The following is a 137,760-nucleotide window of genomic DNA, read 5'->3' on the forward strand; positions in this document are numbered from 1 at the left end:
TGGTCAGTTGGAAGGGGGGTACAGTCAGAAGGCCATGGGGGTGGGGGGCCATGTTTGAGTGGGGCACTGGCCGCCCAGACTGTCCACTGGCCAGAGACTAACATGCTCCTCAGGCCCTTCTGGGCCAGCCTCCTGAGACCGGAGGGAGAGGAGGTGAGAATCAAAGGAGGAGGTGGTTTCCGTAAGCTGGAAGGACACCCTCACATCCTGCCCGAGGTGACCAGCCACCTCACCAGGGAGCCCGCTCCAACACGGGCACCCTGCAGAGCCAAAATCCAGCAGCCGCGTCTGTCCTGGCGAAAAGGCTCCTGAGCGGCCGCAAGGAGAGGATGCAGGCACCCATGCTGGGCTTAAGAAGGGAGAGAGGCTGGGACCGAGGAGAGGGCGATCTGACCGGTTCACCCCCCTCCCCATCAGTCCAGGGAGCCTCCCCAGCTTCTCCAGAAGGCCCCGCAGGGACCCCTACAGGTCGAGGAAATGGAAGACAGTGGTGATTTTTACTACCCGGACTGTAAGCGACCTTTTTCTTCAAAAGTGACTCGATTTCGCTCTGGGTGATTTCATCCTCCCCACAATCCCGGTGCCACAGACTTCCCACGGGGGCACCGGACTCTGATGGGGAAGGGTAAAGTACTCAGGGCTTCTCCCCTCCAGGATACTAACATGAACTCTGCGAAGTCACTCAAAACAGACCATTAAAAAGTTCCTCAGCTGTGCAACACAGAGAAGACAAGTAGTGATTCTACAGCATCTTACTACGCTGATGGACAGTGACTGTAATGGGGTTTGTGGGGGGGACTTGGTGAAGAGTGGAGCCTAGTAAACATAATGTTCTTCATGTAATTGTAGATTAATGATACAAAAAAAAAAAAAAGTTCCTCAAGGGCTGGAAAGCATCCTAAATCCGCGCCTCCCCCCTTCTCTTGGCCTGGAACCAAGGTAGTAAAATCGTGAGGCCGCAGGATTCAAACCTGCGTAAATGCCCCTAGACACTCAGGTCACAGCCTTTGGGATGGACATGCTGCTTTAATGTCGCCTAAGCGCTGTCAGTGTCCTGCGCTGCATCCGTGGGGCAGGGAGGTCAGGTGGGGTGCAGGGTTGCTTGGGGGGCCTCACTGCATTCCAAGGTGCTGTCCACGGCTGCCCGCGTCTGCAGCGGATTTTGGCAGGGATGGAGTAGAAGAGAGGTTCCGGACGCCCCCTGGCGGAAGCTCTGGGGAATGGTCGCGCCCAGCCGACTTCTGGGTACTTCGTCCCGCTTTGGAATCGCCGCGACCCAGGGGCTACGCAATAGTCAGGAAACCCTGTCTGATAGGAGGGAGAGGAGTAGAGCCTGGCCTGGCACCTCGTGCCCCTTCCCTGATGGCCTCAGTCACGTCCCTGTTTTCACTCCCTTGGAACTCGGGGAGCACCCAACTCCACTCTCTGCGCTCCGCGGTGGTCTTTGTAGGGCCTGTTCCATCGCTTCAGCATAAGCCCTCGGCACTTTGCAGCATTAGCCTGTGTCCCCAGGGACCTCACAGCTCGGGCAGGTGACAGGGTCAGATTTCCAGGAGGGACCGGCGCCAAGACTAGAGGGGGAGGTCGGCTGGCAGCAGCGGTCCCGGGCACCAGCGTGAGGGTAGGTGCCGCCCCTCGCCTACCGCTGGGGGTGTGTCCCCGAGGCCCCGCCCAGGCCCCGCCCCTTTCCCCGGCCACGGAGGGAGCTGCCGGTCGTTCCCGAGGCAGAGCTGCTGCCGCGATCGCCGTCTGTGTCTCAGCTCGGCCGGGCTGCACCGCCGCCACCATGCCCCGTGGGAGTCGTAGCGCGGCTGCCCGGTCAGCCAGGTTCGAGCGGGACTCGGGCCGGGAGTGGAGAAGGCTAGGGAAGAGGGGCCCGTCCCCAAGGGCGTGACAGCGCGACCTTGGCGGCGGCTGCGCCATCTTTGGGGGGAGGGGCGGCGGGGACCGCAGCCGCGTGTCTAAGACGGCGGTCGCCCATCCTCCCGGAGGAAGAGGGGGCGCTTCCAGGAGCCGCAGGCCCCCTGGGGTCCGGCCAGGATTAACCCGGCTTCCCCCCGTCCCGCAGCCGCACCGCCGCGCCTTCTGCCCATCCGCCCGCGCACCCGCCGCCCTCGGCCGCGGCCCAGGCCCCAGCGCCTTCAGGCCAGCCGGGCCTGATGGCGCAGATGGCGTCCACGGCCGCAGGGGTAGCCGTGGGCTCGGCCGTGGGACACGTGATGGGCAGCGCCCTGACCGGAGCCTTCAGCGGGGGTAACTCAGAGCCTGCCCAGCCTGCCGCTCAGCAGGTGAGCAGGGAGCTCCGGAGAAACAGAGACCCCTCGGAAGGACACATGCAGGGAGCTGCGGGACTGTCCCACGAGTGCCGAGGGCCCAGGACTTTGCCTAAGCGGGGTCCTGGTCCCCACTCTGCTGTTGGCCTCCTGTCACTCACAGGCAGGCTCTCAGCCCCAACTCTGAGCTCAGGGTCCCTACAGTTTCAGGGACAGACACCAACCAGCCCTTTAAAAATGGGGAAGCCAAGGCCTTTAGAGGTTCAGAGACCGGCCCATGTGACCTAACCTTAGCAGAGGGGAGGAATGTTCGAGTTCTGTGTCCCTGCTCTCCCAGCTCTGGGTCTGCCCTATAACCCTTGCACCCAAGGGCGAAGGATAGCCAGTGACTCTGGGCCTGTTCCCTGCTGGCCTGTCCAAACCAGGTGCCCCACCAGTTCTGAGCCAAATGCAGACTTAGTGGCACGGTCAGGGGTCATGAGGATCAGCGTGGCTACGAAGGTGCTAGAACTTGTGGGGCTGGGCCTCATACTCCAAGCCCCAGGCTTTTATGTAAAGCCTTCTCCTGCCTCCCACCATGCCCCTGCCCAGCGTGCCCATTGTGAGGCAGCTGGGGAATGCCATCTACACCAGCACTAGCGTCAGTTGAGTGGCTGTGGGAGGGCTTTGGGCTCACCTTGTTTCACAGAGGAAGCAGCAGAGGCTAGACAGGCCCTGTCTGTCTGAGTGAGTCAGCCTGCCAGGAGCCCCTGGGCTGAGACTGTGGAGAGGCAGGTGGCCCCCAGCTTTGGAGCCCACTGCTGGGGTGCCAACCCCAAGCTGACCTTGCTGTGCCATGCCCCAGGCCCCTGCTCATGCTGCCCCCCAGGCCCTGCAAATGGGGCCCTGTGCCTACGAGATCAAGCAGTTCCTGGACTGCTCCACCACACAGAGTGACCTGACCCTGTGCGAGGGCTTCAGTGAGGCCCTGAAGCAGTGCAAGTACAACCATGGTGAGCAGGCAGCCCTGGCTGTGGCAAGGGCGCGGGGGCGGCAGTCCATCTTTCTGCTCCTGCAGGCTGACACCAACCTGCGCTGTGCCTCCCTCTGCAGGTCTGAGCTCCCTGCCGTGAAGAGACTGCGCGGATGGGTGCAGATTCCTGAACGGGCCCTGCACCCACCTCCACCCTGTCACCGGCAGCCGACCACGACGTCAGATTGTACCCATGTAGCTGGGATTGGCAGTGAGGAGGGGGTTTCTCACCCCACAGAATACCCGAGACGCAAATGTGCAATTAAAAGAGTTTATTTTAGACCAAAGCCTGCCGTGTGCCTCTCAAGCTGGCTTGTCTGCTGGGGTCACCACAGATGGCAAGTGGGCTGGGGAGGGTAGATGGATGAATGTTGCCCACGGTGGAATGCTGCACCTTAAGTAAACTGGGTGGGGAGGGAGGAGCCCTGTTGTAATCTGACAGCCTCAGACACTCCAGGTGGGGGTGGTGAGGCATTAGCAAGTGATCTCAAGGGCATCTGACTCAGCTGGAATCCCTGGGGGAGCCTGTTGTCACCCCCCTCAGGGATGGTCCCTCAACCCTTCTGCCCCTGGATCCCTTTCTCTGTAGTCACTTTTTAGGGGACACCCTCCCACCCACCCCCACCCCCACCCCAAGGCAGCCTCAGGTCCTGTCTGTGACCTTGTTCCTTTTGCTAACGCAATTTCTCAGTAATCCCAGATTCTGCAAGAGGAATGCTGCAGGGTCTCTAGGCCTGATCACACAAGACAGAGGTCAGGGCCAATTGCCTTGGCTCTGAGTCCAGCCCAGACACTTGGCTGTGGTGTGCCAGGTCACAAGAAGCAGGCCCTTCAGAACCAGTGCAAGCCTCGCTGTCACACTGTGCTGCTTCCAGTCACTGAGTTCATCTGACAGCTCTGCATTGAATACCTACTGTATACAAGGCCCTACAACATGCCCGGGCACTGAGGACGTGCCTGCCCTTAAGCACTTACACTCCAGCCAAATGGTGGAGTCCTGTCTTGTTTCCAGCCTGTGTGCCATCTTGTGGGTATATGTGGGGGTGGGGGAGAGGGTTGGCACTGGGGGTCTACCTCGAAGCACAAACAAGCTGTTCCCCTGGGAAAAGGTCCCACTTCTCAGTATCAGTGTCCCCCCAGGTGTCCATGTCTCATCTCTTCCTTACCTGGCTCCTGGTCCCAGCTAGTGGGTCCTTGATGGTAAGGAGCCCACCTTTCGGGGCCTTGAAGGAGGACCTTGCTCCTGGTGGCCACGCCGTGTGCCTGTGCGTCTCCTCCGGCCATCACCCGTCGGGGGTAGGCCAGACAGCCAGCGTAGCTCCTCTGGAAGGCCCAGGAAACCTTGCCTGTGGGAGTTTGGGAAAAGGGGCACCCTCCCCACGGGGCTCCTCAGTGACACTCACCTGCCAGCTCTGGACACCAGTCACCCAGGTTCTCCAGCAGGGACTCATAGCGGGTAAGCGCCCCGCCCTCCCCCTCTGCGGAGGGACGAAGAAGGCAGATTCCTGGCTGGCCCAGGGGTCCCCATTCTGGTTTCTTACTCAACCTATTAGCAGGCCTTGGCTAGGGTCTGGACTAGATCACTGCCAAAGTGGGTGTGGGGGGTGTTGGGCAGGGTCCTGGGTGGTCCCTAGGTGCTGTTACCCTGTTGTTGGGCAATCCAGTCTGGGGAGACCTCCCTCATTCTGGGTGAAACCTCAGCCAGGGGGAGGGTTCCTGACTCATCTCAGGCAGGTGCAGCAGGTGCAGGCAAAGAGCAGCTTTGAGCAAAGTACACACAAGGATGGGGAGCAGGGCAGCTGCAGAGACAAGGTGAATAGCCCTGTGGGAGTGGGTTGGGTGGTCTTAAAGAGGGAGTTTAAGCAGGGGGTGGAGTATTCATGAGGTAGGTGGGGTTTTCTCAGGAGGGAGGGGATTTCTGGGAAATAGGGTGACACCCTCCCTTGGTCCTTGCACGGCAGGCCTAGGAGCTGTCTAGGCGCCAAGGGGTGTGAAGTCAGGGTCCACTCCATGTTGGAACCAGCCAGGTGAGCAGGTCTGTTCATACCCTCGCTCCCCATATCCCAAGAGAACAACAGTACAGGGAACGCTCAGAAGCATCTAACCGGATGTAAACCGGCCAAAGTTCCCAACCTCCTCCCAGCCCAGCTGGCTGTGTACATACTGTAACAGCCCCTCTTACCTCCCAAAATAACCCCAGGGGTCTTGGGCCCCACTTACTAATGATCTGCACGAGGACATAGGTCCCACGCTCCTGCAGCAGGGTGCTGCCCATGGGGGGGGCCTGGGAAGCCCCCTCCTCCAGGCTCACCAGGTGTCCATCCTCAGACAGGAGGGCGATGCTTGCTGGGAGGCCAGGGAGGGAGGCAGGACAGGGTTGGTACCCCTGTTTGGAGGCCCTGGGCCACTCCTCCCCAGCAGCTCTCCCTTCCCCCTCACCATCTTGGGGCACCTGCCCCCTCTGCCTCAGGTGGGCTGTGAGGGTCACCAGGCTGCACCAGGGGTTCAGCAGCTCCCTGCAGCCCGCTGTGGGAAGAGGCGAGTGGGTGAAATCCTTTACTTCCCCTAATCTGGGACCCTTGCTTCCCCCCACTCGTCTTCCCTAACCAAAGCAGGGAGCAGTGCTGGGCTACAGGATTAGCATTGTGCCCCGCCTCCGGCCGTCTCCTGAGATGCGGATGCACAACTCGAGCCTCTCATACCAGGCCTGATCCCGCTCCAGCCCCGCCTGCTCGCGGAGGAACCCGCCCCTGTGTCTAGAGCCTCAGGTGCCTGTGTGCCCCGAGGCTTGAGGACCACTGACTGAAGGGCTAAGAGACTGTGCGGTTTAAAAAAATGCCACCAGAGGAACTCCTGTGAATTTCCCAAGACCCCGCTGGAGTTTTCTCCTAAAGGGACTCCAGGCCCTGGACGGACCTCCGCACAGAGCCACTTCCCCAGATTCCCCATTCCCTGCCCCATATGCACCCCCCTTCCCTGTACTGCCCCCCTCCCCTCGGCCAGGCAGAGGGAAGCCAGCCCCTGAGTGCACTGACCCCCACCAGTCTGTGGGGACAGGCGACCCCACTTACCTCCAAACATCACTGTGATAAGCATGCTGCAGGGGAGAGGAGGCAGATGTGGGGCTTTGATCCCCCAGCCCTCCACTTCCTGATTAAGGAAGGAGCTGGGGTTGAGATCTATTCTGGGGTGGGGTCCTGCCAGGAGATGTACACTTGGGGGGACGGGTGGGGGCACCCAGGCTTATATAGGTCCCTTTCTGGTCACCCTTGGGGCTGGAGGGGTCCCTGCAGCTAGTCCAGGACCCCCGGCCTCCTCCTCTTCTGCTCACAGGGTCAGAGCAGCAGGAGACGACTGAGCCCCTCCCAGCTTCCAGGCTGGTCTCCATGGCAGTGGGAGCTGCCAAGTTGTCTGGGCAGGAAATGCCTTCCCCACCAGTTTCCCAGAAACAGGGTCTGGGGCGGGAGTATGAGCATTCCCTGAGGCAAGGCTATAGTTGGGGAACTAGCCGAGCTGTGGGGTCCACATCCCCCACCAGCAGAGGCAGTCCCCAGGCTGAAAGGGGGTCGGGTTCCAGGGGGCCGGCGCTGGCCCTTGGAAAACCCACGTGGTGAGTTGGTGGGGCTGCGGCTGTGGCCGTGGCTGAGGCGGGGGATCTTGACTATCTCTGCAGACTTCCTAACGACTCAAGGCCTCTTCCCTTCCTCTCCCCCTCTGCCTTCCTGCTCGCTCCCAACCTCTCTTCTTCTGTCCTTGTTTCTTTCCTTTAGGTCTAGTTTATTGAGGTGTGATTTACATACAGTAACATTCACCCTTGTTAGTGTTTTTGTGTCGGGAGCAATCTCATAGAACCACAACAGTGGAGGATGCAGAACACTCCCATCACCCCCCGAATTCCTGCATGACCCTTTGTAGTGGACCCCAGCCCCTGCAAGCACTGCTCCGCTTTCTGCCCCAGCCCTTTCCGGAATATCATGGAAAGGGAGTTGCACGATGCAGAGCCTTTAGAGTCTGGCTTCTTGCACTCAGCACGATGCATCTGAGATTCACTCGGGCTGTCGCGGGTATCAGGGCTCATTCTTTCTTATCACTGAGGAGGATCCCATTGTCTGGGTGTACCACAGTTTGCTGATCATTCACCTCCTTTGTTTCGGGTTATTTCCAGCTTTTGCTGATTATGAATAAAGCCGGTATAAACATTCACTTACAGGTTTTTCTGTGAAAAGAAGTTTTCATTTCTCTAGGGTAAATGCCAGGAACAGGATTGCTGGGTCATACGGTGAGTGGATCCTTAACTCTGTAAGAAGCTGCCGATGTTTTCCAGCGTGCCACACAGGAAAGCAGTGTTTTGCGTTGTCCCTCTTTTTGTCTGGCTGTGGCTGGGCCTCTGGGATGCCTAGTGGGTCATGTGTACTTGCTTCCTAGCCGTCTCTCTCTCTGGCTCTCCTTCTCTCATCTCCCTTCTGTCTCTGGCATCTTTCCCTGTCTCATATTTATCTGCACCCTGGCCCCCAACACTGGCTGGTTTCTGTCTCTCTGTTTCTATCTCTGGCCCCGCCAAGCCCTGACCAGACCTCTCCAGCCAGGGTACCCAGTGGGTGGGTATCTGGGGCAGGCCCCTAACCTTCATTGGCTCCCTTTTCCCCAGGGTTTTAGAAATCCCCTCCCTCCACCCCCAAACCCTCACCGATGATTAGGTGTTTGTGTTTGTCCAGCAGTGAGGCCTCCAACCTCTCTGCAGGGCTCTTGTGAGGATTAAATGTGGTTTGACACTTTTAAGTGCTACCGTGGTGCTCAGTGCGCAGTGAGCGTCAGAATCAGCACCGTGCATTTGGCAGCATTTCCCAAACGTATTTAAAAGAGGGCACTTTATTCCTGGGACACCACTGTATCTGGGGACCTGTGTCCTGCAGAATCAGCTCAGGAGTGGCTGCAATCAGATGCCAGAACAGCGCCTCTGCTCTGACAGCCGGCTTTCTGTCATCTGGGGGGTTTGTCTCCAGCACTTGTGAGAAGGGGTGGAGGGCTCTTGTGCCTGGAGTGTCATGAAGATGCCCTAAGGAGGTGTCAGGATGGAAAGGGACCTGTGGAGGGGCTTTATGACCTCCCCCAAGGAAGTTCTTGAGGCTGCTAGTTGACTAGAGCAGTTTTAGTTAGTTTTATTATTAGTTAGGTGTGGCAAGGCCAACAGATCAGGAGATGGTTACTGCGGAGAAGATAGTATTAAAAAGAAAATCACAGGCCTAACATGGGGTCCCTACTACTAGGTCAGATCACCAGGCCAGACTGAATGCCCGATGTAACTGCAGTTTTGGCCTCCCCAAGAAAGGTGGTCAGTCAGGCATTTGTCTGGGCAGCATCGATGAGGTAATTTCTCATGTGCCCTCTCTGTTCCCCAAAGGGAGAAGAGGTAAACCACCTCAAAAGACCCCTTTGTCCCCAAATGAAGGTGACGTCACCGCAAATAATCCCTTTTTCTGTTTATACCTTCCTTGTCCTGCCTTTAAAAAACCTCTCCCTTTCTGCAGCCCCTCAGAGTATCTTTACTTGCTAGACGGGATGTGCCCCATTCACAAATTGCTTAATAGTCAATTAGATGTTCAAATTTATGTGCCTGAGTTTTGCTTTTTAACAATAGTTTGTTCTCCACAGATCCTAAGAGGAGGGGCTGCCACACCACAGGCGGCCACCAAGAGAGGCACCAGGCTGGGGCAGGCCGAGGGAGCCGTGCTGTGCACAGGGGCCTTTATTGTGGTTTCTGAGGGGAGGAGCCCGTGGGCAGGGGAAGCAGGCTCAGGATGGGCTAGTTGGACTGCCTTCAGGGCTCTGGGGCATAGGGACCTCCCTGGCTGTCTGGTACCCCCTGGGGGATTAGGGCAGGTGGACAGCAGTCCAGAGTGAGAGGGCACCATGCTAAGGGAGGTGGTTGGGAGCCCGAGCTCTGGGTCCACTGGTGTGCACGCTCACGGGAGTTATTACTATCTCTAGGCACTGGCCCACCCTGGCAGAGCATTCCCTCCAAGGTCAGCAAGGCCTCAGAAGCCAAAGCAGCAATGTCCAGAAAATAAAAGGCACGGGCAGTACATACACTGTGCTTGGCACTGACCAGACAAGCCCTTTGTATCTGCATAACTCCTGGGCTGGCACTATGCTCATCTTTATTTTCCAGAGCAGGAAACTGAGGCACAAAGAGGCAACTGAGGCACAGTAACTTGGCTGAAATCATCTTCTTAAGAGGAGGATCTGGGATTTAACCTTGAATCCCAGCTTGGGTTGAATCCCAACCAAAGTCAGTTCCCCTCCATCCGGCAAATCAAAGGAACTGATCATGTCAAGTACTGGCATGGAGGTCCTTGGAACTCTCTTACCCGCTAGTGGGAGTGCAGATTGGCACAGCCACACTGGGATCGCTGGCAGTATTTACTAACGTGCAACATACATCTTCCCTACCACCCAGCAGTTCTGGCCTTCTGAGTCTATCCGGCAGAAATGAGAACACATGTGCACCAAAGACATTGACAGGAAAGTTTGCAGCAACTTTCTTCATAATGGCCAAAGACTGGAAAGCACCCAAATGCCTAATAACAGGAGAATGGATAAACTAAGCGTGATTTATCCCCACAATAGGTTACACACAGCTATGAGGATGAATTAAACATCGCTGCACTCACGGATGACTCTCATGAAGTTGAGCAGAAGAGAACACACTATCATTCCATTTATAGTTGTCATTCTAGAACAAGCAAACCCAATCTGAGTGCTGGAAGGCAGCATGATGCTCACCTTGTGGGTGCAGGAGCTGTTACCAGTGGGGGAGGGGCATGAGGGAGCCTTCTGGGGAGATGGAAATATTCTAAATCTTGATCTGGCTAGAGGTTGCAGGGATGTATATATATACACATAAAATCATCAAACCATACACTTCAGATTTGTACACCTTATTGTAAGTGAGTTATAACTCAGTAAAAAAGCAGCCACCTGCTGTAAATGCCTGTGTGGATTTCTGGGCTCCTGTTCTCAAAAGGATCCCCAGGGGCCAGTACCCTGATGTTTGGGGAAATGAGGCCTGGCTGTGGGGACCCAGCACTACAACCCACACCCCCAAAAAACTCCCCCGTCAATGGGCTTATTTGCATGCCCTGTTGTGGTCCAGCAGCCTCTTCTGCCCCATGTGCCCTGAAGCACCTGGAGCCTGCCCAACAGAACACAGAACAACTCCCGCCTGCCTCCCTGCGTCTGGCCATGGCCTGCTGGCATCTGGCCCTCTTTCTTACTGGGGTCCTTCTGGCAGGTGAGCCCTCCCTGGGCCTGGCTCACCTGGGGGTGGGATGGGGGATGACCCTGGCTCCAGAAGGCTCCTATAAGTAGGCAACTCAATGTGGGCAGTTGAGAGGGCTCTGTAAAGGGCATTGAGGTGGAGGGGAGAACTGGTTACAGATGGCTCTGCTCTAGACCTGTGGCAAGTCACATCTCTGTGTGGGCTTCAGTCTCCCCATTTGTGAATGACCAAATCAGTAGCGTCCCTTCAGACTCTGATTGTTAGGGTCTTAGAAGAGACTGGAGCTGGTTGCCTTCTTAGTTTTCCACAGGGGAAGTTCGTGTGGGTGGTCCCTTCCCCACAGGGCCTCAGTCATGACCGAACCCCAGGAAGTTTCCCAGTGACCAGTTCCTGAGGTTGAGCTGATGGGTGGTACAGCCCAGGAGGCTTCCTGGGGGCGCTTAGTCTGTAGCCAGGGTGTGGAGGAGCCGGTAAGACCAAAGGAATGGGGGTCTGCAGGGCAAGGGGTGGGGAGAGCAGCAGAAGGACCCGGAGGCCCCCAGTCCCACCTCTGAACTCTAGGCCTTCATCTGAACATGAATCCTTAGGGGTGAGGCACTGTGGGGACTTAGGGCTCACCAACTCTGTGCCCCATCCAGTGCTGACCCCATGGTACTGGGCCATGAACTGTTTCGAGCCAGAGTCTCCTCTGAGTCTGACCAGGCCTTCAGGGGGAGAAGAGTGGGGACCCAGACCAGGCCTGAGTGGGTCTGTCTCTTTCAGTTTTCCAGCCAGTCCTGGCCCAGCCTGATGCACTGCTGATCTTCCCAGGCCAAGTGGCCCAGCTCTCCTGCATACTTAGCCCCCGCCATGCCACCATCGGGGAGCATGGTGTGTCTTGGTACCAGCAGCGGGCAGGCAGTGCCCCCCGCTACCTCCTTTACTTCCGCTCAGAGGAGGACTACCACCGGTCCCCTGACATCCCTGACCGCTTCTCAGCAGCCACAGACATAGCCCACAATGCCTGCATCCTGACCATCAGCCCCGTGCAGCCTGAGGACGACGCGGATTATTACTGCTCTGTGGGCTACCTGTCCTAGCCGTGGAGTGTGGGTTGACACCTCCTGTCTGCCTTCCGATTCTGCCCCTGATGTTGGGCCCCCAACTTTCTCTGAGCCTTGATTTTCCTCCTCTGTAAAATGGGCTAATAATATTCACCATGTCAACAATAACTTTTCTGAGAGCCATGAGATCTCTGCTGAAAATTGTGGTCAGTCTGTGAGTGTGGGAAGTAGGGATTCTTGGATTGTTGCAGAAGAGGAAGCACCTGATATTCTTGGGGTGGGGCACAGCCTCCCCACTAGTCCCCAGAGGCTCAGAATGGTGGCCTGGTCTTCCTGTGACCCAAGGAGCTGGAGGGAGAGAAAAAGGAACCAGCCCTTGCTGTTCCCAGCTCTGCATGGCTGGTTGTGGTCAATGCTCATGGGGTGACTGGGTCCCCATGGAGGCCAGGCTGCTAGTCTGGGGAGGGGCAGCTAGGGGTGTGTGTGTGTGTGTGTCTGGAGGGGCAGCTAGACGTGTGTGTGTGTCAGAGGCACCTGTGGGCCACAGCCGGAGGCCCTGACGGCAGTTGGCAGATGGCAGGGGTGGAGTGGGCAGCATCCTCCTCTCGGGAACTTGGGTTCTATTGGTCTCCCGTAACAGGGCTATGGCCCCCTGAAGGAGGCTTTCCCAGAAGCAGGAGGCGCGTGGGCAGCCCTGGACTGAGGGACAAGCACTGGCTGGAGGGACAGTCTCATCATCAGAAGCAGAGCTGAGCCTCTGGGAATGGGGGTGGGGTGGAGCTTAAAGCACACCCCCTCTTCCCTACAGGTTCCAAGGGTCACCCCATGTCTGGAGGCCATTCCTCAGATGCACGGAGTTGGGGATCCCAGGGTCCAGAAAGCGTCCCACCCACACTCTCCGCCATCGCCTCACTGGGCCCCTTGCCATCTCAGTTTCTGCGGGGACTGGGTGGGCAGGCGGGCCCAGGGCTACCCAGGGGGCTGGGGGAATCCTAACAGGACCCTGCGCCTGTGCGGGGTGACGGACTCCGCAGGTCCGGGAACCCGTTCCCCTCTCCAGAAGACCCCAGAAGACCCCAGACGCCCTCGCGGCTTCCGGCTTGCCCCCACCCTCAGGGCAAGTGCAGCGGGAACTCGGCCCCGCACCTACGGCGCTCCCCGGCCGCCCCTCCCGGCCTGTTTCCTCCTCCTCTGCACTCCCGCCAACTCCCGCCCATCTCTAGTTTCCACACAGCCCGGACGCACTTCGGGGACAGCCTGGAGCCACTGAGAGGGCGCGCCTCTGTCCTTGTTTCTCCCTTCCCTCCACCCCACCTCCGAGCTCGAGCCCGAGCCCGAGCCCGAGCCCGAACCCGGGAGGCTACGCCAGTGCGGCCGGACCACCGAGACGCGAGGACCTCCGCGCGGCCTAGAGCGGTCCCGGAAGTGCCCGCAGGCGGGGGCGGGGCTGGGGGCGCTCGGGGAGCCGCGGGGTCCGCGTCAGCAGCCGCGGCGGAGCGAGGCCGGATCTGCGGCGCGTTGGAGCATCTCAGGTGCGGCCCCGCCCCACTTGCCCGCGGCCCCGCCCCGGCCCAGGTGAGCGGCCCCGCCCCGGCCCAGGTAAGCGGCTCCGCGTCAGCCAGTGTGCCCAGCTGTCCCTCCGGTGGCCCCGGTTGTAGGTCTCCCCCAACGGTGGGAAGCATATACGGGCGCTGGCGTCGCCGCCCCGGCGGCGTATGCGGGTCCGCGGCAGCTCTCGAGCCCCCAACCAGGAATCCCTGACTGGACAGAGGGCCTGCCGGGTGCCCGGGCCCGGCCCCCCCCACCGCCCCGAGGATGGGGTGACGGATGCAGGAGGAGCCGGGGAAGGCTCCGAGAGAGGTGGGAAGAAGGGGTTCCAGACTTTCGGATTATCGGTCCAAAAACATTTAAAACATTGTTGGAGACAGATAAAGAACTGCCAGCTTTTTAAACAGAGTAGATACTTAAGTATGAAGGTGGTACATAGCGAGAATGGAAAGCCCCTAAGGGGTGAACCGTGGAAGCACCAGGATTGAACAGGTGGGTGGAGGAGGAGTTGCAACCCACATATACCAAGAAGGAGGGATCAGAGGGGCGGGGGGAATAACTTCCAGAAGCCAAGGGAATAAAGCATGGCATTGGGAGTGGGGGTGAGTTTGCCGTCAAGCTCAAAGCTTTGAAGCTGCCAGGTAGGCAAGGTGGGGTTAGTGAAGGGGTGGACCCACAGAGTTACACCTGACCATTTTTCAAAAGAAAGCCAGAAATCTACTGAGTTTTTATTTTGGCAGCTAACTCAAATGAAAAGGCAAAGCCCAGCTCTTTGAGAGCCAAACAAAATATGTCTGTGGCAGGATCCCCAGGCTGTCAATCTGCAGCTTCCGGAATGAAGGGTTATGAGAACGAGGTACTGGTGAGGAATGCCAGGGGGATGGGAGAGCGAGGACTGCGCAGAGAGGGACCGGCAACAGGGAGGCCGCTGCCTGCGGGAGCTGAGTGCTGAGGTCCCAGCTGAAATCGGAAACTTGACACCTGTCTCGGTGCCATACACGGTCGCATGCTTTTCTTTGGCAATATTTAAGATCTTAGGAGTGATTGACAGAGAGGGCTGGTAGTGAGAGGCTGACTGCAGCCCGGCGAGGAAGTAAGGCTCAAGCAGCTGGCCAGAGAGTGAGCTGAAGTGACATTTGCAGTTAGACTCTGGACAGATGAAGAGGGCCTAAGCTAGACAGGGCAGGGCTGGGCCGGAAGAGGAGAACCACCACCGCAGTGGGTTAATGGGCTTGATGCAGTCAAGCGAGAGAACTGGAAGAATTCTCCGAAGAGGAGGGGACGAAGCCCTGCAGTTGTCAAAGAATATTTGAGACTACTTCAGTACTGTGCTTTTCACAATTGGAAAATTCATTAAAAAAAATTTCCAAATAGGAATGAGTTCCATTACAACTATTTTGATTAATAGAGTGTGTTCTTTGAGCTAGTTATTCTCTAAGCTTAAGGCTAATAATACCTTAGCATAGAGTTAAGATGATTAAACACAATGTGTTTATAGAAGGTCTGGGAGAGTCTAGCACATAGTAGGTGCTCAGTGGACACAGCTGTTGTTCTCATTATTATGGTTCCTGAGGAGCTTCCCTTTAACCACAGTTTCTGAACAGGATCCTGAGGAGCTCCCTCAGGGGCCACCGCAGTGGGATGGGGGCTGACTGGGGTGTTCTATGTTCCTTCCTTGTCCCTACATAAACACCGCCTTTCAGCGGGAGCACCTCTGCTTTTGTCTGCTTTATTTGTAGCTCCCAGATGACTGATTTATTTGAGTAAAGAGTTCTTTGGCAAAAAAAAATAAAAATAAAAATGTGGCAATCAATCAGTTCTAGCACAAAAACAAATGGCTTTTCCTCCATCCAGTCATGTATTTATTCAACATCTGTGTGTGCAGAAATTGTTCTGTTGTTCTGGGGGCTGGGGGTTCCGAAGTGAAGAAGCACAGTCCTTGCCCTTAGGGAGCTCGCAGGCAGTGGTGGGGAGAGTCTCGCAAACAGTGTTTGCCACCCAGATGCTGAGCGCCACAGCAGGAGTGCGTACAGAGCTTCTGGGTCAGTGAGGCGGCATGCCTGAGACCAGCAGAGGCTGAAGATGCAGAGAAGACGGACTGGGTCTAGAGGATGAGCCAGTGGCAGTCTGAGAAAGGGGAGGGACCCATTAGGGGAAGGAAACAGCAGCACCGGTGAGGTGGTGAGCTAGAAGGTTAAGGGTGTGCTGAAGAGAGGCAGGAGCTGGCCTGGAAGGGCGGGGCATGAAGGGCCCTGGTAGGGAGTTGAGCTGCCTCAGATTCTAGGACAGGAAACCACACGACCAGGCATGTGGTGTGGGTGTTTGACGCTGGTGTCAGTGCAGAGGGAGGAGTAGAAGCTGGAACTAAGTGGTCAGTTGGGAGGTGGGTACTGAAACAATCTTAAGGAGTCACATGGAGGCCTGGCAATGAGGACAGAGAGGCAGAGACCCCTTAAGGCCTCAGGAAATGGACAGACAGGACATATGGAGTAACAGAGGGAGAAGGTCTAGGCTGCTCCCAGGGTTCTGGCTTGGACACCTGACTGGAGGGCGTGCAGCTGACCCAATGTAGGAAGGAAGTGTTTGCTCTCTTCCTTCAAAAACCCATCCCCAACATCCGCCAGTAGCTGGAGTCTTGCCCCTTTTCCACAAAGGCTCCACTTCTTGCTCTAGCCCACTTTTCTGAATACCCTCAGCCTTTAGAGTTTAGACACCATGGTGTGGTGTTTGAGTCTGTCTGTCTTTCCTACAGTTGTTTCTGATAAATCAAACTTGTCTCTAAGTTAGTGGGGATCATTTCAAGGTCAAGATTGTTTCTTATACTTATTTTGTTATATCCACCATAGACTCTGGCACAGGAAGGGGGCACATTCAAGGTAACTGACTTTCTGACTTGATAATATCCCCTGTTTTCTTTTCAGACTGTGAAAATAGTAAGTGTCTCCCAAAGAACATCTTTCAAGAAATATAATTATTGGGGGTGATACTAGATTCACAATGGAGGTACCCCCAGCAACCAAGCTTGGTGAGACTTTTATATTTCAGGATAGGTTAGAGATGCAGGAAGAACTTTTCCCAGAGGAGGACCTGGGGGACCCTTTTCTTCAAGAAAGAGGTTTAGAACAAATGGCTGTTATCTACAAGGAGATTCCTCTTGGGGAACAAGACGAGGAGCATGATGATTATGAGGGGAATTTCAGTCTGTGTTCAAGCCCTGTTCAGCATCAGAGTGGCCCCTCAGTGAACATACCCCAGGATGATGAAATATTTGCCCCAGCCTTCCTCCAGAAATCAGACCTTAGCATGTGTCAGATAATCCACGGTGGAGAAGAACCCAGCAAACATGATTGTGGGAAAGTGGGCAGGGAGGACTTGGTCCCTAAGGAATCTCACAGGACTGCGCAACCAGCAAAGCCCTATGCATGTCGGGAATGTGGGAAGGCCTTCAGCCAGAGCTCACACCTTCTCAGGCACCTGGTAATCCACACGGGGGAGAAGCCCTATGAGTGCTGTGAGTGTGGGAAGGCTTTCAGCCAGAGCTCACACCTTCTCAGACACCAGATAATCCATACCGGGGAGAAGCCCTACGAATGCCGGGAATGTGGGAAAGCCTTTCGCCAGAGCTCAGCCCTTACGCAACATCAGAAAACCCACACTGGGAAGAGACCCTATGAGTGTAGAGAATGTGGAAAAGATTTCAGTCGGAGCTCAAGTCTCAGAAAACATGAGAGAATTCACACTGGAGAGAAACCTTATCAGTGTAAGGAATGTGGGAAATCCTTCAACCAGAGTTCAGGCCTGAGCCAGCATCGGAAAATCCACACTCTAAAGAAACCCCATGAATGTGACCTCTGCGGGAAAGCCTTCTGTCACAGGTCCCACCTCATCCGGCACCAGAGGATACACACAGGGAAGAAACCATACAAATGTGAAGAGTGTGGGAAGGCCTTCAGCCAGAGCTCCAACCTGATTGAACATCGTAAAACTCACACTGGTGAGAAACCCTACAAATGCCATAAGTGTGGGAAAGCCTTCAGCCAGAGCTCCTCCCTTATCGAGCACCAGCGGATCCACACGGGGGAGAAGCCCTATGAGTGTGGCCAGTGTGGGAAGGCCTTCTGCCACAGCTCTGCACTGATTCAGCACCAGAGAATACACACTGGGAAGAAACCCTATGCGTGCAATGAGTGTGGCAAAGCCTTCCGGCAAAGGTCTGCCCTCATTGAGCATTATAAAACCCACACCAGAGAGAAACCCTATGAGTGTAACAAATGTGGCAAGTCCTTCAGGGGGAGCTCGCACCTTATTCGACATCAGAAAATTCATGCTGGGGAGAAGCTCTAGAAGAGGAGCTCACACCAAAGTTTGAAAGCCTCTCCCAGGCAGAGCTCACCATGGTTACTGTCTGTAAGACCTCACCCACCTCCCTGATGACAGTGCCAAGTGTAAAGGTGCCAACCTAGGCATTCCTGAACACCCCCAGTAGCAACAAGCCCCCCATTCCTATGTGGCTGCTAGCCAGGTGCCCCATGCTTAGATTTGCTGGGTGGAAGGGGAAGTGGGGTGATGGCAAGGCCACTGAAAGGGAGGGTTGCCCAAAGAGAGCTGGCCTCTGGTTGTCTCATTCTGATTTTGACTCCTGAGCCTGTGAGATTTAGTTTTGCCCTCTCTTTGCTTTTGCCAGAATCCAGAAGAATAAACATCAGAGGGAGGAAGCTGAGTTAAACCCTCAAAAGTGTCAGATGGACTCTTTAATGTCAGGCTGCAGTCTGGCACTTTTAGAAGACAGAAACCATGACCCCAGTCCAAATCAGCTGGAAAAAAAGGAATCCCCAAGTAGATGCATCAGCAGCAAAAGGAATCTTCTGCCTGGCTTGGGCATTGGTGGGGACAGCAAAACAAGTTACAGGACAAAGGGGGGGTCTGGGACTGGGGAAGAGGGCATTAAGCCCTTGGCGTGGTGTCTCACCGCTCATTCTGGGTTACAGTGAGGGCACTCTTTGGCAGATGGCTCTTTCTCAGGAGGTACAGGAGCTTTCTACAGGAGCTTTGGTCCTGTAGGCCAGGAGACGTTTGACATTGGCTCCAACTCAGCCTGGGCACTACCCACTATGCCCTCTAGGAGTAACCTGCCCACCAGACCCAGGGTTTCCAAGACCACTTCGTGCCTGGGACATCAGCAGGGCCCATTTCTGTTCTCTGCCTTCCAGTGCTAGGGCATGAAGAAAGCAGGGTGTTGCAGTCAGAGATCTGGGTTCAGGTCCTAGTTCCAGCCCCTCACCCCCAAAACTGCATGACCTTGAGGAAGCCCTGAGGCTTCGTTTCCTCTAAGGGTTCGTGCAAGGCTCCCATTCAGAATGAGACAGTTGTGTGAAAGTGCTTTGGCAACTGGCGATTAAGGATGGAGACCCAGAGTGACTCCTGCCCCACCTGGAGATGCTTTCCCCATAGAGCAGAGAACCATTTCTGGTTCCCAGATGGCAGGGCTTATAGCAGGCCCTCTCATTAAGTCAGGGCTTTCCTTCCCTCCCTCAAGCTTGCAACCTGGGCTGCAGATGCCTTGTGACGTGGATGCTGCCAGACACCACCCTGAGCCTCCCTGGGGTGGCAGTATGGTCTGTGTCCCCGTACTTCTCTCCTCCCCACTGGGGATTGTTTAAAAAGTACCATTGCCTGAAACCTGTCCAGACCAATTCAGGTGGCATCACCAGAGGTGGTGCTCAGACACTGGTGTGTTTTTAAGGCTCCTCAGGAGATTATAACGTTCTAACACCTAGTCAGGCTGTGAGCCCTGTGCCAGGCATCTATGTAGCTACAGGGTCTCCCAAATGTCAGGCCTGCTCACCCTGACCGAGCAGAAGTTGAAGACAGCCATTCTGTCTTGGTCCTCTGCCTCCCCACCCCCCAGGTTGGGATTAGGTATGTCTGACAGGTCGATAAGCATGTCCCAGGCCCTCCGGCCTTCGTGGGGCCACAGCAGTCGAGTACTGGTTTCTCCGGGCTCCGGGTGTGGTAGGGAGGCAGTCTGAGGTATTTTGAAGGTTTCTGAAAGTTAATGGCTGGAATCCCATCAACTCATCGCAGTAATACTGCTTATTTCAGCTAATCAGAAGCTCCTCTTGGCAGTTATGTGTACTTTTAATGAATAAAAATGGGAAATCCCTAATTGCTAGTTAGTAAGAGGGGTTTGGTCGGCCAGAGATTGTAGAATAGGTCTGACAGAGCTGGGGAGCTCACAGTGGGAGTCCAGATGGAAATGCAGCTGCTTCTCTGTCCAGCTCTTCTCTTTGCTGTGTAGTTGAGACATTTATCAGCACCCTAGGGCCCCCTAGAAACCATTGCACCAGCAGGCTGGCCTGATGGGATGATGCCTGGGTGTTGTCCGCAGGTGGTCTGCACCAAGGATCTTAAGTCTTTTTCTTGGAGTGAAGAGGGAATGTGGAAACCCTTGCTCTGTGTGGTGGGACAGCAGCCCCCACAAGGTCTACCTCCTTGGTACCCCCATTCAGCCTCAGACTTGACTGGGCCTGTCATCAGGCATTCATCTGTTTCCTACCTTTGCTGTCTCCCTTGGCATACTTACATACACCCCAACCAAATTGATTTTTTAAAGCATCACTTTGCACATGTCACCACTCTCCTTAAAACCAACCTTCAGGGTAAAGCCCCATTTCAGCCATCTAGTTTACCCCCTCTAAACAAGCCACATAGAGTTCATGCCACCCCTGCCCAGATGCCCTCTCTATGCCCAGCTGCTCTCAATTCATTTTATGCAGTTCTCACATTTTGGAATATGCACTTTCTCCTCCTCTCCCCCCATCTCCATTATTACCTTTTTGACAGTTTATGGAACATGGGGATTAAGACCCTCTTTCTGAAGAGTTGACAGAGTCTCACATAACCATGGTAAGACTAGGTACTTTTTCCTTTTGAAAGTGAGCAGAACCTAGTACCCTCTGTTCAATTTCCTTCACTATTTTGTTACTTATTTTTAATTCCTTTCATTTATTTAGGTTCTCAAACAGTGTAACATGAGATCGTCCTGGTAAATATTTTAATTGTCCTTGAATTTAGTTGTCACTTGTTTGTTTTGTTATCTTACATTTTGTTCCTTCTTACTGAGTGATGTTGAGTGTTGTAAATCTCCAACTCTTGTTTACTAACTGAATTTTGTTGTCAAAATATATGTGTTCTGCTCTTTTCTATTTAACTTAATATCTTACTTCCTAAGATTATTTTGATATGGTTTACCATATTTTTAGTGTTTCTAGTAAATATAGGTGCTTTGGTCTATAATTTTTTCATATAGTTAGAGTTCTTTCTACACTCCAAAAATTTGACATGTGATATGTTTTGTTATTGTATTAGGAATTTCCTTTTGGCCTGTGTTACTTTTTTTGCCAAATAATGAATGTTTAGGTCATTGCTGATATTTCTTATTACCCCGTGGAGTCAACATTTTTAAGTTTCCATAAAACTTCTCTGGGCCTGAATATACTGTCAGTTTTTATAAAGAATTTGTGTACTTTCAAGAAATGTGTTTCTACTCTATCAGTTCTATTTGTTAACTCAGTTTTTAAATTATTCAAATCCATATTTGTTTATGTCAGAGTTCTTAACCTAGGATCCGTGGACTGATTAGGAATCTGAGCCTGCAGGGGTTTTAGAGGTTGCAGACCCATAGGGATTGAACAAAACTGTGGATATGTGCGTGAATGAGTTGTTCTGGGAAGGGGGTCTGTATCATTCGCCACATTTTGGAAAAGCTCTGTGACCCAAATAGTTAAGAACATTAATTTATCTGGTCAAATTATAGCCTGATTTTGTGTTTTTTGTTTATGTATTTCTAGTTCACTCTAATTTCTGTTTCTGTTTTATGTATGTTGTTGCTATGTTAGACGTGCAGTTCTCTTAAATCCTTTCTGAGAAATACACAGGATACAAATGACCAATAAGTAAGTACCATCATATTTGGGGCATATATATTTAATAGTGATATATTGAAAAACTGTGCCTTTTAGTGCCCTCTTTGTCTCTTCTAAGGCTTCTCTTTTCCAAATATCATAACTGAAGACTCTTGCTTTTTTAAAATTTGCCTTTGCACGAGAGATCATTTAGCTCAGCATTTTATTTTTTAAATTTGTGTATATGTTTTGCTGTATATCTGTAACATAAACAGCAAATTGTTGGATTTTGTTTTCTGATTCTTTACTTCTTTCTAAGTTCTTATATCATTAACATTGTTTAGAGTAAGACATACTTTATTTTCATCTTAATATTTTGCTATGTATTAACTAATTTAACCCAAAAAGGCCATGTTCATCCCTCCTCCGTCTCTATCAATTATTAACTATGTGTGATTTTTTAAGTCGACTAGAGGTCTGCCACTGGGCGCACCTACTCTTCCCTGCCTTCGTCAGTGTCAGGCTGTCCTGAGCCCACTATTAAAGCCACAGACTCTGGCATCAGTGTCTTCAGCTGTAATGTGGAGGACTGATGCTACCTCAGAGCCTTGTAGGGCTCAGAGGAGTAAGAAATGCAAACCCACATGGTAAGCTGAGGGCGCAGATTATTATACAATTAGTATTTTGAAATATTTCTTTAATTTTCTGTGCTTCTTACTGCCAAAGTTCTTTCAACATACTTAGAATATTACATTGTGCTTTACTTTTTAGAAAGTAACGTCAAATGTAGCAAAGAATCAGATATCACAGATCTGTCCCACCCTCCCTGAGGGAACCCATACAGTTATTTGAAAGAGCTGGGAACCCTGGGCTCATGTCTCCATCCCCTCCACCTTTCTGTCCCAGGCTGGCCCCCTCAGTCTTCCCCACCCCCATCCTCCACGTCCGTGTTGGGGAGAAGGGAAGAGCACCGCCACCACTGCGAAAGCTGAAGATGGTCCCTTCTGGCCACGCCTGTAGCAGGTGTGTCATTGAAGCCAATGGCTTACCAAAGATGTGGCAATTTATTGTCAGATCTATGCAGCAGCCATGGGGAAGAACAATTCGGGATGTAATGCTGAAGCCCCAGTCAGCTGTTGCCAGGACTTCTCAGAGATGGCAAGTGGTTTTGGCACTACAGACCAAGGTGACAACCAAATGCCCTCAGATCTGCTCACAGTTGCTCAGCTCTTGCAGACAGATGGACATTCACCAACACCACACAGGATAGCTGCATTTGTCCCAATGCTGCTGCATCAAGTTACTGGGGTTGGGGAAACAAACCCTCTTCTTGTGGGGGAACCCCATCTTCAGTATCTAATAGCCCAAGAAACCAAATAGAAGGTTGCCTGGCAACTGTGGAATTCAGGTGTAGTGAGATGGACTGCCCCTTCACCACAGGCCATACATCCACCCAGTCATCGGAATGCTTGTGGGAGGCACGTGCTGAACACTGTCCAACGTCTGCCGCCTTGCTGCCTGTCTGTCAGTGCGTCAGCAGCCTGCCCCTGCTGCCTTCTCCTTGGAGGAGGTTTAGAGGGTGTACCCTTCATGGATGCCTTCTCTTCGTGATCCCCCCCAAGCCCTGTCACCCTCCAGTGGAAGCTTGCAAGCATCTGAATGGCTCTCAGGAGATCTCCCCAAACTGAGAAGGGTCTTCTTGTTGGCTTTCAATCCCTGCTTCCCTTTGCCGCCAACCCTTAGCCAGACTGCTCTTATTCCTCCTAGAGATAACCGGAAGCACCTCTATTTCTCCCCTCCAGACTTCTCTTAGGTCTTCCAGCTCTTGATACCCCTGAAGTGGGAGAGGGGGTCACACGCAGCCAACCACTAACAGGCTCCCTGCATAATCCTCAGGCTCCCATCTGGGACTGCTGTCGTCCCACTGCCCAGCTGGCTCCCTGGCTTCCCACCTCCGGCCTGGCTTCCCTCCAGCACCCAGAGTGACTGTTCCACCCCGCAGTCTGATGGGGTCTCTCCCTCAACCACCCCTTTTGGTTTCTAGGTAAACAAGTGTAAAGGCCAGCCTGCAGACCTGTCCCGATCTGACACGCCCTCCTTTCCCAGGCCATGCTGCAGCCTCACCCAGCTCCCAGGTTCCCAAGCATGACTTCCTCTGGTGGGAAGGGTGTCCTCTGGGGGACACTCCTCTCCCACCCACGAGAGGAGCATGGGCCGAAGCCGGGGAGGCCTCTTCCAGGGTCAGCCATGCTAGGAAGGCTAGCGCCACCCCAACCCCTTTGGTCTTGTGCTGTGTTCTGGGCGTCAGGAGCGACTGAGCCACAGAGGATGGCCAAGTTCAGGGTCAGGAACAGCACTCCGGTTAGTGGTGAGTGAGAAGACAGAGGGATCCGAAATAGGGTGACTTTTGTCTTATGTGTCACTGGGTCACTGTCACATCATTTAACCCTGGCTTATTTTATCTATTTCCTGAAAAGTACTTCACAAGCACCCCAACTATGGTTTGGCCCGAGTCCTCATCCTCTGCAGCCTGGCTCCTGACCGGGACCTGCCAGGCCTCAGGCGGATGCTCACAAGGGCTGAAGCTTGCCTCATGCTTTGTTTCTTCCCCGTGTGATGGGAGCCTGGGCCCAGCAGGAGTTTCGAGGGAAGGTGGGTTCAGAGCAGAGTGAGGTGGGAAGGCCTTGGAGCCGGTTTCAAGCATCTGACTGGGCCCTTTGTCATTTCCTGGGCTCAGGTACCAACAGTGAGAGCTCTGGCAGGAGCCTGCTTCCCTGTAGAAGCAGGAAGGGGAGTGAAAGGCAGGGCGAGGAAGAGACCCGACAATCCAAAGAGAAAAGGGGGAACCTGGCTGGGGAAACAGCAGGTCTCCCCGTCAGACCTCAGCCCTGCCCCAAAGGGCATAAGTGTGAGTGGGATGGGAGGCCACCAGGGTGCAGTGAGTCTGACCTGGGCAGAGAGGCTGGGAGCAGGACTCCGCACCCCTGCCTGGTGCCTGCTGGCTTGCCTCCCCCGGCCTCTTTCCAGCAGCACAGTCACCTCCTGCTCCCCCTGGCCTCAGGCATTCTGCAGGCCTGCAGCCAGACTTGCCTGGGAAGCCCAGCTCCAGATATGGGGTCCCAGGAAGCCAGGGATCCTGGCTTAATGCATGAGTGCTGCCAGATAATGACATTGTGCTTTACTTTTTAGAAAATAATGTCAAATGTAGCAAAAAATCTCTGCTAGCAATTAATGGAATAACAGGACCCTGCATAGGCATCTGATGGCGTCTTGAATGAGGTCGTTAACAACCTCTTGGCCGTCCATGGAGGAGAGTGTGTTCCAAGTGCATAGCACACATTCTTTCCAAGCACCCATGGAGCAAAAGTGCTAGCTTTTAAAGAAAGTACAGGCAGCTATTAAAGGGCTGAAGTACAGATTGTGTTATTGGAGCATGAGGCAAGAATCCGGAAAACCAGGCTGTGGTGTTACTTCTCCCTTTAACCAGGATTCAAAGGTGATCCGTTAGGATTCCACGGACAATGGTTATAAGGGTCCAGACCTATAATTCTGAGAAGGGCTTCCTGCCATGAGACTGGGATCACCCTCCTTGAGAGGTCCTGCAGGAGGGTGGGGATTGTGGGAGAGGGACCTTGAAATCTGGGGATTGTGACTAGGGGCTGCCTTCTTTCTCTACGTGCTTCTGCCAAACATGTGGAGTCACAGAGTCGGTGCTAGTCTTTGGCAAGCAACCTCCCACTTGCCCATGCTGTATTTGGAATTGATCCTGGTTCTAAATGAGGTCACTTTTTCCCTGTTCCAATAGTTCCTGAGTAAGATCTGTTTTTACTACTTTAACTTGTTGATCTTTAAAATAAATGTTATTTTACCAGCAAAAATGGGTTTATTCCGCAACAGCACAGAACTGCAATTCAGGACGTTCAAACTATAGCAAAAACCATAGGCTTCTCCAAGAAAGGAAAGGACCATTATTTTATGGAGAAGAAGGAAGTTGGGAGGGGTTGTTCTGAACCAAAGTCAATTGGAGAAAGGGAAGCGTTCAGGGTGAAGACGGTGAGCTGCTGGCCTAGTCCGTCTCTTCTAGGAGACGATGCAGTAGGCATCTTCTCCTGTCGGAGGCTGGAATGGACACCCCCCTTTCTGTTGATGGTTGGCTGTTGGGTTTGTGATGGATAATTCTTGACCTGAGTGGTAGGGCAGTTAGAGCGCTCCCTTCAGGCCTCTGGACTTCATTTTAGTGAGGTTTCACTTTATTTTAACAGGTTTCTGTTCCAGCTTTGTTTTGTCTTTGACTTGGTACATGTGTTTGCGTTTTTGTCAATCGGCAGGAGAAGAATGAACATCACCTATCTCCATTCACACTCGCTCACAAGTGTTCACAGACACCTACACACACGCACACATCCTCAAGATGAGCTCCTCCTTAGGCCCCACCCCCCGCCCCTCTCTGAGCCTCACTCTGTTGCATTCATTCATCCACTTGAGCCAGTGGAGGAACCCTACTGTTCATGGAAGCACCTCAGGCCAAGGAAGGGAATCAGGACAGGAGGACGGGATGGGAACCCGGCGGAGGACCGGCGGGGCCAGCGATGACCTGCAGCTTGCGGAGACCTGGGGTGGGGGTGGGCCCTTGGCTCCAGGACCCTCCTGGCCCCAACCCCAGAAGCCGGGCCACCCTAGCCCCCAACTGTGGAGTGATCTGGAGGGGTCCGCCTAAGGGCACGCCCTAGACCCAGCTTTTGCCGGGGAGCACACTAGAGGGGCTCCGGAGGCGGGAACCCTGGGTAGGAGTGGGGCTCCCTGTGGTCTCCGGGGGTCGTCGCGCCCCGGCCCCAGTTAACCCCAGGCAGTCGCACCCCGGCTCCGGGACCTGTCTCACCATCCCTGGCCGCCAGGGGTTTCTGTCCCCTTGCTGGAAGCGCAGAGTACTTGAATGGGAGGATGGTGGGCTAGGACCTCCGAGTGACGCCACAGGAACCTGAGGTGTCCAGGTCACACCAGACAGGGACAGAGTGGGGACCAGGGCAGCGGGGTCTGGTGACTGCCGGGTGAGGCCGGTGGGCGTTACCTGGGCTCTCAATGCCGCAAGGGGATGCGCACCGCTAGGGACTGGGACATCAGGGCGTCCACAATCCGAGGAAGGGCGGACGGGGCAGAGGGACCCGGGCCTGGCTCTGGGCTGTAAATTAGACCAGCTGCTGTGGAGAACCGGCCGCAGCTCACAGTAACCCGAACCCAGACTCCCCATGTCCCCACGGTGCCAAGTCGGGGGTGTGCCGTCCAGAGCCCTGGGGTGTGCACAGGGACGCTGTTTGTGAGAGAGGCATAGGAACTGCCCGGGTGTCCCTCCAGCCAGCCGGCCAGTGCCATGCTGTCTGTTCACACACTGAACTGCCTAGCTCTCTGCGAACCTGTTACATGCTAGTCGTCGACTCGGATAGGTAGGAGGGCAGAAGGAGCACGGTGTACCCACGTCGCTCACGTGCATTTGAAAACTTGGAACAAAAGGCACGGTGCTCGGCATGACGTGCGAGGCCCCAGGGACCAGCTGGTTCCCTATCCTGCCTCCCACTTCCTTGGATCCAGCCACACTGGCCTCCTCGCCACCGTTCCTGCAACTCGTCAGGCACATCCCACCCCAGGGCCTTTGCACTTGCTGTTCCTGCTGCTGGGAGCCCTCCTTCCCAGGCCCCTCCCTGGCTGGTCCCCTTGCTTCCTTCAGGCGTGGCCTCTCCCAACCATCCATCTAAACCAACAGTTGTCACTCTCCCCCTCAACCCCTTCCTTTTCCTAAAGAATTAATCACACCACATATTATAGCATAACATGCAGCTTGTTCTGACCTCCTTCAGCCAGTGGAACTTTGCTCCAGGACTTAGGCTCTGAGGCCACTGCTGCGTCCTCAGGGCCTAAAGCAGCACCAGGCTTGGGGGCTGATCAGTGGCTACGTGTGGAATGAATGGCTCTGGGTTTCTTCCAGGAAAGGTGGGAGCCCGTGGGACTGGGAGGGGTGGGGACGCAAGGGGAATTGGCAGGACCAGTTGGTTTTCTGTTCCTGGTAAACAATCTGAGCTAGTTGGCCACAGGGCAGCATGTGCTGCTTCTGTGTGGTGGCGTATCGCCTGTGTCAGTGTTCTGGGCGTTTCTGAGTTTCCGTAAAGCCCAGCTGCCTCCCCTCCGACAGAGGAGACCTGTCTTAGGTGCTCTGGTCTGGGAATTCCTCTCGCCCAAGGTGACTTCTTCCCTCATGGGGGGCAGTGCACAACCATGTGGGGGGAGGGGGGCAAGACCCCCAGTTCCTCTGCCCCAACCCCTGCCTCAGCAGAGGGCCCAGCCTCTGGGCTTTGGCGGGGCCTTGGAAGATGGAAGGAGCTGGAATCTGAGTGCCAGGCCACGTGGGAGGGGGTGAGAGCACTGGGGTGGGAGTTGGGGGCCAGGGCTCCACCGCTTACCTGCTGTGTGACCTTGGCCAGGTCACATCCCCCTCTGTGAAAGGAGAGAATGATTTTCCCAGACCTGAGCATCTGGGATTTCTGCTTAGCAGGCCTGGGGTTGTTAGGGTGTGACTATCACCTTTTAGAAGAGTGACAGCAGCGGCCACTAGAGGGCACTGCCAGCTCGAGCTTTTGTGTGTGCACTTGGCGTGGGCGTCAGTGTGTGTAAGCATGTGTGTGTGGGAGCATGTGTGGTGTGTGTGAGTGTGAGGGCCACTGTATGGGGACACTTGGGGTATGTTGACCGGGAATGCAGCTGGGACACCTCCCTGGGGTCCACGGAGGACAGTCAGGTGAGGGCCGTGACATCCTTGTGTGATGACACCTGTGCAGTGTGCGGGTGACCGCCTGGCTGGGTCCCCACCGTCAGCCCCTGCTCCCCAGTGGGTTCCTGACAGCCTAAGCTCCTCTCCACAGGCGCCTGAGGCCCGCGGGCTCCGGGAGAGCCTGGGGAGGGGGAGCGGGCCCATCGGAAGGGACCTGGGGCGTGAGGTGCAGGCAGGGGGGTCACCCTGCTCCCAGGCCCGGAAAGGGGAGGCAGGAGGGGAGGACTTCTCCTCTCAGGCACCCGCATCCTTCCTGCTCACTGCACATCAGCCCCAGTCGCCATTCCCTGGCCCCCTCGCGAGCTTTCCGTTCGGGGGACTGAGACCCACCTACGGGAAGGTCACAGGGCGCTCCCTGCCCCTGTGGGCGCTGCCCCTGAGCCTGGATCTCGGCTGGGGGTCGGGTGGGAAGCTGAGAAACGGGGCCGTGACGCTGGGTCCTGAATGTGCTTCAGCTCCGCGGGCCCCGAGGAAGGCAGGCAGGAGCCGGGGCTGCAGGAGACAAGCCAGGCTGGGGCCCCGACACCAGAGAGGAGCCCGAGGGGAGGCCGGGTGGGGAGTGCTGGCTCTCGGGGCTTCTCAGCTCAGAGTGACCGATGCTGAGTCTCGGGGTACAGACCTTGAGGCTGGAGCCTGGCCGAGTGGGCGCCCCTCAGGGCCAAGGGCATGTGAGCGCTGTGTGGGGGCGAGCACTGGGCCTCGAGGCTGTGGCTGGGCTCACGGTGTGGCCTGGGGCAAGTCCTACACTCCCTGTGGGCCTCGGTTTCTCCTGTGAAAGCTGAGCGGCTGGGCCCCATCTCTAAGGCCCCTTCCAGGTTCCCACTGCCCCCCAGTGTCTGGGGCAGCCGGACTGGGCAGCCCTGATGCCTGCTGGGCCTGACAGCCCAGGCTCTGAGACCCCCACGGTGGGGGCACCAGGCCCTGCTGCTGGAGGTGCTGGGGCTGGAGGTCTCCCTCAACCCCCACCCGCAACCCCCTGCCCCACCAAGGGCAGCTGCCTGGGAAGGCCAGACTGGGCTCTCTGTCTCAGAAACGGATGGGCCAGCAATTATCTGGGGCAGAGGACGAATTCCCTCCCTGGGCCCTGACTGTGGGGAATGCCAACCCACAGCCCCATATGTGCACCCCAGAGTCTCCAGTGCCCAGCCCTATGATCTCAGGCTGCATCCCCGGCCCCCTACTCCCAGTGCTCCCACCCTCCCAATGCCCCCCACCTTCGGTAGCCAGAGGCTGAGCTCACAGTCCAGAGCCTTCCTCTCCCAGCAGGGGGCTTGGTGCTGCACAGAGACACACAGAGTGTGAGGGGTGGGGGTGCTGGGTCTGAGACCTCCCTGGGGGTGGGGCCTTCCTGCCTGGCACAGGCCACCTGGGGCTACAAGTTCCCAGGAGGTGGGAAGAGGCTTTGGAGCCCTCTCTGCCCCCTGCCCCAGGGAAAAGCTGGTTAGGGGTAGGACAGGTAGGGGGCACCTCTGTCCCTCTGTTAGGGCCCAAGGGTCCTAACAGGCTCTGAGGGGTAGGGGGTAGTGCATGCTGCCTTTCTGGAGCTGGGTCTGGAGCATGCTTCCAAACCTTTAGACAGGCATGACCTTTGATCCCTGTGGGGAGTGTCAACCCAAGGTCAGTGGTGGGACCCATGCACAGGGCTGAGGCCAGAGGCCTTGACGCTAATTTTATTATTACTGTGTAAACCTCACAGATATATTTATATATATACAGTTTATGGCTGTTACAGTTCAAACTAAAATAGAAGAAGTGTATCAAATATTAGCAGTGGCCCTTCTGGGCAAAGTATGAGGGGTGAATTATTTTCTGTTTGATTTGTGTACTTTCCACGTTATTTGGAGTGAGCTGTTATTTTTAAACTCAAGACTGAGATGAGTAAACTGAATCTAAAGAGGAGCTCAGAAAACGAGGTGATTCTCCTTTATGCTGAGCGGACACCGTGTCTGAGTTGTTCATCTGCACCCTGTCGCCTCCACTTGGGCCTGGAGTTTGGGGGCCCCAGAAGCACCCCAAACCTTTCTGCCAGGATGGCCCAGAGACAGCAGAGAAATCCCTCCCAGGCCTGGATCTTTCCTTCTTGGGTTAGTCCCTCCAGGCCCTCTGGCCGACTCCCAATCGGTGCATGCACAGAACCAAGAATGGGCCCTAACGCACCCTGTGGGCTCTGGGTGATAATGGCGCGTCCGTGGGGGCTCATGAACTGCAGTGCATGCACCATTCTGGTGGGGCTGGTTCATAATAGGGGAGGCTGTGCATGTGTTGGGGCAGGGGGTGTATAGGAAATCTCTGTACCTTCCTCTCAATTTTGCTGTGAACCTTAAACTGCCCTAAAAAATTAAATGTTTAAAAGAAATCAATTGGCCATAGATGTATGGTTTAAGTTCTGCATTCTCATCTCCATTGTATTGATCCATATGTCTGTCCCTATGCCAGTACTACACCACTTGGTTACTACAGCTTTTAGTAAGTTTTAAAATTGGGGAATGTGAGTCCTTCAACTTTGTTCTTCTTTTTCAAGATATTATTTCTATAACAGAAAAGGCCTTTGGGATTTTGATAGGGGCTGTGTTAAATCTGTAGATCACTTTGGGAGGCATTGTCACCTTAACAATATAGTAAGTCTTCCAATCCATGAACAGATGGAAATGTCTTTCTATTTATTTAGGTCTTTAATTTCTTTCAGCGATGTTTTTTAGTTTTCAGTGAACAGGTCTTACACTTCCTTGGTTAAATTTATTCCTAAGTATTTCATTCTTTTTGACATTATAAATGTAATTGTTTTCTTAATTTCTTTCTTCAGATCGTTTGTTGCTAGTGTAAATACAAATGATTTTTCTTTGTTGATCTTCTATGCTGCAACTTTGACAAATTTGTGTTTTAGCTTTAATCGTTTTTTTGTCGATTCTTTAGGATTTTCTATATACAAGATAAGGTCATCTGAGAATAAAGATCATTTTACTTCTTCCATTCCAATCTGGGTGCTTTTTATTTATCTTTATTTCTTTATCTTCCCTCATTTCTCCATTCAGTACAATATTTAATAAAGTGGCGAAAAGAGGCATCCTTGTCTTGTTCCTGATCTTAGTTTTTAGTCTTTCTCCATTGAGTATAATAATAACTGTGAATAGTTCAAAATTACTCTCTATCATGTCGAGGAAGTTCTCTTCTATTTCTACTCTGTTGAATGTCTTTATCATGAAAATGGTTAGATTTTGTCAAATGCCTGTTCTGCATCAACTGAGATTATCATGTGTGTTTTTTCCCCTTCATTCTATTCACACGGTGTATTACACTGACTGATTGCATATGACGAACTGTCCTTGCATTTCTGCTAAAAATCACACTTTGTCATAATGTATAATTCTGTATAATCCTCTTAATATGCTGCTGGATTTAGTTTGTTAGTATTTTGTTGAACATTTAGTGTCTGTAGTCTTATAAGGAACATTGACCTATCACTGTCTTAAGATGGCTTTGTCTGGCTTTAGTATCATGGTGATGCTGTACTCATATGATGAGCTAGGAGGTAGTCATGCTTTTGTTTCTGGAACAGTTGGAGAAGGATTGGTGTTAATCCTTCTTTAAATGTTGGGTGGAATTCCCCATGAAGCCATCCTGTCCTGAGTTTTTCTTTGTTGGAAGGTTTTTGATGACCAATTCAATCTCTTTTGTTATAAGCCTATGCAGATATTGTATTTCCTCTTGAGTCAGTTTTGGGAATCTGTCCATTTCATGTAGGTGATTCATGCAATTGTTTGTAGTATTCTCTCTCTCTCTCTCTCTCTCTCTCTCTTTTTTTCATTTCAAGACTGAGCAGCCCAAGTGAAATTTATTTATTTATATATTTATTTTGGTGTCATTAATATACAATCACAGGAGAAACATTGTGGTTACTAGATTTCCCCCATTATCAAGTCCCCACCACATATCCTATTGCAGTCACTGTCCATCAGCGAGGTGAGATGCTATAGAGTCACGTAGCATTCTCCTATAATCTTTATTGCTGCATGGGGCATAATAATGTCCAGCCTTCATTTCCATTTTTAGTCATTTGGGTCTTCTCTTTCTTTTTTTCTTAATCACTGTATTAAAGATTTGTCAAGTTGTTGATCTTTTCAAATAACCAACTTTTGGTTTTCTTGTTTTTTTCTGTTGTTTTCTGTTCTCTACCTCTGCACCAGTCTTATTTCCTTCCTTCTGCTTACTTTGAGTTGAGCGCTTTTTTCTCTATTTCTGTAAAACTGAGCTACACATTGGAGATCTTTCTTCTTTTTAAAAAAACTGTGGTAAGAAAACACATAAAATTTACCACCTTAACCATTACAATTAGTTTTATTGCAATATAGTTGATATAAAATATTTGTTTCAGAAGCACAACATAGTGATAGGACAATTATATGCATTATCAAATGCTGGTAGTAGAGCTACCATCTGTCATATGTAAACCATTTTTAAGTGTACAGCTCAGCAGTATTCAGTATATTCACATTGTTCAATAACAGATCTCCAGAAACTTTTCATCTCACAAAACTGAGACTCCATTAAATAACAACTCCCCGTTCTCCTTCTATCCCCAGTCCCTGGCAACCTCCATTCTACTTTCTGTCTCTATGAACTGGACTACTTTAGACACCTCATGAAGTGGAATTGTACAATATTTGGCTTTTGTGAGCGGTTCACTTCATTTAGCATAATGTCTTCAAGGTTCATCTGTGTTGCAGCATATTGCGGAATTTCCTTGTTTTTAAAGGCTGAATAATATTCCATTATACATATACACTACATTTTCTTTATTCATCCATTGATGGCCAGTTGGGTTGTTTCCACCTCTGGGTTAATGTGACAGCGCTGCTCTGAGCACGGATGTGCAAATAGCTGTGTGAGTCCCTACTTTCTGTTCTTTTGGGTATATATACGGAAGTGGAATTGCTGGATTATATGGTATTCCTATGCTTAATTTCTTGAGGAACTCCTTTACTGTCTGCTGCTGCAGCTGCACCATTTTACATTTCTAGCAGTAATGCACAAGGGTTTCGATTTCTCTACATCTTCGCCAAAATTTTTTATTTTCCATTTTTAAAATTTATAGTCATTCTAATTCATGTGAACTGGTGTCTTGTTGGGTTTTGATTTGCATTTCTGAAATGACAAGTGATATGTAACATCTTGTCATGTGTTTTTCATGGCCATTTGTATATCTTCTTTGGGAAAAAGTGTGTATTTAAGTCCTATGTAAATTTTAAAATCATATTTGTTGTTGCATTGTAGGAGCCCTTTATATATTCTACATATTTATTACCCCTTATCAGATATATGATTTGCAAGTATCTTCTCCCATTCCAAAGGTTGTCATTTCACTCTATTGATTGTGTCCTTTGATGCACAGTTAATAAATTTGATGTAGTCCTATTTGTCTATTTTTGCTTTTGTGGCCTGTGCATTTAGTGGCATACCCAAGAAGTCATTGCCAAATCCACTGTCATGAAGACTTTCCTCTGTTTTCTTTTGGCAGTTTGGTCTTTGATCCATTTTTAGTTAATTTTTGCATAAGTATACAGCTTAATTCTTTTGCATGTGGATATCCAGTTTTCCTGCTGCCATTTGTTAAATAAATTTTTTTCCCATTGAGTGATCTTGGCACCCCTGGGGAAGATTATTTGGCCATACATGTGATGGTTTATTTCTGGGCTGTCTGTTCTATTCTACTCATCCATATGTCTGTCCTTATGCCAATACCACACTGTTTTGCTTACTGTAGTTTTTGGGAATCTTCTTTTTTTAAATGTAGGCATTTATATAACATTTCCCTCTTAACATTTCCCTCTGAGCACGGCTTTCACAGCATCCCATAAATTTTGGGATGTCATGTTTTTATTTTTCTTTATCTCCAAGTATTTTCTAATATCACTTGTAATTTTTTCTTTGACCCATTGATTACTTAGAAGTGTGTTTAGTTTCTACATATCTGTAAGTTCACAAAGTTTCCTTATATTATTGATTTCTAGTTTTATTCCACTGTAGCCAGAGAAGATACTTTGTATTATTCCAATGCTTTTAAATTAATTTTATAGTTTGACATATTGTGTATTCTGGAGACTGTTTCATGTGCACTTGAGAAAAATGTGTAATCTGTTGTTGGGTGGAGTGTTTCTATAGATTTTTGTTAGGTCTGTAGTTATTAGATATGTATTATTAGGTGTATATTATAGTGTTATTTAGTTCCTCTGTTTCCTTATTAATCCTCTATCTAGATGTTCTTTCCATTATTAATAGTGGAGTATTGAATTCTCCAAGTCCTATTGTAAAACTATTTCTTCTTTCTTCTTGCTGCACATATTTTGGGGCTCTGCAGTTTGATGCATATATTTTGTTATATATTCTTGAGGATTAACTTTTTTATCAATATATAATGTCTTTCTTTGTTTTTTTTTCTACCTTAAATTATTGTGTCTGATATTAGTATGTGGTCAACCACCTGCATAAGATCACACCCTTAGAAAGTGGTAGAGCCAAGACTAGAACCCAGGTCCTGGGCTCCAAGCTCAGGCTCTTACCGCAAGCTGTGATCCAACCCTGTGGAGAGTCAGTTTGATGACCTGCAAGATCCTTCTGTCCCACCAAGAGTGCCTCTGAGAAGCTCTTAGGGTTTCTGAAGCATGTGTGGCCTTTCAGTGTCCTTCCCAGCACTGTGTGAGGCAGGCAGGGCAGGGACCAACATCCTCTTTGCCTGTGAGGGAACGAGGCTTAGAGACATTAAGGAAGGGGCTCAAGGTCACACTCAAGTCAGCATCAGAGCTGGGATGGGGACCCAACTTCCACTGAAAGAGTTTACTCCCCTTGCACAGAGTTACCAGGCACCAAAGTTCTGTGTTTCTCATGGTTAGGATCCACCCACCCACCCAACTGTCTGTCAATCCATTCATTCATCCAACTACTACCCATGAACCCACCAATCCACCCACTTATGTACTCATCCATGGATCATCCATCCATCCCTCCCTCCACCCATCCATCCACACATCAATCCTTCATCCATCCATCCACATATCCAGCAATCATTCATCTCCCCACATATTCACCCACCCACCCAACTACCAACCAGTCCATACACTCATCCATTCACCCACTCACTTCCCATCCATCCATCATTCGCCATGCACACATCCATCCACATACCTATCTCTTCTTTCCTTCCCTGATTCAAACTGTTTACTGCAAGGTTGAAGTCATCAGGCATTGGTCTGGGGATAGGGATGAGAAAAAGAGTCTGCAGACCCAGGAAGGGGCTGCATCCCTTGGGGGAAGCAAATTTTCATTTGTCAACTGAAGTCCTGGAAAAGGCAGGTGAGATTCCTTGAAGTTGGGCCCTCCCACATTCCAGTTTGCGGAGGGCGCTTGAGGAGGCAGCCAGGGGCAGCATCAGGCCCAGGACAGTGTTGGGAGGGACTGGGTGGGTGAGGGCTCTACTACCTGCTCCCGCGAGCTGCAAGCTGCACAACAGCTGCTGTAGCCCTGAAACTGTCCCCTTTCTGGGCTGCATCCGGCCCTGTCTGTTGCCTGTCGCATGCTCCACTGAGCATGGGCTCAGTTTCTCTTCCCCTTTCTTCTCCTCTTTTGTCACCCTGAGTTCTGATTTAGGTGTTAAGAGTAACTTTAGTCTGGGTGTTGCGGGGTGGGAGGCGGCCCCCAGAGCCATCAGAGTTGGGGGAGGTGACTTGCTCCATCCCCCTTCTGCCCGAATGCCACTGCAGGCCCAGGGCCTCTGTGCCCACCCCCCTCGTTGGGACTCTGTCTACCAGCAGGCTGGTACTGGGGACTCCTCCTGGGCAGAGTGGGGGGCTGGAGGGGGCTGGGCCCGGAGTGGAAGCAGCCTGCCCAGCATCACCCCGCATGTCAGAGGGGAGACAAATCAAGGCTTGAGGCGAACTGTGAGTCCCCAGGCCATTTGCCGGCCGGCCCCCCTCATCTCAGTGGTGGAATGGAGGGGTGGCCCCCACATCCACACCCAGGCCCCCTTCTACACCCCTGGAAAGGGGTTGGGACTGGGAATGATGGTGGGAGGCCACCCCGTGTGGGCAGGTCTGGTGCCTGGCAGAGGGTGGTTGCACCCCGTGCTCAGGCAGGTCCGTCCCCTGCTGGCCTCAGTCTCCCCACCCATCAGACGGGGGCCCCAGGCCAGGAGCCGGGTTTGTCTTGCTCTCTGGGATGTTAATCGTTTTGAATCTCAGTTTTTGTGCCTGTGAAATGGGGCAGCGATCCTGACTGTTGGCCTCGCAGAATCTGTGACGTGTTCTCATGTGAATAACATGTGTCCCTCTGTCTTACACATGCTACGGGGATGATAGGCTACTCATAGTGTCTCGGGGCACAGGTACCTTCTGGAATTGCCGACCCGGTCAGTCCTGAGGCCCTCAGGGCCTCTGCCCCCAGCCCTGCCCCCTGTGAGTCCCATCCCTGTGCCCCTGCTGGGCTCCTGAGCCCGGGACGTGCTGGCCCCCTGGCAGGGCTCAGCGTCTGCCTTCCCACCCTTGCCTCGCCTTGTCCCTGCCCACAGCACTGACCCCCGCCCAGCCCCAGAACTGGGCGCCCCTCTGCCTGGGGCCTGTCTCCCAGCCCCCTCTGCACGTCCCTTCTCCTCTGCACCTCAGTCTCTGTGTCCTGCTCTTCCTCCCCAGGGCCTGGCCACGTGCACAGAACGCAAGGGCTTTCTGGGTGGTGGGTGGGGTGGTGGGCCAGGTAGTGCGGGAGGCAGGAGTCTGGGGTCTCTGAGGCGGGGGGTCAGGGTGCTTCCATGGAGAGCCTGGGTGCACCAGCTCAGGGGTGCTATGGTTCTGCACCCTGTGCCTCGGTGCTGGGATGCAGGTCCCTTCTCCAGCTGGGCCGGGGCAAGCTTCCAGAACACCCCACCCCTTCCCCTATCCTCCCTGGCCCCTGGGGATGTGGAGGCACTTGCTGCTGGGACTGTGGCTGGTTGGCGTTTCCCTGGCTATTTCGGGCATCAGGGACTCTTGGTTTCGCCAGGCCAGCTGCACTGGGGTGAGGGTGCCAGGCCCTCAGGGGCCCCCAGCTGAGGGCAGGGCTGCTGGCCTGAGGCTGGCTGGGGCCCAAACAGCCCAACAATAACAGCAACCCAGTCAACCAGAGACAGCAAAACGTCCTTTTCCACCTGACCATCCCTCCCGTCCCTCCAGGGAGTGAGGTTCCACTGTTACCATCGAGGCTGCACAGAGGGAAACTGAGGCCCTGAGCCGCCAACCCCAGCCGCAGGACCTGGCTCCAAGTCAGGGCTCCTCCCGGCCCCTGCCGCCTCCCACTGCTCAGACGTGAGGCCCTGGCCAAAGCCCCCTGCCCCTCAGCCCCCCTTTATTTTCTCCAGGGCCGTCCTGGCTCCTGCACGGCACCGTCCACTCAGCTGTTAGGCTTATTCCCTCTCCCAAGGTGGGCACTCTGAGCAGGGCTGGGGGGCCCTGCACACAGTAGGTGCTCAGGGAAGAGACGCTGACCGGATGACTGCTCTGAGTGGTGTCTACACGGGGGCCTCATCCTCCCTCAGCCTTGGTCCACACTAGGACTCAGCTGAGCCTCGTCTGACCCGGGACACCTGAGACCAGGCCTTGCCTGGGTCTGGGTCCCACCTTCCCCGCGCTGCTCTGCCCTGCAGCCCTGGGCCCAGCTCCCCTTCCCTCAGAGCCACTTTTGGCCCCCCGGCCCCCCGCCGCCTTCCTGTCCTCTGCTGGGAATGAGGCCTGGTCCGGTCACAGCTTCCTCTCTCCCCCCAGGGCAGTCAGGAGACCCTGACACCTCCCCACGCAGGCCAGGCCCTGAGTGGTCAGGGGCCGCCCATCCTAGTGAGGACCTGTTGGTAGCCCTGGCTTCAGTGCCAGCACAGTGCCAGGCACCATGGACACTCGGTGGACCTCAGCCCTGACATGAGATGTCGTGAGGCTGTGCAGCGAGGGGCAGGAGGGACCTGGGGCCAAGTCAGGCGCGTTGACATGGCCTCAGGAAGAGGGTGTCACCCCGAAGGGGTGTCCTGGTGGTCATCCGGACCATTGGCTACTCTGTCCCCAGGGTGGTCATGGAGTGTCTGATGACCCCGGGTCTGGGACTCTGGCCATGGAAGTCACCCAGCCCCTCTCTGCCGTCTCTCCTGTTGCCCCAAGACATTCTCCCTAATTCCTGATGGTTTCCTGGGGACAAGGGCTTCCAGGGACCCATCCCTTACTGGTCCTGTGCTGTCACTGGGTGGGAGATGATGTTAGGGTCACACGTGGGCCTCTCACAGGCTTGGCTGCTGTGAGCTCACACCCAGTGGCTCCAGGAAGAAGCTGCTTCTGTGGAGGCCAGGGACCCCATAGTGACTGCCTGGGTGTGACCCCTGGTGAGGCCTTCCCGGTGGCTTCTGGCCCATCTGGTGCCTTGTCAAGGCTGGGCCCACAGAGCAGTCAGTGTCTGACATGGCTGACAGCAGGGCCTGGTGGCTGGCCTTGGGCCCCAACCCCCCACCATTATGACTCATTCAGTCATTCAACAAACAGTTACTCTAAGCTCAGACAATCAAAGCTTATTGCCCAAACTGAGATGTTTCCAGGCATGGAATAGTTGCTCTGGGACACAGGCATGAAGTGGGAATGTCTGGGAAGTCGAGGATACAGTCACCCCCAAAGCCTGTCCTGGGCCCAGACATTCTGGGGCAGGCCATCACTGGGGGATTCCTGGCTGTAACTCCGGGGGAAAATCCCAGGACAAAATACCTTTGAAACTGAAATCAGTCAAAGGGAGAAATAAAGTGGGAGAAAACGTTTATTTCTTACAAGCAGCCATCCACGTCTGCTCTCCTGTGTCTCTCGTGACCTGGCTGCAGACAAGGGACCCACCAACCTCTCTGGGCCAGATACGCCCTTGCTTCCCCTTGTAATTGTCTGTTGATATGGAGATGGGCTACTTCTCTCCCCTTGAAACACATATTGACAGGGAGATGCCCTAAGGCCAGGAGAGAGAATCTGGAAATACTGCAGTTTTACCCACACTGGCCAAACTGGATGAGGTTCCTTGTTGTCGCCCCAGGTAACCAACTGGCTTTTCAGAAAGGCTGAGCCAAAGACAGGCCCTGCCCCGACGCACTGGCCTCTGTCACATCCATCTGCAGCCCCTCTGCAGCCCCTCACGGTGAGGGAGGGTGAAGGAGGCCTGCTCTGAGATGTGGATTGTCATTATTCTGTGTCACATGTCACTAAATCAGTGTCATTGTCAGGGGAGCATTGTGTATTTTCCTCAGTCCTTCTCCCACTGCAACAAAGAATTGAAGGGCAGAGACACAGTAGTAAAGCAGAGTAAAGTTTTATTTAAAGATACTTAAAGAGAGAAAAAGTGCAGTAAGCAACCTCAGCAAGGAGAGGCACCCTGAAAGGTTGGAGAAAGAGAGTTTAAGATTATAAGGTTACACACTTGAAAAGTGCAGGCGACCTCAGAGAGAGGAATGCCCTGAAAGGTTGGGGGTTCCCCCTTTTAAGGATTTTTCAGGAATGTAACAAAGGGCTGGGAGTGCAGACTGGGCCTTTACAAGGGAGAGAGGAGGCGGGAGGGTCAGAGAGGAGATGTGGCAGTGGAGGCAGAGGTCAGAGAGAGCTGAGGCCTTTGGCCTCTGCCTCCAGTGCTGGGCTTCGGTGTTGGTGGGAGGGGCCGGAGCCAGGGAATGCCCGCGGCCTCTGGAAGCCAGACACGGCAAGCAAACAGATTCTCATGGAGCCTTGATTATGGCCTGCAGGCCTGTGTCAGACCTCTGCCCTCCCGACCTGTAGGTGAATGAACTGTTGTTCCCGCTGCTGCGTCGGTGCTGACATGGTGCAGTGGCCCCAGCACAGGGGCAGGAGCCGGGGGGCCAGCCCCCACCAGGACCCTTAGCACAGCCCCCGGCCCATGGAGATAGTGCCTGACCCTCTGCCGCTGCCCCCCACAATCCCCCACAGTGCAGCGGGGGACCCCAGCATGAGGGGTGGTGGGGTCAGGGCTCTCTCCCTAGCCCCCTCCCCACCAGGGAGCCCTGGAGCCTCACAGAGCCACCCACAAAGTCCCTGGATGGGACCTGCTTTTCCGGCTGACACCCACGACTGGTTCCCAAGAAATAAAGCCCCCTGGGGAAGATGGCAGGGGCCTTTCTGTGCCATGCGCCTGAATAGCCCACCCCTTTGTGGCTTTTGTGTGGCAGAGCCGGGGTGTTGGTGGGGGAGCTGTCCGGGGGTCCTGGGATGCCAAGGGGGCACCAGGCAGGGAAAGGAGTGGGCTTGGGCATGCAGTGGGGCAGGGGGGTGCGATTTTGTGCCACAGGCCCAACTGGATCCAGCGGCAAGAGCTTGCCCATCTGGACCCCCCATGGGCAAATCGGGGGACCATTCTGTGTAGCATCCCCCTCAGCAGTGGTGACCTGGTGTTAATGAAGACAGTTGCACGGAGGGCTCCCCATGCAGGAGCAGCTGCCGCCAGCTTGTGGCTATCACCACATCCTGAGGCTACCGAGGGGTCACCTGTGTGTCACAGTCCAGTTCCTGTCCATGCTGAAGGCTCAGGTAAACCATGTCCCCACTTTGAACTGTGACACAAGATGCCTGGTCTCAGCACTGAGATACCAGTTTCCTTCCAGCAAAGGCTTGTTTCATCTCAGAGAATTTAAGAGGCACGTGTTTCCCTCCTTGAATTGGTTCCTGGGGGCTCAGAGCTTATTTTGGCAAATTCTGAGCCTCCTAGAAGGCCTTTTGTGTGAGTCTCCTTCCTAGCTTTCTTCTATTCCACTTAACATCTCTGAACCTGCCCATGGGTGAGGAGTCTAGGTGGCCCTTGGACTTGAGAGCCTGGGAAGCTGACAGTAGTTAGTGTCCTGGACCTTGTGGGTAGTCCAGCCCTTGGGAGGGACAGGGAGGCGGTTTGGGTGGGCAGATGCTAAGCCAGGCAGAGAGGGAGGAGGGGGTCCTGACCAGGAGAGGGAGGGACGGCTTATTTGGAGGCCACTGGCCACGGCCAGCTCTGGCTGGGGAGGTGCAGGGAGGGGCCTGGCCCTGTGCTGGAGGAAGAGCTGGAGGAAGGCGGGGGCAGAGGGACTGATGTTCTGGCGACCCGACCTCCCGTGTCCCGGCCAGTGTCCTGGGAGATGCCTCAGGAGGGCCGGGAGCCTCTCCCCTCGGGTCACTTTCCCGACTGGGTGCCATGACGCCGTACAAGCCACCCCAAGCATCCTGGAGAGATTACAAATTAAATATGAGACAAAACAATGAGCAGAGATGGGCAGGGAGGACCCTTTATTGCGAGTTGATGAGGAGCAGGGAGAGGGCGTGGGGAGGGAGACCCTCCCGGGAGGCCTGTGTGTCCAGGCGCCCAGGGGCGGGGGCTCGCGGCCTAAGAGCACTCCCTGGGGGCCAGCGTCCTCTCCACGGTGCTCCCTTCGTGCGTGACCTGGCAGCTGACGCTGCTGTGAGACTTCCACGCGTTGGGGGAGAGCCTCAGGTAGCTGCTGGCCGCGTACTTGTTGTTCCTCTGTTTGGAGGGCTTGGTGGTCTCCACGCCCTGGGTGACGGGGGCGCCGTCTGCCTTCCAGGCCACCGTCACGGCGCCGGGGTAGAAGTCACTGATGAGACACACCACTGTGGCCTTGTTGGCACTGAGCTCCTCGGAGGAGGGCGGGAAGAGGGTGACCGAGGGCGCGGCCTTGGGCTGACCTGTGTGCACAGAGAAGGGGGTGTGAGTTTTCCTGGAGTCAGGGGTGTTGGGGGGGCCTCTCTGACTGTCCCTCTGGTGGCCGTGCCTGTTTACCCGACACCTTCCCTTCCACCCCGGCTCCTGGGCGTAGACAGTCCCCCACCCTCCTGGAGGCCCTGCAGTGCCCTCTCCCTGGTGAGTGCTCCCGCCGGGCCTCTGAAGCCTCCGTCTCCCCGGGGCGCCCAGGGCCGGCTGTCCTCCTCCTCTCTGTCTCTGGCGCCAGAGTCTGGGGTCTGGCCCTGCCCTCCAGCCCTCGGCGCAGCCTCAGGCCCTGTGTCACTCCACCCTTCTGGCCCCCTGGGGGGCTTCCCCTGTTGACTGGGGTCTCCTCCCCAGGATAGTCCTGATAGCGTGTGGGGGCCCCAGTCCTGAGACTGGCATACAGTGGGGCCTGGAGCCCCCTCTCCCACTAGGCACAGGTTCTGCCCCTGCCTCGCCTCCACTGTCCCCGCAAGGACCGGTTCCCCAGCCAAAGTTCCCGGGCCTCTCCCAGGCTCTGCCCGCCTCTCCGGCCCCTGCCCTGCCCGCAGGACCCTTGCCCTCGGTTGTCTCCTGGGGCTGCTCACGGATGACGGCCTCCCCCATACGTCCAGTGGAAGTGCTGATTTCCTGGAGTGGCCATGTAGCTCTGAGACCCCCGGTCACTCCCCCTTCCTCATCTCCTGAATCTAACGTGTCCTTTGAGGATGGCAAGAGGCGGACCCTTGGACAGGTGAGATACCTGGGCCATAGGAGCTGTGCGGTCACAACCCCAGCCCTGTCCCCAGCCTCCCGTGTGGCCCTCCCAGCCTGGATGGGCGTGAGCTCTCAGCCCAGCCCCTGAGGACCCAGAACTCTCTAAGGCCACCCACTGCCCCTCATCAGAGCCAGCCTCTTGCCCCCTGCGGGGTCTGCCCTAGAAGAGGCGAAGGAGCCCCTGTTCCTGGGCCAAAGCCCCCAGGCCAGACCCCTGGGACCTGGCTGTGCCCAACTGTTGGGCCCTGAAGGTGGTGCTCCTGCCACTGGGATCTCTTCTACTGGTCACTCCAAGACCAACCCATCTGTACCAGATTCCACAGAGAAAGAAGAGAGTCAGGTTTTCAGGCTGGGAGAGCAGAGGATAAGCAGCCCCCAGAGAGAGAAAAGTCACTTTCCTGAGATAAGCAGAGGGGTGGGCAGGTGGGGAAGGTGGTGAGAGCCACTTACCTAGGACGGTGAGCTCGGTCCCTTCACCAAAGACGTACCACGGTGACTGGGGGTCGGACCCAAACTCCCTGGCCCGGCACCTGGGGCCTGCCCCCGGGGGCCCGGGCTGGAGCAGGAACCTGCTGGGTGTGACGGCACGGGGCTGTAGCGGGTGGGGCTATGGCTTGGGGCCAGGTGAGCAGGCAGCTATGGTCCCAGAGGCAGGGCACCCTCAGTAGGCCTGTGGCCAGAGGGGCCTATGTGCCTGGCCCCCTGTCCGAGTGGAGCACTGCCCCTGGCCTTGGACTCACCAGTGCCCATCCTCCCCATCTGAGGCTGTCCTGGTCACGCCCCAGTCCCAGTGCTGACAGAGATGCTGACTACTGTATCCCCTCAGGTGGCTGGGCCGGGTGGCGAGGTCAGTCCTGAGCTGGCTCAGACCTGCTCAATCTCTCCTGGCCTCATTTTAGGGTCTCTGGGGGTTCTTCCCCCACAATTTCCCACAATCCAGCTAGGAAGCCTCCTCCCAGGGCCCATGGACACCAGGTAATTCCTGACTTGTGATGCTCTTATGGGGAGACCCCCCAACCTTTGTCTCCACACTGAGACATGATTCAGTTCCACCTATTTCATGAATCTTTCTCTGATCTCTCAGACCACTGCCTTTCTGTCTATCTTCCTGTCCATCCATCCATCCATCCATTCATCATCTATCCATCCATCCATCTACCCATCTACCCATCCACGTGACACTGGCTCCCAAGCATGTGCTGGGACATGGCTGGGTGCCCCTGACTCTCATCTCCATCCTTCCCTGAAACCTCTCAGGTCAAAGCCAACAAGGTCCTCTTCACAGTCAAGCCTGAGGTCCCTCCCTTGTTCCTATGCTATTGTATCTCTGCAGGGTGCAATAGGGAGATGGCCCCTCTTTCCAGTCACTCTCTTCCCCTTGGCATCTGGGATTCCCCTTCCCTTCTGACTTCCCTTTCTCCTAGGCCATGTATACCAGCTGGTGACCCAAGGCCACTACCCTGGGTCCTCCTTCTTTGCCATATTCCTTTATGCTAATATACTTTATACTGTGGATTCCTACTACTGGCCATATACTGAAGCTTGAGTCAATCCCAGCTTCAAAACCTCTCCTCGGCTCCACCTCATTGTCTACTGACCATCTCCAGGTGGATACCTAACAGGAATCTAAAACTCATCATGTCCAATTGAGACTGACCATCTTTCCCTTAACCTCGCTCTTTTTCTGTCTTTATCTTGTCACACATGACAATGAGTGCCCTCACCTCCACCCACCCCACCCCACCCCAGGTCAGAAACCTGTGTTCTTAGATTTCATATCTAAATATTCCTTTTTAAAGTTAAAACAAGTCTCAAAATAATTGAAAACCAATAGAACCACCCTTTGAGACTCCAAAACCACAAGAAACCACAGCTTTTGCTTTCGCCAATTTTAACTCCCAATTTATAAAAGAATGTGGCATTGAGTTGAGGCTTATTGGATACAAACACTCCAAAACTACTAGGTCTAATATCTGAATTCAGCAAAGTTGCAGGATACAAAACTAATACACAGAAATCTGTGGCATTCCTATACACTAACAATGAACTAGCAGAAAGAGAAATCAGGAAAACAATTCCATTCACAATTGCATCAAGAAGAAAAAAATACCTAGGAATAAACCTAACCAAGGAAGTGAAAGGCCTATACCCTGAAAACTACAAGACACTCTTAAGAGAAATTAAAGAGGACACTAACAAATGGAAATTCATCCCATGCTCTTGGCTAGGAAGAATTAATATTGTCAAGATGGCCATCCAGCCTAAAGTAATCTACATATTCAGTGCAATCCCTATCAAAATACCTACAGCATTCTTCAATGAACTAGAGCAAATAGTTCTAAAATTCATATGGAATGACAAAAGACCCTGAATAGCCAAAGCAATCCTGAGAAGGAAGAATAAAACAGGGGTAATTACGCTCCCTAACTTGAAGTTCTATTACAAAGACACAGTAATCAAGACAATTTGGTACTGGCACAAGAACAGACCCATAGCCCAGTGGAAGAGAATAGAGAGCCCAAATATAAACCCAAGCATATATGGTCAATTAATACATGATAAAGGAGCCATGGACATACAGTGGGGAAATGACAGCCTCTTCAACAGCTGGTGTTGGCAAAACTGGACAGCTACATGTAAGAGAATGACACTGGATTATTGTCTAACTCCATACACAAAAGTAATCTCAAAATGAATCAAAGAACTGAATGTAAGTCATGAAACCATAAAACTCTTTGAAAAAAACATAGGCAAAAATCTCTTGGACATAAACATGAGCAACTTCTTTATGAACATATCTACCCAGGCATGGGAAACAAAAGTAAAAATGAACAAGTGGGACTATATCAAAGAAGCTTCTGTACAACAAAGGACACCATCAATAAAACAAAAAGACATCCCACAGTATGGACGAATATATTCATAAATGACATAACTGATAAGGGGCTGACATCCAAATTCTATAAAGAGCTCATGCACCTCAACAAACAAAAAGTAAATAAGCCAATTAATAAATGGGCAGAGGATCTGAATAGACACTTGTCCAAAGAAGAAATTCAGATGGCCAATAGGTACATGAAAAGATGCTCCACATCTCTAGTCATCAGAGAAATGAAAATTAAAAACACAATGAGATATCACCTCATACCAGTTAGGATGGCCAACTTCCAAAAGACAAACAACAACAAATGTTGGCGAGGGTGCAGAATGCTGTATAGGGGTTCCTCAAAAAACTCAAAATAGAAATACCATTTGACCCAGGAATTCCACTTCTAGGAATTCACCCAAAGCATACAACTTCTCATATTCAAAAAGACATATGCACCCCTATGTTTATCACATCACTATTTACAATAGCCAAGAATTGGAAGCAACCTAAGTGTCCATCAGTAGATGAATGGATATAGAAGATGTGGTACATATACACAATGGAATATTATTCAGCCATAAGAAGAAAACAAATCCTACCATTTGTGACAACATGGATGGAGCTAGAGGGTATTATGCTCACTGAAATAAACCAGGGCAGAAAAAGACAAGTACCAAATGATTTCACTCATCTGTGGAGTACAACAACAAAGAAAAAACTGAAGGAACAAAACGGCAGCAGACTCACAGAACCCAAGAATGAACTAACAGTTACCAAAGGGAAAGGGACTGGGGAGGATGGGTGGGAAGGGAGGGATAGGGGGGAAAACGGGGCATTACAATTAGCACACATAATGTAGGGGGGTGGGCACAGGGAAGGCAGTATATACCAAGAAGACAAGTAGTGATTCTATAGCATCTTACTATGCTGATGGACAGTGACTGTAATGGGCTATGTGGTGGGAACTTGATAATAGGGGGAGTCTAGTAACCATAATGTTGTTCAAGTAATTGTACATTAATGATACCAAAAAAAAAAGGGTTGAAGGGAGACAATAATAGTCGGATCTTCAAAATCCTGCTTTCAATAATATGCAGAAAGACTATACTAAAGATCAATAAGGAAATAGAGGACTTAATTAAAAATTTTTTTAATTTTGTTTATAAAAGCACTATAAACCAAGTGGACCTAAAGGTCACATATAGAACACTCCACCAAACAAGAGCAGGACAAAAATTCTTCTCAAGAGCCCCTGGAGTATTCTTCAAGATTAGCTGTAGGTTAAGTCACAAAACAAGGCTCAGTAAATTTTAAAAGATTCGAATTATACAAGTGATCTTCTGTGACCATAATGGAATGAAACTACATGTCAATAACAAAAGAAAACTGGGAAATGAATGTAGAAATTAACAACATACTCTTAATCAATGTGTCAAAGAAGAAAAGGTGAAATTAGAAAATATATTAGATGAATGAAATTAAAACCCAACATACTAAAACTTATGGGGTTTAATAACAGCAGTACTCTGAGGAAAATTTATAGCTGTAACAATAGCGATATTAAAAAGGAAGGAAGAAAGATCTCAAACCAACAACCTAACTTTATACCTTAAGAAAGTAGAAAAAAGAGCAGGCTAATCCCAAAGTTACTGGAAGGAAGGAGACAGTAATGCTTAGAGTAGAGAGAAATGAAACATAGAATAGAAAACAATAGAATCATCAAAACCAAAAGTTGGTTCTTTGAAAAGATGGCTAAATTTGACAAACTTTTACTAGACAAATGAAAAATGGAGAAGTTGCAAATAACTAGTATCAGAACTGAAAGTGGGACATAACTATACACTATAAGAAAGTGAAAAGGATTACAGGAAATGAGTATCTGTAAATCAACGAATTAGATAACCTAGATGAAATGAACGAATTCCTAGAAAGACTCAGACTACTGAAACTGATTCAAGAAGAAATAGATAATCTGAACAGACCTGTAAGAAGAGATTAAAATGTAACCAAAAATATCCCCACAAAGAAAATCTCAGGGCAAAACAGCTTCATGGGGAAATTCTACCAAACATTTAAAGAAAATTTAACAGCACTTGTACACTGAAAATTGCAAAGTGTTGTTGAAAGAAATTAAAGACCTAAGTAAATACAAAGACATCCTGGGTTCATGGCTTGGAAGACTTAATATTGTTAAGATGGCAATACTATAGATTCCATGCAACCACTATCAACATCTCAATGATCAGCCATTGTTACAGAGATGAAAAAACTGATCCTAAAATTCATGTGAAATTGCAGGGGACTCCAGCAGGCAAAACAATTTTGAGAAAGAGGAGCAAAGTTAAAGGATTCACACTTCCCAATTTCAAAAGTTGCTACAAAGCTAATGTAATCAAAACAGTTCTGTACTGGCATAAGGATGGGCCTACAGATCAATGGACTTGAGTCCAGAAGAAAGCCTTACATCTATTATCAATTGATTTGCTGACAAAGGGGCTAAGGCAACTCAACCTGGGCAATCACAGTCTCTTCAACAAATGGTGCTGGGATGACTGGATATCCACATGCGAAAGAATGAAGTTGGACTTCTACCTCAAACTGTAAACAAAAATTAGCTCAAAATGGACCAAAGACTGAAATTTAAGAGCTAAAACTAAAATTCGTAGAAGAAAACATAGGTGTAGGTCTTCATGCCCTTGAATAGGCAACAGATTCTTTGATATGACACTAAAATTACAAGCAATAAAAGAAAAAAATAGATAAATTGGACTTCATAAAAATTTAGAACTTTTGTGATTCTAAATACACTATCAAGGGAAGTGAAAAGACAACTCACAGAATGGGAGAAATAATTTGCAAATCACATACCTGATAAGGGTCAAATATGCAAATGGCATAAAGAAATATTGTAACACAGCAGCAAAAAGACAATCCAATTTAAAAATGGATGAAGGACTTGAACAGACATTTCTCGAAAGAGGACATAAAAATGACCAGAAGCACATGAAAACATTCGCTCTTATTCATTAGAGGGAAATAAAATCAAAACCACAATGAGTTGCCACTTCATAGCCAGACTATCATAAGGAAACAGAAAAGGAAAATAACATGTGTCGGTGAGGACGTACAGAATTATAACCCTTGTACTTTGCTTGTGGGATTGTAAAATGGTGCAGCCACTGTGGAAAACAGTTTGGCTGTCCTCAAAAACTTGAGTTACCATGTGACCCAGAAATTCCACTGTTAGGCATATACTCAAAGGAACTGAGAATAGGTATTCAAATAAAAGCTTGACATAAATGTTCATAACAGCACTATTCACAATAGCCAAAAAGTGGAAATAACCATGATGCCATCAACTAATGAATGGATAAATGGATATCTGTACAATGGAATATTATTTGGCCTTGGAAAGAATGAAGTACTGATACATACTGCAACATGCATGAGCCTTGAAAACATGTTAAATGAAATAATCCAGACACAGTAGGCTATAGATTGTATGATGATTCCATTTATATGATATACACAGAACAGGAAAACCCATTGAGACAGACAGCAGGTCAGAGGTTGCTAGAAACTGGGGAATGGAAAATGGAGAATGACTGGTTTGTGGTTTCCTTTTGGGGTGATTAATATACTCTGAAACTAGATAGTGGGGATGGTTGCACACCATTATGAATACACTAAATGCCACTAAACTGTACACTTTAAAATGGTGAGTTTTATGTTAAATGAATTTTATCTTAATTTCTAAAAACTGAAAATACCAAGTGTTGATAGGGATGCAGGGCAACCAGAACTCTTACACATTGCTTGTGCAAATGTAAAAAGGCACAGCCACTTTAGAAACTTATTTGGTAGTTTCCTATAAACATATGTTTACCATATGATCAATCAAATCCTATTTCTAGGTATTTATCCAGGTGGAATGAAAACATATGTTCAAACAAAAATGTTTATACTGGCTTTATTCATCATTTCCCCAAACTGGAAACAACCCAAATGTTCCTTAGTTGGTGAACAGTTAAACTGTGATACATCATAAATGGAATCCTACTCAGCAATAGAGAGGAACAAGTTATTGGCAAATGAGATGACTTGGATGAATCACAAAGGCTAAAGAAGCCAGACTCAAAGGGTTCCTTTCTTGGAATCTTATTATTCAGCTATTAAAAGAGGAACAGACAATGACACACCCAAGAGGCTGGATCAAGATTCAGAACATTATGCTGGGTGAAAAAAAACAAGTCCCAAAATATCACACACTGTATGATCTATTTATAGAACAATATTGAAATGACAACATTAGAAACAAAGACCAAATTAGTAGCTGCCAGGTCCTGGGGGACAGGGGGCTCTGGAGGGAGATAAGTGGGCGTGGCTATACAAGGGCATCAGGAGGGATCTTTGGGATGCGCAACAGCATGTGAATCTACAATTATCTAAAAATAAAAAGTTTAAAGAAAAGATTACATACTGCATGATTTCATTATAGGATATTCTGGAAAAGGCAAACCTGTAGGGTCAGAAAGAGATGAGTGGTTGTCACGGTGAGGATGGAGAAAGGGATTGGCTGCAAAAAGGGTGCGTGGAACATTTGGAAGGTGGTGGACATGTTCTGTTTCTTGATTGTGGTGGTGGTTACACAGCTCTAGGATTTTATTAAAATGTATACAACTACTATACCAAAAGGACTGAATTTTACTCTGTGTAAATTAAAATAGACAAAAATCAATAGGACATATTGCAGCCTTTTAAAAAATGTTCATGTCATTGTAGTCATAAAAAAACCCCATTATTAACTGTTTAATATTCCCTACGATGGATGTAGCATAGTTTATTTTACCTTCCCTTACTGTTAGACACTGAGATTGTTTCCACTTTTTCCCCATGAACACACTTATAATATTTAGTTTAAGTTCTGATTAGTTCCTCAAGGTAAATTTCTGAAAGTGCAATTACTTGATTAAAAGGAATGCACATTTTTTATGAATCTTGATACATATTTGTTCCAGAAACTTCGTCTCCCAGTGATAGTCCATGGGGAGGTGCCCATTCTTTCCTGGCCAACCCTCTGGTACCATCACTTTAAAATTCAATTGCCTGTTTCATAGGAGATCTTGGTGCCTGGTTGCTGTGTGGACAAGCCCTCTCTGCTTTTCTAATCTGAGCCTAAAAATCCCAAAGCCATTTTTTTATTTTGGTATCATTAATCTACAATTACATGAGCAATATTACATTTAATAGACTCCCCCCATCACCAAGTCGCCCCAACATACCCCATTACAGTCACTGTCTATCAGCGTAGTAAGATGCTGTAGGATCACTACTTGTCTTCTCTGTGTTGCACAGCCCTCCCCATGCGTCCCCCACATTATATGTGCTAATCATAATGCCCCCTTTATTTTTCCCCATCCTTATCCCTCCCTTCCCACCCATCCTCCCCAGTCCCTTTCCCTTTGGTAACTGTTAGTCCATTCTTGGGTTCTGTGATTCTGCTGCTGTTTTGTTCCTTCAGTTTTTGCTTTGTTCTTATACTCCACATAGGAGTGAAATCACTTGGTACTTGTCTTTCTCCGCCTGGCTTATTTCACTGAGCATAATACCCTCTAGCTCCATCCATGCTGCAAATGGTAGGATTTGTTTCTTTCTTATGGCTAAATAGTATTCTATTGTGTTTATGTACCACATCTTCTTTATCCATTCATCGACTGATGGACACTTAGGTTGCTTCCATTTCTTGGCTATTGTAAATAGTGCTGCGATAAACATAGGGATGCATCTGTCTTTTTCAAACTGGGCTGCTGCATTCTTAGGGTAAATTCCTAGAAGTGGAATTCCTGGGTCAAATGGTATTTCTATTTTGAGTTTTTTGAGGAACCTCCATACTGCTTTCCACAATGGTTGAACTACATTCCCACTACAGTGCAGGAAGGTTCCCCTTTCTCCACAACCTCACCAACATTTGTTGTTTGTCTTTTGGATGGTGGCCATCCTTACTGGTATGAGGTGATATCTCATTGTGGTTTTAACTTGCATTTCTCTGATGATTAGCGATGTGGAGCATCTTTTCATGTGCCTGTTGGCATCTGAATTTCTTCTTTGGAGAAGTGTCTGTTCAGATCCTGTGCCCATTTTTTAATTGGCTTATTTACTTTTTGTTTGTTGAGGTGTGTGAGCTCTTTATATATTTTGGATGTCAACCCCTTATCGGATCTGTCATTTATGAATATATTCTCCCACACTGTAGGATGCCTTTTTGTTCTATTGGTGGTGTCCTTTGCTGTACAGAAGCTTTCCAGCTTGATATAGTCCCCCCAAAGCCATTTTTCCAAGACAAAAACCCAACTCTGAGAGTCTCCTACTTAAATTCCTCAAGGACCCCAGGATAAAGGTCAGGCACAGAAGACCCCCATGGTCAGCACCCCACTCTGGACACAAACTGCTGTGCCTGTGTACCTCAGTCTCCTCTAGGCCCCATGGCTCCCTCTGCCTAGAGCCCCCCTGTCACTGGCCAGTGCCCCTCCATCTACAAGACCAGCTTGGGCATCACCCACTCCTCCCACCCTCCTCCCCCTGAAATGGTCCATGGCTCTGTCCCCACACCTGGACATGATGCCCTTGGTGCAGGCCCCCCGCCCCCTGCCCCCTGCCCTGAGTGGCCAGTCAGTGAGGGGACACCCATGCTGGAGACCAATGCTTGCAGACCACCTCTTCTCTTGGGCCGTTTTGTGAAAACCGAGCAAGCTGATGCAGTTACAGGGTTCTCTTAATGGCCCAGCAAAAACCTGGGGAGGAGTCCTGGCTCCTCCCTCTCCTGAATCTGTCTGCCTACTTGTCCACTCTGCCTGGGGCAGCACCACACTCTCCCCGAGGCCCCTCTAGTTCCGGATTCCCACTCCCTCCCGCCCAAGTCTGGTCATGTCCTTCCCTTGCAAACGTCCCCTAGGACTGTCCACATGAAGTCTGTCCTCCAGGGGTGGGTCCTCAGGTCAGGGGCTGGCTGCCTGTCTCAGACCAGCTTGACCGCAGGACCCGTCAGCTCCGGTCCCGCGGACCACTGGGGGCTCTCTGAACGTTCTGCACCTGCACGCATTGCCCAGGTGGGTCCCTCTACCTGTCCTCCACCCCCAGTGGGGCCTCCTGTCCTGCCCTACAAGTGCCTCGGGCCCGCAGGCATCACGCTGTGTGGTCGCTACTTCACCCGGCCGCCTCCCAGTGGGCCCTGACTTGGCCCTGAATCTTGTTCCCCTAGGATCTCAATGCCGGCCCCAAGCCAGACCCCGAAGGGGGCCTCACCTCTGCTCCTGCTCTCCTGGCCCCACCCTTCCTTACCAGCCCCTGCGGGGTGCTGAGGTGCCAGTCCTGCCTGACGCCCTAAGGAACTGACCCATCCTCCATGGCAGGGCTGCTCCTCTTGTTCCAGCCCTTTGCCATGGCAACCCCAGCAACCCTGAGGTGGGTGTCAGGCGGCAAGGCCCTTACCCAAATAAGACCCTTCACTTTGCAGGGGGCTGGAAACTGAGGCCCAGAGAGGCAGACTTTTCAGCCCCACCTGCTCAGGAGATGGATATGGGGACCCTGGAAGCCACTGACACTGGGCGTTGAAGACTGCACCAGCTGTGTGACGTGGGCACACCGCCTCCCCTCTCCAGGCCTCTGTCCCCACCTGTGAAATGAGATAATGGGACCTGACCTGTGGGGCTGCTGAGAGGGAGGTTCTGCCCCCAGAACCTAGTGCCCATGGTGAACATGCCTTTGGGTCACTCATTCTCATGGCAGACCCAGGTGCTTGGCACTTTGCGGGCTTCCCCCCCACAGAGAGGAGGGTGCCAAGGTCACACCACAAGTGAGGCTGCCTCCAGGTGGGCTCGGGTTCCTAGGGGGCCAGTTGCAGGCGGTGGCCCTGACTGAAGGACCCCAGGGAAGGGCCCCTCCAGAGTGAGGGGATGGGCGAGGAGGTGGCTCATCAGCTAAGAGGGGGCAGCCCAGGGGTCCCGGGATGGCGGCACCCACCACCCAGGCAAACGCTTCACCCCGCCTCCACGGCCGTGCCCTACCCAGAGGACCAGGGTGCGGCGAGGGAGGCATGAGCCTTGGGTGCAAAATGTAAGGGGTGCCACAGCACAAGGTCATCAAGATAAATAATATTTTAATACAAGTTAAAAATATCAATGCAAACAAATCCACACTGAACAAAATGTCAACACTTCAGATAAATCTGGTGTCTGCCCAGGCCCTCCCTCTCCGGCTGGGCTCTCCTTCTCACTCCTCACCCCCTCATCGCCACTCCGTCCCCAACTCGCAGTTTGGGCTTCAGGGACCCTCTCCTCCCCCGTATGGCTCACTCAGCCCCGTACCTGTCCCACAGGCTCCGAGGGCTGCTTCCTGTTGGGGCGCCAGGGCCCAGGCTCCTTGGTGATGTCGTTGGGGGCAGCCAGCCATGGGTGCCCACGGCCAGGCCCAGCAACAGCAGGGGCCAGTTCCGTGTGGAGCTGGGGATCTGGGCCCCAGGGGCCTCACGGCCCACCCGGCCTCTCCCCACCCTCATTGCCCTCAGGGTCGGAGGACCTGCTATGCGGGCTTCCAGCAGGGGATGTCGGTAGGGCGCCCTGGCCAGCGTGGCCCCGTCCTCTGCCTGTGCCTCCTCTGGCCCCTGTGCCCAGTGCCCAGCCCCTCCAGGCCCCATGCTGTTGCTCCTGGGCATCTCCCAGCGGGACATCGGCCAACTGTCCCCCTGTGGTGGGGGCCTGGAGCTCAACTGCCTCCCCGCAGCTGCCAGCTGGGCCCACCCCTGGGGCCCTGGGTGGGTGGGATGCACCTGCTCCTGTCCCCTTTCCCTGAGGGCGCGGGGCCTGTGGAGCCTCTCCCCAGGGCCTGGAGGTGGGCAGAGCTCACAGCACAGGGCCACCGAGGTCAGGAGGCTGAGGCTGGGGCCTCTCTTCTCACCCGCCCTGCGGCAGGGGTGGGGACAGGGGAGGAAACAGGTGTAGGCTAGCAAGAAGCTAATGTTCAGGTCTGGAACCAAGATATAATTATAGAAGTAGTGTTTAATGCACCTTGGTCAGCAGCTCGCCGGCCTCATCGCACCCCTGCCCTGCCCCCTCCACGCACTCACATCCTCGCAGATTAAAAAAAATTTTTATGAAGGTATTATTGATATACACTCTTATGAAGGTTTCACATGAAAAAACAATGTGGTTACTACATTTACCCATATTATCAAGTCCCCACCAACACCCCATTGCAGTCGCTGCCCATCAGTGTAGTAAGATGCCACAGAGTCACTGTTTGCCTTCTCTGTGCTACACTGTTCTCCCCGTGACCCCCCCCACAGCATGTGTACTAAACATAATACCTCCCAGTCCCCTTCTCCCTCCCTCCCTGCCTGCCATTCCCCACCCCTCCCCCTTGGTAACTGCTAGTCCCTTCTTGGAGTCTCTGAGTCTGCTGCTGTTTTGTTCCTTCAGTTTTGCTTTGTTGTTACACTCCACAAATGAGGGAAATCATTTGGTACTTGTCTTTCTCCGCCTGGCTTATTTCACTGAGCATAATACCCTCCGGCTCCATCCATGTTGTTGCAAATGGTAGGATTTGTTTCTTTCTTATGGCTGAATAGTATTCCATTGTGTATATGTACCACCTCCTCTCTATTCATTCATCTACTGACAGACACTTAGGTTGCTTCCATATCTTGGCTATTGTAAATAGTGCTGCAATAAACATAGGGGTGCATCTGTCTTTTTCAAACTGGGCTGCTGCATTCTTTGGGTAAATTCCAAGGAGTGGAATTCCCGGGTCAAATGGTATTTCTATTTTTAGTTTTTTGAGGAACCTCCATACTGCTTTCCACAATGGTGGAACTAGCTTACATTCCCACCAGCAGTTTAGGAAGGTTCCCCTTTCTCCACATCCTCACCAGCATTTGTTGTTCTTAGTCTTTTGGATGCTGGCCATCCTTACTGGTGTGAGGTGATACCTCATTGTGGTTTTAATTTGCATTTCTCTGATGATTAGCGATGTGGAGCATCTTTAATGTGTCTGTTGGCCATCTGAATTTCTTCTTTGGAGAACTGTCTTTTCATATCCTCTGCCCATTTTTTGATTGGGTTATTTGCTTTTTGGGTGTTGAGGTGTGTGAGTTCTTTATATATTTTGGATGTTAACCCCTTTTGGATCTGTCATTTACAAATATATTCTCCTATACTGTAGGATGCCTTTTTCTTCTATTGATGGTGTTCTTTGCCATACAGAAACTTTTTAGTTTGATGTAGTCGCATGTGTTCATTTTTGCTTTTGTTTCCCTTCTTCAAGGAGATACGTTCAGGAAAAAGTTGCTCATGCTTATATTCAAGAGATTTTTGCCTATGTTGTCTTCTAAGAGTTTTATGGTTTCATGACTTACAATCAGGTCTTTGATCCATTTCGAGTTTACTTTTGTGTATGGGGTTAAACAATAATCCAGTTTCATTTTCTTACATGTAGCTGTCCAGTTTTGCCAACACCAGCTGTTGAAGAGGGTGTCATTTCCGGTGTCATTTCCACACTGTATGTCCATGGCTCCTTTATCATATATTAATTGACCATATATACTTGGGTTTCTATCAGGGCTCTCTAGTCTGTTCCATTGGTCTATGGGTCTGTTCTTGTGCCAGTACCAAATTGTCTTGATCACTGTGGCTTCGTAGTAGAGCTTGAAGTTGGGGAGAATAATCTCCCCTGCTTTAGTCTTCCTTCTCAGGATTACTTTGGCTATTTAGGGTCTTTTGTGGTTCCGTTGGAATTTTAGAACAATTTTCTCTAGTTTGTTGAAGAATGCTATTGGTATTTTGATAGGAATTGCACTGAATATTGCTTTAGGCAGGATTGCCATCTTGACAATATTAATTCTTCCTAGCCAAGAGCACAGGCTATGTTTCCATTTATTGGTATCTTCTTTAATTTCTCTCATGAGTGTCTTGTTTTCAGAGTATAGGTCTTTCACTTCCTTGGTTAGGTTTATTCCTAGGTATTTTATTATTTTTGATGCAACTGTGAATGGAATTGTTTTCCTGATTTCTCTTTCTGCTAATTCACTGTTAGTGTATAGGAATGCAACAGATTTCTGCACATTAATTTTGTATCCTGCAACTTTGCTGAATCCAGACATTAGATCTAGTAGTTTTGGAGTGGATTCTTTAGGGTTTTTATTTACAATATCATGTAATCTGCAAACTGGGACAGTTCAACTTCTTCCTTGCCAATCTGGGTGGCTTTTATTTCTTTGTGTTGTCTGACTGCTGTGGCTAGGACCTCCGGAACTATGTTGAATAGAAGTGGGGAGAGTGGGCATCCTTGTCTTGTTCCCAATCTTAAAGGAAAAGCTTTCAGCTTCTCGTTGTTAAGTATAATATTGGCTGTAGGTTTGTCATTTATGGCTTTTATTATGTTGAGTTACTTGCCCTCTATACCCATTTTGTTGAGAGTTTTTATCATGAATGGATGTTGAATTTTGTCAAATGCTTTTTCAGCATCTATGAGGATGATCATGTGGTTTTTGTCCTTCTTTTTGCTGATGTGGTGGATGATGTTGATGGATTTTTGAATGTTGTACCATCCTTGCATCCCAGGAATAAATCCTCCTTGATCATGATGGATGATCTTTTTGCTGTATTTTTGAATTCAGTTTGCTAATATTTTGTTGAGTATTTTTGCATCTATGTTCATCAGGGATATTGCTCTGTAATTTTCTTTTTTTGTGGTGTCTTTGCCTGGTTTTGGTATTAGAGTGATGCTGGCCTCATAGAATGAGTTTGGGAGTATTCCCTCCTCTTCTACTCTTTGGAAAACTTTAAGGAGGATGCGTATTAGGTCTTCACTAAATGTTTGATAAAATTCAGCAGTGAAGCCATCTGGTCCAGGTATTTTGTTCTTAGGTGGGTTTTTGATTACCAGTTCAATTTCATTGCTGGTAATTCATCTGTTTAGATTTTCTGTTTCTTCCTGGGTCAGCCTTGGAAGGTTTTATTTTTCTAGAAAGTTGTCCATTTCTTCTAGGTTATCCAGTTTGTTAGCATATGATTTTTCATAGTATTCTCTCATAATTCTTTGGTGTCCATAGTGATTTTTCCTTTCTCATTTCTGATTCTGTTTATATGAATAGAATGTCTACTTTTCTTGATAAGTCTGGCTAGGGGTTTATCTATTTTGTTTATTTTCTCAAAGAACCAGCTCATGCTTTCATTGATTCTTTCTACTGTTTTATTCTTCTCGATTTTATTTATTTATGCTCTTATCTTTATTATGTCCCTCGTTCTACTGACCTTGGGCCTCATTTGTTCTTCTTTTTTAGTTCTTCTAATTGTAAGTTTAGACTGTTCATATGGGATTGTTCTTCTTTCCTGAGGTAGGCCTGTATTGCAATATATTTTCCTCTTAGAACTTCCTTCACTGCATCCCACAGATTTTGTGGTGTTGTTATTGTTATCATTTGTCTCCATATATTGCTTGATCTTTGTTTTTATTTGATCATTGATCCATTGGTTATTTAGGAGCATGTTGTAAAGCCTTCATGTGTTTGTGGAATTTTTCATTTTCTTTGCATAATTTATTTCTAGTTTCATATCTTTGTGGTCTGAGAAAGTGGTTGGTACAATTTCAATCTTTTTGACTTTAACAAGGCTCTTTTTGTGGCCTGGTATATGATGTGTTCTTGAAAATGTTCCATGTGCACTTGAGAAGAATGTGTATCGTGATGCTTTTGGGTGTAGAGTTCTGTAGATGTCTGTTAGGTCCATCTGTTCTAATGTGTTGTTCAGTGCCTCTGTCTCCTTACTTATCTCCCGTCTGGTTGATCTGTCCTTCAGAGTGAGTGGAGTGTTAAAGTCTTCTAGAATGAATGCATTGCATTCTATTTCCCCTTTTAATTCTGTTAGTATTTGTTTCACATATGTAGGTGCTCCTGTGTTGGGTGCATAGATATTTATAATGGGCATTGTTTCTTGTTGGATTAACCCCTTTATCATTATGTAATGTCCTTCTTTGTCTCTTGTGAATTTCTTTGTTTTAAAGACTATTTTGTCTGATACAAGTACTGCAACTCCTGCTTTTTTCTCCCAATTAGTTGCATGAAATATCTCTTTCCATCCCTTTACTTTTAGTCTGTGTATGTCTTTGTGTTTAAAGTGAGTCTCTTGCAGGCAGCATATAGATGGGTCTTGTTTTTTTATCGATTCAGTGACTCTACATCTTTTGATTGGTGCATTCAGACCATTTACATTTAAGGTGATTATCTATAGGTATGTACTTATTGCCATTGCTTTAGATTCATTATTACCAAAGGTTCAAGGTTAACTTCCTTAGTATCTAAGAGTCTAACTTAACTCACTTAATATGCTATTACAAATACAATCTAAAGGTTCTTTTATTTCTCCTCCTTTTTCTTTCTCCTCCATTCTCTATATATTAGGTATCATATTCTGTACTTTTTGTCTATCCCTTGATTGACTTTGGGGATACTTAATTTAATTTTGCATTTTCTTAGTACTTAGCTGTTCTACTTTCCTTACTGTGGTTTTATTACCTCTGGTGACGCCTACTAAACCTCAGGAACACTTCCATCTATAGCAGTCCCTCCAAAATACACTGTAGAGATAGTTTGTGGGAGGTAAATTCTGTCATCTTTTATTAATCTGGAAATTGTTTAATCCCTCCTTCAAATTTAAATGACAATCTTGTGAGATAAAGTATTCCTGGTTCAAGGCCCTTCTGCTTCATCGCATTAAATACATCATGTCACTCCCTTCTGGCCGGTAAGGTTTCTTCTAAGAAGTCTGATGGTAGCTTGATGGGCTTTCCTTTGTAGGTGATATTTTTTCTCTCTCTGGCTGCTTTTAGTAGTCTGTCCTTATCCTTGATCTTTGCCATTTTAATAATTACATGTCTTGGTGTCTTTCTTGGGTCCCTTGTGTTGGGAGATCTGTATATCTCCATAGCCTGAGAGACTATCTCCTTCTCCAGGTTGGGGAAGTTTACAGCAATTACCTCCTCAAAGACACTTTCTATCCCTTACTCTCTCTTCTTCTGGTATCCCTATAATGTGAATATTGTTCCGTTTGGATTGGTCACACAGTTCTCTCAATATTCTTTCATTCTTGGAGATCCTTTCTTCTCTCTGTGCCTCAGCTTCTTTGTATTCCCCTTTCCTAGTTTCTTCATTTATCGTCTCCTCCACCATATCTAATCTACTTTTAATACCCTCCATTGTGCTCTTCAATGATTGGATCTCCGACCAGATTTCATTCCTGAGTTCTTGAATATTTTTCTGTACCTCCATGAGCATGTGAATGATTTTTATTTTGAACTCCCTTTTGGGAAGATTCATGTGGTCAATGTCATTTAAATCTTTCTCAGGAGTTGTATTAATAATTTTACTCTGAACCAGGTTCCTTGGTGTTTCATATTTGTATATGGAGCCCTCTAGGGCCCAGAAGCTCTACTCTCTGGAGCTGCTCACCCCCTCAAGCAATATCAGGGGTTGCAGGGGAGTGGTACTGGTGCCTGGAGGTGGGGAAGCGCTATTTCCTACTTCCTGGCTGCTATGCCTGCCTCCACTACCAGAACCAGTGGGCCAAGCACACAGGTATAAGCCTCTATGCTTTGCATTTGTAGTTGCTATAGACAGATCTTCCCTCTGGCTGGCCTAATGCCAGGGTAGGGTTTGCTGGTTTGCGAGCCAGGTGGGGCTGGCTGGGAGAAAGGTGCAGTAGGCTGTGCATCATAGAGGGGGTCCTTGGAGCTGTGTAGTCATCCAGGGAGCTGGGATTGTGAAAGCTCCCAACCTGCTGGGCAGAGTGCTCCTGGACAATTTTATCAACCTGTCCTTTCTCCTGAGCAATAAGCTCCATGCAATCCTAGCCCTCTTGCTGTTAGGAAGTCTCTCAGACTACCTGCCTTTCTTTTGTCCCAGAGCAACTGTTTTCCACAAGCAGCTGGAATCTTATTCTCTCCAGGAATTCTGCCTGTCTTAGCTTTCCAACCCCCTAATCACAAGAGTACCACGCAAGCACCATGAAATGTAGGTTTGTGCTCCCAGAACAGATCTCAGGAGTTAGGTGTTCAGCAGTCCCAGGCCTCCACTCCCTCCCTGCTCCATTTCTCTTCCTCCCACCAGTGAGCTGGGGTGGGGGAAGGGCTTGGGTCCAGCCAGGCCACGGCTTTGGCATATTATCCTGTTCCATGAAGTTTATTCTTTTCTCAAGGTGTATGCAGTTTGGCACAGTCCTCTTTCCTGTTGCTCTTTCAGGATTAGTTGTATTGATTATATTTTCATATTATATACGGTTTTAGGAGGAAGCTTCTGTCTCACTTCTCATGCTGCCATCTTTAATCGCCCTCACAGATTTGAGCCAGAGGTCACCATCATGAGCATGGCACCTGGTTCACAGGCATGCTTCCATGGGAGCCTGCCCAACCCTGTCCCCATGCATCCTCTACCCAGGAACCCTGTGCTCTGGTGGTGGGTGGGCAGCGGGCAACAAGGAGGAACCAAGCCCACACAGGTTGTTAGGGCCTGACTCTGCAGGTGCTGCCAGGAGCCACACCTCTGGTCACCTCCTGGTGGCTGGGGTTGCCTTCCTCCCCTGAGGCAGGAAGCCCTGCCACTCTGCTCACCTTCAGGATGGAGGTGGTCGATGCTGGGAGGTATTGGATGTGAAAGTGCATTTTTTCTCCCTAGTTTCTCTTTTAAATTGTGGTGAAATACACATAAAATGAAACTCACCATCTTAACCATTTGCAAGCGTACAGTTCATGGCATCAAGCACGTCTTATTGTTGTACAGCCATCCCCACCATCCATCTCCAGAACTCTGCATCTTGCAAAACTGACACTCTGTCCCCATTCAGCAGTAACACCCCATTCCCTCCCCCAGCCCCTGGCACCCACCACTCCACTTTCTGTTTACATGAACTTGACGACTCTTGACACCTCATTTAGGTAGAAGCACACAGCATCCTTTCCAAACTGAGAAGGGCCACAGGCGTGGAGGATGACTGTTCTTGCTACATTTCTTGTTGTTGTTGTTAATATAACACATCTGCTATGGCTTAGGAATAATTATTATCCAGCAAAAAATAAATGATCCCCTGATGATACTTCAACTGCCACTTTTCAAATTTTGCATTGTGAACTCATAAAGTGTTGTGAAGTCAGTTCAGTTGGTTGCAACTGGTGTTTTGCAAAATTGAAGTATCGTAGAGCAGACTGGAGAATGGAGGATGTCCCATCCTAGGGGAGCAGTGGTGGGGTTTTTAGGACTTTGCTTCAGTTATCTATATATGTAGATACACTTTGGATAATGACAGGAAATATATTTCTTATTGGGAGTTCTGATGGAAAAAGTTTTGGAAAACTCTGTCCTAGGACATGCTGGTCCAGCTGTGCATACAAGGCTCACCAAAACCACCTTTGCACTTAGCAGATGGCTGACCAAGAGTTCTTGCTTGAAACCACCCCTTGCTTTAGGTCCTTTGGGTCCCAGGGCAATGCAGTCCCAATGGCTCATGTATCACTGAGTCTCTCCCCAGGGTCCTCCAGAGTGGACTTCATGGATGCCATATGCCCTAGTGGAGTCAGGTCATCCCAGACAGTCCCTTGGCTTCTGTCCAGCCATGGTCATGGGATGCTGTAACAAGCAGACTGACTTCTCAGTATTACATGGGGTTCTTGAGAGCCACATGAGTCAGACTCCGTGGACTGACACAACTGTGCTTGGATCCATGTGTCCCACATAGTGACTAGGCATCCCTGAGGACCAGGTGCTGAATCCTGGAGAGCTCACAGTCCATGAGGAGATGGGTAAGGCACTGAACAGTTAAAGGGTGCATGCACCCTAACAGATATCATACAGGGTACAGGAGAAGGGGCCTGATCCAGTCCAGCTTCTCCCCATTGTGCTGCTTGACCCACTCCTGCCTCTGACCTTGGGTTCTTTGGGTGCTGGGCAGAGCCCACCCTGGGGGTCCAGGCTAAAGCTACTCCCTCCCAGTACCCCCATGTGGGTGTGCCCAGGGCCCAGAAGCTGTGGTTCCCCTAGGGGCAGCCCCAGGTCTCAGGGAGAAGAAGGGGCTGTCCCTATACTCAGTGACCCCAGCTGTCCTCTCTCCCTGACCCTTGTGCCTGCCACAGCCTGTGGGCAGATGCCGCCACAGACCACACCCTTCTGTGGTGGCCGCAGTCAGAATCTGGGTCTGGCTGAGACCTGGGGGCCTTTGGGGGCTGGAATGGGCTTTCCCTGTGGATGCAGCTGCAGCTCTGGCCCTCCCACACCTGCCTGCCCCACCCCCGCCCCCCAGACTGAGCTGTGCCGGGGGCGGGCATCCAGCAGGCCAGCTTCTGGGTCCAGCTGTCCCGCTTGGTGGAGCCCCTGCTCAGGGTCCCTGGCTCCCCTGGGCCCTGCCTCCATCCTCTCCTGGAGCAGAGGGGTATGTTCCCATCCAGTCGCTTCTGCCTGGCTCCATGTCAGCGGGGTGCCCTCACCTCTGCCTCCTGCTGGCCAGTCCTCTGCCCACTCTCGTCCCACAGGCCCCAAAGATCCTGCCTGCAGTCACCGTGGACTCCTCATCCTGGGGCATCTCCAGAGCAGGCACATGGGTCCATCTTCCCTAGGTCCCAAGTGTGAATGCTCTAGAAACTCACAGGTTTCTTGGGATCACTGGATTTGCTATATAGCTCCTGAGCCCCTTTTGGGGGGGACTCTACTATTTTGAAGGTTCAAACATTCCCCAAAGCCCTGTGGTCTGGAGGTTTCCTTTGACAAGAGGGTGATGGCATTGTTTACTTAAGTCCAGTGTGATGTTTAATTTTTTATGTGTGATATTTAATTGTATGTGTCAACTTTTGGACTGCAGTGTTCAGATATCTGGTGAAACATTATTTTGGATTAAATTTTGGATTAATTAACATTTTTGTGTGAAATTAACATTTGAATTGGTGAATTAACATTAAATTGATGATTTGAGTAAAGCAGATTGCCCTCCCTAATGGGGTGGGCCGCATCGAATCAGTTGAAGTAGAAAAAAGACTGATCCCCTGAGTTAGCAGAATTCTGCCAGCAGATGGACTTGAACTGCCATTCCTTCCCAGGGCTCCAGCAGATCTGGGACTTACACCTACAGATCTGGGACTTACACCTCCACAATCACATGAGCCTTAAAATACATCTCCCTCTCTCTCTCTCTCTCTGTTTACATGTGCATACACAGGCTGTTGGTTCTGTTTCTTGGGAGAACCTTGATGCACACAGATAGCTATGTTGTCTTTCAATAACAACATAGAATGGTCATTATGATCCCCATTTCACAGGTGAACGCACTGAAATTTAAGGGCTTATTTAGATGCAGCAACTTGCCAAGGTCACAGAGTTGGGAAGATGTAGAAATCTCTAGGTCAGAACGGGAAGCATTTTATAGTCAGAGGATATCCTGGAGAACCCAGCAAAGCCACAGAGTTTCTCCCCAGAAAAAAATTCCTTCTCCTACCCATGTACAATGTTGATAACAAATCCTGGGCCCCCGTGGTGAAGAACACTTGTATTAGACTTAGAACTTGGAGAGTGGAGGGTGTGTCTCCTATTTACTGTTGCATTCCCAGTACCAAGCTAGGCATATAGCAGGTGCTCAATAGGGCTTCAAGAGGGCGTATGAAAGACTAAGCCGGAATTACATCCCTCTTAAGCCTTCCCCTTCCCTCTATGCCAATGGTCCTGGGAATTTCACAGCCTCTCAGAGCGCCCTGGGCTAGATGGGGCTATGCTTATCTTCAGGGCAGGTCCTGCCTGGTCCTTGGTCATCGGGTCTCCTGCTTTGAGGGAAAAGGAACCCCAGGACATCAACTCACCTGCCTCTGATACGGGCCCTGATGGATCCCCAGTAGGTGAAAGAATCTTCTCTTTGATTGTCTCCCCTGTCTGAGGGGGGCATGAGAGGTGAGACAGAGGCCTCCTCCCAAAACCACATATAATATGAAAATATAGTTAATACAACTAATTCTAAAAGAGCAACAGGAAAGAGGGCTGCGCCAGACTGCATACCCCTAGAGAAAAGAACAGACCTTATAGAACAGGGTAACATACCAAAGCCATGATCCAGCAGGACCAAAGCCCTTCCCCCACTCCAGCTCACTGGCAGGAGGAAGAGAAATGGAGCAGGAAGGGGGTGGAGGCCTGGGACTGCTGAACACCCAGCCCTGGAGGTCTGCTCTGGGAGCACAAACCTACATTGCATGGTGCTCTGGAGATTAGTGGGGTTGGAAAGCTAAGACAGGCAGAATACTGGGAGAGACTGAGATTTCAGCTGCTTGTGGAAAACAGGGATCCACATCCGGCTGCTCTGGGACAAAAGAAAGGTGGACAGGCTGAGAGACCTCCTAACAGCGAGATGGCTGCTAAAGGGGCAAGGATTGCACAGAAATTGTTCTCAGGAGAAAGGATGGGTGGACAAAATTGTCCCGGTGCACCCTGCCCAGCAGGTTGAGAACTTTCAGGAGCTTCAGGCGCTCCATACCCCTGGCTGGCTACACCACTCTGAGGCCCCTCACCTTGATATGCAGCCTGTTGTGTCTTTCTCCAGGCAGGTACCAGCTTACAAACTGGCAGCCCCTGCCCTGGCATCAGGCCAACCAGAGGGAGGCCCCGCCTACAGCAGCTACAAATGCAAAGCACAGAGGCTTACACCTGTGTGTTCGGCCCACTGGTTCTGGCAGTGGAGACAGGCACAGCAGCCGGGAAGCAGGAAACAGCTCTTTCTTCCCCCCAGGCACCAGCACTGCTCCTCTGCAACCCCCGACATTGCCTGAGGGGCTGAGCAGCTCCAGAGAGTACAGCTTCTGGGCACTAGAGGGCAACACATACAAATATGAAACATCAAAGGAATCTGGTTCAAACCAAAATCCCAAAAACAACAGAAAAAGGGCCAAGTGAAACTGAACTCATCAATCTTCCTGTAAGAGATTTCAAAATAAAATTCATGAACATGCTCAGGGAGGTACAGAAAAATATTCAAGAATTCAGGGAAAATTCAGGATGGAGATTCAATCATTAAGGAATATAATATCTGAAATGAAATATACAATGGAGGGATTTAAAAGAAGATTAGGTGTAGTAGAGGAGATAGTAAATGGAATAGAAATCAGAGAACAGGAATATGAAGAAGCTGACACACAGAGAGAAAAAAGGATCTCTAGGAATGAAAGAATATTGAGAGAACTGCGTGACCAATCCAAACGGAACAATATTCGCATTATAGGGGTACCAGAAGAAGAGAGAGAAAAAGGGATAGAAAGTGTCTTTGAGGAGGTAATTCCTTAAAACTTCCCCAACCTGGAGAAGGAGATAGTCTCTCAGGCCATGGAGGTGCACAGATCTCCCAACACAAGGGACCCAAGGAAGACAACACCAAGACATATAATAATTAAAATGGCAAAGATCAAAGATAAGGACAGACTTTTAAAAGCAGCTAGAGAGAGAAAAAATATAACCTACAAAGGAAAACCCATCAGGCTATCATCAGACTTCTCAACAGAAACCTTAAAGGCCAGAAGGGAGTGGGAATATATATTTAATCCAATGAAACAGAAGGGCCTGGAACCAAGAATATTCTACTCAGCAAGGTTATCATTTAAATTTGAAGGAGGGATTAAGCAATTTCCAGATAAGCAAAAGATGAGAGAATTTACCTCCCACAAACCATCTCCACAGTGTATTTTGGAGGGACTGCTATAGATGGAAGTGTTCCTAAGGCTAAATAGCTTTCACCAGGGGAAATAAAAAACCACAGTAAAGAAAGCAGAACAATCAAATACTAAGCAGATGCAAAATTAAATGAACTACTCCCAAAGTTAGTCAAGGGATAGGCAAAGAGTACAGAATATGATGCCTAATATATAAAGAATGGAGGAGGAAGAAAAAGAAGGGGAAAAAAAGAACCTTTAGATTGTGTTTGTAATAGCATACTAAGTGAGTTAAATTAGACTGTTAGATAGTAAGGAAATTAACCTTGAACCTTCGGTAACCACGAATCTAAAGCCTGCAATGGCAATAAGTATATACATACTGATAATCCCCCTAAATGTAAATGGTCTGAATGCATCAATCAAAAGACATAAAGTCACTGAGTGGATAAAAAAAGAAGACCCATCGGCATGCTGCCTACAAGAAACTCACTTCAAACCCAAAGACATATACAGACTGAAACACATGGTGAGTCAAGTCTGCTAAACTTATTCTTCCATTTTCTATCCTAGTTTTCTGTGGTGGAAAGCGATTCTTTTCTCCTTGTCCATTCCACACTCCCTACCACATCATGGTCATAAAGTTTGGAGCCTTGATTTCCCGCTCCAGGGAAAGCTGGGATCACTTAGGACAGTGTTCTCAAAATTGAGCAACATCAAAATCACTTGGAGGGCTTGTTACAACACAGCTTGCTGGGCCCCTCCCTGCAACCAGAGATCTTGCATTCCTAACAAGTTCTCATGTGATGCTGATCCCATTGGTCTGGGGACCACACTTTGAGGACCACTGGCCTAGGCCAATCGCTTCATAATAAACAGTGCAGAAACACAGACCAAACATTAACAAATGCTAACCAAACAAATGAAAGCTGGCTTAGCAATATTAACATCTGGCAAAGTGCAATTTGAGACAAAAACATCAATAGTGATAAAGAAGTTCACAACTTAATAACAAATGTTCTATCTCAAAATGTACACAAAAAAATACCAAGAGGATTAGAGATATGTTTGTGAAAAGCAAAACTTGAAATGTTTAAATAAAAGATAAGAATATCTTCATGGCTCAAGTAGACAAAGATATTTTGATCAAGAAACAAACAAACTCTGAAGAAATGACTGATAAATTAAGCCTATACACATTATGATTAGCACACGTAATGTAGGGGGATTCATGGGGAAAGCATTCTTGCACAGAGAAGACAAGTAATGACTCTATCGCATCTTATTATGCTGATGGACAGTGACTGCAATGGGGTGTGTATGGGGGCTTGATAATGTGGGTGAATGTTGAAACCATAATGTTGCTCATGTGAAACCTTCATAAGATTGTATATCAATAATACCTTCATAAAAAAATTAAGTCTATACAAAAAATGAAAACTTCTTGTCAACAAAAGGCATGAAAAACAGGATATATAGAAGCAACTGGCTAGGGAATGATGCTTTTGATGCATAGAACTGATAGACATAACAAAAATAAATTTAAAAGAATGCAAATATGTAAGAAAAATGTCCCAAAAGATTTTTTTAAATGGGCAAAGGGTATGAGCAGGCAATTCACATCAGAGAAAATCATTAAGGGCTTTAGTTACAGAATTTAGTTATAGAAGCCAGGGAATCAAGCAGATAAAGATGCCTATTCCCACTGTTCAAGAACCCTCTTCTCAATTTGACTGGATCTGTCTCATTTCTTTAGTGCCTGATTAAATCTTTCTTGTTACTCATATTTTTCTTTGGCAAAAAATCTACTCATTTGCTAGACAACCAGCACCATTACATGTTACATTGTTGAGAATTCTGACCAATGACATGAAAGAAATATCATAAAGAAGCACATATTAAAAACCATTAGAAGAGATTTAAGTGTGTACCTAGACACCCTAAAAAACAATGAAACTAATTACAATGAGTTAATCAATGTGACTAGTGATGTGGTTGCTTGGGGTGGTTGGTATTGTCAAAGATAAGCAAAGCTAGACACTAGCTAACGTGGTAAGGACAGACCGTTACCAGTAATATGCCACGGCGCTAGGAAACACATCCCGTGGGGGCGCAGTGCAACTTGCATTTGTACAGAGGTGACAGGCCATGATAAAGGGACACCTGAGCATGAGGTTGAGTGGGGGATCAGTAGAGCGAGGGCAGTGAAAACTTAACACAAATCAGGAAGGGCAGGCTGGCTCGGGGAAACTCACCTGGGTTTGCTGAGTGGCACTTACGGAAGCTGGGCCCTTCCCTTCACATGGGTCTGGGGGCCCGGGGCCTGATGCGGGGGGTCGGCTGGGACAGTCAGTTGTTTAGGCAGCTTTTAGTTTTCTCAGGCAGGCATTTTTTTGGGGGGAAGGGGCCCTAGAGTCATTCTAGGACTTGAGCTATTAGAAACTGTAGTAGTGTCTTTTCAAGTCTTCATAGAACAAGTTTGAAGTCTCGTCAAGAAGAGCGCTCAGAAGAGCGACGTAGGGTCTTTTTCAAGGAGAGAGGCATTGTCCGTATATACCAGCAATAACCTATTACTAAATAATGATAGGAAAGTAATGTGTACAATAGACACCGGTCTATTTCATCACAAGCCGGGTGGTATTGCTAATCATAAACTTAATGATAAACGAGTAGAGACAGAAGAATAAAGCTTTCACCCTTCAAATGAAAGACATGCCCTGCTGTTGGATGACAAGAGGGGAATAAATATACACGTACATGTAACTCATTAAATAGGGTTTTTTGTTGTTGTTGCTATTAATCAAACTAAAAATTCCAATTTTAGAAGAATGAAAACTAACTACAGTTTAGAATGTGCTGTAAGAATAATGTAAGAATAATGAGGATATATTCACCTTACCAACTATTTAAAATAACAAAATGAATGAAGCAAAGCACCCTGCCTTAATGGGAGAAGCAGAACCCACGGCGGCGCCTCCTGCGGGAGCGCGCTGGCGCGTCGTCGGCCCACCCAGATGCGGACCCTGGGGCCTGGGCGCCGCGCACCGCCGCACAGCTGCGCCAAAAAGAAGCCACCCGGGCGGCGGCCCCGCCCTAAAATGCCAGCCGAGGACTCCGATTGGTTGAGATGACCAGGTGGCTCTCTCAGCCCAATCAGCTCTAGGCTTGGGCGGGGCCGACGTGGGCGCTGTAGGACAGGGCCTGAGTTGCCGGCGGCCGGCAGTACAGGGGCTTGGGAGGGACCCGGACCCGAGGGACACGGGGCCCGAGGCCCCTAAGCGCCGTTAGTCAGACGCAGGTGAGGCGCGTCTGCGCGGGAGAAGGTGACTGGTCCTGGCTGACACCTGAGCGGGGGAAGCATGCTCTTTGTCCCTTCCGAAGAGCAGACAAAGGTATGGCTGCCCGTCTGGGAATGACTAACAGATCGTTCGCACGCCCGTCCTGGTCCACCCTCCCTAAGCGTTTGCATCTTTTCTCCTGTGTACTTATCCCCTTTTAATCTACAGTTCAATTCCTAATCAGAAATTTTTTTTCTTACTTACTTAGTTATTTGCTGGCGAATTGAAATTTACTTACTTATTTGCTGCCAGAGAAATGAAAACTCCAGGACGGCGGACATGCTTGTGTGCTGTCCTCTGACCCAATGGGTGCCCAGAGCAGACCTGGTCCTCCAGTGGCCCTTCAGTAGGTGAGTGAATATTGTTCATGAAATTTGCATTGTACTTCACTTGCTTGTTTGTTTTTTCATGGGTGCTCAGCCCCAGAAATCCCCACATAGTCCTTTCTCCAATTTACATCTCTGTTCACATATCCTTATCACAGAGGTGCTACAGAAAGGCCTTAATTTTCCTCAACCCGTGCACTTCCTCTCGTCAATGTGCTCCAGCCAAACACCACCAAAAACACACTGTAGTTCAGTGATTGGGCTCATTGCTCCTGAGAACCCGCATGGGGGAACTGAGAGGGTGTCCCCATAAGGTGTTAGGAAGAACCTGCTGTGGGATGTGGGCTTCGGTTAGTGATGTGGGAAAGGGTCTAAGGAAATAAGGGCTATCAAAAGGAGCAATCCTATGATTGGGTGTGTCAATAAATACCATCTATAGGGAAAAGAGATTACAGCAAAAATACAGTTGTAATTGATAAATAAATAGCAGTCAGTCATTGGGCCAAGAGAAAGGATGTTTGGTATTTTGGGGGAAGCATGTAACATTGCTTTCCGTCTGTACTCAGTCAAGGTTATGAAGTTGCCTTATTTTGTCTCACTCTATCCTGGTCTCAGAGGGACCTTGTCTGAGGTGGGTGTTCCCTGAGATGGTTTGTGTCCACCAGGAGAGCTGGCTTCAAGCTGGGCCAGGCTCCGGATGTAGGGGGCTGCTTTTCTTTTTTTTTCTTTCTCACTGTTACACGTATGGCTTCCTTCATTCCAGGTTGAGAAGTCAGAACAACTGTGGCTGTTTTACTCTTGCGGTTTAGTGTCTGTGCACAGGGTTGTGGCATCAGAGGTCCCACCACTGTGCGTCTGTGGTCAGGTGACTTAATCCCTTCAAGTTTACATTTCCTCATCTTTAAACTGGCAATAAGAAGAGGTTCCATCTCATAAGGCTGTTGGTGATATTGCAGAGAATGTGTGCCTTCCACTGAGCAGAACGCTTGACAAACAGTGACTACCGTTTAATAATAGTTAACACTGGCTGTAACTGACCTGAATTGAGGGTCAAGAGGCTCTTCCCAGTTTCTATTTCTTAAATTAATTTTGTTCTCTTTGCGTCACTTTCAACTTTGAACCACACCATGCTGTAGACTGTGCTTTAGTCAAAAGGAATGAGAAACTTGTCAGTACTATTGACTAGAGATGTTCTGAGGGCAAAATAAAACTTAAACTCACGAAGAGCCCAGCACTGCATTTTAAATGAGTGATGGCCGAGAACAGTGCAAGGATATATCCCACAAAATGCTCTGGACCTGCAGGGAGAGGTCACGGAAAGCCCCTTCTCCCCATTCAGGCTCAGAGGGAAGGACGACACTGCTCAGAAAGCCCAGGAGAGAAGACGGTTCTGAGAGGCCAGAGGGATTAGCGCCCCACCTGTACTTGACGGGGAGCTAGGCAGGTTAGGAAGGGGGGCTGCTGGCTTTTAGGATGGAGCATCTGGCCTTGGTGAAGCACAGAACAGCATTGGTCTTCCAAAAAACAGTGATCGAGAGTATTGCTTTTGAATTCTTGTATTCTCTTAAAGAATTTGGAAAACAGGTCTATCACACTTTTGTTGTTGCAAAGAATGTTCTGGTATCTTGTACATTCGATATGCTCTTTAAGTATGCTTTTTTAGTTTTATTGAGGCAGATTGCCAAAGAGTTCCACATATTTGAAATGTGCAATTTAATGGATTTTGACACATGTTATCTACATCTATGAATTCAGCAACACCGTGAAGATAATGAACAAATCAACCTCTCCCCACCCCAAGGAGCTCTTCCTTATTATGGAAAGGATGAAAATAATGCTCTTTCCAGCTTTCTGCATCAGAAGTGGAAATTGAAACATCTGTTAAAACTCTTTTTGTGGGCATGAGTGTGTGCCCTGCAGACCTACTGTGGGGAGTGTCATTGAACAAGGGAGCCAGCTGCTGCCATTTGAGACCATCACTGCATTTGTACCCAGCCACACGGCCCAAAGTGTACCCAGATATTTGGTCAAACGTTATTCTGGGTGTGTCTTTGAGGGTGTTTCCGGGTGATATTAGCATCTGCGATAGGTAGACTACTAAAGCAGATGGCTCTCCCGGACGGGGGGCGTCCTCACCTGATGGGTTTAAGGCCTAAATAGACAAAAAGGCTGAGTAAGAGGGAGCTCCTGCCTGATTTACAAAAGCAATGATCTTGTCCATTGTTTGCCTTTAAGCTGTTTTTCTCCTGTCTTTGGATTCATACTGAAACATTGGCTGTATGTGGATCTCAACCCTGCCAGCCTTAGGGCCAAAGTGCGCTGCCAGCTCTCCAACCGCAGATGGCCAGCTTGTCAGCCGCCTGTCTGGGAACTTGTCAGCATTCATGATCACACGAGCCATCTTAAAATAAATGTATATAATATATGTATATTTACATAAATAAATACAAATAAATTATATATATGATATGTGATTTTTCTATGTGTATATATATATGTATTATATATATACATCCTACTGGTTTATCTACGAAACCCTGATTAATACATAATATACTCTAATTTTACCTTTTATTATTAATAGATTTTCAAAAAATCTACTTTAATATAACTCTGTATACGTGTGTGAACATGCACCAATAAATAATTATGTAAGTAGGTGATAAACTTAAACATTTAACTTTAATTATAAAATACAATAACATGAATATTAAAACAAGGTATTTTTATTGGATTTATATTATGAATTATAACAATTCTCTTAAGAAGCAAACCATATTTATATGTTACTCTATTATATCTAACATGATTGCAATGATTTACATTAATCATTTTTTTGCAAAAGTAACCAACTTCTGTTTTCTTTAGAAACAGAAAAAACTAGGAGACAGAAAATCAAGAATTGTTTCTCTGTTTTTCTCCAGGTAAAAAGCCAGCTGTTTTTCTCAGGACAGGGACCCACTCGAGTTCCGTGCCCCTGGGTGGACATGCAGTGGGAAGGTGGCAGGCAGAGGAGCAGCACGTACATGTGAGCCCGGGAGAGAACGCTGACCCCGTCCCAGAGAGGGGGCATGGAAGGCCCTGAGAGGGAGCCTCCTCTCCCCTTCCTGTGTCCCGAGTCGTAGCAGACTGGGGTCCTCTGCCCCTCCCCTCTAGGGAGAGTGGGGGCTTCCCCACGAGGGAACCCACGTTGGGATGGGAAGGTGGGGCTGGGAGTCAGCCCCGAATCAGCCAGAGGCCCTGTGTCCCCCTGGGGAGCGTTCTCCGGCCCGAGCTGTGCTACTGAAGGTGACGGAAGCATGACCAGCGCCATCGTTCCTCCGCGCTGCCGTCTGGAGAGGAGGAGGTTGGCCCTGGGGACCTGCAGCCTGCCTGTTAGAGGCCCTGGCCTGCCTGCTCAGCCACGTGAATTTCCCCACCAGACCCAAGCCCCGGGCGCAGGAGGGGACGCAGCAGAGTTTGGTTCAGCTGAAGCCTGTGGTTTACCGGACAAGCCGCAGGGAGAGGGCTGAGGGGACGAGGGTGTCCAAGCATCATCCATGCGGCCACAGGACCCCAGCCTCCGAGCTGGGGGAGGGGAGAGGGGGAGGCAGGATGGGAAGGGGGAGAATGAAAGCAGGTCACAGCCCCAGGGGGACTAGGCCCAGGAGCAGGGGTGTGGGAGAGGAGCTCAGTGTGGGGGATGGAAAATAAAATTTCATGCAGGCCGCAGTTACAACTGAAAAGGTTTTTCGTTGCAAGCAGTACAAAAATTCCTCCCTTTAATTTTGGGAAAATTTAAATTGGTTGAAAACAGTACAATGAACACTCATACTCCTTCCACTTAGAGACATAAAACATGTTGCCACAATTTTTTCTCTCTCTGTACGTGTGTATGGTTCCCAAGGTATCTACGAAAAACTTCCAGGACTAGTATCCTTAGTAAGGCTGCAGGATATAAAATCAGCAACCTCCACAAAATCAGCTGTGCTTCTATTATAAGAAGTAGAAAACAAAATTGAAATGAAATACTATTTATAACTCCTCAGATGCCAAACTCCTCAACAAAATATTACCAAGCAAATTCAAAACTATAGCAAAAGATATATTCAAAAAAATCACATCATGACAAAGTGGGATTTATTGCAGGGATGCAGGATGAAACAATATGCATCAGTCAATCAATCAATGTCATACACCACATTAACAAAAGGAAGGATGAAAACCACACGATCGTCTCAATAGATACTGGAAAAGCATTTGACAAAAGCCAACATTCATTCATGACAAACACTCAACAAAATGTGTATAGAGGTTACGCACATCAACACAACAAAGGCCACATGGAACAAACCCACAGCGAACATGATACTCAGTGGTGAAAACTGGAAGCTTTTCCTCTAAGACCAGCAACAATACAGAACAAGGTGCCCACTCTCCCCACCTTCACTCAGCAGAGTACTGGAGGCCCCAGCCCCGCCGTCGGACATAAAAGGCATCCAGATTGCTAAGGAAGAGACTGACCTGTCACTATCTGCAGATGACATGATACTATACGTAGAAAACACTAATGACTCCACCGAAAAACGATTCGAACTAATAACTGGATTTAGCAAAGTACCGGGATATATAGTTAATACACAGAAATCTGTTGTGTCCTTACATATTAACAGTGAACTGGCAGAAAGAGAAATAAGGAAAACAATTTCATTTACAGTTGCATCAAAAAGAATAAAATATTCAGGAATAAACCTAACCAAGGAGGTAAAAGACCTGTACTCTGAAAAATATAAGACACTCATGAGAGAAATTAAAGAAGGCAGAAATAAATAGAAATGTATCCCATGCTCATGGATAGGACAAAATCATGTCAAAACAACTGTCCTGCCCAAAGCAGTATACAGACTCAATGCAATCCCTATCAAAATTCCAATGGCACATTTCCATGAACCATAACAATCCTAAGATGCGTACGGAACCACAAAAGACTGAGAGGCCAAAGCAATGCTGAGGAAGAAGAACAGAGCTGGGGGTATTAGCCTGCCTGCCTTCAAGCTAGTCTACAACTACAATAATCAAAACAGCACAGTACTGACATAAGAACAGATCCGCAGGTCAATGGACCAGAATAGAGAACCCAGATAGAAACCCACACATATACGGTCAACTAATATACGGTAAAGGAGCCATGAATATACACTGGGGTAAAGACAGCCTCTCCAGTAACTGGTGCTGGGAAAGCTGGACAGGGACAAGCAAGAGAATGAATGTGGATCACTGCCTAACTCTGCACACAAAAGTAAACTCAAAAAGTATCAAGACCTGAATGTAAGACATGAAACCATAAAACTCTTACAACAAAACACAGGCAAAAATCTCCTGAACCTAAGCACAAGCAATTTTTTCTAGACACAACTCCTTGGGCAGGGGAAACATAATGAAAAACTGAACAAGTGGGACGATATTGAACGGAAAACTTCTGTACAACAAAGGACACTATCAGCAGAACAAAAAGGCATCCGACAGTACTGGAGACTATATTCACAAATGATTTATCCGATAAGGGGTTAATATCCAAGATCTATAAAGAACCCATACCTCAACACCAAAAAATAAAGGAATTGTCTGATTAAAAAGTGGGCAGAATACCTGAGCAAACATTTTTCCAAAGAAGAAATACAGATGACCAGTAGGCACTTGAAAAGATGCTGCACGTTGCTAATAATCGGGGAAATACAGAACTTTGTTTACAATACCCAAGATATGGAAGCAACCAAAGTGTCCATTGAATCAAGAAGATGTGTTACATACACACCATGGAATATCATTCAGCCATAAAAATGAAATCCTGCCATTTCCATCAACATGGATGGATTTAGAGGGTTTTATGCTCAGTGAAATAAGGCAGGTAAAGAAAAAGAAATACCATATGATTCACTTCTTTGTGGAATATAAAAAAAAGGAAAACAAAATGAACAAAAGAGCAGTAGACTCATAGACACTGAGAAGTGACTGGTTGAGGGGCTGAGGTGGGTGAGTAAGAAGGGTGAGAGGGAAAGAGGGGCATAAAAGTTCTCAACCATAATATAAGTTGGTCACGAGGATGGTAGTACAGCACGGAGACCAAAGGCAGTGATTTGGTGACATCTTCCCCTGTTGGTGATAATAACTCCACTAGTGGGAGTGAGTATTTAATAATAAGGGGGACTATTGAACCACTGTGTTGTATACCTGAAACCAATATAAGATTGAATATCAATGATATTTCAAATAAAAAAAGGAAAAAATATCCAGTGTGAAAATGAGCAGAAGACGAGAACAGACATTTGCCTAAAGAGGACTTACACACGCAACAAGCATGCGGGAAGGGCTGAGCAGCGTTCACCTCTGGGGAAATGCAGATCGAACCGCAGTGAGCTGCCACTGCTCACTCACCAGGCGGCTGAAGTGGGAAGCAGTGGTAACACCGGAGAGCTGGTGAGGGTGGGAGGAACTGAAGCAGTCTTACGCTGCTGACGGGAATGTACAGTGGTCCACCCATTCTGCTTGCAGCTTGTTATAAAATATAACAGAAGAGGGCTTGCCATACTCCCCAGCCGTGGCACTCGTGAGCATCCACAGACATTACATGAATGTTCACAAAGAAACTTACACAGAAATGTTCTTAGCAGCTTTACTCCTAATAGCCCCAAACTGGAGGCTGCCAATGGCAGGTTGGACAGATGGTGGTGACCCACACCACGGGGTATCACAGAGCAGTAAAAGGGAATAAGCCACTGAGACACGCACCCAATTGGGTGAACTTCAAGAGAACTGTGTTGAGTGCGGAGAGCCATTCTCTAACGGAAACATGCTCTATGATTCTATTTCTGTGACATTCTTGAAATGACAAAATTATACAGTTGGAGGCCAGATGAGTGGGTGTAGGAGCTGGGATGGGAGGATTGAGGGGAGGGGCGAGACCCCAGAGGGGCAGCAGGAGGGGCCTTGTGGTAAGAGCCACAGTGTATTGGTGGGGTGTGGTCAGGTTGCTGCCCACATACATGCACAGATGAGTGCAGGTGTCATCAGAGGCACCAGGACAAGCTTCGTCCTGCCCCATGGCAGTATCCTGGTGTGGACACTGGACTGTAGTAATGCAGGACGCCAGCATTGGGGAAAGCTGGGCAAAGTTGCATACATTACTTTAAAACTTTGAAATTTGTAATTATTTCAAAATTAAAAGTTTTGAAAAATTCAGCCATAGATGTTTCAACACATTCTCCTAAAAGCCACAATATCATGACCATACCTAAGAAAGTTCATATAATTCTGTAAGAGCTAATACCAATCATTAAATTTCCACAGTGTCCACAAAATTGACTTTTATTTATAGCTATTGCTTTTTGCTTCGGTTGGTCTGCAAGCAAGATTGAATCTCAGTTCATGCATTCTGGTTACTTATTCGATCCCTTTGGTTCTTTTCACACAAGACTCCCTACACCTGTTTCTTTCTTGATACTCACTTTTCATAGAGTCCCAGCTAGTCTTCTTTTCTGGCGTTCCAAAGTCTGGGTTTGTGTGATTGCTGTCCTGTGGCGCCCGTGTTTCCTGAGAACTGGGAGGGAAGGCTGGGAGCTTGAGTCTCATGGTAATTGCAATGGATTTAAACGCCTCGAATATGCTTATATCTGTGAACTTACGATACTAACAATCTGCACTTGGATGGTGCTGGCACACTGACTTGTTGTTTTTAGTGTTAGTCATTAAAAGGGAGAGAGACTAAACATTTATCCTGCCCTTACTGTAAGAATAGTCCTCCCTGTGACTAAAGAATTGGTGAGGGCAGGTGTCTTCATACACGTCTCTCCCTCACATGTGAAGGATTGCTAGATTAAAATATCCCCGTTTTGCACCTCAGTAATGAGCGAGTGGAGTTAGGTGTGGTCCAGACATTGCAGAACTGCAGGCTAGGCTGAGATGCAGCGCTCCCCATGTCCTAAAGGGCCTTCGTATGCTAACTCCGCCCCTGCCTTTATGTGATGCTACCTCCCCTAGGTCATCGTGCCCATGTCTCAGGCTCACTGGCCTTCCGTAAGCACAGGGCACTTGCATTCTCACCACTGCTCGATGGGCTCCACCCACAAGGCGTATGGGTCGTCCACAGACCCCTCCCCCGAGGGTCTCCCCCTCTGAATGCAGTCAGGCTGTGTGGCTCTGTGGTCTTCAGAACCACTGGTGACATGTCCAAGTCCTGTGGATTCTCCGTTTCCGTATCAAGTTGGGAGTTGCGTCAAGCGTTTCTGTGCACAGACCCCAGCTCTGAGTACCCCATGCCCTGGGTCTGTATCAGAGTCAGGAGCCCTGTGGACTCCTGGGAACCTCACCCTCTCTGACATGTCTTCCCTCCAGGACCGATTCAGGACCTTCCCCAAATGTTCCTTCCCCTGCCCTGGCCTGCCTACTTCAACCTTATCCTTCTCTACCACTCGTGGTTGCTGGCCATACCCATCAGCTTCATACCCCATGCCCGTGAAGGTAGGGGTGTGTGTGTGTGTGTGTGTGTGTGTGTGTGTGTGTGTGTGTGTGTGATGCTGAGACCTCGGGACGGCAGGGTCCTGGGAGCCCAGAATTCACTCATTCAGACGGTCATTTACTAGTGGAAGCTCACAGGGTACCTAGAACGTGCATGGCTGAAACCCGTCTTACCAAAGAGCCACTGGCCACACCTGGAAAGGCTGGTCCCGGCACGCTCCCCCTCAGGACTCCTTACCACGAGGAATGGACATTCTCAGCCAGGTCTGGGAACACAGGGTGATGGTTTGCTTGGTCCCCCTCTAAGTGTGTGGCATGTGCACCCCCACTGTGATCCCTGGTGCCAGGCTTCCCCCTGCACAGCACATCCTGTCTCGCCACCCGGGCTCAGGCGGCCACACCCCTGGCCTGGGCCACCAGACCTGCCTGTTCCCTCCTCAGCCAGGAACCCCGTGGGCGAGGCTGCGGCCCTGCTGCCTCCAGGACTTCCCATGTGTAATGCCAACGGGGGGGGTGGACCCGCTGTATCGCTGGGCACCTGCTCTCCTGGATCACCCCAGGCACAGGGAAGGCATTTTCTAAGTGTTTACCCTGTAACTCCTGTGAATATTAGGGAGCCCTGCGTTCAGCAGGGGCACCCCTCTGAGGTAGTCACTCTGCCATCTACTCCTGAGATCCACCAGAGCCAGGGCCCCAGCCAAGCGGACCGGAAGCAGCCAGTCTCCTGGGCCCTGAGCCCCTGGCCGGCTCTCGGGTGCGTCCCATCCATCTGACCTTCCACAAACATGTGGGGCCTCCTTGGTGCAAGTTCACACCCCGGTCACACCAAACACAGCAGACACACTTCCCAAGACTGCAGCAGCTTTAATCCGCCAGGCCGACCCCCCACAGGGCCCACAGCAGTGCTGCGGGACAAGACGAGGTGGGGGCTCACCCCGCTCTGCACAGCCGCCGGCACTGCCCTCCTCACCCACCCAGCCTCCCCAGTCTTACAGGCAGGTAAGTGTGTCCGGGGTGCATGGCACCCTCAGGCACCCTCCTTCTCGTCTCTCCTCGCCCTCTCCTTCTGTGGCTCCAAGCCCTTGGACCCCGCAGCACAATAATACACAGCTTCGTCCTCAGGCCGCAGCTCAGAGATGGTCAAATACCCCGTGTTCTTGGCCAAGTCTTTGGATCCAGAGAAGCGAGCAGGGATCTTGGAGCCATGGCTGTTGTCTAAGTCGGAGAAATAGCTTAGCAAGAATGTGGGAGGGTGGCCGGGTCTCTGCTGGTACCAGTGGATGTCATAAATGGCGACATCAAAGCCACTTCTGAAGGTGCAGGCCAGGTGGACCGTGCTTCCCAGAGACGAGGACACAAACTGCGGCTGAATCAGCACCGGCTGGGGGCCGCAACCTGGGGACACAGAGGCACGTGGGCACTGGGGGTAGGGCAGGGCCAGCGAAGGGGCCGGGACCTGCGAGCTCGGGGGGTTCTCACCTGTGCGGTGGACGAGGAGCAGCAGCAGCAGTGCGGGAACCCAGGCCATGGTACCAATGTGCTACCCTCCGCGGGCGCTCAGCGCCTGGTGCCCTCTCTGGTCTGAGCTAGCATCCTGCCCCGCCCTCCCAGGGGAGGGGCCACTGCACGCATGGTTCCCAGCAGCACCATCCCCACCTGCCTCGGGCTTGCAGCGCCGGCTGGGAGAATGGTCCTGTGGCCGTCTCTGCGGCTCTTGCCTTAGTCCCATAGAAGCATGTGGGTAGGAAGCACCTGCTGGAAGCGTGTGGGCTGGTGCCCAGGAGCCCAGTCCGCTAACTCGTGTCCCCGAGGGGGACTGACCTCAACAGCCGCTGAAGAAGCCGAGCCCTATAGAAATAAGGTTTTTGCCCAAATTGATATGCGTGGTGAACCGGGAGGAGAGGACACATCCTTGCGGTCGTGAAAGCAGCTGCTTTGTGCGGCAGGAAAATGTCGGGGCGAGGGGTGAGTGGGACGCTCTGTCCCCGTGCATGCCGTCTGCGCTTGCCCTCTCCAGCGCAGCCCCCGCCCCGCCCTCCCGACGCTACTGTGCAAAGTGTCTCCCCAGGGAGCGGGTGCGGCGGCGTCTGGGCGCCCGGGTCCCGCCTGCTCCTGGCCCGACGCTGCACCTGCGGACCCGCAGTTTGTCCCGCCCCCGCCCTTCCTGGTTTCCTGTCGTCACCGGGCGCCTGCAGGAGGCCCGCGGCCCGCTCAGCTCAGCCGCCCCCAGAGCCAAGCCGGGTGTGTCCCTGGAGGCCGTCTGGGTGCTCGGATGAGGGCCCGTGGGTTAGTCAGCGTTCTCCAGGGGAACAGAGCCCGCGGGGTACACATGCAGGAGGGGACTTGTCGCGAGCAGCTGGCTCACACCCCCACGGAGCCTGGGGCGCCCCAGGGTCTTCCGCCCGCCCCGCAGGCCGAGCAGAGCCGGCGGTGTCGCTCAGTGCGGGTCTCCAGGCTGGAGAACCAGCAGCCAGCAAACCCCAGTCCAGGGGCCCGAGAAGAGCCATGTCCGCGCTCGGCCCGCAGGCAGGAGGCGAGACGGGTCCACCTGCACCCCGGGGCCCCTTTCTGCTCCATTCAGGCCGCGATGGACGGGACGGTGGCCACCCAGCTCCAGGGCCGGGAGGGGTGCCGAAGAAATGCCAGGTCCTGCAGCCAGGATTCTCCGCGGCCCCTGGGCGGCTTGCGCACTGCGCAGGAGTGGGCGACCCGTCATTACTGACTCTGTAGAAAGAGCCGCACCCAGCGCTCTGGGCGGCACGGCTGCGGGAAGCAGAGGCCGGAGCGGTGGCAGCGCCGGGGACAGACACTGAGAGGGCTGCGGGGGCGGGGAGGCCCGGGGGCAGAGCCCGGCTGGCGGCCTGGGGACTCGCCCAGAGGGGACGGGGTTCCCGCGCCTGACCTGCCACCCTGGGAATAGAGTTGGATGTAAACCCGCTCAGCCCACGGGCGTTCCCTTGTCATTTTGCCGTCTCAGCGAATCCAGAGTGAACGCGCGGTGCTGACCGCCACTGACCAGGTGGAGGGCCCCCTGCTTCTCCGCGTCCACCTGCCCCAGAGCGAATCTCATCCTGAAACGCCTCCCATGTGCGTCCCCCAGTCTGGGCTCCTCCTGGCCCGGTCAGGTTGGCATACAGAAGTGACCCTCACACTACATCTTCCCTCCTCACCACATTCTACAAGTTTCTCAGCAAAGCGTGTCCACCGAGGGAAGAGCAGGGGGTGAAGTGGGCCGTCAGTTCCGGGGGATTGATGGGGACGCCCCTCTCCAGGTGGAGTGCAGCCCCGGAAGAGGGGTCCCTGCCCAGGACAAGTTGTCTACGAATCCAGGGCGTCCCAATAAGGCAAAGTCAGAGAGCTGGGGTGACGGGGGTCACCACGTTTATCCTCACGGCGGTCACCGGCACCGCGGAACCCCGGTCGGTGGGAGTGCGCTGCCCGCCCTCCAAGCCCCCCGCTCCGTGCTCGGGCCTCCTCCCCCAGGAGCCCCGGGACCCCGGGCTGTGTCTGCGCTCTCCCTGGGGCCCCCTCCCTTCCCCCGCCCCCAGCGAGCACCCCTGTGGGACATCCGCGGTGCCTGACAGACGCCTCACCACCTTCCCACCGGGAGCACGGGCAGGGGGTGAACGAGTGTCCCCCGCGACTGACCGGAGGCTCCGTCACCAGTTAAGATCGTATAAATGTGCAAATATGCTCTTATTATATGCACAATGGGCGCTATTAAGGCCAGGTGGGAATCCTGGTCGGAAAATTTCATTTTCCCCACGTGGAGAGGAGAAAAAAAGGACGGGTCGGGGGTGGACCTAGGGGCGTGGGTCACCCAGGGGGCGGGTCTGCCCCGCGGGGAGCGGACCCGCCTTCCCCTGATCCGGGACCGCACCTGACTCGCCTCCCGCCCCCCAGTGCGCCCTCCACGGGGCCGCGCCTTCTGGCCCTCAGCGCCTGGTCACCGCAGGGCCCCGGCCGCCCACGCACCCCCCGGCCCGATCCCCCTGCTCCTCGCAGCCGCCCTCCTGCCAGCCATGCTCCTTTCAGCGTCGCCACCTCAGCAGCCCTCCCTGCTGCCCCAGGTAAGTAGGCGGGCCTCAGGCTTCCTTTTACACATCACACTTATTTTGTCACAGCATTTGCCGCCGCTTACGATGTAGCATTTGCCTGACCACCATCTCTGTGAAGACAGGGGCTGTTGCTGTTTGCTTCATGGCTTAATGCTCACCCTGGTGAAGAAACAAAATTCAGCTGGGTACATTTGAATCTACTTGGGTTTATTCAACAATTCATGCATCAGGACGCATCCCAGCTCACAGAGAGAAAGTCCCCTGATTGGCTCTACAAAGTGGGAGGCTTTTGCAGACAGAAGGAGGTGGAGTAAGGAAGTTACTGTGGCAAAGAACCAGGCTGCCTGGTTAACATGACATTCCTGCGAGACTCAGTAACTGCAGTTAGACGTGAGGTATAAAGTCTCTGTTTGCTGGTAGAGGCATAGCCCAGGTGACTCCGTTTGGGGCCTTTTCAGCAAACCTTACCTAATACAGTGCCACTCCCCAGTCACTTTTGTGTAACAGCATGGATGAATGAATGAATGAATGGATGGTGCTTCTCTGGTGGAGGTGATGTGCTCACCCCACACCCACATGGGCACATGAGTGCAGTGCAGAAAATGACAGCTGTCAGCTGTGCCTACTCACCCACTTCAGCCTCACACTCTGAGTGACCAGCTGGCTGATCCTACACGAGCCAGTAGGGTTCCCGAGCCTCAGCTAATGCCCATCGTCCACCTGGAGGCTCCCATGCACTGAGAGGGGCCACCTAAACTGTATTAACTAGGACTACTAAAAATTAACCTTCTGCCCACAGACCTGTGCCACTGATCAAACGTCAAACATGTGCTTAAGAACAGGCATGACCCAAAGCCGATCCCCAAGAGTTGCAGGGTGGACAAAGTGAGGTAAGGGCAAAGGGGTCCCCCTTTGTGAGGTTGGGGTGTGGAAGGGGAATGTTCTAAGGAATGTTCACTTAGTGCTGTGTGCTGTACGAAGATCAGGACGAGAGGCAACACCGTGAGAAGCATTTCACAAAAAACGTACAGATGTTTGGGTGCATCTACATTTGTAAGCAGTTTTTGTCATGAAAGAAAACGAAATGAAATCATTTCTTATTTCAAATCCAACGAGCATTGAGCTATCCAAGTAAAAATATAGGTAAATGCCTCCCTTCTAAACTTTATTGTTCCACTTTGAAATTAAACCATCATTATCCCATAGTTGTATATTTTTGTATGTTTACACTGTAGTTGAACAAAATAAATTTTAGTTAATTTCTGGTGGTTAATTTTTTTTTTAATGTAGGGCTGTATTTACTCGCATCTTCCTCCCGATGGGTACAGGAATCTGGGTGACTCGGCTCAGGGTGACTATTAGCTTTGTGACATGGCTATTCTGGCATGTGATGGGACCAACCAGGAAAACATGTAGTCGTTCTTTAAAAACAATTATTTTCTTCTTGAGTGAAGGAATCAATCAGTCAGACATTTGACCCACACCCCACATGGGGATCAGCTGTGAGCATAGAACGTGGAAGTGTAAAGGGAAAGTTAGTTTCCTTACACAGGTGCAGTAGTGAGGACCTGGGAGCCCAGGGGACTCACTGAGGCAGGTGGGGCTCCTTTGCCCAATTGCTCCCGTCAACAAGGCCCAGTGGGGTCCTGATAAAGACAGGAGCCGGAGGCGTCGGCGTCTCCTGGGGTGTGGGTGGCAGTGTGCTCCAGCCCGGTCACTCCGTCCTCCAGAGCGGATTGTGCTCATCTCTGCGGCTGTTTGCTCAGTGACGTGACGTGGGGAGCTGGATCTCAGCCACAGCTGGGTATTCACATCATGGAAATTGGCAGTCACTAAATCACAAAGCTTCTTGTTGAATTTTCCCGCAGAACCCTCCATCTCCCCTTATTACCCCTCAGCCTCCACTCACCCTACCTCACATCATGAAAGAATTCCCAGGAGTGGGCACTGGGTTCTGCGGGCACCAGATTGTGTTGTTGCCTCCAGTGTTGGTGCCATCGCTCGGAGTGCAGAGTGTGGCCGTGGTTCCCGGGGTGCAGAGGGCGGTGGGTCACCACAGGCTGGGCGAGGGAGCCTGCAAACACACGCTGAGGGCTTCCGGGCAGGGACGGGGGAACGTGGATCAGGGTCTGAGGCACACGGGCTGTTGCAGGCTAGAGGGCTGCCCTGTGTCCCTGAGGCCTGTCCCTACCTGTGCGGTGACAGAGGAGCATGGCGAGGACAGGCGTCCAGCCGAGTACGCAAGCCTGGCTCCTGCCATTGGCATCTAGTCTGAGGTAGGGGTGGTGCCCATTCCTCAAGCAGGATTTCTGCCCCTTTCCCACATCTGTCTAGGGCTCCACCCGAGAAGTAACTGTGTCTCTCCCCACGGTGGCCTGCAGTCCCACTGGACCCTCTGGTGAGCCCTGGATGTAGGCTTACTGAGAGTGACATCGCCTACTTGTCCCAGAGCATTCATGACACCTGCCTGAAGGAGTTGGTCCTGTGTGGCAATAACTTGTCCCAAACGGTTCCTGGACCCCTAAAGGTCCTGCCGAGTGACGTGTCAGGCACCCTGCCGCACCTGAACTTGAGAAGCTGCTGGCTGAAGGAAGCTCAGCCCCGAGCCCTCCTCCCGGCCTCTGCTCCCTGGTGTTGTGCGTGTCCCCGTCAGGCAGCACGAGCATGCTTCCTCCCTAGCAGAGCTCAGGAGGCTGAGGCGTGTGCAGCACCGGGTCCCTGCTGACTGTGTTGTGTGCTTGGATGAATGCAGGTGGGGCAATCTCAGCAGAATGCAACTTGCCCAGGGCACGCCGAGGTGCGGGAAGTGCTGCCAGGGCTGCAGCGGGCTGACCTGGAGGTGACTAAATCTAGGTTCTGCAGTGTGACTGACTGGTGAGAATGCACAGGTGGCCCGACGGGGAAGGGGCGGCAGCGGGTCTGGAAACATCGGCAGTTTCCTGAGGGGGTGGTGTGGCTGGGAAGGAAATGATCAGGACAGGACACACTAGCGCAAACACCCTAGCAGTGAGCACCATCTCTAGATAGAGCTGGGGCTTCGTGATGAAATCGACAAGCACTGGTCGGAAGTGGGCACTTGGCAAGTGTGGTTCTGCTGCTGGGGATAAAAAGAGTCGCCCCCACCTAGCACTTGTCCTTCTGGTCTGTTTATCCAGTGTCCCCCTCGCCTTGATTCGGTGTTCCCACTTGGAACTGCAAGTAGTTGGGGGAGTGTCCTTGTGTATAAACTGGGTGAATAGAAATGTTAAGGGAATCAAGACGTGTGCGATGCGCAGCATGGGGCTTCCGTTCACTTACAGGGCAGATGCTGGCTGGCTTCCTCTGCCCAGGGGCTGCTCTCCCTGGGGAGCACAGAGGCGGACTCCCAAGGTTTCTGTTGGCAAGGAACTGGGCTTTGACAGTGGATGGGGACCACTGAACAAGAAGCGGGCTGGCTAGCTGATGTCAGAGGAGGGCCATGAGGAGAACGGGATGCCACCGTGATGGCGGGCGTTACTGGCCTTGGCTGGTGGGTGGCTGTGAGATCGATGGACGTGCATAGTGGCCTCTGGCCCTGGCTCCTAGCACAGTGCTCCGACACCCTGGAAACGTCCTAGTTGATGGCACTAGGTGCGTCTCTTGTTCTAACATGTGGTCTGTGACCCCATTCCTGACACAAGGCTCCTAAAACCTTTGTAAATTCCTACGTGGTAAGAGCACTAGGAGCATCCTTGTTTCCAGTGAGACCCCTTAGGCGCCCCTGGGTGGGGCTGAGCGGCAGAAGGGTCTGTGCTTTAGGTGCTGATTTCCCAGTCACCCCTGCTCTCAGCCCTTGCTACCCTCTAATCTACTCTCTACCTTCTGTCTCTATGAATTTGCCTATTTCACATATTTACATAATGAAACACAAGGGAAGCATCATTCTAAATGCAGGATGTGACTGTGGGTTGCGTTGTTGAATCCAAAGCCCCTCTAGGGCAGAACGTAACCTTATTTGGAAGTGGGGGCTTTGCAGAGGTAACCACGTTAAAGGGACGACCTTCGTGTAGGCCCTAATTCAGTCTGACTGGTATCCTTTTAAAAGAGGAAATTGTGAGATGGATAATCACCCGGGAACGATGATGTGAACTTAGACCTTTAGAAGCCACGAATGCCTGAGGCTGCGTGGAGCTCGGAGAGGCCTGGGACGGATGCTTTGCCGGTGCCCTCAGGGAGAGCGTGGCTCTGCCGGCACCTTGACTGGAGACGCGCAGGTGCTGGGACTGGGGGCTACATGGCTGTGTCTCTGAACCCCCAGTCCGCTGTGCTCTCTGATGGCGGCCCCAGAGCACTAACACAGGGACCCTCTGTGACTGCCGTCTTCACTCCGCGTATGTTCGAGGGGCATTCCTGTTGTAGTGAGGGGCAGAACGCCACTCCTGTTCATGTGTGTGCGCACTGTTATTCTGCCCAGTTGCTCACTGACAGGCACTGGGTTTTCTACCTTATGGCTCTTGTGCATAGTGCTGTGGTGAACAGGGGCATACAAACCGCTCTTTCAGTCCCTACTTTCGGTTATTGGGTCATGTACCCAGCAGAGGAGTTGCTGGCTCATGCAGTCATTCGACACTAAGTTCTGGAGGAACCACCCATTTTCCCAGCAGCTGCACCATTTTCCATCCCCACCACCAATGTTTGAGTTGTCCAGTTTCTCCACATCCTCACCAGCACTTCTTATTTCCGTTTTTTTAATGGCCACCCTGTCCCGTAGGGCAAGGGGTTTGTCCCTTGGTGTCTGCCAGTAAGACCCAGCCAAGTCAGCCTGAAGGGCAGCAGTGTTTATGCCTGGCAGTGACAAGGAGAACCCTGGGGGCACTTCCCAAGGCAGGTCTCCGTGGAGAAGGCCCAGGGCTGGTCCTGTCCTGGGCAACAACCACAAGGTGAGGCAGGCAGTCCTCAGGGGCACCCGGCCAATGAGGTGAGAACTCAGGGCAACTCTGGTTGGGGAATGAGTGATTGGCAGGCACTCTCAGTGCCATGCAACAGGGCGGTGCCTCAGGCGGCAGTCCCGGAACCCTTGCAGGGTGCGACTGGTAATGCTCCCCGTCTGAGGCTCTGCTCCTCCCAATACACCTTGCTCTGCGGAACAACACACAGCGTTCACTCTCCCTGCAATGTCCCCTTAACCCTTTTCTGCCTAGCTGCCTGGTCCTAAAATCCCCCCCTCAGATAGTCCACTTCTCGTTCTCGGGGGATGAATGACAGAGGTCATTCCTCTGTGGCCTCTTCTCCTGACTGGGGTCCATTGCTTCCTGACGCTTAGAGGAGTAAACCTCTTGGGCTGCTAAGCTGAGATAGGCCTTGGGATCCGCTGGGGGTTCTGCAAGCGCCTGTGTTGCTGCACGACCGTCATCTGCAGCTTTAGTTTTCTCAGTGGGTAGAGAGGAATTTTTCACAAGCGAATTAAAGAGGCAAGGTCTGAACAGTAACAGCAAGAGCAGCAATGCCAGTGGTCCTATTAACGGCAAGACCCAGGTGAGGCTCGGCATCACTAGTTTCACTGCCTGCCAAGTGGAGTCAGAGGCATTGCTTTGCTGATTAAATGTGTGCAGCCAAGAGGCCTGCACGTGGTCTGTCTAACAGGAGCTTCTCTTTCCCCTGAAGTATTTCCCAGGTGCCTCGTGGCGTGCTGGTCACAGCCCTCACCTCCCCCTGCTTGGCATAATCCCTGGCTGGATTGTCTAGAGCCCTAGAGGCCACATGTATATGTAGACAGTGGGCGACAGTAGAATCAGGCAAGCATCCTGGCCGTAAACGTTCTATTTTCCCTACACAAGCCTATAGCTGTCCACACACTGGCCAAGGTCATGCCAGGGGCTGTCCTGGACCTATGAGATGTTTGAGGAACAGTTACTCCTCTTGGGAGCAAACTGCCAATGGTACCATCTTTGCCAATGCTGTGTAGTTCTGATGAGGGAAAGCTCTGGCCACGCCGGGGTCAGGGCATCCCCCGTGTGGACCATCGCGGTCTGGCGGCTGGTCATCAAAGGCCCGCTTCGGAATACACAGCCTGGGGGAGCACAAGGTTCCCTGGGGTGTGTGGTCCTGAAATGGATCTGTAAGGTCTACATCCTCCGTGGGGGTGAGCCCGTCACAGCTAGGGGACGACCACCCCCCATTCCCCTGCAGGTGCTTCTCTTACTGTGTAAGTGGAAGTTTTTCTTGCTCGCGGGAGGATAGAAGTTAACCTACAGAAGCGTCTGTGGTTACCCAGGCCGGTCCATAGTTCGCAGGTGTTTGGCCCCAGGAGAGTAAAATTTCCATACATCATGGTGTTGAGACAGCAGTGGGTTTCTTTCTGTGTACAAGGGGCACGGGAGCCAACAGCCCGAAGATAGATCGAGGTCCTCTCTCCTTTTCAGGAGTCATGACCCTGGGTGCACATGTAGCGTTGTCTTTAGAAGTACGGTTTGAAAATTGAACTTGCGTCCCGGAGGTCTCATCAGGTACAGGAGGAAGGTGCAGGCATGGTTCAGCCGGGTGGTAAGGGCACCAGGGTTGGCTCCTGGGCGCCATATGGGGAGGTTAAGAGTGTGGTGTCCTTGAGGGAGGCTTTAGCCGCTTGTTTAATGCGGGGATGCGGGTGGCAAGTTAAGCAGTGAGACAAGTCATTTCCCTGGGCGATAATCGGGGGAACGGTGACTGCTGCATTTTCTGCCCGGAGTCCAGGTGTTGGGGCTCCCAGAGTTACCATTAGAGACAGCCACACGGAAACATTTCTATAAGAGCGTAGTTAGCAAGCAATTTAATTCCAACCACGTGAGAGCATACGCCATTGACTGGGAGATAGAAAATTAGCAGCCTTCAGGTGAATCAGGATAGTAAGTGACATACAGGAACAGGATTCAAGCTTTACTTATCTTTTAGTGGCATTTTTTAGAAAACAATCCTTTATATTGTAGTACATACAATCAAATGCAGAAATCTTAGTGTAGACTGATGAGCACGTGTCTGCAGGCATGTAACCACTGCCCAGATCAGGATACCAAGCATTCTTTCTCATTTTTCTTTCCCTTCACCCATTTCACCCACCCCTATGCCCCCTCTTCTATGGTAACCACCAGTCTGTTCTCTGTGTTTAATTTCAGTTAGTTAGTTTTGATTAAGAAGACAGAAAATCAAGAATTGTTTCTCTGTTTTTCTCTAGGAAAAAAGCCAGCTGTTTTTCTCAGGACAGGGACCCACTCGAGTTCCGTGCCCCTGGGTGGACATGCAGTGGGAAGGTGGCAGGCAGAGGAGCAGCACGTACATGTGAGCCCGGGAGAGAACGCTGACCCCGTCCCAGAGAGGGGGCATGGAAGGCCCTGAGAGGGAGCCTCCTCTCCCCTTCCTGTGTCCCGAGTCGTAGCAGACTGGGGTCCTCTGCCCCTCCCCTCTAGGGAGAGTGGGGGCTTCCCCACGAGGGAACCCACGTTGGGATGGGAAGGTGGGGCTGGGAGTCAGCCCCGAATCAGCCAGAGGCCCTGTGTCCCCCTGGGGAGCGTTCTCCGGCCCGAGCTGTGCTACTGAAGGTGACGGAAGCATGACCAGCGCCATCGTTCCTCCGCGCTGCCGTCTGGAGAGGAGGAGGTTGGCCCTGGGGACCTGCAGCCTGCCTGTTAGAGGCCCTGGCCTGCCTGCTCAGCCACGTGAATTTCCCCACCAGACCCAAGCCCCGGGCGCAGGAGGGGACGCAGCAGAGTTTGGTTCAGCTGAAGCCTGTGGTTTACCGGACAAGCCGCAGGGAGAGGGCTGAGGGGACGAGGGTGTCCAAGCATCATCCATGCGGCCGCAGGACCCCAGCCTCCGAGCTGGGGGAGGGGAGAGGGGGAGGCAGGATGGGAAGGAGGAGAATGAAAGCAGGTCACAGCCCCAGGGGGACTAGGCCCAGGAGCAGGGGCGTGGGAGAGGAGCTCAGTGTCAGGGATGGAAAATAAAATTTCATGCAGGCCGCAGTTACAACTGAAAAAGTTTTTCGTTGCAAGCAGTACAAAAATTCCTCCCTTTAATTTTGGAAAAATTTAAATTGGTTGAAAACAGTACAATGAACACTCATAGTCCTTCCACTTAGAGACATAAAACATTTTGCCACAATTTTTTCTCTCTCTGAACATGTGCATGATTCCCAAGGTATCTACGAAAAACTTCCAGGACTAGTATCCTTAGTAAGGCTGCAGGATATAAAATCAGCAACCTCAACAAAATCAGCTGTGCTTCTATTATAAGAAGTAGAAAACAAAATTGAAATGAAATACTATTTATAACTCCTCAGATGCCAAACTCCTCAATAAAATATTACCAAGCAAATTCAAAACTATAGCAAAAGATATATTCAAAAAAATCACATCATGACAAAGTGGGATTTATTGCAGGGATGCAGGATGAAACAATATGCATCAGTCAATCAATCAATGTCATACACCACATTAACAAAAGGAAGGATGAAAACCACACGATCGTCTCAATAGATACTGGAAAAGCGTTTGACAAAAGCCAACATTCAATCATGACAAACACTCAACGAAATGTGTATATAGGGTACGCACATCAACACAACAAAGGCCACATGGAACAAACCCACAGCGAACATCATACTCAGTGGTGAAAACTGGAAGCTTTTCCTCTAAGATCAGCAACAATACAGAACAAGGTGCCCACTCTCCCCACCTTCACTCAGCAGAGTACTGGAGGCCCCAGCCCTGCCGTTGGACATAAAAGGCATCCAGATTGCTAAGGAAGAGACTGACCTGTCACTATCTGCAGATGACATGATACTATACGTAGAAAACACTAATGACTCCACCGAAAAACGATTCGAACTAATAACTGGATTTAGCAAAGTACCGGGATATATAGTTAATACACAGAAATCTGTTGTGTCCTTACATATTAACAGTGAACTGGCAGAAAGAGAAATAAGGAAAACAATTTCATTTACAGTTGCATCAAAAAGAATAAAATATTCAGGAATAAACTTAACCAAGGAGGTAAAAGACCTGTACTCTGAAAAATATAAGACACTCATGAGAGAAATTAAAGAAGGCAGAAATAAATAGAAATGTATCCCATGCTCATGGATAGGACAAAATCATGTCAAAACAACTGTCCTGCCCAAAGCAGTATACAGACTCAATGCAATCCCTATCAAAATTCCAATGGCACATTTCCATGAACCATAACAATCCTAAGATGCGTACGGAACCACAAAAGACTGAGAGGCCAAAGCAATGCTGAGGAAGAAGAACAGAGCTGGGGGTATTAGCCTGCCTGCCTTCAAGCTAGTCTACAACTACAATAATCAAAACAGCACAGTACTGACATAAGAACAGATCCGCAGGTCAATGGACCAGAATAGAGAACCCAGATAGAAACCCACACATATACGGTCAACTAATATACGGTAAAGGAGCCATGAATATACACTGGGGTAAAGACAGCCTCTCCAGTAACTGGTGCTGGGAAAGCTGGACAGGGACAAGCAAGAGAATGAATGTGGATCACTGCCTAACTCTGCACACAAAAGTAAACTCAAAAAGTATCAAGACCTGAATGTAAGACATGAAACCATAAAACTCTTACAACAAAACACAGGCAAAAATCTCCTGAACCTAAGCACAAGCAATTTTTTCTAGACACAACTCCTTGGGCAGGGGAAACATAATGAAAATCTGAACAAGTGGGACTACCTTGAACGAAAAACTTCTGTACAACAAAGGACACTATCAGCAGAACAAAAAGGCATCCGACAGTACTGGAGACTATATTCACAAATGATTTATCCGATAAGGGGTTAATATCCAAGATATAGAAAGAACCCATACCTCAACACCAAAAAATAAAGGAATTGTCTGATTAAAAGTGGGCAGAATACCTGAGCAAACATTTTTCCAAAGAAGAAATACAGATGACCAGTAGGCACTTGAAAAGATGCTGCACGTTGCTAATAATCGGGGAAATACAGAACTTTGTTTACAATACCCAAGATATGGAAGCAACCAAAGTGTCCATTGAATCAAGAAGATGTGTTACATACACACCATGGAATATCATTCAGCCATAAAAATGAAATCCTGCCATTTCCATCAACATGGATGGATTTAGAGGGTTTTATGCTCAGTGAAATAAGGCAGGTAAAGAAAAAGAAATACCATATGATTCACTTCTTTGTGGAATATAAAAAAAAGGAAAACAAAATGAACAAAAGAGCAGTAGACTCATAGACACTGAGAAGTGACTGGTTGAGGGGCTGAGGTGGGTGAGTAAGAAGGGTGAGAGGGAAAGAGGGGCATAAAAGTTCTCAACCATAATATAAGTTGGTCACGAGGATGGTAGTACAGCACGGAGACCAAAGGCAGTGATTTGGTGACATCTTCCCCTGTTGGTGATAATAACTCCACTAGTGGGAGTGAGTATTTAATAATAAGGGGGACTATTGAACCACTGTGTTGTATACCTGAAACCAATATAAGATTGAATATCAATGATACTTCAAATAAAAAAAGGAAAAAATATCCAGTGTGAAAATGAGCAGAAGACAAGAACAGACATTTGCCTAAAGAGGACTTACACACGCAACAAGCATGCGGGAAGGGCTGAGCAGCGTTCACCTCTGGGGAAATGCAGATCGAACCGCAGTGAGCTGCCACTGCTCACTCACCAGGCGGCTGAAGTAGGAAGTAGTGGTAACACCGGAGAGCTGGTGAGGGTGGGAGGAACTGAAGCAGTCTTACGCTGCTGACGGGAATGTACAGTGGTCCACCCATTCTGCTTGCAGCTTGTTATAAAATATAACAGAAGAGGGCTTGCCATACTCCCCAGCCGTGGCACTCGTGAGCATCCACAGACATTACATGAATGTTCACAAAGAAACTTACACAGAAATGTTCTTAGCAGCTTTACTCCTAATAGCCCCAACTGGAGGCTGCCAATGGCAGGTTGGACAGATGGTGGTGACCCACACCACGGGGTATCACAGAGCAGTAAAAAGGAATAAGCCACTGAGACACGCACCCAATTGGGTGAACTTCAAGGGAACTGTGTTGAGTGCGGAAAGCCATTCTCTAACGGTAACATGCTGTATGATTCTATTTCTGTGACATTCTTGAAATGACAAAATTATACAGTTGGAGGCCAGATGAGTGGGTATAGGAGCTGGGATGGGAGGATTGAGGGGGGGCGAGACCCCAGAGGGGCAGCAGGAGGGGCCTTGTGGTAAGAGCCACAGTGTATTGGTGGGGTGTGGTCAGGTTGCTGCCCACATACATGCACAGATGAGTGCAGGTGTCATCAGAGGCACCAGGACAAGCTTCGTCCTGCCCCATGGCAGTATCCTGGTGTGGACACTGGACTGTAGTAATGCAGGACGCCAGCATTGGGGAAAGCTGCGCAAAGTTGCACACATTACTTTACAACTTTGAAATCTGTAATTATTTCAAAATTAAAAGTTTTGAAAAATTCAGCCATAGATGTTTCAACACATTCTCCTAAAAGCCACAATATCATGACCATACCTAAGAAAGTTCATATAATTCTGTAAGAGCTAATACCTATCATTAAATTTCCACAGTGTCCACAAAATTGACTTTTATTTATAGCTACTGCTTTTTGCTTCGGTTGGTCTGCAAGCAAGATTGAATCTCAGTTCATGCATTCTGGTTACTTATTCGATCCCTTTGGCTTCTTTTCACACAAGACTCCCTACACCTGTTTCTTTCTTGATACTCACTTTTCATAGAGTCCCAGCTAGTCTTCTTTTCTGGCGTTCCAAAGTCTGGGTTTGTGTGATTGCTGTCCTGTGGCGCCCGTGTTTCCTGAGAACTGGGAGGGAAGGCTGGGAGCTTGAGTCTCCTGAGGTGCCACGCGAGGAGCCGCCTGGGGGTGGAGGGCTTCCTGCTCTGCCCTCGGCGGGGCCCCAGGCCGGGCAACCCCTCATGAGAGCCACCAGGCGTAAGGGCCATGGAAGGGTGACAGATTTCTCCCAAGGAAATGCCCACGTTCCCTCCGTGACAAGGGTGTGTGGAGTGTCACTTGGGCACCTTTCACATGCCCTGTTGTCCCAGTAACCAATTAACCAATGGTTTTAGCACCTTTTGTGATCCTTGCCTTAATAATAATTATTAATGCATTGAAGGTTGCAAAACAATCATTTTCTCATTGTGGTGCTCTTTCTCCATGTACTGGGGTATAAACCGTTATCCTTTTGAGAATTAGCGGGACCGAAGGTGACTTTGCCCAAATCTGTTAAATACAGGCAATAAAACTAAATGTGCTGTTTGGGCATATCAGCACATTTCTGGCTAGAGACCAACTGGAATGGGCTTGTACTGCCCACAGATAGAAGACCTCATGGTAACTGCAATGAATTTAAACACCTCGAATATGCTTATATCTGTGAACTTACGATACTAACAATCTGCACTTGGATGGTGCTGGCACACTGACTTGTTGTTTTTAGTGTTAGTCAATAAAAGGGAGAGAGACTAAACATTTATCCTGCCCTTACTGTAAGAATAGTCCTCCCTGTGACTAAAGATTTGGTGAGGGCAGGTGTCTTCATACACGTCTCTCCCTCACATGTGAAGGATTGCTAGATTAAAATATCCCCGTTTTGCACCTCAGTAATGAGCGAGTGGAGTTAGGTGTGGTCCAGACATTGCAGAACTGCAGGCTAGGCTGAGATGCAGCGCTCCCCGTGTCCTAAAGGGCCTTCGTATGCTAACTCCGCCCCTGCCTTTATGTGAGGCCACCTCCCCTAGGTCATCGTGCCCATGTCTCAGGCTCACTGGCCTTTCGTAAGCACAGGGCACTTGCATCCTCACCACTGCTCGGTGGGCTCCAACCACAAGGCCTCTGGGTCGTCCGCAGACCCCTCCCCCGAGGGTCTCCCCCTCTGAATGCGGTCAGGCTGTGTGGCTCTCTGGGAGTTGCGTCAAGCGTTTCTGTGCACAGACCCCAGCTCTGAGTACCCCATGCGCTGAGTCTGTATCAGAGTCAGGAGCCCTGTGGACTCCTGGGGCCCGTGGTGGGTGGCGGTGTGGAGCTCTTTGCAGTACCAGGCAGCAGATCCCAACCGTCTGGAACCTCACCCTCTCTGACATGTCTCCCCTCCAGGACCGATTCAGGGCCTTCCCGAAATGTTCCTTCCCCTTCCCTGGCCTGCCTACTTCAACCTTATCCTTCTCTACCACTCGTGGTTGCTGGCCATACCCATCAGCTTCATGCCCCATGCCCGTGAAGGTAGGGGTGTGTGTGTGTGTGTGTGTGTGTGAGACAGCGAGGGAGGGGAGAGAATCCATCCGCTGAGACCTCGGGACGGCAGGGTCCTGGGAGCCCAGAATTCACTCATTCAGACGGTCATTTACTAGTGGAAGCTCACAGGGTACCTAGAACGTGCATGGCTGAAACCCGTCTTACCAAAGAGCCACTGGCCACACCTGGAAAGGCTGGTCCCGGCACGCTCCCCCTCAGGACTCCTTAGCACGAGGAATGGACATTCTCAGCCACGTCTGGGAACACAGGGTGATGGTTTGCTTGGTCCCCCTCTAAGTGTGTGGCCTGTGCACCCCCACTGTGATCCCTGGTGCCAGGCTTCCCCCTGCACAGCACATCCTGTCTCGCTACCCGGGCTCAGGCGGCCACACCCCTGGCCTGGGCCACCAGACCTGCCTGTTCCCTCCTCAGCCAGGAAGCCCGTGGGCGAGGCTGCGGCCCTGCTGCCTCCAGGACTTCCCATGTGTAATGCCAACGGGGGGGGGACCCGCTGTATCGCTGGGCACCTGCTCTCCTGGATCACCCCAGGCACAGGGAAGGCATTTTCTAAGTGTTTACCCTGTAACTCCTGTGAATATTAGGGAGCCCTGCGTTCAGTAGGGGCACCCCTCTGAGGTAGTCACTCGGCCATCTGCTCCTGAGATCCACCAGAGCCAGGGCCCCAGCCAAGCGGACCGGAAGCAGCCAGTCTCCTGGGCCCTGAGCCCCTGGCCGGCTCTCGGGTGCGTCCCATCCATCTGACCTTCCACAAACATGTGGGGCCTCCTTGGTGCAAGTTCACACCCCGGTCACACCAAACTCAGCAGACACACTTCCCGAGACTGCAGCAGCTTTAATCTGCCAGGCCGACCCCCCACAGGGCCCACAGCAGTGCTGCGGGACAAGACGAGGTGGGGGCTCACCCCGCTCTGCAGAGCCGCCGGCACTGCCCTCCTCACCCACCCAGCCTCCCCAGTCTTACAGGCAGGTAAGTGTGTCCGGGGTGCCTGGCACCCTCAGGCACCCTCCTTCTCGTCTCTCCTCGCCCTCTCCTTCTGCGGCTCCAAGCCCTTGGACCACGCAGCACAATAATACACAGCTTCGTCCTCAGGCCGCAGCTCAGAGATGGTCAAATACCCCGTGTTCTTGGCCAAGTCTTTGGATCCAGAGAAGCGAGCAGGGATCTTGGAGCCATGGCTGTTGTCTAAGTCGGAGAAATAGCTTAGCAAGAATGTGGGAGGGTGGCCGGGTCTCTGCTGGTACCAGTGGATGTCATAAATGGCGACATCAAAGCCACTTCTGAAGGTGCAGGCCAGGTGGACCGTGCTTCCCAGAGACGAGGACACAAACTGCGGCTGAATCAGCACCGGCTGGGGGCCGCAACCTGGGGACACAGAGGCACGTGGGCACTGGGGGTAGGGCAGGGCCAGCGAAGGGGCCGGGACCTGCGAGCTCGGGGGGTTCTCACCTGTGCGGTTGGCGAGGAGCAGCAGCAGCAGTGCGGGAACCCAGGCCATGGTACCAATGTGCTACCCTCCGCGGGCGCTCAGCGCCTGGTGCCCTCTCTGGTCTGAGCCAGCATCCTGCCCCGCCCTCCCAGGGGAGGGGCCACTGCACGCATGGTTCCCAGCAGCACCATCCCCACCTGCCTCGGGCTTGCAGCGCCGGCTGGGAGAATGGTCCTGTGGCCGTCTCTGCGGCTCTTGCCTTAGTCCCATAGAAGCATGTGGGCAAGAAGCACCTGCTGGAAGCTTGTGGGCTGGTGCCCAGGAGCCCAGTCCGCTAACTCGTGTCCCCGAGGGGGACTGACCTCAACAGCCGCTGAGGAAGCCGAGCCCCATACAAAAAAGGCTTTTGTCCAAATTGATATGCGTGGTGAACCGGGAAGAGAGGACACATCCTTGGGGTCGTGAAAGCAGCTGCTTTGTGCGGCAGGAAAATGTCGGGGCGAGGGGTGAGTGGGACGCTCTGTCCCCGTGCATGCCGTCTACGCTTGCCCTCTCCTGCGCAGCCCCCGCCCCGCCCTCCCGACGCTACTGTGCAAAGTGTCTCCCCAGGGAGCGGGTGCGGCGGCGTCTGGGCGCCCGGGTCCCGCCTGCTCCTGGCCCGACGCTGCACCTGCGGACCCGCAGTTTGTCCCGCCCCCGCCCTTCCTGGTTTCCTGCCGTCACCGGGCGCCTGCAGGAGGCCCGAGGCCCGCTCAGCTCAGCCGCCCCCAGAGCCAAGCCGGGTGTGTCCCTGGAGGCCGTCTGGGTGCTCGGATGAGGGCCCGTGGGTTAGTCAGCGTTCTCCAGGGGAACAGAGCCCGCGGGGTACACATGCAGGAGGGGACTTGTCGCGAGCAGCTGGCTCACACCCCCACGGAGCCTGGGGCGCCCCAGGGTCTTCCGACCGCCCCGCAGGCCGAGCAGAGCCGGCGGTGTCGCTCAGTGCGGGTCTCCAGGCTGGAGAACCAGCAGCCAGCAAACCCCAGTCCAGGGGCCCGAGAAGAGCCATGTCCGCGCTCGGCCCGCAGGCAGGAGGCGAGACGGGGCCATCTGCTCCCCCGGGGCCCTTTCTGCTCCATTCAGGCCGCGATGGACGGGACGGTGGCCACCCAGCTCCAGGGCCGGGAGGGGTGCCGAAGAAATGCCAGGTCCTGCAGCCAGGATTCTCCGCGGCCCCTGGGCGGCTTGCGCACTGCGCACGAGTGGGCGACCCGTCATTACTGACTCTGTAGAAAGAGCCGCACCCAGCGCTCTGGGCGGCACGGCTGCGGGAAGCAGAGGCCGGAGCGGTGGCAGCGTCGGGGACAGACACTGAGAGGGCTGCGGGGGCGGGGAGGCCCGGGGGCAGAGCCCGGATGGCGGCCTGGGGACTCGCCCAGAGGGGACGGGGTTCCCGCGCCTGACCTGCCACCCTGGGAATAGAGTTGGATGTAAACCCGCTCAGCCCACGGGCGTTCCCTTGTCATTTTGCCGTCTCAGCGAATCCAGAGTGAACGCGCGGTGCTGACCGCCACTGACCAGGTGGAGGGCCCCCTGCTTTTCCGCGTCCACCTGCCCCAGAGCGAATCTCATCCTGAAACGCCTCCCAGGTGCGTCCCCCAGTCTGGGCTCCTCCTGGCCCGGTCAGGTTGGCATACAGAAGTGACCCTCACACTACATCTTCCCTCCTCACCACATTCTACAAGTTTCTCAGCAAAGCGTGTCCACCGAGGGAAGAGCAGGGGGTGAAGTGGGCCGTCAGTTCCGGGGGATTGATGGGGACGCCCCTCTCCAGGTGGAGTGCAGCCCCGGAAGAGGGGTCCCTGCCCAGGACAAGTTGTCTACGAATCCAGGGCGTCCCAATAAGGCAAAGTCAGAGAGCTGGGGTGACGGGGGTCACCACGTTTATCCTCACGGCGGTCACCGGCACCGCGGAACCCCGGTCGGTGGGAGTGCGCTGCCCGCCCTCCAAGCCCCCCGCTCCGTGCTCGGGCCTCCTCCCCCAGGAGCCCCGGGACCCCGGGCTGTGTCTGCGCTCTCCCTGGTGCCCCCACCCTTCCCCCGCCCCCAGCGAGCACCCCTGTGGGACATCCGCGGTGCCTGACAGACGCCTCACCACCTTCCCACCGGGAGCACGGGCAGGGGGTGAACGAGTGTCCCCCGCGACTGACCGGAGGCTCCGTCACCAGTTAAGATCGTATAAATGTGCAAATATGCTCTTATTATATGCACAATCGGCGCTATTAAGGCCAGGTGGGAATCCTGGTCGGAAAATTTCATTTTCCCCACGTGGAGAGGAGAAAAAAAGGACGGGTCGGGGGTGGACCTAGGGGCGTGGGTCACCCAGGGGGCGGGTCTGCCCCGCGGGGAGCGGACCCGCCTTCCCCTGATCCGGGACCGCACCTGACTCGCCTCCCGCCCCCCAGTGCGCCCTCCGCGGGGCCGCGCCTTCTGGCCCTCAGCGCCTGGTCACCGCAGGGCCCCGGCCGCCCACGCACCCCCCGGCCCGATCCCCCTGCTCCTCGCAGCCGCCCTCCTGCCAGCCATGCTCCTTTCAGCGTCGCCACCTCAGCAGCCCTCCCTGCTGCCCCAGGTAAGTAGGCGGGCCTCAGGCTTCCTTTTACACATCACACTTATTTTGTCACAGCATTTGCCGCCGCTTACGACGCAGCATTTGCCTGACCACCATCTCTGTGAAGACAGGGGCTGTTGCTGTTTGCTTCATGGCTTAATGTTCACCCTGGTGAAGAAACAAAATTCAGCTGCGTACATTTGAATCTACTTGGGTTTATTCAACAATTCATGCATCAGGACGCATCCCAGCTCACAGAGAGAAAGTCCCCTGATTGGCTCTACAAAGTGGGAGGCTTTTGCAGACAGAAGGAGGTGGAGTAAGGAAGTTACTGTGGCAAAGAACCAGGCTGCCTGGTTAACATGACATTCCTGCGAGACTCAGTAACTGCAGTTAGACGTGAGGTATAAAGTCTCTGTTTGCTGGTAGAGGCATAGCCCAGGTGACTCCGTTTGGGGCCTTTTCAGCAAACCTTACCTAATACAGTGCCACTCCCCAGTCACTTTTGTGTAACAGCATGGATGAATGAATGAATGGATGGTGCTTCTCTGGTGGAGGTGATGTGCTCACCCCACACCCACATGGGCACATGAGTGCAGTGCAGAAAATGACAGCTGTCAGCTGTGCCTACTCACCCACTTCAGCCTCACACTCTGAGTGACCAGCTGGCTGATCCTACACGAGCCAGTAGGGTTCCCGAGCCTCAGCTAATGCCCATCGTCCACCTGGAGGCTCCCATGCACTGAGAGGGGCCACCTAAACTGTATTAACTAGGACTACTAAAAATTAACCTTCTGCCCACAGACCTGTGCCACTGATCAAACGTCAAACATGTGCTTAAGAACAGGCATGACCCAAAGCCGATCCCCAAGAGTTGCAGGGTGGACAAAGTGAGGTAAGGGCAAAGGGGTCCCCCTTTGTGAGGTTGGGGTGTGGAAGGGGAATGTTCTAAGGAATGTTCACTTAGTGCTGTGTGCTGTACGAAGATCAGGACGAGAGGCAACACCGTGAGAAGCATTTCACAAAAAACGTACAGATGTTTGGGTGCATCTACATTTGTAAGCAGTTTTTTGTCATGAAAGAAAACGAAATGAAATCATTTCTTATTTCAAATCCAACGAGCATTGAGCTATCCAAGTAAAAATATAGGTAAACGCCTCCCTTTTAAACTTTATTGTTCCACTTTGAAATTAAACCATCATTATCCCATAGTTGTATATTTTTGTATGTTTACACTGTAGTTGAACAAAATAAATTTTAGTTAATTTCTGGTGGTTAATTTTTTTTTTAATGTAGGGCTGTATTTACTCGCATCTTCCTCCCGATGGGTACAGGAATCTGGGTGACTCGGCTCAGGGTGACTATTTGCTTTGTGACATGGCTATTCTGGCATGTGATGGGACCAACCAGGAAAACATGTAGTCGTTCTTTAAAAACAATTATTTTCTTCTTGAGTGAAGGAATCAATCAGTCAGACATTTGACCCACACCCCACATGGGGATCAGCTGTGAGCATAGAACATGGAAGTGTAAAGGGAAAGTTAGTTTCCTTACACAGGGGCAGTAGTGAGGACCTGGGAGCCCAGGGGACTCACTGGGGCAGGTGGGGCTCCTTTGCCCAATTGCTCCCGTCAACAAGGCCCAGTGGGGTCCTGATAAAGACAGGAGCCCGAGGCGTCGGCGTCTCCTGGGGTGTGGGTGGCAGTGTGCTCCAGCCCGGTCACTCCGTCCTCCAGAGCGGATTGTGCTCATCTCTGCGGCTGTTTGCTCAGTGACGTGACGTGGGGAGCTGGATCTCAGCCACAGCTGGGTATTCACATCATGGAAATTGGCAGTCACTAAATCACAAAGCTTCTTGTTGAATTTTCCCGCAGAACCCTCCATCTCCCCTTATTACCCCTCAGCCTCCACTCACCCTACCTCACATCATGAAAGAATTCCCAGGAGTGGGCACTGGGTTCTGCGGGCACCAGATTGTGTTGTTGCCTCCAGTGTTGGTGCCATCGCTCGGAGTGCAGAGTGTGGCCGTGGTTCCCGGGGTGCAGAGGGCGGTGGGTCACCACAGGCTGGGCGAGGGAGCCTGCAAACACACGCTGAGGGCTTCCGGGCAGGGACGGGGGAACGTGGATCAGGGTCTGAGGCACACGGGCTGTTGCAGGCTAGAGGGCTGCCCTGTGTCCCTGAGGCCTGTCCCTACCTGTGCGGTGACAGAGGAGCATGGCGAGGACAGGCGTCCAGCCGAGTACGCAAGCCTGGCTCCTGCCATTGGCATCTAGTCTGAGGTAGGGGTGGTGCCCATTCCTCAAGCAGGATTTCTGCCCCTTTCCCACATCTGTCTAGGGCTCCACCCGAGAAGTAACTGTGTCTCTCCCCACGGTGGCCTGCAGTCCCACTGGACCCTCTGGTGATCCCTGGATGTAGGCTTACTGAGAGTGACATCGCCTACTTGTCCCAGAGCATTCATGCCACCTGCCTGAAGGAGTTGGTCCTGTGTGGCAATAACTTGTCCCAAACGGTTCCTGGACCCCTAAAGGTCCTGCCGAGTGACGTGTCAGGCACCCTGCTGCACCTGAACTTGAGAAGCTGCTGGCTGAAGGAAGCTCAGCCCCGAGCCCTCCTCCCGGCCTCTGCTCCCTGGTGTTGTGCGTGTCCCCGTCAGGCAGCACGAGCATGCTTCCTCCCTAGCAGAGCTCAGGAGGCTGAGGCGTGTGCAGCACCCGGTCCCTGCTGAATGTGTTGTGTGCTTGGATGAATGCAGGCGGGGCAATCTCAGCAGAATGCAACTTGCCCAGGGCACGCCGAGGTGCGGGAAGTGCTGCCAGGGCTGCAGCGGGCTGACCTGGAGGTGACTAAATCTAGGTTCTGCAGTGTGACTGACTGGTGAGAATGCACAGGTGGCCCGACGGGGAAGGGGCGGCAGCGGGTCTGGAAACATCGGCAGTTTCCTGAGGGGGTGGTGTGGCTGGGAAGGAAATGATCAGGACAGGACACACTAGCGCAAACACCCTAGCAGTGAGCACCATCTCTAGATAGAGCTGGGGCTTCGTGATGAAGTCGACAAGCACTGGTCGGAAGTGGGCACTTGGCAAGTGTGGTTCTGTTGCTGGGGATAAAAAGAGTCGCCCCCACCTAGCACTTGTCCTTCTGGTCTGTTTATCCAGTGTCCCCCTCGCCTTGATTCGGTGTTCCCACTTGGAACTGCAAGTAGTTGGGGGAGTGTCCTTGTGTATAAACTGGGTGAATAGAAATGTTAAGGGAATCAAGACGTGTGCGATGCTCAGCATGGGGCTTCCGTTCACTTACAGGGCAGATGCTGGCTGGCTTCCTCTGCCCAGGGGCTGCTCTCCCTGGGGAGCACAGAGGCGGACTCCCAAGGTTTCTGTTGGCAAGGAACTGGGCTTTGACAGTGGATGGGGTCCACCGAACAAGAAGCGGGCTGGCTAGCTGATGTCAGAGGAGGGCCATGAGGAGAACGGGATGCCACCGTGATGGCGGGCGTTGCTGGCCTTGGCTGGTGGGTGGCTGTGAGATCGATGGACATGCATAGTGGCCTCTGTCCCTGGCTTCTAGCACAGTGCCCCGACACCCTGGAAACGTCCTAGTTGATGGCACTAGGTGCGTCTCTTGTTCTAACATGTGGTCTGTGACCCCATTCCTGACACAAGGCTCCTAAAACCTTTGTAAATTCCTACGTGGTAAGAGCACTAGGAGCATCCTTGTTTCCAGTGAGACCCCTTAGGCGCCCCTGGGTGGGGCTGAGCGGCAGAAGGGTCTGTGCTTTAGGTGCTGATTTCCCAGTCACCCCTGCTCTCAGCCCTTGCTACCCTCTAATCTACTCTCTACCTTCTGTCTCTATGAATTTGCCTATTTCACATATTTACATAATGAAACACAAGGGAAGCATCATTCTAAATGCAGGATGTGACTGTGGGTTGCGTTGTTGAATCCAAAGCCCCTCTAGGGCAGAACGTAACCTTATTTGGAAGTGGGGGCTTTGCAGAGGTAACCACGTTAAAGGGACGACCTTCGTGTAGGCCCTAATTCAGTCTGACTGGTATCCTTTTAAAAGAGGAAATTGTGAGATGGATAATCACCCGGGAACGATGATGTGAACTTAGACCTTTAGAAGCCACGAATGCCTGAGGCTGCGTGGAGCTCGGAGAGGCCTGGGACGGATGCTTTGCCGGTGCCCTCAGGGAGAGCGTGGCTCTGCCGGCACCTTGACTGGAGACGCGCAGGTGCTGGGACTGGGGGCTACATGGCTGTGTCTCTGAGCCCCAAGTCCGCTGTGCTCTCTGATGGCGGCCCCAGAGCACTAACACAGGGACCCTCTGTGACTGCCATCTTCACTCCGCGTATGTTCGAGGGGCATTCCTGTTGCAGTGAGGGGCAGAACGCCACTCCTGTTCATGTGTGTGCGCACTGTTCTTCTGCCCAGTCGCTCACTGACAGGCACTGGGTTTTCTACCTTATGGCTCTTGTGCATAGTGCTGTGGTGAACAGGGGCATACAAACCGCTCTTTCAGTCCCTACTTTCGGTTATTGGGTCATGTACCCAGCAGAGGAGTTGCTGGCTCATGCAGTCATTCGACACTAAGTTCTGGAGGAACCACCCATTTTCCCAGCAGCTGCACCATTTTCCATCCCCACCACCAATGTTTGAGTTGTCCAGTTTCTCCACATCCTCACCAGCACTTCTTATTTCCGTTTTTTTAATGGCCACCCTGTCCCGTAGGGCAAGGGGTTTGTCCCTTGGTGTCTGCCAGTAAGACCCAGCCAAGTCAGCCTGAAGGGCAGCGGTGTTTATGCCTGGCAGTGACAAGGAGAACCCTGGGGGCACTTCCCAAGGCAGGTCTCCGTGGAGAAGGCCCAGGGCTGGTCCTGTCCTGGGCAACAACCACAAGGCGAGGCAGGCAGTCCTCAGGGGCACCCGGCCAATGAGGTGAGAACTCAGGGCAACTCTGGTTGGGGAAGGAGTGATTGGCAGGCGCTCTCAGTGCCCTGCAACAGGGCGGTGCCTCAGGCGGCAGTCCCGGAACCCTTGCAGGGAGCGACTGGTAATGCTCCCTGTCTGAGGCTGTGCCCCTCCCAATACACCTTGCTCTGCGGAACAACACACAGCTTTCACTCTCCCTGCAATATCCCCCTTAACCCTTTTCTGCCTAGCTGCCTGGTCCTAAAACCCCCCCCTCAGATAGTCCACTTCTCATTCTTGGGGGACGAATGAGAGAGGTCATTCCTCTGTAGCTTCTTCTCCTGACTGGGGTCCGTTGCTTCCTGACGCTTAGAGGAGTAAACCTCTCGGGCTGCTAAGCTGAGATAGGCCTTGGGGTCCGCTGGGGGTTCTGCAAGCGCCTGTGTTGCTGCACGACCGTCATCTGCAGCTTCAGTTGTTCTCATTGGGTAGAGAGGAATTTTTCACAAGTGAATTAAAGAGGCAAGGTCTGAACAGTAACAGAAAGAGCAACAATGCCAGTGGTCCTATTAATGGCAAGACCCAGGTGAGGCTCGGCATCACTAGTTTCACTGCCTGCCAAGTGGAGTCAGAGGCAAAGCTTTGCTGATTAAAAGTGTGCAGCCAAGAGGCCTGCACGTGGTCTGTCTAACAGGAGCTTCTCTTTCCCCTGAAGTATTTCCCAGGTGCCTCGAGGTGTGCTGGTCACAGCCCTGACCTCCCCCTGCTTGGCATAATCCCTGGCTGGATTGTCTAGAGCCCTATAAGCAGATGTATATGTAGACAGTGGGCGATAGTAGAATCAGGCAAGCATCCTGGCCATAAACTTTCTATTTTCCCTACACAAGCCTATAGCTGTCCACACACTGGCCAAGGTCATGCCAGGGGCTGTCTTGGACCTAACAGATGTTTGAGGAACAGTTACTCCTCTTGGGAGCAAACTGCCAATGGTACCTTCTCTGCCAATGCTGTGTAGTTCTGACGAGGGAAAGCTCTGGCCACGCCGGGGTCAGGGCATCCCCCGTGTGGACCATCGCGGTCTGGCAGCTGGTCATCAAAGGCCCGCATCGGAATACACAGCCTGGGGGAGCACAAGGTTTCCTGGGGTGTGTGGTCCTGAAATGGATCTGTAAGGTCTGCTTCCTCCGTGGGGGTGAGCCCGTCACAGCTAGGGGACGACCACCCCCCATTCCCCTGCAGGTGCTTCTCTTACTGTGTAAGTGGAAGTTTTTCTTGCTTGTGGGAGGATAGAAGTTAATCTCCAGAAGTGTCTGGCGTTACCCAGGCCGTTCCATAGTTCGCAGGTGTTTTGCCCCAGGAGAGTATAATTTCCACATGTCTTAGTGTTGAGTCACCGGTGGGTTTTTTTTTCCGTGTACAAGGGGCACGGGAGCCAACAGCCCGAAGATAGATCGAGGTCCTCTCTCTTTTTCAGGAGTCATGACCCTGGGTGCACATGTAGCGTTGTCTTTAGAAGTACGGTTTGAAAATTGAACTTGCATCCCGGAGGTCTCATCAGCTAGAGGAAGAAGGTGCAGGCATGGTTCAGCTGGGTGGTAGGGACCCCAGGGTTGGCTCCTGGGCACCATCTGGGGAGGTTAAGAGTGTGGTTTCCTTGAGGGAGGCTTTAGCCGCTTGTTTAATGCGGGGATGTGGGTGGCAAGTTCAGCAGTGAGACAAGTCACTTCCGTGGGCAATAATCGGGGGAAGGTTGACTGCTGCATACATACTCTGCCCCGAGTCCATGTGTTGGGGTTCCCAGAGTTACCATTAGAGACAGCCACACGGGAACATTTCTATAAGAGCGTACTAAGCAAGCAAGTTAATTCCAACCATGTGAGAGCAAAGAGCACTGACTGGGGATAAAAATTTGCAACCTTCAGGTGAAGCAGGATAGTAAACAGCGGGTGCTTGAGTTCTGAAACTCATGTTTTTCACTTACAGTTCAGATACCCTTTAAACCGTGGCTGTTTTGTGTGTGCCCCAGGGCAGGGATTCTGCACCCACGTTCCTCACCCATATCCCTTCCCGCTGCAGGATCAGGGTCCCACCATACCATGTCTTCATCTCTCCTGACATTTTCTGTGCGATATTTCTATCCCTCATTGTATAGAAGGTATTTGCTCAGGCCTCAGTTCTTCCTCAAGATGAACTGCTCTGTGTGTCGGTGTAGATTTATTGTGTAGGAGGTAAGAGGTAGGTTCAGCCTCTTTCTACACCCTCTTCTTCCCCTTTGAGCCTGCATTGTTTCTGCTGAAAATCAGTTGACACCAAATATTAGCAGGAGCCAGGGGCAGAGACCTATATATATATATATCTCTTCTTACTTCACAAGAGTGTGGCTCACACTCTTTGGGAATGAGAGTACCATTTGGCAAAGCTGCTTGAATAATGGACTCGGAGATGATCTTTCACCGAAGCCCTGACTCTTGATTGTTGGAAACATGAAATCACCGTGGTTACTGCGGCCGTGGTGGCCAGCGTGGAGTGAGTGTTTCCTCGCTGTCATTCACGTTACTGTGTGTTTTACATACATTTTCTGAGGCAGGCACTGCAGGTCACCAGAAAGTAAGGCACCGGAAGGCAGACATTTTTGTCTATTTGATTTACTGCCGTGTCCACAGGGCCTAGCAATGAGCAGGGGCTCAAATAAGCAAGAAGATGTGAACGGGTAGATGTTGGCTGGCATCTCTCCACATCGGAGAGTTACTTAGGCGAACTCTCGAGGTGTCCCTCCTGTCGTGTCTGCTGATCTCATGCTCCTGTCTTGGGCTTCTGTGGCTTCATATTAGCTGGTCACGTGTTAGTCTATCCAATCTCCATGCATATTCCCTTACATTCTTGTTTGTTTATTCTTCTTATGAAAGCCCAGTTATTCAGTTGTGTTCCAAAATTACTACTGAAAGTATTGTCTCTCAAAATAAGAAAAAATCATGAAGAATTTGAATGTACACCACTCATCATTCCCTACAGTGATATGGCTTGTTTTTCTTCTTATTTCACTAGATTTAAAAAAATACTATTTATTTTGACCCCTCATTTATCACTAAGATATCCTAAGATATTTTCGGGGAGGCAGGCAAGTAACTTCTCTTGTGCTGAGAATTCACTTTTGCCCCATTGATTGACATGGGTTTTTGCTGGTGGTCACTGAATATGCCTGCACATCCTGGTGGTTCTCCGGCTGTTTCGTGCAGAAAGCAATGTGCTGGTGTGCTCTGTGCAGATCATGGGAGAAGGCCCCAGAGTTCTTTCTCCAGACACCCTGAGAATCATCTGAGCTTCTGTGACTCTAAGTGCCACCCACCCACTGCTGGTGGTGGCACTGTGACAATGTGACAAAGGCCCCCTGCCCAGACCAGGGAGAAGGAGAGTCTCAGCTCACAGCCCATCAACGTACTGCTCCTCAATGCAGTTTTTAATTCTATTTTCAAATATTCTACCACAAATGCCACTTTATTCCAATTTTAGAAAGTCATTTTGAGGTCTGCATAATATTCCATTTTATCAAATACCCCACTTTCTTTAAGAATTCCTCCAGTTCTGTTCATTTCAACCCGTGCTGTTGAATCTGGCAGCTGCCAGTCACGTGTGGCTGCCAAGCCCTGGAAACGTGGCTGATCCAGACTAAGATGTGCTGCGCGTGTGACACATACTCTGGATTTCAAAAGAGTTGGTGTGAAAGAAAGTGTTAAATATCTAATTAATACTTCACATTTTATTTAAAATAAATAATTATTTATATTTATAAATATATAGAGATTTATAAATATTTATAAATACAAATAAAAGTTAATATTTTTACAATGACTACATATTGAAATGACAATATTCTGGATATACTGGGTTGAATCAAATATAAAGATTACTTTTACCTGTTTCTTTTTTTTTTTTTCAGACTCCACCCCAGTCTGGCTGTTGCATGGCAGGACCTCCACACTGCCTTTTACCTGTTTCTTTACAGCTCTTTTAATGTGGCTCCTGGGAAACTAAAAATTCAAATGTGGCCTGCGTTTGTGGCTCATATTCTATTTCTATTGGACAGCACTTACTTCAACTGTTCACAGATTGAATAAACCATAGCTAATCCAGGTTCATCTTTGCTGCCACTTCTAGTCTTTAAAATGTATTTCTCCTTGGTGATGCGCTTACAAGCTTTCTCCTTTGAGCTAGTACTGTGGCGCACTAACTATAAATTCCTCATATTGGACTATTTCTCCGTCTGTGGGATAAACTCACTTGCTAGTGATGGGTTATCCTTCTCATAGGCTTCTGGCAGCTCTTCGTTCTTACCAGTTGAAGGTTGCTAGTGAGCATCGTTTCTCCACTGAGTTATCTTTTGCTGGTTGTTACAGTACTTTCTGGATGTTTTAATAATCGTTTGTCAGCTTTATGTGTTGCTAATACCCTCTTCCAGTTTTACCTCTTCACCTTCTTAAAGCTGTCTTTTGATGAACAAAAATTCTTAATTGTAATATAATCAAATGTATCATTATTTTATAGTTATCACGTTTTGTGTCTTAAATCATACCCTACCTTAATTAGGAATATATTCACTTATATTTTCAAGTAAAAGGCTTAAAGTTTTACTTTAATGTGTAGTAGCGATGCCTTCCGGTGGATTTGCTCACATATGCCAAAATCTCAGTCATATTGGAGATGCTGTTATGATTTCCTGAGCACACGATGGGATAAAATTTTCTGGAAGTGGAGAACTTGGAAATGGAAATATTAAGTCATTACAAACAAGTAATGCTAATAAAGAGGGGGAAGCTGTTACCATAGAGATGAATGAGCCAGTTCAGCTGATGCCTCAACTTTCCAAAAGGCCCTCCACCCTCTACTGCCGTAACACTCAGGATGTCTGCAGAGGCACCCCTTGCTGCAGAGTATAAAATTGCTGATGTGGGACATTGAAAGTACTATTTTGCTCCCCAGATTGAGGATTAAGAAGGATCTTAGTCATTTTTAAAATCCAAGGAAATAAAACTGAGCTCTTTGAGAATTGCTTAGATGCCAGGAGGTACTTAAGTCCCTTCCTTTGCCAAATTTGTACCTCTGTATAGATACTATTTTCTGTAAGTAACCTTTTTTTTTTTTTTTTTTACCATTCCCTGAATTTGCTGAAAGGATAAAGTCCAAAGTCAAATCTGTTAACCTAGAAAAACTTCTGCCTTACCTAGAAATACTCCTTACGATTTTTATAACAAAAGGGTTTTCACTCTAAATGCAGTTTTAGGAGTATTTTTCTATTTAAGTAAAAGATACTTGAATTTCAAACATCACAGGACTGTGCCTTCATTTGGACCATGACTATTAAAAAGTGTCTTACAGAATTCACAGTTCAAGCTATCCTTTCACGTACACATGCTTATTTTTTCAGTCCTGAGCAGTCTGCTATAAATACATTAGATATAACAATTAAAAGTGTTTCAAATACAGTAAGTGACAAGATGGTTTTGGGGATCTATTCACCAAACTTATTTTGGTATTATTGTAACTGAAGCTCAAGAAATGAACTAGGGAGAGTAGAATAAGTCCTCCATATTCACTATTCTGTCATTTTTGTTAGCAAAAACGAACACTTTTTTCAGAAGCTTAATGTACCCAAAGTTATGTTAACTTTATAAAACTAGCATTGTTATAGGGAAGTGTTTTTTGAGCCTAGGAAGCTTTTTACAAGAACCCTGAAAATTTTAGGAGATCTGTGATAGGGCCCAAGGAGTATATTTGTGCAAAAATAATTTCTGTAGTATGGCCTTTTGGGGGGGACTTTATTTCCCTAAAGGATGGCAGTGGCTTAAATTCCATGGATGTGGGATTCAGCCCAGAAAGTGAAAAGACCCAGCAGCTGTGAAACAAAGACTCTTAAAACGTTCCTAGTAATTGTGCTACAAGGTCACAAACTAGACTGCTACTTACTGAGAATTACTTTATTATAATCCTTGTTCCAGTGTATTTTGTGTTTGTTGAATGAAGTAACTGGTTTCTTTGTTGTAGTACCTGGACTGAGTTCTAGTTATCAGACCTTAGAACTTACTGTATCCCGTAGGTAACTATTCATCACCTTTTTTGTGCCTGGGGCTGGGGAAGGAAACTGGCAGCAAAGTGGTCTGATGGAGCCTTTGGGGTGATGAAAATATTTTTTCTGGACTCTGGTGATCATTCCAAGACTGTATGAATTTGTCAAAATTCATCCAATTGTACTTTATTGTATGTAAGTTATATCTTAAGTCTGACATTTTATTAAAAATTGATGACTTAGATGAAATAGACAAATTCCTTGAAAAATGGTAACAGAATACATAGGCGATCTAAAATGTCCTATATCTGCCAAAGAAATAGAATCTCAAATTCTCCTGCAAAGAAAACCCCGTGTCCAGATGGCTTCCCTGGTGAATATTTCTAAACATTTCAAGACCTAATAGTACTAACCGTCCCGAGACCCCACAGCTAGAGATTAACAGTGAAGAGGGGAGGCTCTCTTTGCTCAGATCAGCTCCCCTCCAGCGCTGTGCCCACCCTCCCTGCACCCTGCCTGGGAGATGGTCCCGAGAAATGAAACCTGGAAAGGGGTGGAAAACGGCCGTGGGCCTCTGGCGGCACTAAGCACCCAGGGAGCTGGGAGCCGGTGTCTGTGTTGCCACACCCTTCGTTATCTCGCAGGGACATGCCCGTGGCGCCCCCTGCTGCTTCTGAGCTGGAATTACAGGCGCTGCGCTCTGAAGTGACCCTTAACTGAGCCTGCATCGTCCACAGGACGCAGGGCAAACGCAGCCCTTGACAGAAGAGCGTTGGGAGGGCAACGAGAGGGCCCTCTGGGATTGTAAATCCGGGGAGAAGAAGTCCCGGGGCAAAACACCTCTAAAAATCGAAATCTTTAAAGGGAAAAATAAAGCTTGAAATCGTTTATTGTTTACAAACTGCAGTCCGAGGCCATTTCTCTCTCCGGCTCCAGCAGAAGCAAAAACCAGCCCTCCGCCTCAATTTACAGGTACAGATAAGCCCTCCGTTGTCAAGGTAATTACCCGTTGAAATAAAGATGCACTTCTCTCCACCCCTGAGGAATGATGCAAATGCACTAAAGCCATACTTCTTTCCCTGAACGCTTACTGATATGCAGATGTACTAAAGCCAGGCGAGATATTCTGGAAATACTACAATTTTTCCCACAGGGATGTTGAAAATAGTCCTTGTCTTGATCTGGGTGGTGGTAACATAGATTTTTGCAGATGAATGGAATCAAGTGTACATTTATGATGACTGAACTTTACTGTTAATAAGTTTTACATTATCTTTTTTTAGTCCATGGGGTTGCACATGAGAAACAAAGAAAAAACTTGCATTTCTGGTTCCGTTTTATGACCACCTGGGAGCTCCTTACCCATCAAATCATTGTTGCATCAGATTCCTGATTTAAAGGGGAAAAAAATCTGCTAAGAAACTAGAAAAAGAATGATAACTTCTTGGTTGTACAGAAATGAAGTCTGAGTTTCATTAAGGAGCCTGCAACCTAATTATGAACTCTTAGTTTCCTAGTTTCTGAGGGTATAAGCAAAACTGATGGCTAGCAGCAGAAGCCAGAAAAGTGTGAGGTAGGAGATGTTGATTTGTTTCAAGTACGATTTGTTAAAAAGACTGTACTCCTATTGAATTGCCCTGGTGCCTTTGTCAAAAGTCAATTGACACTCTACATGTCTGTCCTTGGCTGGAATCTCTATTAGTTCCATTGATCTCTTTCTCTCTTCTGCCAGCACCATGCTGCTTGATCTTATAGGAAGGGTTGAGATCAGTCATGTAAGTCTTCCAACTTTGTTCTTGTCTTTCCAGTATATAAAATAACCAGACAAAACAAATTTGAGGAAAAAAGTTACAAGTGTAGAAAATAGGGAAAAAAACCCAATACATATATAATAGGAGGTCCTGAAAAGGAAAACTAAAGCAAGAGAATAGTACAGAGTCAGGTACAAATTCAAGAAAAATGTCCTGAAATTAGAAAAAAAAATTTTTTTTTTAGTGTTTTAAAACTATATATTCCGAGTCAAATTGTGAACCCAAGAAAACTGATCACAATGACCAAGACCAATATGTAGGAGTAAAGTTAATAAACTTATAAGAAACAGAGATATACACTAGGCATCCAGACAAAAAAACAAATCACAAGGGAAAGAAAATCAGATTGTCAGACTTGTTGAGAGCAAGGTTTTATACGAGAAGAAAGTCAAATGACATAGGTTAAGATACCCTTAATCCTAATCTCTAAAATAAAATTGTTTTCCAATTCATCTTCCAGATATGTTTTACACAGTTCATTCATTCATTCAACAACGTTTTTATCATTGAAAGAAATCTGCTGTATACACATCTGTAGTTTTTAGATTTTTTAATTAACAGCATCTATGTTTTCATGCTTATCATCTAGTTTTCATAATCATTGTAACAATTGTCATTATCGCCTCCCCGCGGCGGGAAAAGATAGAGTGGAGGTTTGGGCACCCCTGTAGATGGCTGCTTGCAAGGACCGGCTGGAGCCTGGCTCCCGGAACGCGCGAGCCACGGAACCGGCGGACGCGGGGACGCCAGCAGCGGCCGGACCCGGAAGTAGGGGATGCCGGTGGAGCGGGAGCTGGAGCGGGGCCGCCGCGGGGCAGCGGGTGAGCCGCGGGCGCCGAGCCGGGCGGCCCAGGGGTGGGGGGAGCCGGCCTTTCTCGCGCGCGTTTCCCGAATGCTGGCCGGGCACCGGGGGCCGCCGCAGCCCGAAGAAGTCCGGCTCTCGGCGCTCTCGCCGCCTCCCTCCTGCTGGGGGCGGACCCCTTCCCCGGGCCTGGGGCGGTGGCGGTGGGCCGGCGTCTGGCCCGTAACTGCGGTCGCCCGCAGTGCCTTGAGCTGGGGGCTGCTTTCCGCGCCTGGGTCGCAGGGAGTCTCAGGTGGGGAAACGGGTCGGGGCGAGCGTCCGGCCCGGGGTCAGGGCCAGTACCACCTGCAGCCCCTGGGGTCCGGGCCCAGTGTCGAGCGGGTCCTGCTGTGGTTCTCGTGAGTTTTGGTGCAGATGAAGGAGGCTGCGTTTGCGAACAAAGTAGCTGGAATCCGTGTGCAGTAGTTTCTCCCAGAGGTGGGGAGGCAGTTGGTGGCCCTGCCTTGCCTCTTACCGCCCAGCTTTTGGGACCTGGACGTGAGAAGTCAACCCGAGTTGGCCTGATGGCCAGTGAGCCCTTGGGTCCCTAGAGCACTAGCAGAGGTCAGCTGACACTAATCTGAATTGTTCTAAACCTCAGTTACTCAAGAGTTTTTAAAAAGTACGTTGCTGACCTTGAACAACTAGTTGTTGGCAAGATTATGTAGAGCAGCGTTTGTAAACTGTTGCGTGCCTACAGAAGAGTTGCTGAAGAATGGCTGCTCCTTTCCTGCCTCCGTAGATATTTGGTAGAGTTCTAAGGTGGGACATCCTCGGGCTCTGACTGCTCTTCAGACCGCTGCTCGGCCTCCACTCCCAAGCTGAAAAATGCACTTGCTCCCAAGACACGGACATGAAAGGATTGTATCTACAAATAGTGCCCCCTGAAGGACACATACCACAGATGGTATTGCTGGTGAGAGTTAGCAAGGTAACAACAGGCTAACCTGCCAGGGCCTTTCACTTTCAGCCCTGCTGATCACAGCCTCAGTGTGGGGTGTTTGCTGCCAGCACCCCCTTAGCGCTTGCTAATCCACCCTTGTGAAAAATGAAGACAAATTTAAGGCCCAGAGTTTCAGTAGCAACAGATGGAACTGGATATACCAAGTGTATTATCGCAGAGAACCTACTTCTAGCCATTGATTACAGGCTTTCAGTTGCCAGAGTGATAATATTTCCCTTTTCTATATATTAAAGCTTTTTAAGGAAGTAAAAACTGCAGTGAAGAATAATGTTGGTAAGGCAAAAATGTTAAGCTGGTATATAAATGCAGTTCGCAAACTGTTGCTTTTAGCTTTTGTTCTCATTGACTTCCATCCTGAAATTGGAGATGTGCCTTCATGGCAAACTAGGGCAGCCCCAGGATTATCACAGAAAATAATCACAGTTAAGACTTCAGAATTCTTTTAGGAGGTGGAACCTGGTGTGGTAAAAAAAAAAATGTACCTGGCCAGAAGTAAGGAAGCATGAGTTTCAGTCCCCACTCAGACTTCTTGGGTTACTGCTGGAAAAGCCTTTCCTCTGTGCCTTAGTTTGTTCTTCCTTGAGGTGTTTGTATCAGGTCATCACCAACATCCCTTTACCAGGATTCTGTGATTTCATATCCTTAAAGGAAATGATATTTTTTTCCTAATAAAACAGTGATACTGAGAGCATTACAGGACTCGTGCAGAACTCCAGTAGAAACTGTTGAACTGGAACGTGCATTTCCTTAAAGCCAGAGTTACTAAAGACCTCTTCCAAATATAGAAAAGTGGCTGCATGTCTGCCAGGTGGACAGGTGATCCAAAATTGGCCGACACGGGCATGCCTTTGCACATGCTGTCCGGTCATGTCCCTGTTCCTGGGTAAGTGAGGTGAGATGCTCAGGCAAAACATTTCTCTCGAAAGGGATTGTTAGAGAAGAATCTGCTCATTATTTACTGAAAAAGTGTTTAGGATCCTTGGCTAGGAAGGAGAGTAGTGGAGGTAAAAACTTCTAGGGACTTCAACGCCATAGAAAAAAAGGACATTGAGAAGGAGTGTTTACAGTTCTCTTACAGATTTAAAGTCAGTTTTTAAACCTTAGAAATCTCAAAGAGTGTTTCTGTTGTTCACTTTGCAGGTAAAATTACTCTTTCATATGTCTGGTCATTCATTTGACCAGTATTGGCGCATTGTCTACTACTGACCATTAGAGTACACAGAACAAAACCCCTGTTCTCCTGGAGCTTACTTGCGGTCTAGGAACTGCAGGACAGAAGGCCAGACCAGCAGGCCGACTCTCAGGTACAGCAGTGAGTGCTGTGGGGAAGGCAAGCAGGGCGGCTCCTGCCGGCAGCGTGTGCACAGGGCCGTACAGGCCAAAGGCAGAGTCCAGAGACAGGCTTGGTTCAAGTCCTGCTGCTGGAGCTCGCGTCTCCCTGACCCTGCAGTTCCCCTGCAGGGCAGCGCAGTGGCTGTGTCCCCACCCGCGGTCACTGGTATGTCATCACTACACTGTAATTGCAGGCCACTCCTGTGACACAAGTGAGTAAACCCGAGGACATGTTTCAGGATAAAACCCTTTTCCACGCTTGAAAGGGATGGAGACGTGAAAGCCCTTGCAGAACGGGCTCCCTTTACTGCCAGGTTCCCCTTCTGGCCTCTGGCTTCTCTGGATGGGAGAGGAGGAGTCCATGGGTCTCCCTGAAGCCTCTGTTTCGGGCCTCTGACTTTCCCCAGAATGGAGAGCAGAGGCTGGATAAGAACAGCCATGTTGCTCATTCATTCATTCAGCAAACATTTAGTGAGTGAGCCCTGGGTGCCACAGATAGACAGTGAACTAGTCACCAACCACGGCCATGATGCAGGCGTGGTTTTCAGGGGGAGAAGGGGATCAGGGCAAGCAGGACAACAGGGACATGCAGGGAGGGAGGGGGTGGCCTTTGGGGGACGGTGTGGGGGCGCCCAGCAGGGCTGGGCTGCAGGTGAGCTCCTCTGCTCTGTGCTGCAGCTCCAGGCGGTCTAGGCTCTTTCTCTGGGATGGCTGTGCATTTAACAGGAACATCCAATTACTTACTTTGAGGGAAACTACAAATTGTTTTGTTCAGGGCAGCTGTGCTCATAAGGATCACTGACTGCATGTGGCCGCACAGGTCTTGCAACAAGGGGCAGGGCTGACAGCCCCACGCACACTTCAGGCCACTTTCTCTGGACACAGTGGAAAATTAACAGAAGCCACTCCAGGGAAGGTGGTTTTGTTGGCATCCTTTCTGAATGATGCCCTTTCCAGCCCTTCTTTATTTTTCTGGCTTTATTTTATTTTACCTTTGTTTTAAAATCCTTTATCTTAGTTCTTTTTGACCTGTCACTTTTTGTCCACAGCCCTAAATGTAGAAGTTGCAAAAGTAAATGTGTGCACAGGACTCCCCAGCTCCTACCAGGTCCTCACCCCACCTCCGCCCCCAGGTGACCACTTTGAGCTCTTCTTAGACGAGCTTGTGCGCATGCACAAGTCCACACTTGGCTGTGCTCTGTGTACGCCATTGGACACCCAACTTTCTTCACATTATTTCTTTCTGAAATCTGACCCATATTAGTATTTACTAGGCAGATGCTTTCCTGTCTAACTGCCACATGGTGGTCGTTGTACAGATGCACTGTCTGTTTAACCAGTTCCCTATTAATAGACATTAGATTGTTTCTGTTCTCTGATCACAAATGATAGTGCAGAGAATTCCCCAGTGGAGTGTGTCTCATCACTGTCCTGTCTCTCTGGGCCTTGGTGTCCACAGGGACAATCTTGGCAGTGCCCACGCTCACTTCAGTGGCCTCCTCTCCCCCCGTGACCTCACCCTCCACCCCCTCTCAGGCCCCACACTGCTGCTTGAGCCTGTCAAGCAAAGCATCTTGCCCTCTGACCTTTGCTCTCTGACCCCTGCTCCCCACTCTAGTGCCTGCGGTTCTTAGACCTCACCTGAGCATGCCCTCCGTGGACCCACACCTAAGCTTCGCCTCTTGTCCCATCTTGACCCTGGCCCCTCTCCTCCCTGCTACATGCCCCTGACAGATCCCATCCCTGAATCCAGCCCCGTCCCCTGCCTGCTGTAGACCTGCCCTCAGCAGCACCTGCTGAGATCCTCACTGAGAGAAGAGTATCCCTCCCTCCTCCTCTGTGCACATACATCCGAGAGCCGCCCTTGGCCCACCATTACCTCTCGCCCCCCTCACCCACCGGAGCCATCATCAGCAATTCCCTCCCCTGTCTCCGGCAGCCTCCCTCTGCCCTCTCCACTGGATCAGTCCTATCCACTTAGACACATGCTGGTGGATCTTCCACCTTAAAAAAAAATACGAAGGCCCACCTTCTCTTTTCCCAGGCTCTTTTGAGCTCACGCACTGGGGCTTTTACCCTCATCACTCACTGCATCAAACAGCTCCCATCAAGGTCACAGGGGACCATCAGATTTCTGGGCCCTGTGGTCAGGTCTCAGCTGTTCCCTTGCTGGCCTGCTGGCATCCCCCTGAAGCGCCTTTGCCCTTGGCTTTCAGGACCCCACCTCTCCTGACTCACGTCATCTTCCCGGCCCCAGCCTGGGCTCCTTTTCCACCCCACAGGCTCCCACGTGGGGCCACCTCCACGGCCCACCTGGCTTGCTAATGGGCAGGTCACATTTCATACACATGGAATGTGGCTCCTGTGCCCCCACCCTGAACTGCTTCTGCCATCTCAACAGACAGGAACCCCATGTGTTAGCTCCTGAGCCCAAAGCCCTGGAGTCACCCTAACTTGCGTCGCTTTCTGCTCTCTCAGTCCTTCCAGCCATGCCTTCAGAACCTGCCCAGCCTCCAGCCTTGTCCCTTCTGGAGGGCAGCCAGAGGAGCCCCTTTAACACTTAAAGGCAGTCATGTCATCCCACAACTGCACCGCCTCCCAGCCCCCTCAGAGCAAACCCACACTCCATGCCCGAGGCTGTGTTCTACAACCTCTCCCCCCACCTCCTCCTGGCTGTCCCCTGACCCTGCCCTGGCGCTTCTGCCTGGACTCTTCCCCCTGACACCGCATAGCTCACTCCTGCTAGTCCACCCCTGCTCTGCTCTGCTTTGCCCCATGTCCCATGGCAACACTTACCAAGTGTGTAGTAGCTGCTCACTGAGTACCTGTGGGGTAACTCAGTTCATTCTGGGGGTGGGCTTGCTGGAGATATGTGCCCGTAGTTTTGAGAGATGTCAAATTGCTCCACCTAGAGGTTCTCCACCTAGAGGTTGTTCCCCCTGAGCTCCCACCACCTGCATCTGGGTTTGCCTGTGGCGAGCACCTCACCCATGGGTGCTCAGATGCGGTCTTTGCAGGTAAGGTAAGCACAAGCTCATTTTACCTCTAATTTGCTTTGATGAATGTTGGACGAATCATATCGCAAAAGGCTAACTTCCTCATTATATGAACAATTCCTAAAAATAAGAAAACAGCAGTCCAGTTGGGGTAAAAGGTGTAAAAAATATGAATAGATGGTTCACAGAAAAGGAAACCAAATGCTTTTAAACATGGAGAGGTTTAAAGCACTTCTGAACTTTGAGGCATTTCAGCATTTTTCTCTTACTGAAGTTCATGTTTTCTTATAGTATTTTTCTGGTTTCATCTTTTTTTTAAATCTGTTGAATCTAGGAACTTCTAGTTCTATGAGTAATTTATTTTTCTTTCCAGAAAATTGCCTAGTTGTCTCATACAAGTCTTTTTTTAATACAGTGTAATTTATCATCGTCAGTGCCATATTTATAATGATCAGAAAGATAGAAAGGGTTCATGTGTTTCTCTTACTCAGCAAGCAGGTATTAAATGTCCTGTGTCAGGCATGGAACCAGCTGTGCTCCAACATCCAGCCACTCACCTGCTGCCGGGGAGATGAGGCAGTAACCAAGTGGTGTGATGTGCAGTCCGTTATAATGGACCAGGCCAGTGCGTGTTGGAAGAGCTCTTTAAGGAAGAGTTAGCCCTCGAGCTGGGCCTTTAGATGGTTGAGCTGTGTTCTCTAGTCCTGGCGGAACATTCCAAGCAAAGAGCTTGAGAACATGTCTTTTCTTTAGACACCAGTTTAATTGACTAGAGGCTGACTGCAAAGTTAGAGACAGGATGGGGCAGGCAGGAAGTAGATTGGAGCCCATTGGGAAGGGCTTCTAGAGCTCTGCTGGGGACTGGGCCCCCGGGCCAAAGAGTTCCAGCCCTGGCTGTGGGTCAGAAGAACCTGGGTGTCTTCATTTTGTAAAATGACCTGGGGATTCCTGGTGCTCAGCCAAGGTGGCCGTGCCACTCTGGGCCCTAGGGAGGAAGTGAACTGCTGCACGGGGGGAGGGCCTGTCAGTCCAGGTGCAAAGGCCCCAAAGTCTTTATAGCATGGATTTGGGGACAAAAGTGACCAGTGGTCATAGGGCCACCTCAGCTTCTCAAGTGAAGCCAAGTTCCCAAGGCCATCTCTGAGCCCGGGTTCCATTGCCACGGGCTGTCGTTTGTCAGATGCCTCACCCTAACTTTTTGCTTCCCTTGGGTTTGTTTTCTTGTTTTTGAGAGAGTTTCCCTGCTGGTGGTATAGGTTCCTTTGGCGGCAATGCTATTTTCTGTGGGTCATCTTCTCCGTAGGGGTCAGCGCGGACGGCAGTGGTGGGCCGCAGAAGGACGGTCCCTGAACTCCTTCACTGCCGTTTCCCTGAGACTGGAGCGTGAAGGGCCAGCGGCCTGACGGCCTTAAGACAAGATGAAGACCGTGCTCATGGTTGCAGAAAAGCCATCTTTGGCCCAGTCCATTGCCAAAATCCTCTCTCGAGGTAGGGAAGACGAACCCCAGCGTTCTCTGTGGCCTTGGTCTGTAGGTGCGGTTCATTCCACTTTACACATTGTTTATTTCTCTTTCCTAAGTGTGACTTCAGCCCTCTGGAGTTGATTGGGTTCAGGACAGCGGGCTGGGTGTTGGTCACTGTGGGTGCACATGAGCCAGGGCTCGTGTACAGGCATGGTTCACAGCCTAGCAGTGGGCAGGCACCGACAGGTGAGAGCACCGTGCCTGACAGCATTGTCGGCCACAAACAGCCGAAACCGGCCCAGGGACTTACACAGAACAATTCTCTGGAAGGAAGAATATGCAGCCAGAACCCCACTCCACTCTGAGTCTGACAATGCCATGCTGTGGGCATCGTCGCCACAGGACCCTCGCTACTGCCTTCAACCCCTGACCGCTGCAGCCCCAGCCACATGCCCCCTGTCACTCGAGAGTAGCCATTAGGCCAAGCCTTGGCCAGAGCCCTCCAAGGCATTAGGACACTGGGAAAGGGGATGTGTGCCCCTGACCCCAGCTCTGGCCACTGGGCTGAGGGTTCCTGTTTCCCCTCCACCTCTGAATCCCCTCCAAATAGGAAGGTGTTTCTATGCTGAGCACCCAGGAATGGCAAACGTCCCCCTTCACCTTCACGTGGTGTGGTGGCTGAGGGGGGAGGAGACCAAAGTGTGGTGGGGTACAGTCTCTCTAGAGGGCAGGGAGACCCAGCCGGCGGCCAGTCCTCAGAGGCTGGGAGAGTTTGGCTGAGGAGCTATCAGTGGGAAGTGGGGATTTGATGCTGAGGAGGTCCCTGGGGACTTGGAGGAACGTTTGAAGGAAGTGGAACAGAAATGCAGAGAAAGAGCCACAGAGCGCCTGCCCACAAGCATGTTAGGGGGCCCCTCCGGGAGGCAGCAGCAGGGCCTAGGACCTGGGGCCTGCATGGCAGCTGCCGCTCCCTGGAACAGCCCTAACTACCCTTCTCTGCAGGGAGCATGTCCTCACATAAAGGGCTGAACGGAACGTGCTCGGTGCACGAGTACTCTGGGACCTTCGCCGGCCAGCCGGTCCGCTTCAAGATGACGTCCGTCTGTGGTCATGTTATGACCCTGGATTTCCTGGGTGAGCCCCCTGCCCTGCTGCCCACTCTTTACCCCACCAAGGAAGGCCCATATGATGCTACCTAGTCAGAGCCAGGGGAGGGCGCCAGGCAGAGACATTCACACAGAAGCCATGCGTCCTGAGGCTAGCATATCATGGGGAGGTGACCCAGGGTCCATGGGTGAGGTGCCTAGAACCAGGCTCTGGAGCTCAGTGCCCGGGGGTCCCCATCCCAGAGGCACCCCTTGATGCTGCACGCCTGTGCACCTTCCTGTGCAGACTGGAGCCGTGGTGCCCACCCATGTACGTGTTCCATGGGGGCTGCCGCTCCTGCTGTGTGTGACTGTTGTCCAGGTCACGTGGCAGCCGTTGTGAATGTCCGGGTGTCAGTATTGTTATCTGTCACCGTGGAAGGAGTGGCATTAGTGACCCACTGGGGCTAGGTGCGGGGCCATGTGGTTGACGAGAGGTGACCTGGCCTCTGACCCATGCTGCTCTGGTCGATGGGCCGGGACTTGGGTAATAGAAACTCCGAGTTTCTACTCCTCATATGTGAAATGGGTCGTACAATGTGCCGTCTACCTCCCAGGATTGTCTGAGGACTCGGTGAGATGGTGCGGGTACTGCGTGTGGCTTAGGGCTGGGCGCAGAGCAGTCTCAGTACTACTCACTGCTCAGTGACAACAGTGACATCGATTTGGTGTGTGGCTGAGCATTCAGACCCTGAGCTGTACTACCAGCCAGCAGGTGGGGAGCTGGCATTGAACTAGGCCCCACTGACCCCCTCTCGCAGCTGCACAGAATGGAGCCTGAGAGGAAGCTAGAGGGCTGAGCGTGTGAGCCGAGCCCTGAGTAGGAAAGCAGGTGGATGCACCAGACTCGAGGCCTTCAGAGACTGATTCTCCGCAGGGTCAACTGAGTGCATGTCGTGCCGGGTCAGGTGTTAGGTGGGGGCGAGGGTTACAGAGGTCCAGCTGCGTGAGAGGACGAAGAATGAGAATGAGTGGTGTGGTTTGGTGCTCTGGCAAAGTGAGTCAGCCCAGGAGTGTGCTTCCAGCGGCAGGGGATGCCCTGGAAGTGGGCCCGAGCAGCAGCCTGCCTGGTGGTAGCTCCCGTGGGCGGCCAAGCTGTGGCGTCAGCTCCGCAGCCCCAGGGAAGGAAGGCCTGCTCTGCCTCCACTGCTGGGGTTGCCCCGGGCACTTGGTCCCTAAGCCTCCCTCTCCCTGTTGGTGACACATGACCGCCAGCATCCTGGGGTAATCACAGAAGCCGAGGCCCCGTGGGCCGTGAAGTGTGATTCACATGTCCCTGCACCCATGGTTTGTAGGCAAGTACAACAAGTGGGACAAGGTGGACCCGGCGGAGCTGTTCAGCCAGGCCCCGACAGAGAAGAAGGAAGCTAACCCCAAGCTGAACATGGTGAAGTTCCTGCAGGTACGCGGGCCGGGCTGGGGCGCGGCCGCACGGAGGCCTCCCCCTGGCTCCCCGTGCTGTAGGCGGCCGGCCGCGGAGTCCCGCACTCTTGGACAGGGAGGCCTTTGGCCAGAGCCCCGCCCACTTTGCAGCCGTCTCTGTGAGCGCCCCCTGCTGGCCCACATCTCACTTTCAGGCCTGCTGGGCACCTGTCACTGAGCTCTGGCGAGCAGGAATTCTGCTTTTAAAACTTTGGTGGTGGTTGTCCCTTTTCTAATTTTAAAACAAATGCATAAACATTATGAAAAATATAAAGTATTTATAAAAAGTTATTTATAATCATACCACCCATGACAACCATTGTTACATTTAGGGTAATTGCATTTCAGCCCCTTTTCTCTGCGTTTTGGGGATTAAGCTTATTATTGCATTTACAGCTTTTTTTTTGTCCAAACAACAGCAGTTCTAAACTACATTCTTTTCCGACTGGCTAAGCCAGCCTTACTGCAGCTGGCATGTCTGCTCAGCCTGGCCCTGCTCTGGGCTCCCATCTACCCCCCACGCTGGGTGGGAGCACCGTGGGTGGGCCCCGTGGGGCCAGGGCAGGTGCGAGTCACCACGTGCTGTGTGGCAGGTGGAGGGCAAAGGCTGTGACTACATCGTGCTGTGGCTGGACTGTGACAAGGAAGGGGAGAACATCTGTTTCGAGGTGAGGGGGGAACCTGAGAGCCTTCCTGCCACATGTCCCACCTGCTGCTCGTGGCCACTACATTACTGTGGCTTAAGTGGGGAATCTCCACACTGGCTTAAAATTGCCCTTTTTCCTCTTTTATTTTGGAACTTCTGTAGACGCGTTAAAATGCATGGACTCTGCTGAGGGTGGTGGAGTGGTACTCCACCTGTGGCGGGCACCTTATGTGAGCAAACGTAGAAAGGGTGGAATTTTTGAGTGTCCAAATTGGCTGTCTTGAGAGGGGTGGTTTTCAGCATCCAGGCCAGCTGGCACATTTCAGGGCCTCTGAGTGAGGCCGGTGGACCCCTCCCACTCCCTTCCTCCTCCCTCCACACCTTATTCTTTTCACCTCCTGCCTTCACGCCTCCCCTCCTGCCCAAGACGTCTCCCCCATCTTGCCTCTGCCCTCTACGTGGGGAAGCAGCTGACGGCACCCTGGTGCGGGTCATGACTGCATGTGTCCCCTGGTGCCCGGTACAGGTGGCCCTCCTGCCTCTGCATCCCCATCTCTCACCGGCCTGGGGCAGGTGACCCTCAGGGCTCAGGAAATCTTCCTCAGGGACCTTTGCCTCTGGGGGTGGAGAATGCTGGCAGCTCACGGGGCTTTCTCCCTTCAGAAACGAAGCTACCTTCCCTGTAAAGAAGCTGCATGGCCAGGCTCCAGCGTGACCCCCCTCCCGCTGCACGGCCTCCTTAGTGAGTCTGGCTATAGGACCCCCCAGCCTCGCGCAGTGGCCTCGCCCCTGGCCTCCCCGCACCTGCCCGCTGCCCTTTCCTCCTTGTCCTTTCCCCATCTCCGTCTTTTCCAGCTCGTAGTAGTTCCACCTGCCCCTCCCAGCATTCCCTCTTCTCAAAGGCAGGGAACTAGGTCGAATGGTGTGGATTTTGTGACTGAGTTCCCATGGCTTCCTGGTTTGGGGGGACGAACACACACGATGAGAGAGAGGGCACAGCTTGCAGGGTGGTGGTACGAAGAGCATGTTTGAACAAGTTTGTCGATGGAAGGAAAAGAAGCCGCACACAGTGGGAGTATTATAGGAAGACTGAGACTTCTGGAGGGGAGGGAGATGGAAGGGGTCTGGCAGGGGTGGAGTGAGGCTGTCCTGGAGGGGAACCAGGCCTCACAGGGGGCGTGTGGGGCAGGAGGCAGGGGCCTCAGGTGGGTACACAAGCCGGCCACCTCCCCCAGGTCCTGGATGCCGTGCTGCCCTTCATGAACCCAGCCCATGGCAATGAGAAGACAGTGTTCCGGGCCAGGTTCAGCTCCATCACGGACACGGACATCTGTGCCGCCATGGCCCGCCTGGGTGAGCCCGACCACAACGAGGCGCTCTCCGTGGATGCCCGGCAGGAGCTGGACCTGCGCATCGGCTGTGCCTTCACCAGGTGTGGCTCTCCCTCTGGCCAGAGCCCCTGTCCTTGCTGTTCCCCATCTGTGGCCCCTGGGCCTAATGGGCAAGGTGATTGTTGGCTTTTAAAAGCGCTGAAGAGTTAGGTCTATTTAGCTGAATTAGACCACAGCGGCCACCACTTGATAAGCAGGGTGTTTATCCACTCTGTGGAGAAGCGTGGGAGGGAATGGAATGGGATAAAGGGGCTTCCTGGCCCCAGGATGTTGGAATCTGTGCCCTCCTCTCTGGCATTCTCATGTGCACAGGATTCCTCCTCTCCACCCACATGCCCTCTCCCTGGCCCCGCAAGCCAAGCATGTCTCCTTACCCTGTGATACCTAGCTGCCCTAGGCTAACTCCCTGCACCTACCAGCTAGCCCCATTCTGGGTGCATGCAGGCGGTTAATGATGGTGTGGAGTGAATGTGTGACCAAAATATCTTTCTCTCATCCATCCCCCCACACGGCTCCTTGTAGGTTTCAGACCAAATACTTCCAGGGGAAATACGGCAATCTAGACAGCTCCCTCATCTCCTTTGGGCCCTGTCAAACCCCTACACTGGGATTCTGTGTGGAGAGACATGACAAAATCCAGTCCTTCAAACCAGAGACCTACTGGGTTCTGCAGGCCAAGGTTTGCTGTCCCTTCCCTGTTCATGGGTCCTCTCAGGTTTGCGGTGTGGATTCTGAGGGCCTCCCGTTATCACTGTCCTGTGGGCCCTCAAGGCCAAGTGCACACTTGGAGGCAGCTGTGCCAGAGGGGGAGGCCAGAGAGTGGTCTGTGGGGTACCCAGGGAAAGGACCCCGGCCCTCACAGGGAGGTTGGACAAGGCCAGGCCTGGATGCGGTGGATCTGGGTGAGTGGGAAGGAGCCCGGCTTTGGCAGTGGGAGTGAGGCCCCCCGGGGCTGTTAGCTGCCATGGTCAGGTCTGAGGAGTGGGCCGAGAGACTCCTTTCACACCGTTCCTATCCCTAGAATCCCACCTCCGTCTTGTAAGATTTAAGACAAAACAGCTGTTCATGGCCCTAGGTGGGCCATGCCTAGTGCTTGCTAGATGTTAGGGGCTGGGAAGGGCCGTGTGAGAGGTTCCTTAAGGACCTCCTTAAGGACACGTCGGCCTCAGCCTCGGGCGCTCCTCAGGAGAGCATCTCAGGAGGCCAGGGCTCAGAGCCTTGGCGTGGGGAGGGGCTGGGTCTCAGCCGGTGCCTGTGCGCACCCACATGCCTGAGCAGGCATGGCCGTGAGACCTCCGCGCTGGGGCTCTTCTGCTCCCAGAGGAGAACCAGCCTCCCCTGCCCCGCCTCCGTGCCCTGGCAGTGAGCTCACTTGTACATCCTCTCTCCTGGGTTCTCCTTTTATCCTTCCTCCTGCAGGTTAATGCCGATAAAGACCGATCTCTCCTTTTGGACTGGGACCGAGTGCGCGTGTTTGACCGGGAGATCGCACAGATGTTTTTAAACATGACAAAGACGGAGAAGGAAGCCCAGGTGGGCCTGCTGCCGCCCATCCCTCACGTTGGCTGGGAGGGATAGGCTTTAGAAGCCTCTGGCTGGAGGGATAGCTCATGTCCTAGGGACACATCTTTCTCTGTGTTTCTGAATCACGGGCGTCTTTTGAAGAAAAGACTGCTTACTCACGCATGTACTCCTACTAAGATATTTCTGTGTGCTGCAGAACTTCTCCGTCCTGGGCGCTGTCCACACCTGTGACCTGCCCGGCCCCTTCCATGAGACCCTGTGGTCATTGTCTCCTTTGGCAGGACTGCATTTCACATAAATGTCCTTTTTCTGTGATACCTAAAGCTGACGACTCTAGAGGGACCTACGTGCACATCAGTGAACCTGTCCAAGGTCGCACAGCTGGCACGGGGCAGGCCTGGGGTCCCAACCTCGGGCAGCTTTCATGACCTTTATGGTGCTGTATTTCTTACTCGGGGTTTTTGCCTGTGGGGGTTACGCTGCTTGGCCCTGAAGAAGAGGGTGATGCCACCTGACACGGGGCAGGCTGCCTGGGGCAGGGGCAGGACTGCATAGCTGAGTTGTTTGGATTGGTTTTGCCCAGGTAAAACAGTCCTCTCTTCTGACAATTGTTCAGCCCTGGGGTTGAAAGTGGTAGCTCACTAGTTTTCATTTAAAGTACATGGCATTTATAAAACTTTTAATATAGTTGCTGACATTGAAAAATTCAGAGATTTCACCTAAAAGAAAAAATCCTGATTCCCAGCTTCTCTTGGCAAATTGGAAGATGGGCCGTACAGGCAGGCCCCGACGTGAGCATGTACTCTGTGACCTGCCTCAAACCCGCTGCCGTCCCATGGCCTGGCTGACACTGGCTCCCGTAGGGTTTTTAATTTGCAGCCCCTTCTCCTGACTCTTCCCCATTCCTCCAGGCTTTCTTTAGAAAACTCTCTAGAAAAGAATTTTCATCCTTTTTCCCTTCCTGGGCCTGAGTAAATATTCATTCAAGTCTTGCAACTGCTGCAAAGAGAGAATTTGAGAAGCAGGGAAACCAAATGAATGAAACAGGCCTTTGCTTACAATTGTGATTCTGTTGTGGCATCTCCACCTCCACCAAAATCACAGAGTGTTCTGCCTTCTAGGTAGAGGCTACCAGCAAGAAAGAGAAGGCCAAGCAGAGGCCCCTGGCCCTAAACACTGTGGAGATGCTGCGTGTGGCCAGCTCTTCTCTGGGTATGTAGGGGCATTTCTCTAAATTCCCCAGAAGACTCTCTGGGGTGGGCGTGCACCAGTCCCATTCAGCCCGGTGCAGCGCCCAGGGGTGCAGCGCCCAGGGGTGCAGCACTCTCCCTCTGTGCTGCTCACCTGGCATTGCACCACCCACTCCATGCTCACCTGGGCCAGCACCTGCCTCTGTGCAGTGTCACCTGAGGCTTGGAGGAATCTGACCCTCCTACAGATTTCATTTCTCTTGGATTCCATTTCATAGGGTTGTTAGTTGATACTCAATAGCTCCTTTGAATTTCTGGGTGGAGACTGCAGACCATTTCATGTTACTAAATGTCCGAGCAGCTGCTGCCAGGCTCGGCTCACGTGTCTCTGGCTTAGTGGTCCCCTCAGAGGCACTACACTGTGGAGTTCCCACTCCAGACCCACAGTGTGGTCTGCACCCCATCTTGGCCACTTCCTTCCTTGTTCTGGAGCCTCTGTGTCCTCATGACAGAATAGGGCACCTGTCACAGCCATCTCTCTGGGTTGTCGTAAGGATTAAGGGTTGAGACAGCTCAGCCTGACAGCAGCACTGGTAGTGATCACCACTACCCCACAGGCCACAGCCTGACGCCAGCGTCCCAGAGCAGCTTCCCTGGCAAGGAGAGGGGCCGCATTTGGGCTTGGCGCTCAAGGCCCCAATCCTGCTGGGGCAGGTGTGACCAGTGTGATGTGGCCTGTCTGAACCTCGTTTCCACAGTAGCAAGAAGGGCTGGGCTGGAAAGTTGGTGGTCTCTCGACGGCTGTCAGCCTGGTGGCGTTGGTGGCCTGTCTGCAGCCTCAGCAAACTTCGGCGGTGTCTTCTCAGAGCAGCACTGCCCCAGACCCTCAGAGGGCAGCAGTGCCTCTGAGGACCTGCCAGCTGAGCGCCAGCCTCTGCTGGTCTGGGAGAAGCAGGACAAGCCCCCCCTCAGTGGCCCTGGAGTGCTGTGAGGACAGAAAAGCCTGGGGGGCTCAGCATGGAGGGCATGTGCCCAGTCTGCTGTCGCAGAGGGGCAGCAGCAGGCCCTGAGGCCCAGGGAGAGGCAGGCACTCTGCAGGCTGCTTTCAGTCAACACGGCCCCCAGAACAGTGAGGAGGGTGCTGTGGGGTGTGCTTGTCCTGGGTGCCCCCTCGTAGGCTCGGGACCGCAGCCTTGGGTAAGACTGATGGGCACAGGCCCCAGGCAGCAGCTCCCTGCTCCAGGCCATGCCTGCTCAGAGCCGCCCCTACCCTTCAGGCGGCCCTGGCCACCTTCGGGGGAGCCTGGGTGCTCAGGCCCATGGGCAGGCACCAGGCCATCCCTGGTGTTCAGGGCCGGCTGAGCCACCTGTCTCTTGCAGGCATGGGGCCGCAGCACGCCATGCAGACCGCTGAGCGGCTCTACACGCAGGGCTACATCAGCTACCCAAGGACTGAGACCACCCACTACCCTGAGAACTTTGACCTCAAGGGTCCCCTGCGGCAGCAGGCCAACCACCCCTACTGGGCCGACACGGTGAGCAGAGCTGGGCCCTGCCCCCCACCAACGTCTCTGAGGCGTCAGGACCCAGCCCAGGACTGTGGCCAAACTAAGGGCTGGCGGCTGCTTCCTCTTGACAGGAGGGCAGCTGTGCCCAGACTCACACACTGCTTTGTCTTCTCTTCCTTAGGTGAAGCAGTTGTTATCGGAAGGTATCAACCGTCCACGCAAAGGCCATGATGCTGGCGACCATCCCCCCATCACCCCCATGAGGTCTGCCACAGAGGCCGAATTAGGTATTGGGTGCTTCCCCAGTATTTTTGTGTTCCCCCCCTTCCCTCTGTCTCCCTGTCTCCCTCTCACAAACACATACTGGGGGGGGAAGGGTTAAGAAGCAACAGCCACATGGCACGTTTGAGTCGTGTCAGGCCCTGTTGGCAATGTGGGGGCTCCCTACTGCCCCACCTGCCCCTGGCTGCGGCAGAGGCAGTGACCTGAACGTAGTGATCCATCGTCATAGGACAGGACAGGAGTGACGTGGTGGCACAGGCATGGATGTGATGGTGATGGTGTGCCCCGTGCAGGGTGCAGGTGGCTCCTGGGAGGAGAGCAGAGGAGGCCAGGGAGGGGCAGGAGGGTGAGACAGGTGGGCAAGGATGGAACAGGGTGGGGCTGTGACCGAGCAGCGGGGCCCAGGCACGGGCCACCTCCTGCCTCCCATCTGACCGAGGTGGTGCTGGCAGCCAGTGTGCCAGGAGAGCCAGAGGGAGGGAGGACCGTGCGGGTGAGGCGGGACCACTGTGCACAACCCTCATTTGAAGGGATGGCGGCATGTCACTAGATGGGGACAGGCCAAGCCAGGTGCTTCAAGAGCAGTTCCCCCTGGAAGCCCGGGTGGGAGGTGGGGCCCTGCCATGAAGGAAGCGCCCAGGCCCGAGGGCCCCTTGCCTCCCACTCCTCTGCATTGCCCCTCCCTCCTCGGAGCAGGCGGCGCAGCGTCCTTGCCAAGGGCCAGGGCCCTGCTGTGTGGGCGAGTGTGGGGCAAGGGCATCCTTAGAGCCGGAGCCCCTGTTGCAGGGAGCGAGGCGTGGCGGCTCTACGAGTACATCACCAGACACTTCATCGCCACGGTCAGCCACGACTGCAGGTACCTCCAGAGCACCATTTCCTTCAGCATCGGGCCCGAGCACTTCACCTGCACGGGGAAAAGCGTCATCTCCCCAGGTGACGCCGCAGCTGCCACCTCACCCCTCCCTCACGGCCACGGACAGGCGGAGTGGAGACCAGGCCCTGAGCAGCTGCACCCTGTGTCTCCAGGCTTCACAGAGATCATGCCCTGGCAGAGCGTGCCCCTGGAGGAGAGCCTGCCCACCTGCCAGCGAGGCGACTCCTTTGCCGTGGGTGAGATGAAGATGCTGGAGAAGCAGACGAGCCCGCCCGACTACCTGACAGAGGCCGAGCTCATCACGCTCATGGAGAAGCACGGCATCGGTAGGCGCGGCTGCGGGCCCTGTGCACTAACCCCCACAGGCCTGAGCGTTGGCCCCGGATGCCGACGATCCACTTACAGGAAAACCCAAAAGTCAGATCAAAGTCCTGATCCACACAGCCAGCCCAGGCCTGTCCCAGAATTGGGTGACAAGGAAACCACATTCTTGCGGGTACTGTTTCCCAGTGAGGGGATGGAGATGCCCGCCCCGTGGCCAGGAAACTCCCGCACAGGAACGAGCTTACCCAGTGAGAATAGGCAGCCCCGGGCACCATGCTGGCTTGGGAGTACAGCCACTGATGTACGCTCCTCGCTGGCTGAGGGTCCGGCCTGCGTCCCAGGCCTCGTCTGTGACCTGTGCCCTTACCCTCCTGGGGCCTACCTCCCTGCGGGGCCTTCTCCCCAGGCAGTCCCCTCACTCTGGTGAGCACTGCCCATTCCCCAGTGTGCTGGCCCTGCTGACAGGCTCTGCAGGGCCCAGGCCGATGACTGTCAGGGAGCATCCCACCTGAGTCAGGTCCTGGTGACAGTGCTGAGCCTGCTTTGGCCAGGGGCCTGGGTCCTTGCGGTGGGTCCTGCCCTGGCAGCCCTCAGATGCGGGCACAGTGAGGTGTGGGCCCTGCTCCCCCAGCGTCCTCTGTCCCTTCCCACTGATGGGACGCCCACGGCTTCTGGTGGCCACACACTAGACAGCAGCCCAGACTTCATGACCAGAACAAGTCCATGACCGTGATGAGGGTCCTCATGACCTTCTGAACAAGACAGTGGCCAAGGGCAGCCTTGTTGACCAGGGGTCCCAGGGCTGTGTAAGAGGCCCTGGCGAGGCCACCACAGGGGGCGAGAACACAGCAGGTGCAGCTGGGAGCTCAGGGCCGTCCGCACAGGGTTCAGATCCCGACCTGTCCTTTCCCTGTGCAGGTGGGACCTTGGCCAAGTCCTTAGCCTCTGAGCACCAGCTGAGGAGGCTCCTCAGCAGGGGGAGCAACACAGACAGAGTCTGGCGGTGCTAGGTGATCCTGACACCCCCAGAAGAGGAGCCTCCCAGGATTGGGAGCCAGCACGGGGGCAAGACCAGGCAGGCTTGGGAGGGGACGACCAGACAGTGAGCATGTGACTCTTCCTTGTTAGGGGTTTTGGACCCTGGTTCTGGAATAGGTGGGTGCCTCAGGATCAAGGCAGGAGAGGCCCAGGCGGCCACATTTACCAGACAGGAGGGGCAGGTAGAATGAGCTCTGTGATGCTGGCAGAGTTTCTTCACTTCTCGGAGCCTCTGTCCTTGTCTGTGGAGCCGTAAGCACCCAGTGCTGGGAAGGCCAGAGGGTGGGCGCACACGTGGTGCGATGCCCTGTACTGCACTGGCCGGGAGCAGGGAGGGGGGCTGGAACCACGGCCCCGTGACGAGTGGGCATCCCAGCGGCACCACAGTCCTCAGGGCAGTGTCAGGAGCTGGAGGAACACGTAGCCGTGCTGTGCGTTTCAGGGACGGACGCCAGCATCCCTGTGCATATCAATAACATCTGCCAGCGCAACTACGTTGTCGTGGAGAGCGGCCGCCGGCTCAGGCCCACCAACCTCGGCATTGTCCTGGTGCACGGCTACTACAGGATCGGTGAGGGGCGGGGGCCCTGCCTGTCAGCTCAGAGCCTTCCCCAAAGGGCCGTGGCCCTGCAGGAAGTCCCCAGTTCCCACTGCGAGGGCACTGCACCAGCCACCTGCGTGCCCTGCCCCGGCAGGCATGGGCAGGACCCAGAAGGGAGGCAGGGGGCTCTTCTCAGCAGCTCAGCGCCAGGCTAGGCCTGGGCCTTGCTGTGGTGCTGTCTGCTCTGGCCCCGAGAGGCCCCGAGGGGCATGTGGGGGTTGGCAGAGCACAGACCCGGCCTCAGGACGGCCAGGAGCAGGGGAGTGACGCAGCCCTAGAGGCAGGATGGCCCTGGCCACTCCACACAGGATCCCCTGGGGGATCAGCAAAGGTCTGGGGGTGTAGGAGCCCCTGCTGCCGTGTGCCCCCAGCCTGAGCCATTGGTGGCAGCCATGGTCCCTCAGGAGCACACTCAGCCCAGCGTCCCCCGCTCCCCTCAGATGCAGAGCTGGTGCTCCCCACCATCCGCAGTGCAGTGGAGAAGCAGCTAAACCTGATCGCCCAGGGCAAGGCCGACTATAGGCAGGTGCTGGGCCACACCCTGGACATCTTCAAGAGGAAGTTCCACTACTTCGTCGACTCCATCGCTGGTGAGGTCCACCTCACCCTGTCTCTCCACTGGAGGGCCCTGGGTTAGGGTTGCCACCGCTTGGGGAGCCGAGGGTCCCCATGGGAGTCCAGCCCCCGCATCTGGTCTCTCCGCTCTGTGGGGGGAATAGGCCAGTGATGGCTCGTTGCAGGGCCTCTGTTCAGATTAAAGAGCAGGTGTGGTGACACCACACATGGGCCCCTCGGCGCATCTGCCAATGAGGCTGCAGCCATGCCATTCCCACTAGTGACATAGAAACCCCACCTCCCTTGGGGACAGAGACATACTCCCTCACCTTGCCCACTTGGATGGCCACCCGCTTCAGCCCACCCATCCGTGAGAGCACTGGGCTGCTGGGCCAGGAGGACTGACTCCTGCACTGCTTGCTTTCAGGCATGGATGAGCTGATGGAGGTGTCCTTTTCACCCCTGGCAGCCACAGGCAAGCCCCTCTCCCGCTGCGGGAAGTGCCACCGGTTCATGAAGTATATCCAGGTAGGCAGGGACTGGAGGGCTGTGACTGCCCCTTCGGGCCAGCATTGCCCTTGAACACAGACTCAGGCAAGTCCTGTCGCCTCTCTTGGCCTCTGCTTTATCTTCAGTCACATGGGAATAATACTCTTTGTCCTGGTTGCCACACAAAAGAGTGAACAAGAAGCCTGACGCAGTCTTGCCAGCAAACACCCAGTTTCCCCGTGGCCCCAGGAACATGAAAACTGTAGGCCACTTAAACGTGTTGTCCACTTTTTCCTGACAACACATTACCTGCCATCATGGTTGTTAATATACATGCAGGAATTTTAGAACTGCCCTTCATGCCTGGAGCATGGGACTCATGGTGAGGGATCTTTGCCTGAGAGGTCCTTGCCTGGCAGTGCATTGCGTGTTACGTATTACTGGTCACATGTTACATAGACTGTGTCACGCATCACCTACTATGCATTACTTATATATGTATGTACAGTAGTGCCCCCTTATCCACGGCTTCGCTTCTCGTGTCAGTTACCCACAGACAACCTCAGTCCCAGAGCAGATGCTCCTCCTTCTGACACATGGTCAGAAGGTCAGTGGTAGCCTGACGCCATGTCAGAGCGCCTGTGTCACTCCCCTCACGTTGTCTTCTGTCATCTCACACTCTCACAGGAAGGAAGAGGGCAAGTGCAGTGTGATAAGGTATCTTGAGAGAAAGACCACGTGCATGGGACTTTTATTACAGTTCATTATAACTGTTCTGTTTTTTAGTTACTGTTCATGTCTTACCATGCCTAGTTTATAAGCTAAGCTCTAACGTAGGCGTGCATGCCCAGGAGAAAACTGGGGGGTTCAGCACTACTGCGGTTTCATCCCTGGGGGTCTTGGAACATATGCCCTGTGGATGGGGAAACTGCTATATTATGTGTGCTCCTATGCATACAGTTACATATTGCATACATATTAGTTTATGCATTTTATTACACATTACATGTTATATGTCATGTATTCCACAGTACTTTTGCATATTATACATTATTATACATGATGTATTGTGTGTATTTGTACATATGTATCATATAACACACGTCGTGCATTACACGTGGCCTATCACGTATCGCTACCACGTATCCCACGCTGCTTCCCCTGCTGAGAATGAGGCTGGGGGCCAGCAGCGGCCGGCTCTGGCAGCCCCACGCCTCCTCTCCGGTGCTGCTCCAGGCCAAGCCGAGCCGCCTGCACTGCTCCCACTGTGATGAGACCTACACCCTCCCCCAGAACGGCACCATCAAGCTCTACAAGGAGCTCCGGTGCCCGTTGGATGACTTCGAGCTGGTCCTGTGGTCCTCAGGCTCTCGGGGCAAGAGTTACCCGCTGTGCCCCTATTGCTCCAACCACCCGCCCTTCCGAGACATGAAGAAAGGTGAGTGCCACGTGCCCGGGCTCCCTCCCGAGACAGGCTGCCATCCCTGCCAGCCCCCCCTCACAACATGCTGGCCTCCAGGGTCCCTCCCTGGCTCTTCTGTGCTCGCTGGTGCTGGGATGGGACACGCAGGCGCGACTAGGCACTGCTCACCTGCCAGCCGGCCACCCTCTGTCCAGGTCATAGTTCGGTGGGCAGCTGTGGGCAGCTCACTTGGGATCTGGGCAGTGGGGTGCAGTGCCCCCTCCAGGTCCAGGGGAAGTGAGAGGATGCAGGGGAGCCCCCCTAGCCAGCCTCCACCACTGCCCTTTGTCCTCCTAGTTGTCACTGGAGAGAGGCGAGCGTGCCCAGGCGGGGATGAGAACACCAGACTCGGAGTCTGAGGGGGGATCGGGGCCCAGTGGGCTGCCTCCTCAGCAAGCCACACAGCCCCTGGGGTGTCATCACCCCAAAATACATACAGGAAGGAGGGACAGCAAGCATGAGGCACCCACCCATGTTCACCAGGAGGTCTGGGGAGCCCTCAGGAGGTCTCAGCCCACCCCTCCTGACTCAGGTCTTCCCTGTGGGACTGGCATGTCTGAGTCTGGGCTGCCAGGGTTGCTGAGGCCCAGCCCTGCCTTCCAGCCACTTCCAGAGCAGCCAGTGGCCCCATGTGCCAAGTGGTAATGAGTTGCGAAGGGAGCATGGACAGCTGGAGGCCACCAGGAGGGCCTTCCGGAAATGATGTCAGCCTGGAGGAAGGGGGCCTCCAAGCTGGAAGTTTTAGATAAGCAGAGCATAGGACCAGCAGCAAAGAAGGCTGAGAGGAGCTCTTCGGCTGGGATGAGGGGCCCTGGGGTGTGAGGCACTCAGTGAGGCCCGGGGCGGGCTGGGAGCAGGTGTGCATCACGGGCTGCCCTCTCCCCGCCAGGCATGGGCTGCAATGAGTGCACACACCCCACCTGCCAGCACTCGCTAGGCATGCTGGGCATTGGCCAATGCGTGGAGTGCGAGAACGGGGTGCTGGTGCTGGACCCCACCTCCGGCCCCAAGTGGAAGGTGGCCTGCAACAAGTGCAACGTGGTGGCTCACTGCTTTGAGAACGCTCACCGCGTGCGGGTGTCTGCGGACACATGCAGTGCCTGCGAGGCCGCCCTGCTCGGCGTGGACTTCAACAAGACCAAGTCCCCACTCCCGGGCGACCAGACACAGTATACAGGCTGCGTCTTCTGCGACCCTGTCTTCCAGGAGCTGGTAGAGCTGAAGCATGCGGCCTCCTGCCACCCCATGCACCGCTGTGGGCCAGGGGGGAGGCAGGGCCGAGGGCGGGGCCGGGGCCGGCGGCCTGCAGGAAAACCTGGTGCCAGGCGGCCGAAGGACAAGATGTCAGCCCTGGCTGCCTACTTTGTATGACAGGGCTCCAAACAGTTGTCCTTTGGACCACAGAAATGATTAAACCCATTTTGTCTTCTCTAGAACAAACAGCTCGGGACCTTTTGCTGGATTCAGAGGGTTGAAGTGTCCTCCCTGCCCATCTCATTGCTCCTCCCCGGCCCCTGCCTGCCTCTCCCTTTATTCTGTCCATACCCCAGTGACCCTGCTCTGCCCACATGCCCGTGGTACCAGAGGGAGGCCACCAAGAGTGGGAATGGGAGCTCATGCCATATGGCAGCTCCGGAGCTATATGCTCAGGCGAGAGGCTGCCCTGGAGTGCAGAAGAAAGGCCCCAGCAGCCCCTCACCCAGACAGGTGTCACTGGGGGGAGCCCTGGTGGGGGAGGTCCTCACTGGGCCCTGCCCTTCATCTAGCCCACTGCCCAGGGCAGACCCCACACTCCCCGCTCAGCAGCTCTGCACAGCTCTGTGTGACCCCAGCAGCCTCCCAGGGCCTGTTCTGATTCCTGTTGTCAAACAGCCCTCGTCACCTCAGACAGAGGCAGGCCAGTAACTGACCAGAGAGAGCCAGGCAGGAGAACCACGGCAAGCCCCCGACGGGGAGCACTCACATTAGACAGTGGCACGTCCACCCTGTGTTGGAGATGCCATCCTGCCCATGCTCGCTGTGGGAGCTCAGTGGAATGGCTGTCTGAGCCGTATCATGGCGTACCTGTGTGAGGATCGGAGCAGAAGTGTTTGGCCTGCAGGCTCCCTACTTCGGCAGTAGATTCACACTGGAACACAAGGCCCTGAGAAGAGGTGAACCTGTGGCTTCGCCTAGCATTCCACCCAGGCGCCGCACCTGCCAGGCTCCCTCTCCTGGAGGCCCCCACCCTGCTCTTCCCTGAACCCTGTCTGGGAAACTGCTAGAAGCTCCAAGAGAACGCGCAGGGAGGCAGGGAGGTGTCGCCTTGGGGAGGCTGCCCCCGCAGCTGCCAGGGTGGCGTCACAGGATGACGCTCGGAAGGCCGGGCTCCTCCCACGTCCCTCCTGCTCCCGTCGGTCTGGGGCACTGACCAGGCGCGTGTGCTGGTGGGCAGAGTCCCAGCCCCGGGCTGTGACCGCTCTGCCCCCGTCAGAGAAGGAGAGACGGCCTTCTCTCCACAGGAAGGTGACCAGACCCCCTTCTGCTCCAGGACCCCTGCGGGGAGGCAGCCCTAACGGAGGGCTCTGAGGGGCACGGACCACCCATTCCTTCGCGGGGAGAGCTCTCCCCCGAGGCCTCAGCCTCAAGTAGGGCTCATTATGAAGGGCTCCTTTCTGTGACTGCAGTTGTCCCCTGTGTGAACCTCCTTCGAGGTCTGAGCTTTCAAAGCTGGAGTCCACATTCTGGGTCCCTTCGTTCATACTATCCAGTGGCATCCAGCACTGCTGTTACTTCCAGCATGGCTGCAGGAGCGAGGAGGCAAGGAAGAGACGAGGCCGCTTTAGGCCAGGACTGCCTTCTGAGCCCCCTGCACAGGGTCTGTGCCTCTGCCCTCGAGGCTGGGGAGAGCAGTGGCTGTTGGCTGGTCTGCTCTGAGGGGACACAGGGCAGAGCCCCTGCCAGCCAGGCCTTTGCACATGGCTCACAGCATCAAGGACTGGATGGCTGGCCAGTTGAATTGGCTGGACACAGACTATTGCCCTTGACAACACCCACCCCTGTCACCTTGAGACCTTGGTGCACTGAGGTAGCCTAGTGTGTTTGCTCAATTGAGTGTAGCACCCCTTCCAGGGCTACTAGACAGGAGAAGCCTCCACACACTGCAGATAGGAACCTGCTCCCCTCCAGGCCCTTGAAGACCTGAAGACAGCAGCTGCCAAAGGGTACAAGGGCCCCCTATTAGAAGGCAGCCCTGTTGTGGACAGGAGGCCAGGTGGGCATCCCGTTGAAAGTGCCCTGGTAAGTCCGGGATGAGGGTTCACATTTCTTTGCCAAGAGCAGTGGAATCACGGAGGCGGGGGGGTGGGGGGGTGGGGGTGCTGCAACTACCTGCAGACACATGAGGTCCTTGGGAGTCACAGAGGCCTCAGGGCTGGGTTCCAAAATAAGGGTCCAGGAGAGAGTTCAGGCAGAGGGCGGAGGCAGGAGGAAAACCCGAGCTGGG

The 137,760-nt window shown here is 51.8% G+C and overlaps 7 protein-coding genes across 28 annotated transcripts; 4 read left to right on the plus strand and 3 right to left on the minus strand.

Annotated features, from left to right (window-relative positions):
* The first annotated feature begins 1,666 nt into the window (after positions 1-1,666).
* On the plus strand, positions 1,667-3,572 carry CHCHD10 (coiled-coil-helix-coiled-coil-helix domain containing 10). The gene is made up of 4 exons (XM_017646197.3): positions 1,667-1,827; positions 2,069-2,288; positions 3,118-3,265; positions 3,366-3,572. The coding sequence occupies exons 1-4, from the start codon at positions 1,787-1,789 to the stop codon at positions 3,383-3,385; spliced, it is 429 nt and encodes a 142-aa protein (XP_017501686.1). The 5' UTR covers positions 1,667-1,786; the 3' UTR covers positions 3,386-3,572.
* Positions 3,543-7,884, minus strand: C15H22orf15 (chromosome 15 C22orf15 homolog). Of its 5 annotated transcripts, none has more exons than XM_017646192.3 (7): positions 6,617-7,454; positions 6,357-6,435; positions 5,725-5,811; positions 5,506-5,631; positions 4,689-4,763; positions 4,452-4,608; positions 3,543-3,689 (listed from the first exon to the last, which is right to left on the minus strand). In XM_017646192.3, exons 1-6 carry the CDS (start codon positions 6,671-6,673, stop codon positions 4,469-4,471), a joined length of 564 nt encoding a protein of 187 aa, XP_017501681.1. In that variant the 5' UTR covers positions 6,674-7,454; the 3' UTR covers positions 3,543-3,689; positions 4,452-4,468. The 5 variants fall into 5 exon arrangements, with proteins under 5 accessions (XP_017501681.1, XP_073079779.1, XP_073079780.1 ...); XM_073223678.1 differs by having other exon boundaries at positions 6,553-6,690; XM_073223679.1 differs by having other exon boundaries at positions 6,357-6,382; positions 6,553-6,687.
* Positions 7,885-10,418: 2,534 nt separating this feature from the next.
* VPREB3 (V-set pre-B cell surrogate light chain 3) lies at positions 10,419-11,786 on the plus strand. The gene is made up of 2 exons (XM_017646181.3): positions 10,419-10,576; positions 11,327-11,786. The coding sequence occupies exons 1-2, from the start codon at positions 10,420-10,422 to the stop codon at positions 11,641-11,643; spliced, it is 474 nt and encodes a 157-aa protein (XP_017501670.2). The 5' UTR covers position 10,419; the 3' UTR covers positions 11,644-11,786.
* Positions 11,787-13,057: 1,271 nt separating this feature from the next.
* Positions 13,058-77,219, plus strand: ZNF70 (zinc finger protein 70). 13 transcript variants are annotated; one of them, XR_012125880.1, is made up of 5 exons: positions 13,058-13,206; positions 16,077-17,991; positions 20,169-20,200; positions 21,054-21,110; positions 21,966-26,351. XR_012125880.1 is itself a non-coding variant. In XM_017646188.3 (2 exons), the coding sequence occupies exon 2, from the start codon at positions 16,153-16,155 to the stop codon at positions 17,497-17,499; it is 1,347 nt and encodes a 448-aa protein (XP_017501677.1). In that variant the 5' UTR covers positions 13,058-13,206; positions 16,077-16,152; the 3' UTR covers positions 17,500-21,346. The 13 variants fall into 13 exon arrangements, 1 of the variants encoding a protein (XP_017501677.1); XR_012125879.1 differs by having other exon boundaries at positions 16,077-20,061; positions 21,966-26,350; XR_012125876.1 differs by lacking the exon at positions 21,966-26,351 and adding exons at positions 69,535-69,632; positions 72,533-77,219 and having other exon boundaries at positions 16,077-21,110.
* Positions 41,195-54,022, minus strand: LOC140846603 (immunoglobulin lambda-like polypeptide 5). The gene is made up of 3 exons (XM_073223676.1): positions 53,599-54,022; positions 42,817-42,935; positions 41,195-41,591 (listed from the first exon to the last, which is right to left on the minus strand). Exons 1-3 carry the CDS (start codon positions 53,958-53,960, stop codon positions 41,272-41,274), a joined length of 801 nt encoding a protein of 266 aa, XP_073079777.1. The 5' UTR covers positions 53,961-54,022; the 3' UTR covers positions 41,195-41,271.
* A 1,726-nt stretch (positions 77,220-78,945) lies between the features above and the next one.
* On the minus strand, positions 78,946-96,984 carry LOC108389590 (V-set pre-B cell surrogate light chain 1). Its single transcript, XM_073222413.1, has 7 exons — positions 96,873-96,984; positions 96,429-96,788; positions 89,887-89,967; positions 88,585-88,682; positions 80,844-81,011; positions 79,581-79,641; positions 78,946-79,496 (listed from the first exon to the last, which is right to left on the minus strand). Exons 1-7 carry the CDS (start codon positions 96,919-96,921, stop codon positions 79,129-79,131), a joined length of 1,185 nt encoding a protein of 394 aa, XP_073078514.1. The 5' UTR covers positions 96,922-96,984; the 3' UTR covers positions 78,946-79,128.
* A 15,914-nt stretch (positions 96,985-112,898) lies between these two features.
* On the plus strand, positions 112,899-135,716 carry TOP3B (DNA topoisomerase III beta). Of its 6 annotated transcripts, XM_073222381.1 has the most exons (20): positions 112,937-113,050; positions 113,813-114,001; positions 115,175-115,338; positions 119,666-119,895; positions 120,828-120,959; positions 122,266-122,372; positions 122,986-123,060; positions 124,274-124,470; positions 124,952-125,108; positions 125,849-125,962; positions 127,075-127,165; positions 128,524-128,678; positions 128,833-128,938; positions 129,720-129,866; positions 129,960-130,133; positions 131,612-131,740; positions 132,211-132,360; positions 132,753-132,853; positions 134,051-134,252; positions 135,166-135,716. In XM_073222381.1, the coding sequence occupies exons 4-20, from the start codon at positions 119,781-119,783 to the stop codon at positions 135,645-135,647; spliced, it is 2,634 nt and encodes an 877-aa protein (XP_073078482.1). In that variant the 5' UTR covers positions 112,937-113,050; positions 113,813-114,001; positions 115,175-115,338; positions 119,666-119,780; the 3' UTR covers positions 135,648-135,716. The 6 variants fall into 6 exon arrangements, with proteins under 6 accessions (XP_073078481.1, XP_073078484.1, XP_073078485.1 ...); XM_073222382.1 differs by lacking the exon at positions 115,175-115,338; XM_073222380.1 differs by lacking the exons at positions 113,813-114,001; positions 115,175-115,338 and having other exon boundaries at positions 112,899-113,050.
* Positions 135,717-137,760: the final 2,044 nt, after the last annotated feature.

Source organism: Manis javanica, chromosome 15 (genome assembly GCF_040802235.1).
Source record: "Manis javanica isolate MJ-LG chromosome 15, MJ_LKY, whole genome shotgun sequence".
Classification (NCBI taxonomy): Eukaryota; Metazoa; Chordata; class Mammalia; order Pholidota; family Manidae; genus Manis; species Manis javanica.

What these genes read in the sequence shown, in the direction of transcription:
- LOC140846603 (XM_073223676.1), bottom strand. Translation starts at nt 53,960, where the DNA reads ATGTCCCGCTGGGAGATGCCCAGGAGCAACAGCATGGGGCCTGGAGGG. An exon ending in CCTCGGAGCCTGTGGGACAG is followed by an intron (nt 42,936 to 53,598) that starts GTACGGGGCTGA and finishes CACACCCAGCAG; the next exon opens with GTTCCTGCTCCAGCCCGGGC. An exon ending in GACCGAGCTCACCGTCCTAG is followed by an intron (nt 41,592 to 42,816) that starts GTAAGTGGCTCT and finishes CTGTGCACACAG; the next exon opens with GTCAGCCCAAGGCCGCGCCC.
- ZNF70 (XM_017646188.3), top strand. Translation starts at nt 16,153, where the DNA reads ATGGAGGTACCCCCAGCAACCAAGCTTGGTGAGACTTTTATATTTCAG.
- C15H22orf15 (XM_017646192.3), bottom strand. Translation starts at nt 6,673, where the DNA reads ATGGAGACCAGCCTGGAAGCTGGGAGGGGCTCAGTCGTCTCCTGCTGC. An exon ending in TATCACAGTGATGTTTGGAG is followed by an intron (nt 5,812 to 6,356) that starts GTAAGTGGGGTC and finishes CTCTTCCCACAG; the next exon opens with CGGGCTGCAGGGAGCTGCTG. An exon ending in TGTCCTCGTGCAGATCATTA is followed by an intron (nt 4,764 to 5,505) that starts GTAAGTGGGGCC and finishes GTCCCTCCGCAG; the next exon opens with AGGGGGAGGGCGGGGCGCTT.
- VPREB3 (XM_017646181.3), top strand. Translation starts at nt 10,420, where the DNA reads ATGCCCTGTTGTGGTCCAGCAGCCTCTTCTGCCCCATGTGCCCTGAAG. An exon ending in TACTGGGGTCCTTCTGGCAG is followed by an intron (nt 10,577 to 11,326) that starts GTGAGCCCTCCC and finishes TGTCTCTTTCAG; the next exon opens with TTTTCCAGCCAGTCCTGGCC.
- TOP3B (XM_073222380.1), top strand. Translation starts at nt 119,781, where the DNA reads ATGAAGACCGTGCTCATGGTTGCAGAAAAGCCATCTTTGGCCCAGTCC. An exon ending in TCTGTGGCCTTGGTCTGTAG is followed by an intron (nt 119,896 to 120,827) that starts GTGCGGTTCATT and finishes CCTTCTCTGCAG; the next exon opens with GGAGCATGTCCTCACATAAA. An exon ending in GAAAAGCGTCATCTCCCCAG is followed by an intron (nt 129,867 to 129,959) that starts GTGACGCCGCAG and finishes CTGTGTCTCCAG; the next exon opens with GCTTCACAGAGATCATGCCC.
- CHCHD10 (XM_017646197.3), top strand. Translation starts at nt 1,787, where the DNA reads ATGCCCCGTGGGAGTCGTAGCGCGGCTGCCCGGTCAGCCAG. An exon ending in GCGGCTGCCCGGTCAGCCAG is followed by an intron (nt 1,828 to 2,068) that starts GTTCGAGCGGGA and finishes CCCGTCCCGCAG; the next exon opens with CCGCACCGCCGCGCCTTCTG. An exon ending in GCAGTGCAAGTACAACCATG is followed by an intron (nt 3,266 to 3,365) that starts GTGAGCAGGCAG and finishes CTCCCTCTGCAG; the next exon opens with GTCTGAGCTCCCTGCCGTGA.
- LOC108389590 (XM_073222413.1), bottom strand. Translation starts at nt 96,921, where the DNA reads ATGGCCTGGGTTCCCGCACTGCTGCTGCTGCTCCTCGCCAACCGCACA. An exon ending in GAGGAGAGACGAGAAGGAGG is followed by an intron (nt 89,968 to 96,428) that starts GTGCCTGAGGGT and finishes CCCCTCCCCCAG; the next exon opens with CTCGGAGGCTGGGGTCCTGC. An exon ending in GCAAGTTCAATTTTCAAACC is followed by an intron (nt 81,012 to 88,584) that starts GTACTTCTAAAG and finishes CTCTATTCCCAG; the next exon opens with GGTGGCAGGTCAGGCGCGGG.